The sequence below is a fragment of the Suricata suricatta genome, chromosome 6, assembly GCF_006229205.1.
Source record: "Suricata suricatta isolate VVHF042 chromosome 6, meerkat_22Aug2017_6uvM2_HiC, whole genome shotgun sequence".
Classification (NCBI taxonomy): domain Eukaryota; kingdom Metazoa; phylum Chordata; class Mammalia; order Carnivora; family Herpestidae; genus Suricata; species Suricata suricatta.
The window spans coordinates 115056662-115200840 of NC_043705.1; the positions used below are offsets into that span (position 1 = coordinate 115056662).

A 144179-nucleotide genomic window follows, 5' to 3' on the forward strand; every position below is an offset into this window, starting at 1 on the left:
CCCAGGCCCAGGCCTGCTCTCGGTTCAGGCCCGGGGGCATGCGGGGCTCCGGATGGGCCCACCGGCAAAACAGTCCTTCCAGCGCGGGCAGATGGGGGTCCATGGCTTCAGGTCCAGAGCAGGTGGAGACGCACAGCCAGTCTAGGAGAAGCAGCATTCTGCGCTGGGTGGGCCCTTTTATAGCGCTCTGTAGGTACGGGACTTCAGAAAGGATGGCCTGGATCCTTGGGGCGGATCCTCATTAGCCTTGCAAATTGCCTCACAGCCTGATAGGGTTAAGGAGAAAATAGCATCATTCCAGGAGGCACTATGGAAACTCCAAAGTGTGATGATTGAATCAGACAGAGAACAGTTGGGAGGGCAGGGGAGGTGAGGAGAAGCGCCCAGTTATTGAGAGCTCCCTTGGATATAGAAAGACTCAACATGTTTCAGAGAAGCCTAGACAAATTGCACTTTCTCTATCCAGTTCTCTTCCCAGATCACAGAAGCCCTGTCTGGTAGTGGAGATGAGACTGGTGAGGTTGGATCGTCGCAGATCACAAAGCTCGTTCATGCTGGCGCTGGACTGAGAACCTATCTACTAAGCATGAGTATCTGGTAAGGGAATGAGTAAAGGAGTAATTACGTCGGGTAGGAGAAAGGAGAGTCTCAGGCCTACTTAGAATTGTAATGTTTCTCTTTCTTTCTACACTTAATTAACTGAATGAAAGGAACATTAAAAAGTGCTATGATTTTCATACGTTGTAGGCAGATGGGTTGCCTTAAGGTCACATATTCAAGAGTGTTTTTGCTGAACCTTATGGTTTGTAATGCAGTTATGCGCATCCTTAGTTATTTCCCCAATTTGCTTTCCCTTCTCCCACTGCAATACTATTTTACTTTAAATGTGTATTTTTCTGTTGACCAGTCTTGTAATAAGTGAGTTATTTTGTGTGTGTGCTTTTATTTTCAATTAATGTAGGAACTATTAGATTGCATGTTTTTTAATTATTTTGCATGCATTTGCAAATTTCTAAGATGTTTACATGGACATTTGATCTGTTGCTTCTGATGAGTCTCTGCCAGTCTTATCTGCTGTCCCCAGTGGATGGATCCTCAGGTTGCCACTTCGTCACTATCACCACATAGGACAGTCCCTTAAGGACCTATCAGGGAATTTCTCCAGGCTATGAACCTTGAGCAGAATTGTGCGAGGGAAAATGTATAAACCCAATTTTACTAAGTTCTGCCAGATTGTTTCTTAGCATAAATGCAGCACTTCCCTTCCAGCAGTGCATGAGGATCACTGGCTGCATACTTTCCCCACAAGCCCTTGGGCAGCCCCAGCTGCCCACCAGGATGGTGTTGGTTCTGAAGAGACTCGAGGTGGGCGTGACCACCTGACTCAGTGTGTCTTGCTTCCTGACAGAGTCTCTCTTGGTGTGTCAGTCTGCAGTGTACACTTGAGAGCTATTCTCTGCTGTTCAGTTAAAATGTGCATTCACTTTCCCGTCGGATTTGAAGTTATTCTTTATCTGCTAAAATCTTTTATGCTTAAACTATTGTTTCTGTTGCAAAAAAGAAAAAAAGAAAAATAGAAAAAACAGAAAAAGAAACAACAGTGATCTTACATTCAACTTTATACTTTTTTTTTAGCTTACTACAATCTATTTTCTTTTTAACAACCTTGATAGAATGAATGTAGTTTTTCCTCATAAAATATTTAAGTATTTAAAATATTTTTTCCATTTCAGGATATTTTCAAGAGTTTGTTTTGGTTTTTTGTATTTGTTTTTCAGATTTTACTTTCAAATAATCTCTACACCCAACATGGGGCTTAACCTCACAACCACGAGATCAAGAGTGGCATGTTCTGACTGAGCCAGCCAGGTGCCTCCAGGCAACAATGTTAGTTTGCATTGCACATGATTTTTAGATGAGACACGGGTAAATAAAAAGAAATTTCCCTCATTATCACATTTTGAAACTTTACAGTTTTCCTTCTTATAAGCCCTTCCATCAAGAATCAAGGAAGTTATTTAAAGACATTTTGATTCTTTCTGCATATGTTAATTTCATTAACACAGGGATCTTGGAGCAGAAGCCAGGAGGCCTGCTTTCCAGAACCTACTTTGATCTTGGTAGGGTCGCTGTTGATCTAGATCATACATTGGAGCCTGACTCTATGGCTGGAGGGCAGAGACAGCAGAGAAACTGAAGATGTAGGAACTATTCCTTATCCAAGAAGAAATATATCCCATTTTACCAGATTCCCAGATTCCTGACTCATTGCATATCCACTCCCAGACCTGTCCAGATTTTAAGGCTGGCTTTGAGTGAGGCTGAAATTAGCACTCCTTTGCCACTGGCCTCATTGAACACTTTTTACCCGCCCTCCCAGGACCAAAAGGAGAGGAACACTCTTAAGTTCCCAGCACTATTGGTGTCAAGGATAGCTCTGGATCAGAGCTTTGTCCCCTACCCTTTGCCCTTCTGCAGCTTAATACCTTTATTCCAAGTACTAAAGGGAGAGAATAGGTACTTCCTCCCAGGTGTGTCCTCCCTCTCCTCTTTTCCTTCTTTTCTTTTAATTCTATCTACTATTGATAACAAAACATTTGCAAAGGCCTATAAAAACAACATTCATTGTATTACTAATGAGTACATGAAGAGACTTTTACAAGTGAAACATCTCTCTAAAGAGGATAAACAAATACAAGTTCCTAGGCTAACTCCTCAGTTTTCCTAAGACCATATGGTCATGGCTCGGGGGCTTAAAAGTAGCAAAGTAGCCTGTATCTTGGGAGCATCATTCTAGAAGTCCCCACTGTCATATGTCAGTCTCCAGGGGTGCTTCCAGAACTGTATGGGTCTGGCCCAGAGAGGCTGCCATGGTAGGTACCTGTCCCAGTGTTCTGAGGCACCCTGCTCTCCTGGGGCTGACTTTGACTCCTTCTGGCTCATGGGTGATGGTTCCTAGGCAGAGATGTCTAAGTCTGGTTCCAAAGTATTCTGGGCTCTAAACAAGCGTTGGTGTTGAGTGCAAGCCCAGCTCAGGAGTGCGCACAGACTGGCAAGTCCCCAGTTGGAATGTAGACTGTCCCACCATGTCTCCCCCAGCTTAGGGTAGAAAGGGAGTGGCCATGGCCCCAAATTTGTTGAGCTCAGAGACAAAGGTATCTGGGGTTCTAGTGCCACCTCTGCAGAATCCCAGGCTTGCTTCACACAGGGGCAAAGAAGCTGGTCCATGACTTCAGCCTCTAGATCTGGAGAAATGGACTGTCTGCACTGAGAGAGGAGGCGAAAGATGGAGCCCAGGGTGGGGATTTATACTGTTTCGTTTGTTGTGCGGTCCAGAATGACAGTGCAGGCTGGTGACATTACTTTTTGAGACAAATTGCTTTAGAAGGCGGAGTCTGCTGATGTTAAGTCAAAAAGTATAAATGTATTGATTACAATTTTATAAAGTTGAACTGGTCTCAGTGATTAATTGGATTAAGGTTAAAAACAAGAAAGACCACAAATGGGGTTACTGATTACGAAAAATCAGATACATTCTTGTGTCCCTTATATACTTGATGTCTGATGTTCTCATCACCTGAAACCAAAGCACAGGCTATGCTAGAGCCCAGATGAAAACCTGGGTCTCCAGAGAGAAGATTTCTGTAGAGGGCGTGGTATGGAGAGGAGGTGGGGACCAAAGTAACTGATCAATTCTCTGGTCTTGACTTGGACTCTCAATTTCCTGTTTTGGTCCTCTTTTGCAACTCCCAAATGGTAAGAACTGAAACAAGAGAGAAAAAGGAGCTTTAGATATCAAAAGGTTGAATATTTTGGGTTCCAGATCTTGTTTCAACCTTTACTAAGTGTATGTAATTTTTATTTAAACTCTCTAAGCCACGGTTGTTTTTTTAATCTGTGAAGGAAGGACAAAAATTACTAATTTCAAAAAGGAGCTTTGAGGATCTAATAAAATAATATAGATAAGGTGACAGTTCCTGATACAGAATATCATTAATAACCTTTGTAAAGGTATAATTATTATTATTTGATCAATGCTAGTATGGTAGAAGTCCTTGGTTTTATTATGGTTCTTTATCCCCATGAAGAACAAATGGAAACACAGCTTTTAAGAAACGTCTCTAATGTAAGTAGGTTTTTGCATTCTTGTATTGGATCCATGGTAAAATCATAGCGAGTATACCTATCCGCTCTTCAGCATTTTGCACGACCAAAATTTTCCTCTTCAGGGTCATCAACATTGCATAATAGTTCAGTTCACAGGCGTTGTGAAAGAAGCCACATATGCAAAGGCAGTGAAGGCCCATTTCTCCTCTCCTGCTTGAAGCAGGTGCAGGATTCTGCAGCCCCAGAACTTAAGCCTGAAAGGGACCAGACCGCTGTCTAATTTGCCCCCCTGAGGAACGGCTCTCTGAAAAGCACTGGGCAGGCAGGAACCCCAGGCAGCCTCCCTGCGAGCTGCTTGGCCCCATGAATCAAGACACTGACAAGGTCTGGACATAAGAGTGTGTGAGACCTCTGCCAGGCCACTGGGGGCCTAAGTTACGGTCCTGGGTCCGAAAGCCCAAAACAGCGCTAGAAGTTGGTCCACCTTGGCCAGCCAGCAGGAGAAGCGTCAGAGGAAGGTCGGGCCCTGCAGGGGGGTTGGGGTGCTTTCCAGAGCGATTCCGGGCAGCCTGCTAGAGCCACCGCTACCTCCCACACCCATCCACCCATCGATCTTTCTCATCCACCCTTACCCCCACCCCTACACCGCAGCCTGCGCCCGCCTGAGCCCTGCTGCAGCCATCTCCGCTTCTCCCCCACCCCCACCCCTACACCGCAGCCTGCACCCGCAGAGCCCTGCCGCAGCCCTCTCCGCTTCTCCCCCACCTCCACCCCTACACCGCAGCCTGCGCCCACCCGAGCCCTGCTACAGCCATCTCTGCTTCCCCCACCTCCACCCCTACACCGCAGTCTGCGCCCCCAGAGCCCTGCCGCGCCCTCTCCGCTTCCCCCCCGCTTTCGTCGGGTGGGGAAGGTGGGCGCCCGGTGGCCCCAGGCCGTGAGCCTGGATGCACAGCGTTCCGAGGGCCTCAGGGCCGGGGCCATTTCCTTACCATGCTCTTTGTTTTCTGCACATTTAAAGTCTTCCGAATTAAACCACCCGCTTTTGGTCAATAAAAACGTACCAAGATTTGTTCTTACGGGTTTTAGAGATTGTGAAGGAATGTTTCAAAGTAACAGTCAAGTCACTAATTTATTCATTCAGAAGTGAAACAGGAGAGCAAAAACCTCCCTTAACAGGTAAATGCTAGTCTTTTCGTGCATCCGCCTTTTGTCTTCCAGGTTAAGCACCTGAGACGTTTTTGAAAGCGTTAACTGGTGTTTCAAATCCAAGTTTGTTTAAAATAAGACTAGTGGCCCAAGGGCACAGCATTAGTAGTTAATGAGAAGAAACAAAAGACATTCACATTAAAAAACAGCCTGCAGCTACAAGGCATTAAAGAAACCGTTTAAACCGAACGCCAGAAGGGGGAGCACGGAGAGTGCATCCCTACGTGTTGAACACCCCCACACGTACTGCTGTGAAGTGGTGGATGTGTTAACTACCTGACTGCGTATTCACGTCGCAATGTGTACAGTGTATACATCTTTTAAAAATTAAAGAAAAAAACGGGGGGAGCACGGAAGCTTGAACCAGAGAGAGAAGCTTCTACCAGATGAGAGACGCAAGTTGCCACTCGGTTCTCTTCACTCTTAACACCCAGTACTTTCCAGAAGCACAATTAATTGCATGGGTTATCTCAAATGCACCCACGGCCACGTCAGAATAACAATTCTAACTCCAATAATAGGGTTACAAAAATCATCAAAATTTGGGGGCACTTAAAAAAAGTCTAGGATCTGTCCTACTAGAAGGACATGGTAAATTGCTGTCTTTTAAAGTCACTTGAAACCGTTCCTCCTGGAGTGGTTATGACGCAAACTTGTTACACACTTAGGACCTTTGTTTTTCATTTTGGTTTCAATTTTTAAGAATTATTTAACATAATTATAAAACAGTTTTTTAAAATATTAAAACTTTTCCCAAAGCAAATCTACGAATTACATTTAGAGGTGTTTGGCTTCCGTGCAAGTGTCTTCTACTCTGTTCTTCTATAGTCATATGTACGGAGAGAGAGGAGAGACTGACTATATTCTCAGCTCCTTGCTGGTTTTCACTCCCGAGGTTTCCAGCACCAGCTTCTCCCTCAGCTACGATGCTTCCCCATCTTTCAGGATTCTATAAGGCAGTTCTCACTACTCTGTCTTCTTGTTGGTGAAAGACATAATTTATGATGGAAAATTGAGATTTCCCCCCCACCTCCAACATCCCACCTGTCTTACTGATTTAGAATGAGAAAATTAGAGGGATAAAGGCAGAGGGAAGAACACGAGGAACGGGATTCCCATTCAAGAATGAAGGAACTTAATTTTGATTAATAATTAAAAGCATTCAGATAAATGGATTCCACTTTTCTCATTTCCTATCATTTGGTATGAAAAGATAAAGACCCTCGTGATCTCTCATTGCTTATTATTGTTTTGAGGTGAAAAGATGTTTTAGAAAACAGGGAAAATATTTAAAATTTAAAAATATTTATTTACTTTTGGGGGGGCAGGGAGAAGCAGAGAGAGAGAGGGAGAGGGAGACACAGAACATGAAGCAGGCTCCAGCCTCTGAGTTGTCAGCACAGAGCCTGATGCGGGGCTTGAACTCACAAAGTGTGAGATCAAGACCTGAGCCAAAGTCGGACACTTAATTGACTGAGCCACTTAGGCTCTGCTTGGAAAACATGGCTAGGGTGGAAGGTAGTGACAGTTATTCATAAAGTGTATTTATCATTAATCACTCTACAGATCATTGAACATAACATGTCTTTACTGAGATTTAAAAATAGTTCCCACTGCTTAAAAAAACTCCCTATTTTCCAACATCATTAAAACCTGAGAGTGCATTCAGACTGTAGTCTGCCTGCTGTTTCTGTCCTATTGTCCTGAAGATGAGTGTTTCTGACTGATTCCAGCAGAAATCATGCAGAGCTTTGCTTATACTTAGATATTATTCACCTCCCTGTGCCCAATGGCCACTCAAAACACATTTTCATACCTCCCCTGGCAAAGACCTTTCCTTCTCTCCTTTGCACTGGCAAATCATGCCACTGTAACCCCCACAGGAAGGTTCGATTGGAAATTGTAAAGCAGAAGAGGCTTTCCCCCCTCCCCTTCCCATCCTTACCTCCCAGTGGGGCCAGTGTAAGCTAGGATTTGTAGTCTAACTTGCTACTCAACATGTGGTTAGCACACAGTGTGGGCTCACCTGTGAGCTTGGTAGAAATGCGGTATCCCAGGGGCGATTGGGTGGCTCAGTTGGTTAAGCGTCCGACTTCGGCTCAGGTCATGATCTCACAGTCCGTGGGTTGGAGTCCCGTGTCAAGCTCTGTGCTGACAGCTCAGAGCCTGGAGCTTGCTTCAGATTCTGTGTCTCCCTCTCTCTCTGCCTCTCTCCTGCTCATGCTCTGTCTCTCTCTCTCAAAATAAAATAAAGACATAAAAAAAATTAAAGAAAGAAAGGAAAGAAAGAAAAAGAAAGAAAGACAGACAGACAGACAGACAGAAAGAAAGAAAGAAAGAAAGAAAGAAAAAGAAAGAAAAGAAAGAAAGAAATGCGGTATCCCAGGCTCCACCCCAGACCTACTAAATCTGAATCTCATCAGCGGCAGGTGATCTGTGTTCCTATTAAAGATGAGAAACACTCTGCAGGATTGGGGTCTGGGAGTTGGGGACCCAGCTCCTTGTAAAAGGCATGGGGGACACAGAGGCCCCGATGCGGTCGTCCTAAGATCCCTGGTCGCAGGCTTTGGAACACAGAGGGCACTCTAGCTGCTCAGCGCGAGCTGCGGTTCCCAGGAGACTCCCACTGCCCTCCCGCGGCTGCCCACCAGACTGTGACTTCGAGCTAGGTGAAGCCAGCCACTTCCGGTGACCTTCAGGAGGTAGCCTCCGGGCAAGCGTGGCCTGGTGTGAGGACAGTTACCTTTTTGTTGTTAGAAATTTTTGTGGGACTGCTAGTCCATGATATTTTACACACAAATTAAAATTGTTCGATTCTGGTCGGACAGATTGAACTAGAGGTTGAATCCAGAGGCACATGGCAATATCCTTACCAGTGGATAAAAATTTTTTAAAGTATGAATGAATATTGAATTTTCATCAGTGATTTTTCTGTATCTGTTGAGATGATCGTAAGATTTTTTTCTTTTGTCCTTTTAGTGCATGGAGTTGTATTCATCAATTTATCCCTTAGATACACCCAATTTGGTTCATATGTATATATATTTTCTGGTTTCAATTTCCTAAAAGAAAGGGAAGCTGAAGAGACTCCATAAAAATATGCTTTTTGCTCCTTTTCTTCCTTCTTTCTTGCTAAGACTGGCACCCCCACTTACACATGCCATTTTCAGAAAACATTTTTTATTTTGTATTATTTTTTTATTTCAGAGAGAGAGAGAGTGAGAGGGGCATAGAGAGAGACAGAAAGAGAGAGTTTGTGGGGAAGGACTGGAGAGAGAGGGGGATGTAGGATCTGAAGCCAGCTCTGTGCTGATAGCAGTGGGCCTGATGTGGGGCTTGAACTCATGAACCATGAAATCATGACCTGAGCTAAAGTCAGATGCTCAACCTACTGAGCTACCCAGGCGCCCCAGAGGGAGAATCTTAAGCAGGCTCCATGCTCAGTGTGGAGCCCTGACTTGGGGCTCGATCTCACAATCCTGGGATCATGACCTGAGCTGAAATCAAGAATCACTCAGCCGACTGAGCCACCCAAGCACTCCACACATGTCTTATAGTACAAATAGTGTATGTCCACCTTGTAAGGGACAGGGAGTTAATGATTTCTCCAGAGTCTTCCAGCACAATAGATTACAACTAAGGAAGGGCCGGATGGAGCCATCACGTGCATATTCCAGACCCACATCCTCTAGACGTCTCAACGCCAAGAAATAAGTGATTTACGGAGGACACTCGGACCCTTGTCCTTGTTCTAACATCCAGTCCCTTGATGCCTGAGAGGACATGTCCACCAGACCACAATCTCCTATAACAACCCCAGACCCCAAAGAAGAGACTGTCTCTCCTTTCCTTTGAGTCTCCAGACCCTCTGTCTATACCGGAACTCTCTCTAGACTTTCAGCAAACTCTGCTATCACCTCCTTCCGGCTTGCATTTGATTTCTATCCTGCACAAAGCCAAGGGCCCTCTTGGCTAGTTCTGTGGGACCCCTTTGAGTCCTCAGACCCAGTCAGCCTATATCACTAATATTTTGTTTAGAATATTTGCATTACTGCTCATAAGTGAGATTGGCCAATAGTTTTCTTTTTTCACAATATTGTTTTCAGGTTTTGTATCAAGGTTATGATGGTGTCACAAAACAAGTTGGGAAATGTTTCCTTTCTCCACTCTCTGGAAGTTTGTGCAGGTGTAGAGTTATTTGTCCCTTTAAAAATCTGACTTTCCCAGAGGGAGAATGTTGAAGGCAATCACTCCTAGTAAACAACAAGATTTGGTTGGACCACAGCCCTCAGATTTTGCAAATATCAACCACAAATATCAACATGACTAAATCTGTAAAGTGAAGAAATATCAAGAACCATGGTCTTGTAATATAATTTGACCTAAATAGAATCATTGCACAGCAAATTCAAATTATTTTTTTCAGTGAACGCCCATTTTTTTCTATCAACAAAAATGGGTCACAATAGAATTTTACTGACATAAAGAAACAAACCCAAATCTATCATAAAACTTTGAAACTATTGAACTTAAAAATTTTATACAAGTTAAATATTTACTGTTTTCCTGAATAGCATGGCTTTAAAAAAATCATAACCATATTAAAAAGTAATGATTTTTAAAATTGAGCCCCATAAACCTTTCCCCACTCATCTTCACTTTTTAAAAATATTATTTATTTATTTTGCAGACACAGAGAGACACTGTGAGCAGGGGAGGGGCAGAGAGAGAGGGAGACACAGAATCTGAAGCAGGCTCCAGCTAGCTGTCAGCACAGAGCCCAGGGTGGGGCTTGAACCCACGAACTGTGAAATCATGACCTGGGCTGAAGCTGGATGCCCACCCAACTGAACCACTCAGGTGCCCCTCATCTTCACTTTTTCTTAGGTGCCAAATATTTTCATCATATTCTTTTTTTTTTAAGTTTGTTTGTTTTGAGAAAGAGACCATGTGAGTGGGGGAAGGGGCAGAGAGAGGGAGATAGAATCCCAAGTGCTGACAGTGCGGAGCCCAAAGAGGGGCTTGAACTCATGAAACTGTGAGATCATGACCTGAGCCAAAACCAAGAGACAGATGCTTAACTGACTAAGCCACCTATAGGCCCCAAATATTTTTATCTTCTATGTGTGCCAGGATATGAAAACATGGAGAAATGTTGAGATTATAGCACAACTTAGTTACAAACTATATTTATATTACATATTTTCCAAAACCGGTCATGTATATGTAACTTATCTGACTTAAGGAAGCAAATATTTGATGGTTTAAAGACCTCATCCATTTTCAGTTTTGTGAAAAATGGAATCTTTGCAAGGATGAATGCATGCTTGCAATACAATAATGCTTTCTGTGTTAACTGCACTGAGTGCAAACTACAAGGTCCCTTTAGACTGTAGAAGCATTTAAAAAGTACTGAAGTTAGTAAGTTTAAGAGACTTTACGTTTGGCCAGAAGTCCCAGTTAACATTTAGCTCTCCTCTCATACCTCTTGTGGCTGCAGGTGCTGAGATATTCAGCCCAACAAGAACAGTTGAAACAATCACCACAAATTTGAAACATTTCCCCCTGAGCTCAGATCAATTCAGACGGAACATGTAAGTCCTAACTGGGCCATGGTTTCATCAGAACATCTCCTCCCTCTTTCCCATTCCTCTTCCTTGGTCCCATATTTACCCTCTCTAGTATAGCTGCTGTCTACCCTTTGCCAGATGACCCTTTTCTCAATATAGTTTCTTCTCATCAAACAAAGAATAGTCAATATTTAGTCAGTAACATAACCGAGTGTTAATAGGCTGAATTTCAAGTGGAAGTTCCCAACATAGCACAGATATTTGTTCACAGCTCGAAGTCCCCCCAGGGATGGGGTTAGGAGGCCTCCCAAGAATGGGCTCAGCCAGGGCTCTGAGCCTTACAAACACTAAGGCTAAAGGTCTGGAGGTCTCTGCTTCATGTCTTCTGAGACTGCAAGTGGAAGAGACCAGAATGCACAGTTACTCTAGTGAGTCAGTCAAAGAAAGGTGGTGCTCTCTCTCAAATTAAAAAAATAAAAGAGATCCCTAAGTGATTTGTATGCCCATTAAGTTTGATAAACATGGTGCAAAAGGAAAATGGACTAGGGGTAAATAAGAACTAGCTAGGTACGGGGGTGGGCATGCTTCAGCCTCAAGCTTAGTCTGCTTTCCCTTTTTCTTTTTTAAAAAATTTTTATGTTTTTTAATTTATTTTTGAGAGACAGAGAGAGACAACATGAACAGGGGAGGGTCAGAGAGAGAGAGAGGGAGGTATAGAATCTGAAGCAGGCTCCAGGTTCTGAGCCAGCTGTCAGTGCAGAGCCCAACGTGGGGCTCAAACCCACGAACCGTAAGATCATGACCTGAGCCGAAGCGGGACGCTCAATCAACTGAGCCACTCAGGTGCCCCGTGCCTTCCTTTTTTCATGAATGATGGACCCATTTTAGCTCCTCCATCATTTTCTCTCTTATTGCTCCTCTTCTGTGTTCTTTGAGCCATTTGCTGTCACTTTGCTCTGTCTACAGCCATCCTTTCTGATCCCCAGGCTTTGCCCTGCTCTTGAATTCAGGTGAGTGATACATCAGCCCTGGATATGCTCCGTCCTTTGATGCCCACATCTGCCCAGGCTGTGTCATCGGCGCTACAGCATTCTGTGCATGAGTCTCGCTGACCCATTCCCAGGCCAGAACTGTGCCACCATTCATCTGTCATCCTCAGCCTCCACTCAGTGGCATGACTGGCCTGTCGTTCCCATTTCTCTGTGTCCACCATCTGCTGTCGATTGCTCAAGTTTCTGCTGTCTATTGCTCAAGTTTCTAATTGCTGCCATTTCGTGGGGTCTCAACTGCCTTCTCTGATTCCCTCTGTTTTCTGAATTCTTGGGTTTAAGAAACGTCTTTTAGTATTTCACTTCAGTACACCATCTTAAATATGAGCCACTACAGAAGATGTCATGAGCATTCAGCATGCTCTTTCTGATGTTCAAATCAACTTTCTGGGGTTCTGGTGTTTCTTGTCTGGCCCTCAATCTAGACTAAGAGTATAAGGAGGATGGGAACCAGGTCTCATTCATTCATGTTTTGTGTGCCCAGCATTCCTCTTGGTGCCTAGCACAAAGCAGATGCTCAGTGTCTGTGAATTAGACTGGGTTTAATGGACGGAACTACTCCATTAAACACAGAACAAAGGCATGATCGTCTATATGCTAGATGGAGGAAGACTGTATTTGTTTCCACCAGTGTTTCTGAAAACAGAGGCTCAAGAATTGACTGTGGGCATAAGAAGTATAAAGAGATTTCATTGTGTATATGATTTAAAGATTCAAAATTATCCTCTCACAACAAGAAAAACCTAAAACACTGTCACAGTTCCTTTCTGGGTATTCTTCATTAATGGCTAGTTGTTACCTTAAAGAATAACAATGGAAGCAATAGACATTGACGGGGCACTTCCTTTGTACTCAGCACTCTGAAAAGCACTACCTGTTGTACCATTATTAACTCTGAGGCAGGTACTCTTAACTGGCTTCACTTTGCAGGTGAAAAACCTAAGGTTTTAGAGGCAATACCGACACAAAATTACTAAATGTTGAGGCCCATATTTGTACCCAGAGAGTCTGAATCTCAGAGCCAATGATCTTATACTTTATTTGGTCATTTGCATATAAACATATCTGTGTTCTTAGATTGGAAGGTTTAAAAGTAGAAAATGAAAATAGGGAGATGTACCTCAGTCTCAGAGGGATTAGTGTTTTTCCCACCAGCCTCTCTCTTTCCTCTCCCCGTTGCTCCCTGCCACCTTTCCTGCATTAGGCTCCTTGGAGATCTGAGTCACACTCTTGCCCCAGCACTAACTAGCACTGTAAACTGAACCTCGTCCATAAAACCAGACAAGTCTTACCTGGAAGAGATGTCATAAGCAGGAGACACCATGAACGTTCTAGAGCAGACTTTCCATGATGGTTGGAGACTATACCAGCCCCCACAGGACCTTTCTTTACTAGGCCCTCTACTGAAGTTTGTCCAACTCTGCTTCTCCTCCAACCCATATGGCAATCAACTCAACTTGAAAAATACCATCCAGATGGTCCCAGTTACCTGCTCAATTCTATCAGTTCTGACATTTTGAATCAATGTCACCAAAGATTAAAGCCACTCTTAATTAATTAGTTAATGTCACTCACCATTCTGCCCTTTATTGATTTCTGACACCCTTAGAGATGTGGAACAAACTTCACCTTATTCCTCAGTCCAGAAGCGCTGCTTCTTTAGGTCTGGAGACTGACCCTATGGCAAACCTCCATGTTTCCTGTGGAAAATGGGCTTGGAATTCTGCAGTGGAGGAGACAGTGCGTCAGGTATCATTAGCCTGGTTCTAGGAAGGTTTTGGGCTGTAGGTGCTACCTTACTACCCCAAGTTGGGTGATCCCTTTCAGCAAAGCCCAAATGGTCCTTGGATTTGCTTGGGAACTTTTTGTGTTCTGTCATCCTAGAACTTCTAAGGATGTGAATGTTTGCTCAAAGAAAGCTGTGAACCCTGCCCAGAGTGTCCTGAGCCCCTGCCTGCAGCTTCCACCCCATGGATCCAGCGGTGGGGGTAGAGGGGGTGGGGAGAGGCTTGACCTCCAGAGAAGATATGAATCCCAGGGCAATCAGAACAACTGAACCTTGGGAAGCTCCCAGGAGGCTGAGACCCACCCCTGGGGGGACAAACCTGCAGTCTTCCCCATAGGGTCCTCCCTGGGGCAACCACTAGAAGGAGATAAGCCTGCAAGGCAAGTGTTACTGGCCAAAGTGCTCCAGTCCAGATGCCAGCAGTTCATTCGGGTTGTGCAAGGCCTGCTGCTTTCCAGGGGAGAAAGAAAGTGAGGAAAGAGGGAGACTCTAAGCAAAATGATGGGATGTTATTGTGGTGCCCTGGCCTTTACTGAGAACTGGGGAGCAGGTGAGTCAGCAGAGTGGTGACCTGGCTCAGGATTTGCAAGGTGAAACCAGGCCTTGGATGGTTTGCCGAAGAAAGAAAGGAGAGGTAGCTTATTTGCCTGGTTCCCCAATGTCTCCATTTTTCGTTGGTTCAATTTTATCCTTAGGGAGCTGACTGTTTTGCACTATGGATAGTTTCATCCTGGCTTCCGGGCTTTACAGCATGTTAGATCCTATATCTGGTGGGCCAGTATTTCACCGAAGACCGAAAGTGTCATGGCAAGGAAGTAGGAGAAAAATGGGGTAGTTGAGGGTATCTAAGATGATGTATAAGTTCGTGTCTTAAAACTTTATTTCTTTTCCCACTTAGATCCACTCATACCTTCCCAATATAGCAGCTCTGAAACCACAGTATAGGGCTTCCCTTTTCTTCTTTGGGAACAAAAATATCCTCACTCTTTGTCTGTGAGGAGTTCAGGTCCAACCAGCTATAAATTTTTCTTCAAGGCAGGTAAAAATGATCTCCTCGAAGAGGAAGGCAAGAGTAAAAACACATTCTCTGCTTCGCAGCTGCTCCCAAGGCATCAAACAACTCCCCAGTTCTGCCACCAGGTGGAGCCATTGACCCTCTTATTTATTTCTTTTAAGAAGGCAGCCTATTCGTCAAATTTTCATTTTGTGATGTCTTCCTTAAGTCAATGGGGGCCACTGAAATATTTTAAGCAGAAAATGGCATGCTCAAAATTAAATTAAAAAATACGGTGGAATTTCTGTGGAGGATGGCTTGAAGGAGGCCATGACAGAAATAAGGAAAATTGTTAGGAATTTGTTGAAATAGTCTGGATGATAGGTTACTGCAGATTTGGATTTGGGCCATAATAGTGGGAACTGAGAACAGGCCAGAGAAGTATATAGCACATAAAATAGTTAGGCCTTAGTGATAAACTGACATAACTTGATATAACTAGATTCATAAGTACCATTTTAATATTTGTTTTCTATTTGGCCCATAAATTTAGTTCCATTTCTCCTTCTTTTTTTTTATATTTTGGAGTATTCCAAATATTTTTATCCTTCCAATGTTTTCTTCTATTGACTTATTGGTTATACATTATTTTACTACTCTTTTAGTGATTATACAAGGGCTAAAAATATTCAAAGAAGACTTATTTAATCTAATAGATACTATTGATTTTATGGATTTCCTTTTTTTGTTGTTGTTAATATCAATATCTGGATAGTCTGTTGGTTTAGTTCTATTTTTTTCCCACTTACTTATGGATTTACCTCATTACGTATCATTTTGCTGTATGGCAAAATCATGAAAAAGAGAGTTGGAGCCTCCCTGTGATGGGATCCTCCACCAGAGAGGGCTCCCTCTCTGCTCCTTAGGCGGGTAGAATGATGGCTTAACAGGATTTGAGGAAAGATTAGGCTGGGCTCATGTCTTTGCTGCACTTTTGCAGAAAGTCCTTTTCATTGAGGGCCATGCTAATCTCCAACTTCCCCTAAAAGCCTGGGGGAGGTGCACCCTTTTTCTTCAGAAGTTCTCAGCCCAGCTCTAGAGCCTCCTGCTCTGTGCAGCTCCTGCCAGGTATCTGGAGGGAGAGAGTGGCCATGGGCTTGACACAGGCCTTCTCTGCTCACGGGTTGTGTTTCCTGGAAGGGATAAAACACTCTGCCTTCTAGGAGCTTTCTGGATAGTTCCTCAGCCTCTCACACAGCCTCAGAACTTAGCAAATGTCACCTAGGGAGAAAAGGCTATGTATTTGAGGCACATCAAGTTTTCCATTTGCCATGTGAGTACTTCTATTCTCTGGCAGAATTGGCCTGTGCCATGGTTGAGACTGTTGTTTCCATTCAGAATTGACAAATCCCCTGTGGGGTGTGTGTGTGTGTGTGTGTGTGTGTGTGTGTGTGTGTGTGTGTGTTGAGGGGCGGTGGCTGACACTGTCAGCAAATCTCAGAACAGTTCTGTTTTCCCTGGAATGTCAGCTCATCTACTTTGATTTGACAGATCTCCAAGTCCCTTTTCCTGTGTGCCCTTGTTACCGAGCTATTCTGACACTGGTCTCCTGACTGCTTCTTCCACTTCCTGTTTTTCTCTGAAAAGCATGTGTGAAAACTTGGCTTTTGGCCACCATTCAGAGACTGGTTAAAGCACATTTCACAATTCCCCAAGTGGAATTTTAGTAAAAGGGTAACATTTTTGAAAGTCAGAGGGGGAGGGCAGTCCTGACTTGTGGCCTGGGAGTTTATTTCTCTCTGGGACCTACCTTCTGAATCCCTACATGCAGTTGCCTGCACTAATATTTGTTGAGCACATACCAGGTGCCAGGTCCAGTTCTAGGTGTTCGGGATGTAGAATTTAACAATTCAAATCTCCTTGCCTGTATGGAGCTTATATTCTGGCAGAGGAGAAAGAATAAACAAATGTATGAATCTTATAATGTCAGGATAAGGAAGAAGGAATATAAAAATATATGAGTTGGATGGAAAGGAAGAAGAAAAAGGGGGGTGATTTAAGATAGAGGAGTCAGGAAAGAAGGTGGCATTTGAGCAGAGACTGAACTATGGGAGACTATGAATCCTGTGATATCTAGGGAGAAGAATATTCTAGAGAAACAGGACAACCAACACAAGAGTGAGTCTAGCCCATCCTAGGAAAAGCAAGCAGGTCATTTTGGACAAACTGTAGGGGAAAAGGCAAAGAGTAAAAGTAGGGGTGTCTGGGTGGTTCAGTCAGTTGAGCGTCTGACTCTTGATTTCAGGTCAGATGATGATCTCATGGTTCATGGGATTAAGTCCCACATTAGGCTCTGTGCTGAGCATGGAGCCTCCTTGGGGTTCTCTCTCTCTCTCTCTCTCTCTCTCTCTCTCTCTCTCTCTGCCCCTCCTCTGTTCATGTGTTCTCTCTCTCAAAATAAATAAATAAACATTAAAAAAGGAGTAAAAGGAGATAAAGCTGGAGAAATAAACAAGATCCACATAGGTGATCTTCTAGGACATGGTGAGGAATTTGAATTTATTTGAAGTGTCATGAGAAGCCATTGAAGCAGGAATGAGACAAGATCTAACTTACGCTTTAGAAAGATTATTTTTATTTTTTTTCTTTTCAAATATTTATATAAATTCCAGGTAGTTAACACAAAGTGCAATATTGGTTTCAGAAGTAGAATCTAGTGATTCATCACTTACATGTAACACCCAGTGCTCATCATGACAAATGCCCTCCCTAAAACCCATCTAGCCCATCCCCTACCCATGTACCCCCAGCAACCCTCAGTTTTATCTTTATCTTTACTATACTTAATTTTTAATTTTTTAGTGTTTTATTATTTATTTTAGAGAGAAAGAAAGAGTGTGAGCAGGAGAGAGGGAGACACAGATCCGAAGCAGGCTCCAGACTCTGAGCTGTCAGCATAGAGCCAAATGTGAGGCTCAAGCTCACAGACCATGAGATTGTGACCCGAGCTGAAGTCAGATGCTTAACTGACTGAGCCACCCAGGCTCCCTTGTTCTTTATCTTTAAAAATTGAGAGAGCATTCATTCTATCTGAAGATTTGACCAGTGAGGAGTGAAAAAAGAGCCAGGGAATATAGGTAAAGGAGTATTGCCATAATGTAGGCAGACAAGGATGGTTTCTTCAGTCTAGATGGTAGCAGTGGAAGTGGTAAAATGCCGTGAATTTGAAATTAATTTTGAAGGTAGAATGAACAGAAATTTCTGATGAATTAAATGTGAGGTATGAAGAAAAGAGTAAAAGAAAAGTGTCCTATATTTTGATTCTGAACAACTGGGTGAATATTTGGGCCATTTATTGAAATGAGGAAGGTTGGAGGGAGGACTAGGGTGAGCATTTCACTAAGAACAGACAGCTGGAGACATGAGGTGGGAGTTCAGGGGACAGATTGGGGTAACGATGTGGGCTTGAGATTCCTCAGTATCTAGATGTCTGGAAAGCTCTGGTTCTGAGTGAGACCGTCTACGGGGAAGAAAGTGGATAGGTAAGACGGTTGAAGACTGAGCCCCAAGGTGTTGGGAGAGGGAGAGGTATCTGAACAAGATCAAGTCCAGAGGAATGGTAGGAGTGACTGCTCAGTCATTGTGTGTTGAAACCACAATCAGTAAGAAAGTGGAGGTCTAAGTACAGACAACTCTACTGAGAAGTTTTCTATAAAGGGAAGCTGAGAAATGCAGCAGTGGTTGGAGAGAGATGAGGGGCTTAAGAAGTGATCTTTGCCACTTACGAGGAGAGATATTGCAACATGGTTCCGTTTTCAGAGCTCGGGTTTAAGAGCAAAGGTACAGACAGGGCTTGTTGGACAGAGCTTGCTCCCTGTTCCTGGCAGGGACACAAAGAGCAGATTTTGCCTGAGAACTTAGATTGACCAGAAGGGATGGAGCGTATTGGCCAAGGCAACGTAAAAAATGCCACTGGGCGTAGTGAGCTGAGCAGACCTCCATTTTGTCCTGAAGTTTCATGGTGACCTTTTTTTTTTTTAAAGTTTATTTATTTATTTTTAGTAATCTCTACATTTAATATGGAGCTTGAAGGCATGACCTCGAGATTGAATCACATGCTCCTCCAACTGAACCAGCCAGGGTACCCCTGGCAGTGGACTTCTAATTGGGTGGCCCAATCCTGTAGCCTTCAGCAGTCCCATATGTCTTATCCCCCGGTTATTGGTGACATTGGGTCTAAGCGGCTGATATGTGGTTTTGAGGTCTATGGACCAAGATAGGCAGTGGGGCTGTGTGCTGGGTGGGTGCGAAGACAAAGGGCACATCCATGTGCCTCTTTCTCAAGAGGAGATAACAGGGGATAACAGATAACTGGTACTATTCTCTCCAACTCTTTACCTTCTCTTACACTTCTTTTTGAAGAAGATGGAGAAGCAGCCCTTTGTCCCCAAGTCACACAAGAAAAGTAAAGTAAAATGGACTGACCTCATTTGAGGGTATAAGAATCCCGTTAGAGAGTATGATGAAAGCAGCTGATGAGAGTAGAATATACCAGTTATCTTATGTTGTTGTGGAAATTGCACTAAACTCAAATCGCTGTGTGACCTTGATGGAGTGTTATCTTTGGGCCCAAGTTTCTTCACCTACAAAATGAAAATTTAGGTAGGACAAGACAATGTCTAAAGTCCCATCTGCTGAACAGTTTCTAGCTCTATGATGGATACATTTTGAAGTTGTGGTGTGAATAGAGCCAGGGTTCTCAACCTTGGCTGCACATTAGAATCATCCAGAGGAGCTTTGAAAGTTCCTGAGGCCAAGATGCAGACATCGTGTCCTTTGTTCATAAAGCCAGTCACCTGACTGCAATGTGCAGGAGCTGAGGCTGAGCGGCAGGGCTTGGGAGCCTGGCTATGCCCAGCGTGTGTAATGAGCCCAGAGAGGCGTCCCTTCGCTGCTAATTAGACACAAAGACCTACTGAATTAGAATTTGCATTGTTAAAAAATTTATTGTCAAGTTAGCTAACATACAATGTAGTTTTGCCTTCAGGAGTAGATTCCTGTGATTCAGCACTTACATACAACACCCAGTGCTCATCCCAAGTGCCCTCCTCAATGCCCATCACCCATTTTCTCCACACCCCCCACTCCATTAACCCTCAGTTTGTTCTCTGTATTTAAGAGTCTCTTATGGTTTGCTTCCCTCTCTGTTTATATCTTATTTTTTCTCCCTTTCCCCTTCTCAAGAAGTTAAGTTTCTCAAGAAGGTGAATCAAGGTGATTCACCTGTGGCAGAAAGCTGGGGAGGCTGTTTTAGAGCTTTACTGACATCTGCTGGAGACAGTGAATTTTGAGTTCCCTAAAATGAGTTTTAAAAATCTAATTGCAATACCAAGTGTCACTGTAGTTAGTCACATTTGTGAAGGACTAGCTTCTTTAATCCTGAGAACAATGTCTAAAAGATGACTGTGCACTTCCTAACAGTAAATAGTGAATACAAGAAATATGCTAAACGTACTCCCTTTACTAGAAAGGAAAAAATGAAAATTGCTGGTGAAAGCACCTGGCTTCTGTAAATATATGCCAAGATTAGCTTTTTGCAAGCAGATTTTCTTCAGTTTAATTTCTGGTATTAAAAAAGGCACCAGAATTAGAGATAATCTAAGTGTTTTCCAAAAGGGGAATGGTTAAATAATTACTACATCCACTCAATGGATTTTCAGGCAGATACAGTGAGGTTTTGGAACCATGAAAAAAGGCAGTAAAAAAAAAAAAAAAGCTAGATATACATTTGTACACAATGTGATGACAACTATGCAACAAATAAACAATAAAAAACAAGCCTTGGGGTACCTGACTGGCTCATCGGAAGAGCATGTGACTCCTGATCTTGGGATTGTAAGTTCAAGCCCCACGTTGGGTGTAGAGATGACTTAAAAATAAAATCTTTAAACCTCCCCCACAAAATGCAAAAAACCAAGCCTAAAACTATGAGAGGAGAGAAGATTGGAAAGATTTGCATCTAAGTGTTAATAATGGTTGTCCAAAAGTAGTAGACACCTTTCTATTATTTTCAAAACTTTTCTAAAATAACCGTGTTTTTATAATTTAATCAATCCATCCAAACAACTCAGAATTTGTGTTAAAAAAAAAAACCCTCCTGTCTTCATGAACTGTCCACAGCAAACTTACTAAAACATTTTAATCTCCTGCCACTATCCTCAAGTTTCACAGAAATCTGATAGAGGGAAACACAATCCCACAGCATGATGGCCACCTGATTAGGTTTACAGCTTGTTTATGTGACTCCAGGAGACTGTGTCACACTGTGCATTCTCTAAAGATCAAATGCCACTTTGGTGCTTCATAGCAATGGGTACCTTGTGGTGTGTGATTCTCTCTGAGGTGGGCTCGGTAGTTACTGCTCACCTGCATGGGCATAGTTGCTGTTGAGGAAATAGAATTAAAAACAGAATCTCCCAAGCTAGTGAAGGGGTTGGAGACAGCAGCTCTAGCCCCCATGTGCCACTTTGGCATGTGGATCATTTTGAGCTGAAGGTAATCGAGACCCTGTGGGCTCAAGAGAAATTTTTGCCCCTCCCTTAACTACACAGAAGAATCTAAATTGGGGATGTTTCCCAGAATAAGAGTTATTAGCAGAGACAACTCTTATCTGAGTCACCCACCTGGATGACAGGACAAACGTCTAATTCCCAAACATCTGCTTTCCTTAGGGTTCCATGAGTGTGTTCCTTTCCTCTGGAGTCTCAGACCCCACACCTCTCTCCTTAGTCCAAGATGACATATAGACCTCATTCTCCTGTCTTTGGAGTTTTCGTGCCATTGTGGATTCCTTGAACAAATGCTATTAAATTTCATCTTTTCCTGTTGCTCTGCCTCATGTCTATTTGATTCTTAGTCCAGCTCGAAGAACCTTTGAGGGGACAGGAATTCTTGCTCCCTGACACTACTAACCTCTCCCCAAAAACAGAAGAGAAAGAGAACAAGTTTATTTTTGAATAAACATTAAACCAGTGAGCATCATGAGCAACCCACTGAGAGATAACAAAGAAAGGAAACCTCCCCTTTCATACAGTCCAGCGATACAGCCCATCACATACACGTAGCATAGTTAATAATTGTCCTCAAGTAAGAGGATTTAGCTCCATTTGTCATCATACACAGTCTATCCTAAATTTTCCTGCTAATTGGGATAACCATTTGCATTAGCTCAGTTGCTATATCCAAAGGAGAAACAAATGTCTGTCTTCACAATAGGAGTTTTACAATTTAAAGTAAGTCACAGACACTGAAGTTGTGCTCCCACTTTCCCAGAAACTGTGGCATTTCATTTCAAAGAGATAGCTCATTTCCCAGGTCCCAGAGAAAGACGTTCCTGGGTCCTAAAGCCGACCGAAGGAGCGGGATCCAGCCTAGGCTTGACTTGGAATTCCCTGAGGGAATTCGCTCCTTTTGATTCATGGAATTAGTGTGGCCTTGAGCGTTGGCTCTAGATATAGGGGAGGCAGATTGTAGGATTTCTGGTTCCTCCCTTAGTGCTGGAGCCTGAGAGGAGACACATGCACATTTCAGAGGGGCTGTGGAAGTTGGTCGCCAGCTGCTTGGACGGACTCCATTAAAACCAAGTAGACGCAGGTGGTTTCTGGTATAATCCATACCTTAACATGGCTTTAGGAGTTAATGGCCTTCTCAGTTGAAGAGGCCTCACCCCAATCCAGAAACACCCATTGCTGCTGCAGTGGAGACCATCAAAGGCCTCAGGGTTGATGTTGAGAGGCTCTCTCCCTCTGGTTATATCCCTGAGCCCAGTTCTCCATTATTTCCCATTTGGATAACCAGAAGCTGTTGATTTCTTATTCACTCCGGCCCCAGCTGGATCCCCCCTTCACTAAAGTTGTACTAATTCAGTCTGTGATAATGCAAACTCATTTGGCTCCTACTGTGCATGCATGCTTGCCCGAGGCAATCCAAAATATTCCCAGGAATTTTAGGATTCTTAGGTGCTCTTAGGCTGAGCAGCATTCTGACACAGAGCTGTTCCTGCTCGGACATTGTACCCTGTTTCTCTTACCAGGCTTCTGTTTGGTTCCTGAATCTAAGCCCCTATCTCATACCAGGTCAGCATCTTGCCCAGCCAAGCCCCTCTGCCTGAATGATGACATTTATGATCTACCCAGGATGCTGGTTGCTCTAAAAACTTAAGCTCCCACTTGATAGTTCCTTGCTTGCCCTTGAACCACCATGCAGACCTTGGGCTTCTTTCCCTGGTGCTGCAGAACTCCAATGCTCCTCTCAGGTACTCTGCAGAAGGCCTTTTCCCAGCCATCTTCTCCTCCTAGAGTCTTAAGGAGGACACAGCCAGGCATGAGGCTTGTGTCCCCACTAAGTGTCTTGATGCCTTCTGGACACTACACCCCTGGATTGGATCTGTCGTCCAACCTCTAGGCACTGAGCATCTGCTTCGCCCTGAAGAGCTGCTCTAGCCTGTCAGGAATTCGCTTCTCCTTGGCCGCCCTATGTCTTTTCCATTCCACTGCCCCTTCTATCCCTTCCCAATGTGGACACTGACTGAACCAGGCAATAGGAATACAGGATATGGTTAAAGGCTAATGGTCTCTTTCAAGAAGAAATGTAACCCTGAAACCCTCGATACAACTTGGATAATATCTTCCTTTAGAATCAATATGATAACTATCGTTCTAAGTTACTAATGATCCATATTAAGAAATGTACTCATTACCCACATAATACCCATTCATTATAAAATTAAAAATTCTGCATAGAGGCAAAGAAATAGTCACTTCTGAACTACTCAGCTAGGCTCAGCAATTTCCAGTGCTTTTGTTCATCATCACTCTATGGAGATATTGTTAAGAATATATATTTTGGTCTCTAATCCAGAACTATTGAGTCAAAGTTTCCAAGTATAAGGCCTGAGAACCTGTGTTTTGAAAAATTTCTGCTGTTGAAGTTTCACTAATCTGAAAGTAAAAATCTAGATAGAATCACTGTTAATATTTAGTAGAGTCTACCATGTTTTCTGATGGCAGATAATTTTATTGATTTTTATAAAAATTTGGGATGATATTGTGTATTACTCATGACAGAACCCAAACCCTAATTACCTTAAGCAAAAAGAGTTTATTGACTCATAACTGAGAAATCCAAGGTTGGCTCTGACTTTAAGAATACTCAGTCCAGGGGCACATGGGTGGCTTGGTTAGTTCAGTGGCTCAGGTCATGATTTTATGGTTTGTGAGTCTGAGCCCTGCATTGGGCCCACTGCTGTCAGCCTGTCCAGTGCAGAGCCTGCTCTGAATCCTCTGTCCCCTCTCTCTGCCCCTCCCCTGCTCGTGCTCCTCCCTCTCCCACCCAAAAAGGATACTAAGTCCAGAGTGTCTGACACCTTTACTACCTTTAACGTTATTTGGAAGTTAAGGCCCTTCTCTCCTTTGACAACTCTGGGAAGAAAAGTTCCAGGAATTGTCCTCACGAGTCTCTTTCATGTTGTGCTAAGGGACGTAGATTTGATCAGATTCACTTCTTTGACCTGTATGGGTTGGGTCAGTACCACTTAAAACACACTTCCTCTATGAAAAGGGGAAGTTCTATTCACAGGAGGAGGGCAAGGACATTTGCTGACCAGACAAAGACAACAGATTCACAACAAATTGCACAGATGGATCCACTTCCCATTATTTTCACTAAATATTGTCTGCTCTTCACATTTCATGGCATTAAGTATTCTTTGAAAATCTGATCTTTTATTGCTGCACAATGTTCTCCTTTATGTGGACACTGGATTAGTTATCTATTGCTGCATTATAAATTATTTCAAAATTTAGCAGTTTAAAACAAAAAACTTCTTGTCTCACATAATTACTGAGTGTCAGTAGTCTCAGAGTGCTTAGCTGGGTAGTTCTGGCCTAGGGTCTGCGTGAGGTTGCATTCTAGCTGTCCCCAGGAGCCAGTCCTTGAGGACTTGACAGGCTGGAGGATCTTCTTCCGAGCTCACTCACGTGGCTGTTGGCTTGAGGCTTTGATTTCTCATCATGTGGGCTTCTCCACAGGGCTGCTGATGACATGGCTTCCTTCAAGTGAGAGATCCATGAGAGAAGGTGGGGGAGGTATAGGCAGGGAGAAAAGAAGGCTGCAAGTTTTTATTTTATTTAATTAATTAATTAATTTATTTTATTTTATTTTTGAGAGACAGCACAAGCAGGGGAGGGTCAGAGAGAGAGGGAGACACAGAATCCGATATAGGCTCCCGGCTCTGAGCTAGCTGTCAGCACAGAGCCCGATGCAGGGCTCGAACCCACGAACCATGAGATCATGACCTGAGCTGAAGCCAGACGCTTAATTGACTGAGCCATCCAGGCGCGCCAGCAAGTTTTTATTTTATACTGTAATCTTGGAAAAGAAATATCATCACTTTTGCTTTATTCTGTTGCAATGGGGAGGGGCTACACAAAGGTGTGAATACCAGAAGGCAGACATCATTGGGGGCCATCTTGGAGGCTGCCAACTACAGACACTATTTCTTTCTTGTCAGATAATTAGGTTGTTTTCAGTTTGTCAAGAGCTTAAAGCATCTAGTATAGCAGGCATTATGTTTAAAATTGGGAAAAATATATCATTTAAAAAAAAGAATTAAGAGCAGGGGAACCTGGGTGGCTCAGTCAGTTAAGCATTTGGCTCTTGGTTTTGGCTTGGGTTGAGGTCTCACGGTTGGTGAGGTTGAACCCTGCATTGGGCTCCTTGCTGATAGTGCAGAGCCTGCTTGGGATTCTCTCTCTTCTTCTCTCTCTGACTCTCCTCCTACTCAAAATAAATAAATAAACTTTTTAAAAAATTAAAAAAAATAAATAAAAGAATTAAGAGCAATTGTTGAGAACTCTGATGATCAACACCAACAAAATTTTATCTTGGTCAAAAGAGAAGATTCTCTATTGATCCAAAGAGAACTTGTAACTGTCTTGAGCTTACATAGTGCAAATGACAGGTATGGAAGTGGCTCACTCTGTGGGAAAGCCTCTGGGCCACCGTCACATCCTCTGAGCCCACCTCTGATTTCGAGGGCAGTTGCTGTGGATAGGAGTGACTCACATTTGACTCTTGCCTTGTGTCTTTCCACATTCTGCCCCAGGCCTTCTCCTTGGCCTTGGGAGCTTGTCTAGCTCCTGCTAAGGGCAGTTCAGAAGTGTTAAAGAGTTAAAGCCCTTGGGACAACCCTTGGGAACTGGCATCATACTTCCATCTTTCAGGAGAACCACTGAGGAGAAAATTCTGCAACCCACTCAGAAGTCCCAGCAGAACTGAGCATTAATTGTCTTTGGTGGGGACCTTAATATCACACCCATATGTAAACTCTTCCACCTTTCCTATCTCTCCGAGCTTGCTTGCTCCTGCTTCCTGGGATAACTTCTCCAATAAACTCCTTGCACAATAAACCCAGTGCTTACCTCTGGGTCTGATTTCAAGAGAATACTAAATAAGTCAGCATGGTTTTATAATTAAATAGAAATCAACCTGTTGAATTAAACTGTGAAGTCCCAGAAAAGACCAAGGTTTCTTCGCTTTTTTATGAAATACCACAGGCCGTGGTATATGTACCCTGCCTTTTGTGCTTTTCGGTTAAAGAAATATCATTTCCTTATTTCCTTTACTAAACATACTACAACAAGCTACATTATTAGATGCTAATAGAAAACACTGCTGGGGTGCCTGGGTGGCTCTATGGTTAAGTGCCCTACTCTTGATTTTTGCTCAGGGCATGATAGTACAGTTTGTGAGATCAAGCCTGCTTGGGATTCTGTGTCTCCTTCTCTGCCCCTCCCCACTTGTCCCCCCTTCCTCTCTCTCTCAATAAATAAATAACGTAAATAAAACCCCACACTGCTTCCCAGATAGTTTTCAAAGCTATGTATTTCAAATGATCACAGTAGTTTCTCCTCCAGAGAAAAGAGAGTAATTAAGATCCACAATATGTGGCATCTTCTGTCCTGGGAAATCAAGGTTTCTAGCTCCTTTGGCAGGTCAAGGCCATTAAGGAGTGGGATGTTTCCATTAAAGCAGGAAGGACTTAACTCCAAGTGCACCATCATTGTCCCAGATGTGGAACACACCAAAGCTACTATTCAGGACAATTTCCAACTTCATGATGCGTCAATCCTAATAAACAAAGTATGAAAGAGTCCAAAGTCCTGTGCGTTGGCATATACCAACCCCCATGACTTTATGCAGAAACCATTGGTAGAGACATGGCTTCAAATCAGACCTAAATTACCATGGGTTAATGGGAGGAGGAGAAGAAAGTCATCTCAGAGCTCTATCAATGCCCTTTATCCTTTCTGTACATATTTTTACAAGTTATGGGCATGTTTTACTTTATGCAATAGAAATCTATATGAAAAAGTTCTGAGCAAATTGTATCACTGTTAAAAATCATTATACTTATCTCTAAACTCATCAAGTTTATATATGCCAAGTATACAGCTTTTTGTATGTAAATTAAAAAAAAAATAAAGTCACTGTAGGGGCACCTGGGGCGTGGCTCAGTCGGTTAAGCATCTGACTTCAACTCAGGTCAGGATCTCACTGTGAGTTTGAGCCTCGAGTAGGGCTCTGTGCTGACAGCTCGGAACCTGGAGCCTGCTACGGATTCTGTGTCTCCCCCTCTCTGCCCCTCCCCTGATCATGCCCTGTCTCTCTCTGTCTCAAAAATAAACATTAAAAAAATTTAAAAATCACTATAAAAATGGAAGAGGAAGATGTTTATTTACGACTGAGGAGATGGGATAGTTTAGATTTAGATTTTATTCTCATTAAAATTTTCAACATTCAAAAAGGACGCTGGCCAGGCTTTTGGTCCAGCTGTCTGTTGAAACATTTGTGTCAGAACTTAACTGAAAACATAATGCCCAAAGGACTTGGCAGAACTATATCTATAAACTTGCTGTGATTCAATATATATATTAAAAAGTTAAGATGAAATGTGTAAGAAAACTCCAGTATTTAAACCCTGTGAATATTTTAGTGAAGTAACCATAAAAAGCCAGTTTAATTTATGTTTGGGTTTTTCACATATTAGATTTTCTGCTGAATCACCATTTATCTGTAATAATCACTAAAATGAATTGACATAATTTTAGCTAAAAAAAAAATGAACCCCCAAAAACACCAAACAAAAAAAACTTGAGAGTCTAGTATTTGTACCACTAGGGTAGGCAAATGAAGACAGAGTTTTTTTGAAATGCAATTTTGTAGAGTCCTCATGAACAATTTTTTATATTTTCAATTATAAATATAAATTTATAGGGGTAATCCAATCTCTGGATTTGGCATATTTTCCCTTGCAATAATACAATTAACTTGAACGTATAGGACCCTTGTACCACCACATGGACTAAAAAATTCAAAGCGACATAATTGGAATACCAAGAATGACATGTTTGTATAAGCATAGTAAAATTCATATAAGCTATAATCATTTTAGCTTAGCTTATAGTCTAAATATTTATATATATTTTATTGAGGTATAGTTGACATTGAAATACAATCTTAAAGAAACTTCTCAGACCTCATTACTACTTTCAAAGAACATTGGGTTTGTGAAGTCCCCAAATTAAGAGTCCCTGGTTTAGGTCATTCTATTTCTTGGAAGTCTGTCTGGGTCACCTGGTAATCTAGAATTATCTCACTTCTAATGCCTGACTATCTGGTAACCTAAAGATCATAAAACTGTGTCAGAGAGAGCACCTTGACCAGTGGGAGATGAGTTCATAGCCAACTCCACCCTGGAGGTTACTCTTTTTATTTTAAATTTGTTTTATTAAAAATATTTTTTTAACATTTATTTATTGTTGAGAGACAGAGAGAGAGAGAGCATGAGCAGGGGAGGAGCAGAGAGGGGGAGACAGAGAATCCAAAGCAGACTTCAGGCTCTGAGCTGTCAGCACAGAGGCCTACACAGGGCTCAAACTCACAAGCTGAGATCATGACCTGAGCCAAAGTCAGATGCTTAACTGACTAAGCCACACAGGTGCCCGGAAGGTTACTCTTTTACCAGTAGATTCTGCAGGGAAAATGTTTAATTAATATTTCTAGGTCAAAGTCCTCATTTGTGAGGTCAGAGCTTTTCTGTGGTCTTACTACCCTGTGCTGGAGAGAGACAAGTGAGTGTGTGTATGTGTGTGGTATGTGTGTGTGGTTGGGGGGTGTGTATGTATGGTGTGTGCGTGTGTATGTGTGTGATGTATGTATTATGTGGTATGTGTGTGTGCATGTGGTTGGTTTGTGTGTGTATGTGTGTGGTTGGGGTGTGTGTATGTGTGGTATGTGTGTCCATGTGTGTGGTGTGTATATATGTGTGTATGTGTGGTGTGTATGTGTGTGTGTGTGTGGTTGGGGTGTCCTTGTCAGTGTCTTTTTCTCTACACACACACACACACACACACACACACACACACACACACACACTTTGTGCTGAGGAGCAGGAAAATGGACCCAAGCACCCAGTTCATTGTGCTTTTCCATGTTTGGCATCTACTGACTCCAGATGTGGGTTATCTTAGAGAAGAGCAAAATATCAGGTCAAATATTCTGTAATTATTCTCTTTTCTTTCCTAGTGGTCTTTTATTTCTCATTGAAAGGGCTAAACACCGAATTCACAATTTTATAGTGAAACCATGTTCTTTTTTTCTAGATCTAACACTCCAATTTTTAAGTAGTAGGCTTTGGTCCTTAAAATTTATGAACTTTTCCCCCTTTCCGGTCCTCCCTTTAGAAAAAAATCCAAAAGAAAGCTCGTTTTTGCTTTTTGAGTAGTACAGTTATGATGAGAATCATTCAGAAACCGTGTTTGACTCTGTCTGGGTCAGCAGAGCAGCCTGGAAGTCTGCCATCGAGCCCGTCAGTGGGGCCGACAACATTTGTTTCAGCAGCTCTTGATCTGTTTTGTGAACTCTCTGATTGTTGACAAAGGGTCAGTTGCTATAATCAGATACGGAATACTTTTTCAGGATTAATTTTCTTCCTCTTCTCATTTTTTTTAGAGTTTGCAGTCATTGCATGAGGAGGATTAGCCCTGCCTTCTCTGAGCAAGGATGCTGCTTCCCAAGGGTGCTGCTCCCATCCCAAGGACAGTTCTGTGGCGCTGTGCCTGCCGCTTTCTGTGCTCCTTCTGCTCATCCTGAGTCCCTAGTTAAGAGAGAACTTGATAAAATAGCCAAGAGGGATGTGAAGGTCTGAGCTCTCTGGTCTCCTCTGGCCTTTGAGCTGTCTCCCCATGTGCTCTTGAGTTTAGGAGGCCTCAGAGAGAATTACCAAAGATGGAAAGCTAACCAGCCTTCGCCTTCTCTCAGAAAGGTCCTCTTTCCCAAGATCCCTGGACGTTCAAGCTTTTTCTCCAGCAATCTGAAGTGCAAAGACTGAGCACAGCTTAATTAATGATGACAGCAAGCAGTACTGAGTACCTATGGTGTTGGGGGGCATCCACTAGCTGTGTTATATGCTATCTCATTTCATCCTCAACATAATCTATGCAGACTGCTACTTTAATTTAGGGGTGATGAGGTCATTTACACACTCCCCTGGTAGAACTTTTTGCTAAAGCCCATGTCCCAGGCCTACAGACTGCACTCTGTATGTCCAACTCAAAGCTACAGTGTTTGAAGGTCTGTTAACGTCCCAGGCATTTTAATGGCAGCCTTAGATAAGTCCTCTAAGTCAATTTATTCCTCACTATCCTATTAGTCAGCTAGAATTACACCATTGGCTCATGAGGAAATTGTAGCTCAGAGAGTTTGAGTTGCTTAGTTACCTAGCTAGTAAAAGAGAAACTATTCAAACACAGTTTTCCTGATTGAAAGAAAAACATCGCCTTTCCAAGGCTATTATTTATGACTTTGCTTTCTTAACTGAAAATTAATGCATAAATTCAGATCAGATTCCATGTGCAATGGGGCCCTCTCATAGAATATTTGAAGTTATGATTGTCCTAAATGAACGGGGAGACAAGTTGACTAAACCGTATTTCACAGCCACTTTTTGTCCATTCTCCTATATGCCCCAAACTGGTAGATATCAACTAGCTTTTAGGAAGGATGCAGCATGATGAAATAAGTCATTCTGATCAGGCTGATGTGTTTGTTGTGTTGTGTTTTGTTTTCTTCTGTGATGTGAGCAGTGGATGGCCTCAAATTATGGAGTGCTTTGAGGATTTTCCTATTTTCCCATCACTGATTTTATGTGAAATTTTAACATGTGGTTGCTAACTTGACAAGAACTCTTTCTTTTCTGTTCTTCTCTCTTCTTGAACAATGTACAAAGAGCCCAAGTTTCCTATTGGCCTCACCCAGTAGATTCAAAGCCTGCCTTTGTCTGTACTCTAGACAATGCAGCACTATGTGATTGCTTGTCAATTTCTTTTTTTCCCTTTAATAATCAACTTTGTAAAGGAAGGTAATTAACCCCAAAAGGAACCTCTGGTTGCTCAGTTTCTTCCTGGGATGGTTTTCTGATTCCTCTGAAATCACATACTGGGTGGGCATGCATGTGCCCCACGGGTGAGGTGAGTACTGGGTGAAAAGAAAAGAAGGAGAGTCCATGAGCTCCCCAGGGGGATAAGGAGGTGACAAATCCAGGGTATCAAGACCTCCCTACTCTCCTTCAGTTATATTCTGGATTATACATGAGTCAGGTGGCCCGAGGCCTGAGGGGTCTTAAAAGTGATGGCGCCATGGTCTGCTCACCCAAGATTTCTTTCCCTGGACTGGCTCTTGTCAATCAGACTCAACCTGTGCCCATCCATTTCCTGTTTTCAGCTTGGCCCTGGGCTCTGCTTCCTCTTTTATCTCTGTGTCCCAAGGAAGAGGAAGCACAGGAAGAGGAAAGTGACTCCCCAGAGGAAACAGAAGCTGTGCTGAGTCCAGAGGCTTAAGTGATTGGCTTACTGGAGCAGAGAGTAGACATCCTGAGGGTAGATTCTGGATCTTAAGTGTTTGGAAATCTGGGGACAGAGGAAAGGGCACCAGAGAAAAAAGAAAATCCATCAGACCAATAGGCTCTGGTAAAAGAGCCTGGTAGCATTATGATTAGGGGACCTGTGTCCCAACTCAGTGAAACGAGTGAAGAGGGTGACATTTCTTCCCACACACTGGTCCATGAGGGTACCATGAGAGGTTTTTACTAAACTTTTACAACAAATTACTAGATTTGTTGATCTTCCAGTTCACAAAATACTCAAATATTCTAAGTTGTTTTTGCTGTTTATTCATTTCTGGACACCTTTCACATGCATAGGGAGAAAGGGTATGAACACATCATAGGCCCCCAACCCCAGCAACCCTCAGTTCTCTTTATTTAAGAGTCTCTTGTGGTTTGCCTCCTTCTCTATTTTTATCTTATTTTACCTTCCCTTTCCATATGGTCATCTGTTTTGTTTCTTAAATTCCACATATGAATGAAATCATATGAAATCTGTCTTTCTATTCTATGACTGACTTATTTCACTTCGCATAGTACCCTCCAGTTTCATCACATTATTGCAAATGGCAAGACTTCATTATTTTTCATTGCTGACTAGTCTGTAGTCTGCTTAGTCCATTCATCAGTTGATGGACATTTGTGCTCTTTCCATAATTTGGCTGTTGTTGATAGTGCTGCTATAAACATTGGGGTGCATGTGCCCCTTAAATCAGCATTTTTGTATCCTTTGGATAAATTCTTAGTAGTGCAATTGCTGGGTTGTAGAGTAATTCCACTTTTAATATTTTGAGGAATCTCTGTACTGTTGTCCAGAGCGGCTGCACCACTTTGCATTCCCACCAACAGTACAAGGGGTTTCTCTTTCTCCTCATCTCTGCCAACATGTTGTTTCCTGAGTTGTTAATTTCAGCCATTCTGACAGGTGTGAGGAGGTATCTCATTGTGGTTTTGATTTGTATTTCCCTAATGATGAGTGGTGTTGAGCATCATTTCATGTTTGTTGGCCATTTGTATGTCTTCTTTGGAAAAGTGTCTATTCATGTCTTCTACTCATTTCTTAACTGGATTATTTGTTTTTTGGGTGTTGAGTTTGATAAGTTTTTTATAGGTTTTGGATACTAACCCTTTATCTGATATGTCATTTGCAAATATCTCCTCCCATTCTGTCAGTTGCCTTTCAGTTTTGTTGATTGTTTCCTTCACTATGCAGAAGCTTTTTACCTTGATGAGTTCCCAAAAGTTCATTTTTGCTTTTATTTCCCTTTGGGCAAGTTACTTAGCTTCCTGGCTCCCTCATTTGTAAAATGGAAATAATAAAAGTCCTTAAACATCCTAAGGATTCCTTGAATAATCCACTGACAGCACTTAGAACTGTGTCTAGCAATAGTAGGTTTTTGAAAAGCAGATAACTCCTAACTGCTCCTCCTGCTGATAACTCTTTGGATTTTCCCAATGCCTCTGATCACCAACTTAGGCCTGAAGGAGGCCATGGTACCAGCAGCTAACTGGGAAGTGGAGAAAGAGAATTTGTCAACAGAATCCTCTTCTTTTTGGAAATTCCTGAAGATGGTGGGGTCAGTGGCAACAGTTGATTATGAGACCACCCAATAAGCATTGAGGATCTAATGATAAGGGACCTGTGATTCAATGTGTGCTGTTGACTGCGCTGCACAGGCATGGTTCTTAGGCCTGCAGATCTGCAGTGGGTGATATGTAAGAAGCAAATCTTTCATCCAGAAGCAGAGAGGAGCAGTGTACATAATGAATGAGAGTAAAAGGTGTGGGAATGCTAAGAGGTTACGGCTAGCATCAAAAAAAATCTTAAAAAAAAAAAAATCTTGACTTGCAGAGAAAACTCACACTGGCTTGTCCTGAGGCAGTAGAAGTGACTTTACTTCCTCCAGTAGGATTGAGCACTTGAGTAGAGTAAAATTGGTAAAAGTTAGAAGGACTTGGTAGGGAGAGTTTTGAGATGTGAAGGATTAAGACCAGAGATGAGTCAGAGAAATCATTGTTATCATTTTTACTATTAATAACCAATATTTACTAAACCTCTAGACAACTTTTATCTCATAAGCAATATATCCCTGGATTTTGAAACCAGACTGTTTACATAGAATAAACTTAGTTGTATAGTGTTCTTACTGTAATTATTCAGATTACAGCAAAAGTTTTTATTTCTAAGTGACCAATTGAGTGGATACCCATGATGCATCTGTCTGCATGGAAGAGAAACATGTAGGAGAGATATGGCAAAGATGACAGTGTGACTTCTTTGTCCTGCAACACGAAATTCACTTTTAGCCCCTAAGACAGAACAGTGTCTTCACCAAACTGTATACATTCAATTCCTGAGCACTAAAGGAAACCACATTTCTCAGTGTTTTGGGTTCATATGATTAATTATGGCCAACAGAATATTAGCATAAGTGACATAAGCCAATAATTTTCCAGATCTTCTACTCTCTCCTCGTACTTTTTAGGAAGTAGAGCCATGGTTGGAAAGGAGCCTGTATCCGCAAGACAAAGCTTAGAGGAAATCCACCTGGTAAAGCCACCTAACCAGCCTCAGTGTGCAAAGTGGACTGTAAACAAACAGTTGTATTAAGCCACTGAAGTTTTAGGGTTGTTTGCTGTGGAAGTTAGTAGCATGAATAACCCTGACTAGGACCGCCTAAGACAGCAAAAGTGACCAATGTTGAAATCTTATTACTAAAATAGTCATGGCATTTCACAACAATAATAATTTATTTTGTCTTAAGATTTTCCTGTTAAAGTACAAATATAGAAGTATAATATATCATGTGATCAAAAGGCATGATGGCACCTGCAGAAGTCAGAGACATATGGAAACGCATAATTCATTCATTTGCTCAGCATTGAACAAGTGCTTGGCAATGGGCTTGATTCTAAAGGGACCGGCACTGGTTCTGGTTAGTGGTTTGTGAAGGGCTTGTCTACTAGAGTGGAGATAGTATTTATTTATTTATTTATTTATTTATTGTTATTTTACATATTTAACAACCCAATATCGGGCTCAAACTAATGACCCTGAGGAGCATCTGGGTGGATCAGTTACATGTCCAACTTTGGTTCAAATGATAATCTCACCATCCATGAGGTCAAGCCACAGGTAGGACTCTCCCGCTGACAGCTCAGAGCCTGGATCCTGCTTCTGATTCTGTGTCTTCCTCTCCTTCTGCCCTGCCCTCACTCACACTTAGGCTCTCTTTCTCTCTGTCTCACTCAAAAATAAACATTAAAAAAAAAAAAAGAACAACTCATGACCCTGAGATCTAGAGTTGGATGCTCTGCTGACTGAGCCAGCTGTGTGTGCCCAGGATGGAGATTTTTTAGGTCTACATAAGAAGCTTCCACATTCTGGTATGCCTCCTCTCTTGTTTTTATTCCTCAGTCACACCAAGGAAGGTCAAGGAAAGAGTGCCAAAATGATGAGCATCTTGACTCACCCTTTGCTGTATAAGTGGAGACAACTCCTGGGTTGAGAGACACTGGGCTGAGCATGGGAAGAATAGGGAATCATTATGCACCTGAGAAGGGTGGGTAGGGTGGACTATTTATTCACTTATGGTAAGGTAGGAACCTGGAGGACTTACAGGGAGCTTGGGTTTCCTTGAAATAGGGACCTGTTAGAAGGTCTTGATGTCTAACAATGTTCACTGTATTCAAACAAATAAACAAACAAACAAACAAAAGTAGTGTATTATCTCCCACCTATAGATAAATGTCTTTTGGAATTCTTTCAACTCTCTCAGTATGATGGAGACTCTGAATAGTGGGGTAAATGGCTGAAGTAAAATTTTAAAATTTTATGTAAGCAAATTTCATATTTATAGAAAGTTAGAAGATCACCTTGGTAGAGACATTTGTTTCACTTTTGTGAATGAGATCACTTGAGTGGCCTCCTCATAACTGTCAAAGATGAGAGTAGAAAATCCTGATGCCCTAAAAAAGGGATCTGAACATTTGTATTTGACGAAGAAAGCCCCTTCCTTGGCTGGAACTTGCAGAGTTCTGGAGAAGGAGAGACCAAATGCATAAAGAGATCAGGACTTCCTACAAGAAAGGGACAGTATTGTGGCTCTTGGGTGGCTCGGTTGGTTAAGTGTCCGATGCCTGATTTCGGCTGAGTTCACGATCTCGTGTACTTATACCTGAGAAAACACTCCTATGCTGTTTAAGCACATGTGACATTTATTATGAAATAATGAAGTTCCCCAAGATGGTCTTTCAATTTCCCTAAACCTAGCAGGCTCTTTGTTCCTGACCATCTACGCCAATCTGAGGAGGATGCAAACTGGGTCCAGTTGCTGATATTACTGAAGAGTGAACTTTAAAAAGTCTTGTAAGAAAAGTAGTACATGTATAGATATTATCCAATGGTGTACAAATAAAAGTACATCATTTTCAGTTGCCACAACTGGAATAGAGATATTTCTGGCAACTTGCAGGTAGATGCCAGGAATGCTTCCAAGCATGTGACAATGCACAGGACAGTCCCTCACATCAGAGAATGATCTGTCACAAAATGTCACTAACATACAGAGAGTTTAACATACAGAGATGTTCTAACAGTGGGGCACATGGTTCAAGCCTAACTTAAAAATCACAATCCCACCTCTTTGCAAGACGTCCAGATTCAGGGTTAACACATGACTATTAATGATCAACTAATCTGAAGAAGATATTTTCAGAGAGTTTCTGGGAAAAGAAGCTTCCACACTCTTTTTTAAAAAGATTATTTATTTATTTTGAGAGAGGGTGTGTATGCAGGGGAAGGGTAGAGATAGAGGGAGAGATAGGATCCGAAGCAGGCTCCACCTTGTTAACACAGAACCTGACATGGGGCTACATCTCACCAATCATGAAATCCTGAGCTGAGCTGAAATCAAGAGTCAGGGGCTTAACAGACTGAGCCACATAGGCAGGTGCCTTGACACTTGCTTGAGAAAGATTTTGAAATTGACTTTTGATGGTTCACTTTCCAGTCAAGATGGAGAAGCAGTCACAGTTTTTACCCTCTGTTGAAAATTACTAAAAACAGGAAAAAATATACATGAAACAATGGTTTTAAGACATTGGACATCAGATTGTGCAGGACAGTCACTCCTGAGGAAGGAGAAAAGCTGAAATAAACAGAGTATCAGTGAGCTATGAAACGACTCCAAGCAAACTAATCCTATGTGCTACTGGATTAGATGGGGGAAGGGAATTTAAAAAAAAGAAATAAGAACTTAAATTTTTCCAAATAGGATTTTAAAAAGCCCCAGAAACTCAACATCCAAGACTCTCAATTAACTGTAATCATAAGAAAAAAGGAGAAGGGAGAGAACATACTTTTATAGTGAAAGAAATTTACATCAGTGGTGGCAATCTACAAATTGTTTTTCCTTACAAGAGGTCCCTGTGATATCTTGTAGAGCCTGTGTAAATAAATTACTTTTCTCCTCTAACTCAGCAGTGCAATGGGAATAGTTTGGTTTCTGTTTTAGCAGGACCCAAACCTAGCTTGGATATGTGAGTAAGTCTCTTTGTCCTGCTAGTGTATTTTCTTTCTTGGTCACATGTTCAGGCCAGACCACTCTTGACATTGTTGACAAGCTGGAAGAGGATGTGCCCAGCATATTGGCAAAGATGGTGAGCAGCTCATCTGTGATTGTCCTGATTAGCTGGGCTCAGCTCCAGCCATAATTTATCTTTACAACCAACATAAAGCACGACTGTGATCATGCAGACATGCTGTGTATCAGTTTATAACAATTGCCCAATTAGACCATGAACATGATAAATTTAGAGACTTGGAAAGGACTTTGAAAGGCTAAGATTACTCTTCCAGGAGGAGTGATAATCACACAGTAGGGCATGGAGGTGACTGTGACCTGGTGGGACAGGCTGACTATGACTCTTGCTCCAACTCTGACTCTTGCTTGAAGTTCAGATGTCTTCACTTACAGAAACAGAAAGGAAAATGTCTTCTACTTCTGCTTCTGCAGGCAATGAGATCCCATCTAGGCAAAACTGCATTCTGCTAGCTTAGCTTCCTTATTTGGTGAAGGGTCAGTGATTGTGGAATATGTGAACAAGCAAACCTGTCAATTAAAAATCACCAGAAGCCTACTCTTAAAAAAATTAAGTGTAATTAAAAAAATTTTAAATGTGGAAAATAATAGACTCATATCTATTGAATTAACAAATATTAACATTTTGTCGTATTTCCTTTAGATTCTTTTTTTCTATAGAACTTAATCACACCTACAATTAGTCACATCCATTTCTACATCCATCCTAAAACCACAATTTTGAAGTTCTGTTGTTTTGAAATTAGAGACTGTAATTTATTTCTACAGTGGTTATTTTTTACCTTAACAAAGTCCTCTACAGAGTCAGAAGTTATTAGAGCTATGCTTCTTCTTAACAAAACTTTAGACTTTAGAACAAATGACTGCAGAACTCTTTAATCTCAAGCACCTTCCCACCTTCCATTTTTTGTTGAACATTTTAATTTTATTTCCTTTAAATCCCCCTATTCAGCCATCATTATCATTGTTATTTCAAAGAGCCAAAGAGTATTAACCTTAGTACGTACCCAATTCTTTGATCCCTCCTCTTCTTGGTTCCTTTCCAGTTCCTAAAGTACCTCCTTCAGGGGTTCCTTGAAAATGTATGCCACTCATTGAATATGGCATACACACTCAGACTTTCCTTTTTTGATTTTCTTTCTCCTCTTATATGATAATTTGGCTGACATGTTTCTTAGGCACTCTCTCTTATTTTGTGGTCCTAATTTTATTTCTATTGAGAAGTCTCCTTTAGTCTAATTGCTATGTTGTAAGTAATCTGTCTTTTTGTTCTGATTACTGTTAGGACCAATCTAATTATGAATGGTATTCTGCAGTTTTACTCAGATGAGTCTAGGTGTGGATTCAGTTTTACCTGTTTAATTTGGTACTCATTGTGATTCTTCACTCTGGAAATGTAAGTCTTTCATTAATTCTGGAAAATTCTCACTGAATATTGTATCTTCCCCAGGTATTCCATTCCTTCCTTTGTAGTTTATAGGCCTTGTTTGAACTCCTCTGTCTTTGTAGTTAACTTTGTATACTACATGGAATATGGATTCTATCCAATATAAAATTATATCAATTATATCAATTCCTACCCCAACACCTTCAGAGGTTTCAATACATGCCTCTCTTCTCCTTCCTTTACCTCAGTTTACATAGGTATTTGGATGCAGGTTTTGGTATAAAACTTAGGTTCACATTTGTGTTCTATCCCTAACAGATGTTATTTAACAATTTCTAAACCTCAGTTTTAGACTTGAACAGAGGGTGCTAAATGGAAATAAAGAGTATATACTTCTTAAGGTTGTTGCCAGGATAAAATAACATGAATAACACTTAGGCTGCTGTCTGGCATAGTGAGCATTTAATAAAATGGAAAATTAAAATCATCCTCCTCCTGTCATCTGCTCAAGGCAAATTCCTGCCCCTGTGTTGAGTTCCATCTGTGCAATGTGCAGTATTCTCTTTTTCTCTTGTATTTTCAATTTCTTTGACTTCACTAGACCCTACCTCCCAGGATATACAAATATATTTGGATTTCTTTTCTTTCAAAATAAAAAGTTCTGTCTCTCTTATCTCGAGATCTTCTTCCAGCCACTGCCTTTGTATTTTATATTTCTTTCTCAGTCCAACTTTTCATTTTAAAAAGGGTTTCTACTATATTCTGCAAATTATGGCTCTTAAATCACTTTTCAACCAATTCTTCAAATCGTTTTTCACAAATTCAGCTGTGGGCTGTAAAATTCCCTGTTAAAAAATCTTAACTGTTGCACATGGTTAACTAGTTTAATTATTATGATGGATAAAAAGAAATGTTTTGAGCTCTTACTCTATACTAGGCATTGGGCTAAGTTCTTTGTTACCATTGTTAGTCTCTGGGGGAGCTGGAACAATGGGCCAAGGTCCTTTGAAACCAATGAGCTGGAGTCAGTAGAGTAAGCCAACTATGATGTCTACTCTAGTTTTAGAATTTTAGTTACATCATCCAATAGTTTTTGGTGTTTAAGCCCATCAGGTTTCTGATATGTGTAGTATATAGTGTCCTATAGTTGATCAGGGCTACAATGCCTCAAGTCTCTTAAAGGTGGGGTCTCTCATTGGTTGGTTTTTAATCTGTAGTTCCTAGCACAACAACAGGAACACAGGAAGTAGTTGAGTCTGTCTTGAGTGAAAGAAGAAATGTTTTTAATATTTTACTGTTTCTATTCATTTCTGCTTATTATACCTTCTGTCAAGTATTCCATTCATTTGAACATTGAACTCGATGATTTATTTATTTTTATTTATTTTTTGAATGTTTATTTATTTTTGAGAGAGAGACAGAGTGGGAGCAGGGGAGGGGCAGAGAGAGAGGGAGACACAGAATCTGAAGCAGGCTCCAGGCTCTGAGGTATCAACACAGAGACTGGTCAGAGACCAGCTGACACTGGGCTTGAACTCACAAACCACGAGATCATGACCTGAGCCAAAGTCAAATGCTTAAACGACTGAGCCACCCAGATGCCCCTGAATCCAATGATTCTTAATTATGCAGAGAGTTGGTGGAGCCACTGTGAGGTGTACTGAAGGAAATATGTTATAATCCACCTGTGTGTCAGGAGGGCAAAAATGTTTAGAGCCCCTGAAAATTAGATTTTCTTATTTAAATACCTCATGAACACACATTTTGTTGCTTCCAATAAATTTAAGAAGTTAGCAGGAATTCTTTCTTCCTCTGGGAGATGTTAGATTCAGAGAACATAAAAACTAGAAGGGATCTAGTATTATCTGGTCAATTTTTATATTTCGCTGATGAGAAAACAGGCTTTGAGAGTTTAAACAATGTGCCCATGTTTGGACCCTTTTCAATGGCTAGCAAAGTGTTAGGTACATAGAAATGTGCTCAATAAACACTCATTATATGCATGAAAGACTAGAAATAACTTTCAGATGGACACCAAAGCTGGCTTGCCTTTCTACTATGCCTCAGGAGCTCTATTCTAACAACTTCCAAACAGAAATGTCTAGTCAGAAAATATGAATTGGGATTTTCCCTATATCTACTGATTTCTCTGATTCTTGAGTTCTTGTGACATTGTAAGATTTACTGCATGATCTACATGTTTATTATCTTAAATATCTTTCTGCACATTACTGATGCTTTTCTGCACTTAAAATGTTCGGAGTATTCTAGTTTGTATTGCTTTGCCTCCTCCACCACACTCAATCTCGGAACAGTGCTTAGACTTTCATAATGATTAACTAAGTTTTTCATCACTAATCACTGATAGATGAACTGTAGCCTAACTTCTGAGTAAAATTGTTATGCAGGTAACATTTACCTTCTCTGAGTTGAATATTGTCACTTGACATAGTCTTAAAAATAAATGAGTGAGTAAAGGTTAAATTCTCTTTCAAGTATAACTTTAGCAAACAGCACATTGTGCTGCCTTGTTTTTAGAGACTCAAAAATACAAAATTTGAGGGTAACTTCCTGTTCTTTAGGAACATGTGATCTTAGTCTGCAAACATCAGTGCATTCAAGAACTATGTCTTATTGACTTATTACACAATGACAAATCCACAGCCTTGTGAATGTTAATATTTTCTGGAAGGACAACAGACTTTGGAAAGATAAGAGGTGCAGAAATAGTCAGAAGTTACCCACATCTTGGAGCCTAAATGCTATTATTGCACAGGAAAAGACGAAGATGAAGAGCCTAGAGTGGCAGTAAATTAAATCTCCATTGAGTCAGGAGGTTAGAGTACTAGTTTCTTCTCTGGTTCAAGCCAGCTGTTAGATTTTGGATAAGTCTATAAATCTTGCTGGGTGCTACAGCTTCTCATCTTTAAAACCAGAGGATTAAATTTCAAGTGATTTGTAATGTCTCTTCCAAGTCTAAGATTCTACCATTTGTTTGAATCGGTAACCACTATGATAGGAAGAATATATAATGGTGACAGAAAGTGTTAGCACTGGGAAGATGGGCTGCAGGATGGAGAGGAATAAACCAGTGGTCTTGGGATAGAGGAAAGACTTAATCTTTCACCTAAAAACCTGAATTTCACAGCATCTGAACGGAATATTTATGTGTTTATTTCCCTGTTTAAAAATATTTTGAGAGGTGCTGATTGGCTTAGTTGGTAGAATGTGTGACTCTTGATCTGGGCATCATGAGTTTGATCCCCACCTTGGGCACAGAGCTTCCTTAAAAGAAAAAGAGTTTTGGAGCACCTGGGAGTCTCAGTCTATAGAGGATCTGACTTCAGCTCAGTTCACGATCTTTCAGTTTGTGAGTTTGAGCCCCACATCAGGTTTGCTGCTGTCAACCTGTCAGTGTAAAACCCACTTCAGATCCTCTGTTCACCTCTCTCTGCCCTTCTCCCACTTGCACTCTCCCAAAAATAAATATAAAGAAAATGATTTTGAAGTCCATAGATATGCCCAGCTAAACATTAAGTAAGTAAAACCAAGATATAAGTAGACATAGAAGTTCATAGAAACTAGGAACTCTTCTACAGTTCTTAATCAGTTGTTCTGATTCTGGGACGATGAAGACCAAGTCTTCATGGTCTCTATGACCAAAACTTCTAAATAATTTCTGCAAAGGTATCATCCAGTTCAGCCAAAAGTCCATCTGACGTGGAAGGCAGCATGTTTCCAAGAATGACAGCTGTGGCCTTTTGAAGCCTACACTGGGTGATAAGCTCACAGGCCTTTCCTCTCGCCCTGCCCTTTTTTTGAGGTTGGTTAGTGGTGGTTGCTCTTTCTCTGCCTATGTCTGAGATAGTCCTGGGTCAGCATCATGTGATGAGTGAGCTTTTAGCTCTTTTAGTTAAAAGATATTAAGACTTACCCCCACACTGAGTGATCCCAGTTTATAGGGAGGATGAGCCACGAGTAGAAAGGATAAACTTATAAAGTGACTCTAAGGGATACAGAAAATCTATAAAAAATCAGGAGAGCCTGGCATGATAGTTTCAGGGAGAAAAGAGGAACAGCATTTGAGAAGCAGAACAACAAACAGAGCTTGAATAGCTAAGTTATCTTGTTGAACCCTCAGCACTGGACTTTCTTCTCTTCACCAGAGCATCACCATCGATGTGACTCAACCATGCCCTTATCTTTATTTCTCTTTGTACCTGGTCATTTCTCCCTCAGAATCAATAGTCTGAGGCTATTCTTGTTTCCCAAGTCCTATTCCATAGTCAGAATTTATCAGTCTAGCTAATAAATAAACAGTCACCTCTGTTTTGAGCCGTGTGCAGAGAGAAGTTAACACAGCAGGCTGGAGACTGCTATGTCTAGAAGGACAATTTACAAGGTTGGCCCTAGGCTGGTGTCTGGGTGTTTCCACCATTCTCATAACTGATAAGAATGGTTCACTGTGCCTAGACTGCTTGCATAAACAATATGATTTATGCTGAATACATTCTTTCCTTCTGGGAGTCTGGAATTTGGAAAATGATAAGCAGAATGCAGATGTGACCAGCCCCCAAGAATAATGTTGAATGCTAAATCTCTAAAGAGCTTTTCTGGGCAGGAAACACCATACACATGTTACTGCATTTTTCATTGCTTGAGAAAGTAGCATGCTCCTTCTCACAGAAGGAGAGAGCATAGGAAGCCTGTGCATGGATTTCTCTAGATTCTGCCTGTCTTTCCCCATTATAATCTGATGGGGTATCTTTACTCTGTCATTGTAATAAATCTTAGCCATGGCTATGTGCTGGATGCCATGAGTTATTCTAGAAAATCTCTAAATATAGGAAAAGTCATCCATCAAAGGGTCATCCCTCAGATGACCTAGGCCAACTTAGGTATTGGCTGTCTTTGGGCCAACTGTTCAACATGGGTCCAATCAATCACATACAGGGGAGAAAGTGTGAGATTGCCTGGCCACTTCAGCTGGTGGAATGGTCTAGCACAGTGGTTTTCAGTGCAGGCTGAAAAACCGAATCTTCTATGGTGGCTTTAAAAATTAGACCCCATCCAAGATTAATTAGAATCTTGGAATTAGAATCTGTGGGAGTGGGGCTTAGATAGTGAATGTTTTTAAAGTTCTCCAGTGATTCTGATGTGTAGCCAGAATTGGGACGGATGACCTGGAGCACAAGATCTATGTGGCAGATTCCTTCAGAAGGAGACCATAGTCTTGGGAGGCATTGTGGTCCATTTGGCCAGGGAAAAGTCCATTTTTCATGTGAAGAAAGGAACTCCTATCTTCAGGCATCCTGAAAAAAATGAGTAAGATTGCTTAGTTGTGCTTGTGAGGAATACTCTGGGAATTATGTGATTTTGGGGGTTCTACTGGGGCCATCTTCATAGCATAAAGTTCACGTTGACAACTTTCTGTGCTTCTAAATGGTGGTAGAAAAACAAGCAGGAAAAAATGCATTAAAATGTATGTAACAGTAACTGCAATATTTTGCCATTGACCCGTGTTTTTGAACATTATTCCACAAAATGTCTCTTATGAAATAAAGTCACCTCTATTTCTGAGGGTTGTTATTCAAAGATCCATGTTAAATTGTTTATCCTCAGAGAGATTCTTTCTTTGTCTTTATTTTTTAAATTTTTAATTTTTTAAATTGTTTATTTTGAGAGAGAGAGAGAGAGAGAGAGAGAGAGAGAGAGAAGGCATAAGCAGGGGAGGAGCATATGGAGAGGGAGAGAGATAATCCCAAAGCCTGACACGGGGCTCCATCCCACAAATTTTGAGATCATGACCTGGGCCAAAATCAAGAGTGGGATGCTTAACTGACTGAATCACACAGGCACCCCCTTTCTTTGTGTTGAAAAAAGTTGATTGGCAGAAAATCCCAATTGGGCCAGCCTGTGGTATCATGGTGATCCTTCTTTTTCAGTGCAGGGTGGCACAGCAGTTGACTTTTGGGTATGGGAGTGAGGGTGGGGGTTCCTGGGTCGGGCTTTCTGTTGCTGACCTCTTCATGCCTCCGGTTCCAAAGCTGGCTGGCAGCTGCTGCATGAGGAAGCTCCCAGCTGCAAGACGCTGCCTTCCCTGGGCACATCTCCCATGATGCAGTGTCCTGTTCGCAGTGGATGCCTGGCAAATATTTGTTGAGTTGACCGGCTGTACTGGAGTTACTGGAAGACAAGAACTGTCGCTGACAGGTGAGCGCTCACAGCCCTCCATGTCTTGTGCTTTCTAAAGAGCTCAGCTTCGCTCTATAAAGTGCCACTTGTTTTCTCTATGGAAGCCACTGTGGTCGGCACGTCCTTGAGAGAGATCCTGAAGCCCCTGTGGAATGTGGCCTTTTCCCGTGTCGGGTAGTTGTAACAGACCTCGAGTACCAATCTCGCCACTCCATCGCCCTGTAGAGCTTAGACTGGTCAGTTCACAGTTGGAGGTAAACAGGACTTAACTTCCAGCGTCACCTTAGGAATCAATGTCTTTCTTATTCACACATGCCACACGTTCTCGCAAGCTGTTCCCCTGCCCCCATCGAAACCTGCTTTCAGAAAGAACTTGAAACTCATTTATCCTAAGAACCTGAGGTCTAAATGCTCTCATGAACTTTTGCATTTGAGGAAAGCTCAGTGAACAGAACGTCAGGTGAAGGAGGCTGCTTTTCAGTGGCAGTGCCGGATACCTGCACCGACGGGGTAACTTCCTGGCACCCTGGGCACCCCAGCTGGAGTCTCCTCCTACAGGCCTGCTCCGTCCTGTGGCAGCCTGGATCTGCCAGACATGCGGGCTTGGGGCATAGCTGCCCCTTAGAACCACGGCTGAAAGCACCAGAAGAGCAAACGTCCATTCAGCCACGGCCATTTTGTGGTCTCTAAAGCATTTCACTTCATGATTCCATTTTGTTTCCTTTTCCACGAGTTAACCGAGGCATCTGGCAGCTACAGTGCAGGGTCAGCAGGAACCGCTCTGTTTACTCTTTGCCGTCTGACGAGGTCTCAAATTTGAACGAGTTCTCGACCCCAACTGTGCTTTTGGGAGTTTCCCAAACACAAGGAGCTTGCTAAAAGACCGAGAGTCGCAGAACAGAATACAATTCTATACCAAGAGGACTAAAGAAAGGCTGTTCAAATGAAAACAGCACAAGACCAGAAAAACACATCCTTATGTATGGGGCATTTATATACCCAGAAATGAAACTTAATAAATAGTAACAAAACTATACCAAACAGAAAAGCTAGATTGCAAAAATAGTGTGTACCGAATAACCCCATTTTGGTAAAATGCAGGCTTTTCTGTGAAAAGACACAGAATATTTAGTGTTTGCTTACTATGTACCAGGTGCTTGGGTGCTTTATCTACAGTACTTTATTAGTATATAGTTGACAAAAGCTCAGGGAGGCCATTCTTGTTATCCCCATTTTACAGATGGGCTCATAGAGGTTCTGACTTGGTCAAGGTTGGCTAAAGTCACATTGATAATATGTGGGCAAGTCCATGATCCATTAGAATTCTGTCAACCATCATTGCATATCTCTGCTGAGACAAACCATCATTGCTTCATCATAATATAAGTTGGTAAAGGATAAAGAATGATTTTTATTTTCTTCATTTTGCATATGTATATTTTCTAACTTCTCATATGTTTATTGTCTAATTTTTCTCTAATTTCTCTATTTTCTAATATTCTCTAATCTCTAATTTCTCTCAAGACAGCTCCTGTTAACAGAAAGTTACTCCTTAAGTAAGGAACTTCTACCCCCACAATCCAACAGGCTTCCCCCACTATCCAAGAGTTGACCATTTCTGTAAAGACTCCCATAGCCAAAAGGACATAAAGTGAATTTATATGGAAATATTTTCAAGCATTCCCAGACCCAAAAATAACCTCCTCTAGATTTTTCTAATACCTTAGAACACATCTTACTAAAAGGTCATAAAATAAATTAAGATAAAGCACAGAGGCTCACAAACCTAGTCAAAACGTAATGCTGAGGGGCTGAGTGTGGTTCCCAGGGGAGGCATCGGGCCATTCTCATCGCTCCTGGTGCGTTGACTCTATAAGGCTTCCTGCAAAACCAATTCTGTATGCTATTGTCACTTTTTGCCTTTTTTCCTGAAAGCAAAAATCCTCTGTGGATTTCTTTTGGTTAGTGGAAATAGGTGCTCATGTAAATCTTTTTTGTACAAGTGAAGAGGTGTAAGGCAAACATTTGAAAAGCAAGGTATACCTGCACCAGAGAGTTTATAGATGAGTAAAAATATATTTACTATGAAAGAATGATTTTTAAAGTTTTAACTAAATTCTCTTCATTCTGTTTGTGAAGAGATGAAGACTTCAGTGTTAGTTTGCCAGGGCTTCCATAACAAAGACCACAGGCTGGGTGGGCAACCCTGCTGATACCTTGATCATGGACTTTCAGTTTCCAGAATCGTGGGAAAATAGAGTCCTATTGTTTAAGCAACCTAAATCCCTGATTTTAGTGGGGGAGACAGATAATAAGCAAGTATAGAAATAAATAAGCACCCAGAAAATACATTTATGGAATAAAATATGCATTAAAATAAGATGAGGTGATAGAGTAAGCTGAAGTCTGAATTATAGTGCAGGGTAGGGGGTAAGAGCAGGGACTTAGGGACTTTGGAGCTACCTCTCTCATTTACTAGCTTGTGACCTTTGGCACATTATTGTGGTAAAAAGGATCTCATAATAAAATTTACCATCTTAACCATTTTTAATTTATTTTTTTAATGTTTACTTTTTGAGAGTGTGAGTAGGGGGGGGCAGAGAGAGAGGAGGGTTCAGAGGATCTGAAACAGGCTTTTGCTGATAGCAGCAAACCCAGTGCAAGACTCAAAGTCACAAACTGTGAGGTCATGACCTGAGTCAAAGTCTGATGTTCAACCAACTGAGCCATCCAAGTGCCCCTCATCTTAACCATTTTTAAGTGTACAGTTCAGTAGTGTTAAGTATATAGACATTGTTGTGATCTTCAAGACATTTTTGCAGTTTGCTGGATGGGAAGATTGCCTGGACCCAAGGAAGACGGACCTCTCCAAAGTACAGGGAGAACCTGGTCTGAGGCAAGTCTACCTGATCGCTTAGACTGAGGGAGGTCAGCGCCTCCACTCCTGGGGACCCTGCTCTTAGAGCTCATGAGACAATTATTCTGGTGGTACCCTGGTGAAGTCAAAGATGCTGGACATACCCCTGTGATCTTCAACATGTGGCGAAGTGTGGCTGCTTGATTGATACTCAATTGGTTTGTAAAGAAGCAAAGGAAAGAGAGAAGGAAGGAAAGAAGGAAAGAGGGAAGGAGGGAAGAAGGAATACAGTCAGTATTGTTGCTGAACAACTCCTACTATCTTATGTAAGACCCAGCCTTCATGATGTCACCATTGGACTAAATGATATTTCTTGTGTAACTACAAAACAAACAATGTGCATTCTCTAAGGGCTGAGGAATGCCAGACAAACTGACTGCAAGTCTGCTTCCTTGAGCTTTCTTCAGGAAAAAAGAAAAAGAAAAAGAAAGAAATTGTTTTTCATCCCTATAGGACTTTAGCTGCCTGGCATGAATTTCTTACTCATATTTTCCAGAAAACCTTGCTCTTGGACTAAGATCAAGGAAATGCTAGGCTTTACTCAGAGCAAATGCAAGTAAGATTTTGAGTGAAGCCTTCAGCTCTGAGGAATGCTCTGTTTACATTCATCCAAATACACTCTTACCTGGCCCCAGGCCTGGGGGCTGGGGCTGGGCACTGCCGGTGGGAACCCAGTAAGATGGGGGCCACTAAAAATCTGCCAGAAAACCAGTCATGAGCCTACCTCCCTCCTGGCTGTTTTTCCAACTTACAGGTTCCTTACCTGAAACCTCCTTTCTCAACACAAAACACAGAACATTCTGGAGATTCTTGATTCTACCTTATCAGTCACATCAGTACTTTTTGTGGTGACTCTAAATTGTGTTACTGGAGGGGAGAACATTGACTCCCTTTTCTCAGGACGACAAACTACATATAAAACATATTTGTGGTCACCAAGATGGCAAGGCAGGAGTTCTGGGTCTCACTTGAAAGCTAGGAGGGTAGATAGGAGTCTAACAACACCCTTAGGCCCTTAGACTCTTTAAATTGAGGGCCCTTGGGTGGCTCAGTTGCTCAAGCGTCTGACTCTTGATTTCAGCTCAGGTCATGATCTCAGTGTTCATGTGATGGGCTCTGCGCTGACAGTATGGAGCCTGCTTGGGATTCTCTCTCTCCCTCTCTCTCTGCCCCTCTCCAACTCACTCTTGCTCTCTCAAAATAAATAAATAAAATTATTTTAATAAAAAAAAGCCCCAACTCTTTAAATTGAATTTGGTCCTTCCTCCAGCCCTGAACTATTCTAGCCAGGTGTATAATCGTCCCTTTGAGCTCCTTTTTGAGCCCCTGGGAACCTGTAAGAAGTGGGCTTATGGTTGAAAAGACAGAGTTGGGCTTTTGGAGAAGGCTTTCCAGACTATCTAGGCTCCACCTGCCGCTCTTGCTGCCTTCCACCCCATTCCTCACTGTGCACTAAAGTGATATTTGAGAATCCAAATCTGATGTGTGGCTCACAGGCTCCCACAAGGTCTACATGGTCTGGCCCCTGTGCATGGCTCCTTTTTCATTGCTCACCCTCTGCTCCAGCAACACAGGCTTTATTCAGTTCCTTCCGTCTGCCATGCTTCCTCTCACTGTAGGTCTTTGCTCATGTTCTGCTCTTTTCCTCCAACTTCATCTGATTAACTCCTCCATCTCATGTGGGCTGCTGCTCAATTTGCTATCTCATCAGGGAAGTGTTCACCAACTCTGTGAACCAGCTGCTTTCTCTGTTTTCTACTCTTTGCTACTTAGCACTTGCTGATATTTGTTCTACCGTTAGACTATTGCGCTGCAAGAGTAGGGCTGGGTACTCTGCATTTTCTTTTTTGCTTTCTAATGTATATCCGGTGCTTACAGCAATATCAGTATCTAGATACTCAATACATATTTGTTGAATTAAAGAAAAAAAACACATCTTAGGAACAGTGACCAGGACAACAAACACCACATCATCCCTTCTTGGGATAGCTTGAGATTTTTACCATATTTAAAAAAAATTTATACTACTTTTAAATAATAGGATATAATTCTGACACCCAATTCCAAATTGCGTGTCTTTTCCCCACACCACCAAGTGATTCCTAGAGATCAGGCGGGTGTCCTACAATTTAATTCAATTCTGCTGCTATCTACATGAAGGTGGCATCAGGTCCCACAGCTTAAAGGCTCGGTCCCTCATGACACCCACTTCCCTCCCAGTCAGGTGCCAATCACAAGTCCAGTTTGTCATCTATGTGTCTCACCCACCAGCTGTAGGTCAGAGGTTCTAATGACTCCCTTCTTGGGTTTGATTGATTGACCAGAATGGCTCACAGAACTCAGAAGCATTTTATTACCAGATTACCAGTTTATGATGACAGGATATAACTTGGAAACAGCCAGATAGAAGAGATGCATAGGGCAAAATATGGGGAAGCAGGCACAATTGCCACCCTCAGGGCCATGCAGGCCATCCTAACAAGTGCAGGAGAGGACAGGGTACAAAGAGTCCACTGGACAGTGGCTTTCTGTCCCAGTCCTAGGTGGGTCCCTTCCTGAGGTGAGGGAAGCTTTTTAGAATACTGTATCACTTGACAAGTAAGAAACTATGTAGACATAGTTATTGTTACTGTTAAAATCTACCTTGAATTAGTAGCCTTTCAAAACTGCCATTTATAGAGTATTGGCACTATAGTAGCCAAAAGCTAAAGAAAAAGAAAGGTTATTACCTAGGTAATTTCATAAAAACCTCTCAGCTGTACAATTCAGCAAGAGAATTCCTTAGCTTTAAAGAATCTGGCCATAACATATGACCCCAAAATGTGAGGAAACAACTTTTCCAATGCTTCAGCAGTTCTAAAGTTCCTGAACAAACAACTGAGTATTCACTGAGCAGCACCTGTATATGTAGAACTGGGCTAAGCACCGCGGGCAGAGCTTGGTGCATCAGATGTGCCCCCTGCGACATATTGTCTGCCTGCAGAACTAGGAAATACAAGTTTAACAACCACAATACTAAAATTACAGCAGTAGAAGAGACCTAAGGCTCAGTGAGTGGTGCAAAAGGTAAGCTTGAGAGTCCTTTGAGGAGGGAGGTCTGACCGCAGGCTGCTGGGCTTTGGAGCCCCTGGGACTTAAGCTGGGGTTTGAGGTAGCAAAATCACTTTGTGAGCACTTACTAAGGCTGGCATTGCGCTAGGTGCATACATGCATTTCCTGACTCAGTCCTCACAGCAACTGTACAAGGCTCTTAGGTAACAGAATCCCAACGACAGCAGCATGATGAAGTGGAGGCTTATTTGTCCTCACATAAGAAGGAGGCCAAGAGCGGGCTGGCTGGGGCTGAGACAGGTGCTTGAGAAAACCTCAAGGCTCCAGCTTCTTCTTAGCTTCCTGCTCGACCGGCTTGGGTGTGGTTTTTATCCCCGGGATATAAAGTGGCTGATCCACTTCAGGCATTACATTGGCATCCTGGCAGAAAGATAAAGAAAACCATAAGTGCTGGGGCACATGTGTGGCTCAGTCGATTGAGCATCTGACTCTGTCTCAAGTCATGGTCTCACAGTTCTTGAGTTCAAGCTCCATGTCAGGCATTGTGCTGAGAGAGCTTAGAATTTTCTCTCTCTCTCTCTCTCTCTGCCCCTTCCCTGCTCGCTCTCTCTCTCTGTCTCTCTCTCTCTCTCTCTATTTCTCTCACTCTCAAAAATAAATAAACATAAAAAATAAGAAAGCCACAAGTATAATAATGGAAAGGAAAACTTCCCTAGGGCTCCCCAGCAGATCAGACTTCCTCCCCATCCCATTGGTTAGACTGTGTCATAGAGACATCCCAGCTGCAGAAGGGAGGCTGAAGAAGGGAGGCTTTTTGGTTTCTATTATTTAGTCTGAGTACAGAGCTGCTTAGAAACTTCAGAGCTGTGAAGAAAACCAAAACGGGCATCACAATCCCAGACTTTAGCCTCTACTACAAAGCTGTCATCATCAAGACAGTATGGTATTGGTACAAAAACAGACACATAGGCCAATGAGTTAGAATAGAGAGCCCAGAACTGGAGCCACAAGTGTATGGCCAATTAATCTTTGACAAAGCAGGAAAGAGTATCTGATGGAAAAAAGACTGCCTCTTTCACAGGTGGTGTTGGGAGAACTGGACAGCAACATGCAGAAGAATGAAACTAGACCACTTTCTTACACCATACACAAAAATAAACTCAAAATAGATGAAGGACCTGAATGTGAAGCAGGAAACCATCAAAACCCTAGAGGAGAAAGCAGGAAACAGCCTCCTTGACCTCAATCGCAGCAATTTCTTCCTCAACACATCCCCAAAAGCAAGGGAATCAAGAGTAAAAATGAACTATTGGACCTTATCAGGATAAAAAGCTTCTGCACTGCAGAAGAAGCAATCAAGAAACTAATAGGCAACCTACAGAATGGGAAAAGATAGTTGCACATGACATATCAGATAAAGGGCTGGTATCTAAAATCTACAAGGAACTCACCAAATTTTACACCCAAAAAATAAGTAATCCAGTGAAGAAATGGGCAGAAGACATGAATAGACACTTCTCCAAAGAGGACATCCAGATGGCGAACAGACACTTGAAATGATGCTCAGCGTCACTCATCATCAGGGAAATACAAATCAGAACTACACTGAGATTCCATCTCATGCTGGTCAGAGTGGCTAAAATGAACAAATCAAGAGACTATAGATGCTGGCAAGGATGTGGAGAAACAGGCACCTTCTTACACTGTTGGTGGGAATGTAAACTGGTGCAGCTGCTCTGGAAAAGTGTGGAGATTCCTCAAAAAATTATCAATAGAACTCCCCTAGGACCCAGCAGTAGCATTGCTAGGGATTTACCCAAGGGATACAGAAATGCTGCTGCATAGGGGCACATGTACCCCAATGTTCATAGCAGCACTTTCAGCAATAGCCAATTCATGGAATGATCCTAAATGTCCGTCAACTAATGAATGGATCAAGAAGATGTGGTTTATATATGCAATGGAATACTTCATGGCAATGAGAAAGAATGAAATCTGGCCATTCATAACAACGTGGATGGACCTCAAGGGTGTCATGCTAAGTGAAATAAGTCAGGCAGAGAAGGACAGATACCATATGTTGTCATTCATAGGTCTAACAGGAGAAACTTAACAGAGGACCATGGGGAGAGGAAGGGGGGAAAAAGAGTTAGGGAGAGGGAGGAAGGCAAATCATGAGAGACTCTTGAATACTGAAAACAAACTGAGGGCTGAAGGGGGAGGGGGAAAGGGGAAGAGGGATGACGGTCATGGAGGAGGGCACTTGTGGGGAAGAGCACTGGGTGTTATATGGAAACCAACTTGACAATAAACTATAAAAAATAATTTTTTTTTATTAATCTGAAAACGAAAGACACTTCAGAGCTGTGTACAGAGGAGAAGGGAAGGAATGGGTGTCAGATGGGCCATTAGCAGGGTCTCTGCAGAGTACTGCTCCTCTCCTTTTACACATGAGAAAACTTAAGCATTAAGAGTTAAGTAACTTGCCCGGGGTCATATGGTTAATAAGTAGAAAGCTGGACACAAACAGAAGCAATCTGATTCCAGAGCCTGAACTTTTAACCCCGTGCTAGGGTCTGAACTGGAGAGCGGAGGAAAAGGTGCTCTGGGGCTGGGGGTGGGGGTGGTGTTGACAAAGGTGCAGAGGAGGGGTACCATGTGTGAGCGAGGCCCTCAGGCTGGAACAGGAGAGCTCCCTCAAGGCGTGTGGCAGGTAGGGTGGAAAGAGTGGTTTGGGCTCATTCCATCTGCTTGGTTAAGTCTTCAAGGTCGTGAGAATTGTCAGTCTGGAGATTGAAATAATGATCAAATAAGTAGGCAAGTGCTGGCAAGAAGTGCAAACCTTGTTTAGAAGGGCAAAAGCCAAGTCAGCAAACATGACCAAGGGGCAGTTTATCAAGAGATGCCAGATGTGAGCAGAGCTAGAACTCACAGTTCATGGCAAACCCAACACTGAAGCTGGGGGGCTCTGACACGGCAGCAGAGGCAAGGTCCAGGTCTGTTCTGGAGAACAGATGGTTCCCAAAGTCTCAACGATATGAGCTGGAGGCCAGGGTCTGGGTCTGATGGTTTGGGGTCAAAGAGAAGAAGAACTGGACCCCTGGAACAGGACATGCCTACGGTCTGATTGGTTTTATAGCAATATTTGTACATTCCTGCCTCTCTGGGACATCACTTTCAGCTCCACAAACACTTAACTTTCAGTAGGATGTGATGACTCCATACTCATAACACTGAGGAAACAGAGAGAGATGTTTTCCCTTGGAACTTACTGCTTTCAAATATTAGCTTTACCTTAATTATCTCCCAGGGAAACTGGAGTGAGGACCCAAAGAAAAAGGTAGAGTTCAAAAGGAGGGAGGTCTCTCTGTAAAAGGACCAACTGTATCAGGTTTAGCGCATATGCCTTTCTGAGGATGAAGCTTGTCTCATGAGACTCCAGCGTCATGTCAGGAGACATTATTTGTAACATGGGAGACTCAGCAAGCCCACACATGACATCCCAGAGTGAGGGTTTCCACACTGGCAGTGTTCAAACAGAGCCTCAGAGAGAGGTTTCAGAACTGTTTCCCGCACAGGGTTTGAGGAGTTCGAGGTTACGCCTCTTATAATTGTATAGCGTGCTCATTGGAAATCATCTGGGTTTTGGCTCCAAGTAGTTAATCTGAGAGCATGCTGTTCTGTGTTGGCTGCCAGTCAAACAGTAAGAGAGGTTTTGCAGAACCTTCTTCCTCCTCCCATATGTTTATTCTTTCTTCAGTTGAAAAAGCCTAGCAGTTAAGGTAGTTTGGGAATTAGTTATGATGACATTTCTCTAGCAGTCGAGAGAATGGAATTCAACTTAGGTGTCATGCGTTTATTTAAACATACCAAACCTCAGCACACATGTGCCTAGCCTTAAATAAAACCAAACACATACAAATGATATTTGAGCTATGTGGGGTGTGGGGGCACTAAACCCCCATGTAGTCGAAAGTCTAGGGTTTTACTTACTTATTTTTATTTTTATTAAAAATTTTTTTCCTGTTTTTTATTTATCTTTGAGAGACAGAGACAGCACGAGCAAGGGAGGGTCAGAGAGAGAAGGAAACACAGAATCTGAAACAGGTTCCAGGCTCTGAGCTAGCTGTCAGCACAGAGCCTGACTCGGGGCTTGAACCCACGAACCATGAGATCGTGACCTGAGCCAAAGCTGGACGCTTAACCAACTGAGCCATCCAGGTGACCCTATTTATTTATTTTTATTTTTTAATGTTTAATTTATTTTTGAGACAGAGAAAGACAGAGCACGAGAGGGAGAGGGGCAGAGAGACAGGGAGACAGAGAATCTGAGGCAGGCTCCAGGCTCTGAGCAATCAGCACAGAGCCCGATGCAGGGCTTGAACCCATGAACGTGAGATCATGACTTGAGCTGAAGTCAGAGGCTTAACTGACTGAGCCACCCAGGTGAACCCCTTTGCCCCCGTGTAATTGAAAACCCACGTATAACTTTTGATTCCCCTCAAAAACGTAACTACTCATAGACTACTGTTGACCAGAAGCCTTCTCGGTAACATAGTTGATTGGCACATATTTTGTATGTCATATGTATTATATATTGTATTCCTACAATAAAGTAAGCTAGAGAAAATAAAATGTTTTTGGGATTGTAAGGAAGAGAAAAGGCATTTACAGTACTGTACTGTGTTTATCAAAAATATCTGCAAATAAGTGGACCCATGAAATCCAAACCTATGTTGTTCAAGGGTCGACTGGACACACACACACACACACACACACACACACACGTTATTTACATGCACACATACATTTACAACGAGAAGTAAATTCATGTTTATTTCAGCAGTTGAACTCTTGAATTCTTGAATTGCTGAATTTGATTTCAGCTTCTCTACTTTCTAGATTCAAATCTGGTGGAAGCTACTTAGCATCTCGTTGCTTCAGTTTTCTCATCTATAAAGCAAGAGTAGCAGGCTAGTGTGAGGATTAAATGAGCTGTGACCTATAAATGACTTAGGATCATGACTGGCACATAAAAATGATAACCATTATTGTGAACATTTTAGGGAAAAAAACAGAGCAAAGAAGAACTAAAAATTACCCTTATACTGAGGAAAACCACTGTTCATTCTGAGCATAGCTTCCCAGTCTTTTTCACGTGAATGTCTTCTGTTTACTCTCATTCTGGTCTCTGAACTTCTTGTAAAAGTTAGATTTTTTTTCTTCTTGTAAAGGTTAGAAGGTATACATTAATGGTTAGATAATCCTGCACAAATATGCATTCAGGATTAAGCTATGCACCAAAAGGTCAAAACTTTCTTAAATAGTTATTATGGAGACATTTTTGGAAAAGAACAAATATTTTGCCATTTTCCCATTAATTTTCTAATCAGGGAAAGTATATATTCTGCTATTGGTTGCTTTGTTTGAATATTTATATTTTTTAGTTACATAGCCACAGAATATCTTAAGACTGAAATGGATGTCTATTTACACAACCTGTTTCAAAAGGGAAATTGAGTATATCACTCACTCTAAATTGTAAATTACTGATAAATTGCCCATAGTGTTTCTAATAGGGAGGAGGTCCCTTTATCCATGTGATCTGCTTGTGACCTCCTCCTCTTCCTTCCCAGTGTAGAGAAGTCATTTTATTTAACATGGGTCTCTGCTCACTTATTTATTGGTTAAGCATCTGACTTTGGCTCAGGTCATGATCTCATGGCTCATGAGTTCAAGCCCCGTGTCAGGGTCCGTGCTGACAGCTGGGAGCCTGGAGCCTGCTTCAGATTCTGTGTCTCCCTTCCTCACTCATTCTCTGTCTGTCTCGCAAAAATAAACATTACAAAAATAAAAAAAAAAATACTATTATACAAGTTAGAAAACTGAAACAGAGTGTGTGATAAAGTTCCGGTTTCCTGGGAGAACAGCGGGGTGGTGTATCTTCTTATTTATTTCCTGCTCTCCAGAAGAAGCATTATCTACCCAACTTTTCCCCTTCTTTCAAGAGGATTCCTGCAGGCTCAGGGACCATGTGTCTCATTGGTGAACAACACCACCCAGTAAGTACATGATGAATAACGTGTGGTGATGACACTGTGACTGGGTATGTTCTCTACAGCTCTAAGCTCCAAGTTTCACTATCAGACCACCCTGGCCTCATTTCCTTCAGCCTGTGACCTTGTTGCACACTGAGTTACTGAATGAACAGTAGTCTTCTCTCTCAACTAACCATTTGCTTTGTCCCAGCGCTTTCTGGAGTCAAAGATAATTCTCCTGGGAGGACTTAAGGTACAGAGGAAGTATTTTTGTGCCTCTCAAACTAAACCGTATAGATGATTATCTACCTGCCTAAAAAGAAAGCTGCTTCCACGAGCTGCTGTTTTCTTTATTTCTTCTTAGAAGGACCATTTTAATGACTGCTTGCACAAACTATTGAAAGAGTTAATAATAAGGCAATGAATGAGGAGAACACAGAGCTAAATTTGAGGGCTGGCTTTACATATTTTATTGCTAAGATGTTCCCATGCTACCAGCATTACACTGAAACTGTGTTGTAGCAAACCTCATTTGTAAAAGTCCAAGAAAAACTGGGGTGTCATACTTCTGTTTGGTATTTTAAGGGCTTAAGAATACTAAAATCCCTTCTGCATCAAGGCCTATACTGTTAATAAGCCAGAATTTAAAAGATACACATACATAAGTTGATGCATAAAACAGTAAAGAAAAGCACAAAGTGAAAGCATAATTTCTTTACTATACAAATAATGTTTGTAATACATTTTAAAAGGTGAACCAATTAATGGCAAAATGGTCAGCTACCATGAACTGGCATTTCACAGAAGAGGACCTACAAATGGTTCATACTAAGGGCTGAACTGTGTTCTCCCAAATTCATCTGTTGGAATCGCCACTCCTAGTACCTCAGAATGTGACTATATTTGGGAATAGGGCCTTTAAAGAAGTAGTTAAGGTAAAATGATGTCATTCAGGTGCACCCTAATTCATCATGGCTGGTGTCCTCTCAAAAAGAGATTATGAGTAGATACACATACAGGAAGACTGGTTGAGGGCGGAGAGAGAAGAGTCATAGAAACCAAGGAGGGAGGCTTCCAAATGAAGTCAGCTCTGCTGATGCCCTGATCTTGGACTTCTGGTTTCCCAGAACTGCAAGGAAATCAATTTCTGTTGCTAGAGCCACCCAAGGTTTAGGTTACAGCAGTTCTAGCAAATGTTACCCAATGTACCCAAAGTTACCCAACGGAATTTTGTTACAGCAGCCCTAGCAACCTAACAGTCAGTAAACTTACAAATGATGAAAAAAGCTCAGATTACAGAACAATTTGATGATGGAAACAAGTACTACCATGTGGTTTTACGTGGGAGTATAATTTGAAACACTTTGAGGTGCAATAACTGCATGTATGTTTGATCTGACAAACAGTTCTCAGATCTGTAAACTGGGGAGCTGGAAGAAAAGCTCCCTTCAAAGCAGATCTCAGCTTCCTATGAACCTCAGAGGATCTAATCAAAGCTGCTGTTCCCATGCCTTCCTCTGATTATTGTTCTCACTTATCTTGTTTACTTTGAAAACATCTTGCTTTTTCCTAGGCATGTCTTCCACACTCAGTGGCTTGTCTTTCAACATGGTTGTTCAAACAATATTAGGTTTGAAACAATGTGTAGGGGTAAGTCTAAAGCACCTTCAAGTACATGCAAGGGAAAGGAAGAATCATACAGGTCAATAGGTGCTATTTCCTAAGAAATTGGGAAGGTCTTCACTTCCCTTTGCATGTAAAACACCCACCTACCAGTCAAGCTAAGGGGGTTAATACTCTACATAGGCTCTTCATGTAGCAATAACACTCTCTCACTTTCTCATATTTTGAGACATTAGTATTTTACAAATGCTAATGGATCAATGCTGTGTTATCACCTGTTGTAGCTAATAAACTCATTTACAGAGTCACAGCTCTTCTCTCTTTTAAGTATATATTGGACTCAGATTCATAGGGTCCTATTCACCATGGAAATTACCTACTACGTATAAAAGGGTGAGCATGCTTATTAAAACTTGGACCTAAATAAATGCATAAACATTCTGGGGACAAATAATAAAGATGGGGAAGAATGAGATAGTATGTGGAGAGATTATTAGGATAAAGTTGAACTTGATAGAAAGTAGTCTATGAATTTAATGTTCGATTGTGTGTTTAGTGGCTGGAGCAAATGGTCAGGAGATTTTAATCATTCACACAAATTGTAACGAAAAAACTTTCTAGACAGTGCTCTGCCCAGATCTGCTGGGTGCTCTGAAGTAGAGGGTAAAATAAAAAGGGCCTTTGAACTTGCTTGAAGTATACTAACCTAGCATGCTGGCCCTAGCTGTAGGCTGGGTTATAATGCTCCTTTTTTCATTTCCAAGTTTCCAACAGAACCTTGTGCATCCAGTCATTAGGACATTGTCACACTTTACAGTTTTTTGGGCTTTTTTTCCGCCCCTGCTTCCTTGTATGTCTACCCTATTAGATTTTGAGATTCCTGAATACAAGGGAACTTAGCATTGTAAGGGAACTTAGCATTGTGCCTAGCGAAAGCACCTAATAGATGTTTGCTTGATTGCATTTAATTTCATGTAATTTGATGTAACATCAAATAAAGGTTTGTTTGAAAATTCTGTTTTCTTTTTCTTTTTAAAGTTTATTTATCTATTTTGAGAGAGAGTTTGAGAGAGAATCCCAAGCAGTCTCTGAACCGTCAGTGTGGAGCCCACATGGGGCTTGATGAGCTCACAGCCTGAGTTGATACCAAGAGTTGGACACTTAACTGACTGAGCCATCCATGCGCCTCCAAAGTTCCGGTCTCTTAACGATGCTGCCTGGTCTCAGTTTTAAGGATGGATTGATTCCCTTCAAACATTCCCCCCCCCCCCCGCCCCCCGGCCCAGAAGTCTTCTCCCTTTGCCATCTGCCATCTGGGCTTTTAGACACACACTGACCTGGACTCATACGATCCTGGGTACTTTGCCTTGTAGCTGGAGGCACAGCTGCAGGGCGTCCTTTGGGGTAGGAGGCGGCTGCTAAGCCATTTGTAAAGGAGGGAGGGGATGGTAAAATTTCCTGCTGCAGAGAGACCCAAGATGACTATTCAAATAATCTGTCAAGGAAATGAGGTATACGGGGGACTATCTGCTTTACACAAAGATTTGTGACAAAATTCTTTCAAAAAGTGAGCCTGTATATTTGCATTTTTATTTCCTGGAGAGAAACTAAGCATTTCTCAAAGGGATCTGGGACCCAAAATAGTACTACTGCTTAGTTTGAGTAAACAGAATTTGGCTTTCAAAATCCAGCTTCTAATTTGATAACTTTCTTTGTGAAAAGGCTGATGTCTGAGCCTCTTTGTATTTAGCCCCATGTGGGACAATAGTACCCAGTACACGACAATCAATAGGGGTTTGTTTGGGAAAAATACATTAATAGTATAGGCAAAGCTTCCTTGAAAACCATCACAATCCAGGGATGACATCCTGTGACATTGCTCCTGACCTTAAACCCCATGGTGTGCTTACGTTTAGCAGTTACTGGAAAGAGTTTACCCGTTTCTGAAAGAGTATGAACTTTCCATTTAATTTGTGAGAAATTTGAAATTTCTACACCCTTTTCCATGTTCAGCTTCCACCACTAAAAATTTTTATTTGTATGGTGTATACATTTGTAAATATTTCCCCTTCAATTGTTAAATACTTCTGTGGGCTACATAGGTCTTCCAGAGAGTACGACGTCTGTGATAATAAACTGAGGCTTGGTTTCCCTCGGCTAGGAGGCTTGGTTTGCTTGTTCCTTTCCTTAAATGAAAAAGAAGAGAGCAGAGGTCCTGTGAGACCCCTCCCAGATCCAAGTTTTAAAAACAGTAACATAATCCAAGCGGGTCTGTAACTGCAGGAGACTGGAAAGATTTGAAACAGCAGGTGAGTTTTCTAACAAAGCTCACACAGTCTGGGTTAGGCTGACCTAGCCACAACAGAGCTGAAGGAAAAAAACAGTAGTTTTTTTTTTTTTTTTTTAAGCAGCAGCTTCACTTGCTGGCTCAGCAAATGTTTTTCCCTATTATAGTTTGAAAAAGGAACAGGACTTGGAGGCCCTTTTCCCTTAGTCTTTCCTCCCGCCCCCGACTGTACCATTAAATCCTAGATACTGGGGTGACTAAAAAGGATAGGGAATAAATCAGTAATCGCCAAAAACTCCCCCCCCCCCCATTTTATGCGTGACAGCACTTGCTGCTTTCTTTAAGTTGATTATAAAATCAGTTCAGGGGTTTGCTCCGCTTGCAAGGTCACAGCCAGAGCAGGCAGTGAACTTTGGACTACAGCTGCGGAGAGAGGTAAACAACAGGACTATAAATATCAGGGCTTCTGGCTGGGGAGCTGCCGAGCTGAGTAAAGAGAAAGGAAACAGGCTGATCCGACAGGGTCGTGTAAGTAGGAACTTTGTGTTCTCCAGTATTTCTTTTAGAGTTTGGTAAATAATTTGATTTTGAGTCCGATAAAATGTTTCTGTTCTTAGAATAGATTTTTTAAAAAGACAGATGGGTAAAGAAGATAAAAATGATACAAAAGAAAGAACAAAAGAGTCTGGACTTGGGTGTGGTGGGTGAAGGTCTGTGGTGGGCGCATCCGAAGTCCTTTGCTGATTTCTGCCCCGTTCTGTCCCCGGAGGATGGACGCGGGAGCAGTGGAGGCTGGAGAAATCCAACAGTTACTCTGCAAAGAGATGCTATAGAGGCAATATTGACATGTCTCTCACTGCAATGCAGAGTGAGAACTCTGCTCCTGGGTTTGAAGACCAGGGTCTGAAATACAGCCATTCTACAGTGCTGTAGAAATGTCCAGTGAGACTCTGAGCAGTTTCAGAAAACAAAACAAAAAAATCCCGGTGGCAGGGAGAGCAGGTTTGGTCCACTGGGCAGAAGTAGTTGCCCTTAAGAGATCAAACCCATGTCCAATCAGGTGGCCTGTGATTAATGCAAAGTTTCAAGGTTTCCAAGGTGAGTGGGTACTTTTAGGTGAATGAGGAAGGACCCTCAGATGCCAGTTTGAAGTTCAGAGAAAAAGTTTCTGCATATTCTGCCTTTTAAGGGGGGGAGTTTTAAACACACGTAAGTCTGTATTTGGCCAGAAATCTATCTGTGATCGAAAAGTGATGAGATTAGTAAAATTTACAAATAATTTCAACAGCTTCTACTAAATCCTATGTAGTTATTTATAGATAGCTATAACTATAATCAAATGTTTATTATGCAAAAAATGATCTTAAGAAGAAGACAGAGTTGAACAGCCAGTGATTATAACAGAAGAGGAAAATTTGTGTGAACTCTGTAATCCACTATCCTCTGCCAATGACTTTATGTCTCTTTTCTTCAAAAAACTAAATGAAAAAGGGAAAAAGCCTTTTCATTTATTTAGCCACTAGAAAGGATATGCTATATGGCGAAGTGAGGAAACCAAGTGCTGAATTTATGCTGAAGTTTCTATAGTTACTGAAATTCTATCCTAAAAACTAGGGGGAATCTCTCCATTCTAGTAAGAAACAACACAGCTTGAATGATTTTGAGGTTCCCCTTGCCATCCGAGGGCATAAACAAACAGAACCCTGGCTACTAGTTATTAAAGGTGATCTATCTAATAGCTAAGAGGTCGTGTTTTGGATTTAGCAGAACTGGATTGAATCTAGTTTCTTTTATGACTTACTATCTGTGTGGACTTGGGCAAGATGCCTAAACTCTCTTGGCCATGTTTCCTCAGCTGCAAAAGGGGGCTAATGGTCACATAGTTGGAAGGATGAACTGATATGATAAAAGTAACTGCTTAGCACCACCTGCATGCAGTTCTGTAAATGCTCAATGATCAGTAGCCATAATAAGGATAATTGGGTCACCAATATAAATACTATCTTAAAGAAACTCCCTAGATTTAGTCGATATATTCTCTTTTTTACATATTAGAATTTTTTAAAATATTAGAATAGTTGGGATGGCCTTAATCATTTGATTTATCTGTCTCCACGTTAGGCTCTTGGATTTTGTGGTGTTAAATGATATGAAAGATAATCAGGTTTTTAAAAATTCTATCTGTATTTATCAGTGCATCAGAGCCCAAATCAATAGGATTCTAACCTTTCTACTTCCGTCTTAATTCTGGGCTCACTCTAACTTATCATTAGCTGCCTACCTTCCCACCCCCCACCCCACCTCAACGTACTTTTACTTTCTTATCCCAGATTAGTGCCTGAAAATGTGCCAAATTCCTAGTTTTAGAATGTTGCCCTGATCTCTCTCCACAGATTTTTATATCAGAATAAGCCTGTACCTGGATTTTTATTTTTCTGCTCATCTCTACTGAATATGTTACTTATTTTCACTACCTGTCTGCAGTTCACCTGTTTTATGTGTACCTCTCTGCTGAGAGTTAGCCCCAGTTTGGGGAATATTTCTACTCAGGTATTCAACTTTTCTACTCAGATGGACATCTTTTTACCCAAGAACGTGCTATCTATCACGGGAACCTCTTGAAAGTAATGGTAGCCAAAAATAGACTGAGTGTAAATTGCAGTGGCTCATACATGGCTGAGGGGGCAGTGATCTGTGACATTTCTCCTTGGTCAGGTTTTTTCCTTTGGTTCATCTCTATTTCGGATGTGGTAGTAACATTTTGGCAGGCAGTTTTATACCTGAAAAGATTCACATCCTTTAATATTCACATCAGCTAGACTTTAAAGAATAAGAGGAACGAACGGGAGCCAGACCCAAGAGACTTCTAAATACAGAAGGCTTGAACATGAAGAGCTAAGGGCTCCATACGGGCCGCCTTCATGTTGGTAAGCTGTCCTTACAGCCTCTTCTTTCTTCCTGGATTCTCTTTCCATGCTGGCTCTTGTCATTTCTGTGCAGAATCCTCTACTTACCCTTTCCTTTCTTAGATTGGTAGAGGATGGAAAGCAGCAGTCAGAATTTGGTTCATTTTATTAAATAAAAACAAAATCACATTTGCCAAATATTATTGGGTTATAGAGGACACAGTCTCAAAATTTTTCTAGGGGTGCCTGGGTGGCTCAGTTGGTTGAGCATCCGGCTTTGGCTCGGGTCATGATCTCACGGTTTGTGAGTTTGAGCCCTGCGTGGGGCTCTGTGCTGATAGCTCAGAGCCTGGAGCCTGCTTTGGATTCTGTGTCTCTTCTCTCTCTGACCCTCCCCTACTCACTCTGTCTCTCTCCTTCTCTCAAAAATAAATGAAAAACATTAAAAAAAATGTTCTAAATGTATCTTCTCCTAGAGAAATACTGGGCTGCTAGTTTAGGCAAATTTCCATAGGAGGCCTACCAAAGTATCTTGTCAGGTCAGATAGTTATGAGGTGCTTTGACAACTCCTTTGCCTCTGGCTGACTTTTTATTCTTTCTGGGAAGATTTGGTGCAGGAAGGCCCAACATAATGAGTCCAGCACTACTGGGATAGAATCTATGGGCTAGATGGGGCACTTGGGTGGCTCAGTTGGTTAAGAGACCAAGTTTGACTCAGGTCATGATCTCATGGTTCATGGGTTCAAGCCCCACATCAGGCTCTGTAATGATAGCTCAGAGCCTGGAGCTTGTTTCAGATTCTGTGTCTTCCTCTCTCTCTGACCCTCCCTGCTCACTCTCTGTCTCAAAAATAAACTTCAAAAAAATTAACAAAAGAAGAATCCCTAGGCTAGATACTGATAGAAAGGGGGATCGTACTGACCGTATTTATAGAAATTCCTGGTTATGACTGTGAAGTCACCTGTGGAGATGACAGCCGGGCTTCCTCTTTTACAGGACCGCCCCAGCGATGTGGAGAAGCCTGGGGCTTGCCCTGGCTCTCTGTCTTCTCCCCTGGGGAAGAACAGAGAGCCAGGGACAAAACTCCTTTTGTAAGCAGCCTCCGCCCTGGAGCATAAGGGATCAAAATCCAATGCTAAACTCAAATGGTTCAGTGACCGTGGTTGCTCTTCTTCAAGCCAGCTGATACCTGTGCATCCTCCAGGCATCCAGGTGAGCTGGTCTTTCGGTGGTCTCGGATTTCTCAAGGGGAAAGCTATTAAATACACACATACATAGATAAAATAAAATAGAAATGGAAAAGATGTATTTATTAAATCACATGTTTAGAAAAACTATACATGCTTGCATAAAACACGTTAAAAGAAAATATACTAGGCGGATATACACTGAAATATTTATAGTGGTTTTCTTGGGATCACAGAAAAATTTTCTTCATTTTGTGGACCTATACTTTATAATGTCCTACTAAATATGTATTGTGTAATGAAAATGTTCTAAAATGTAATCTTGCAAATGGGTTAGTTATTTTAATATAGGAAGCAAATATAAAAGGTTTGCCAGAGTAGGATGAACACTAGACTTCCGACCAAATGTCTTGGGTCATTTAACAAATATATATGTGTATGTATATGTAAATTGTATGTATAACGTATACATATTAGTTGGCTTCTTTGATAAGTATTTGCGGGGTAAAATTCTCTAACTGTAAAATGGATTAAAAAATATACACTTTATAGGGTTAGTTTAAGGACTAAATGAAGTATTGTTTGCGTAAACAGTATGTTAGACCTTTCCTTCCTTAAGCGAGTCACCGAGAGTGAAACCCACGGATAAAAATGGAGATGGTGAATGGGTTTTATTTTAGTTCGGCTGAACAGCCCCTCCCGAGTGTTGGCAAGTCCTCAGGAGAGAGTGCCACCGAGCAGGAGCTCAGAGTTTCTAAGGGGCTTTGGCAAGACAAAATAAGTCGTCATTTAGTTAAGCAATCATAGTTTACAGCATTCTATAGTGGTCAATCATATTTTGACACACAAACGTAAGATTTGGCAGAGACCTATCAATTTTAGAGTTCTTTGTCTCAGGAGAGATTTGAGGTGACCAATCATAGGTCTGAAGGGGAGGCGAATCAGGTGCACCGAAGCGAGAACTTGGCGTTAAAGGGAGGGATCTTGCAACAGTATCTTGGAAAACGAGTTAACCTTTAAGTTATAATTTATGGGTTACATGTTGGGACTTCCAGAGCTCAATTTCTCAACCCTTAATTGTTCAAGCAGCAAAGGGTTGGAGAGTGAAACAATGGTTGGTATTTTTCTATTAGGGCCAGCTTGACCCGAGGAGGATCTTACAAATAAGGTTGCATAAGGTTTTAACTGAGCACAAGTGCTCAATAAATAATTGAAAAAATGTGTTTTAGTTTTTTGCAATATAAAGAAGGGATATGAGTAAGTAAAAAATAGCAAGAGAGTTTCATGTAAGAAAAAAGTGAGGAGAGAGAAGTCACTAATAAATCCAATGAAATTTTTCTTTTTTTTGGTATTTTCCTCAAATATTTCAGGTTGGAAGACCTGCGAGTAAAACTGGAGCAACAAGGATATTTGAATGTCTCTTATGTTGTTGTTAATCATCAAGGACTCTCTTCTCGATTAAAATATACGCATCTTAAAAATAAAGTTTCAGAACATATTCCTGTTTATCAACAAGATGAAAACCAAACAGATGTCTGGACTCTCTTAAATGGGAACAAAGATGACTTCTTAATATATGACAGGTGTGTACACACTCACTCACACACACACAGACACACACACACACACACACACACACACATACACACTCTACATTAAAAGATGCTTGCTTTGTATTTAATAGTGATTTAAAATAAGACACCTTCTTTTGTTTTATTACCCATTACTCAAAATGAGCTATTAAAGTGTTTGGTTTTAATGTTTTATTTCAAAAACGGACCTTTTTTGTGCAAAATAATTCACCATTTTAGAGAGAAATACAGAAAATTGACTATACTCCCCCCTCCATAAATTAGTATTCTGACTGAATAAAAAGATCAATTTGTGTATCAAGTACAATTCTAACCTGAGAATTTTGCAGATGAATAATTACACTTAGCAGAGCGCTTATCTTTAATCTGATTAATAATTTAGAGGTTACACACCTGAATTTCTGAACAATAGAGTGTTAATCGTTTAGATTTAATCTGGAATCTGCTTTGATTCCATGAATGAATAAAACATTTGTATTTTAAGGGAACCTCCATGCTCACATTATTTGATATTACTAACATTCTTAGTTGGTGCTGTTTTCTTTTGACTCTTCAGAAAAGGTGAGGCATAGTATGGTTAGACCTAAGCCCTACTTCATCTAACTCTAAATATTTTTAGTATTACATATTCTTTTAGGACTTTGAACTTCTAATTTATACAGGTGCAAAGTGTAGCTTTAAAATTTTTTTTAAATGTTTTAAAATTTATTTTTGAGAGACAGAGAGAGACAGCACAAGCAAGGGAGGGTCAGAGAGAAGGGAGACACAGAATCCAAAGACAGGCTCCAGGCTCTGAGCTGTCAGCACAGAGCCTAACTCGGGGCTTGAACCCACGAACTGTGAGATCATGACCTGAGCTGAAGCCGGATGCTTAACCGACTGAGCCGCCCAGGCACCCCCAAAGTGTAGCTTTTTGGTAGTCACATAGTATTATGTATTCTGGGTAAAATGTGGGAAAGAAGGACATTTCAACTCCACTATTTCTGAGAACGCTGAGTATTATAATTCCATTCTTTCATTATGCTGAAATTTTTGTTGCATCAGATATGTTTTTAAATGAATGGGTTATTGGCCAAGACTTGAGGATCTTTTTCGTTATGCTGTAATTGTTTGTTGTATGGAATTTATGCTGTCATAGCAGCTATGAAAACCTCGTGTGACTTGTGCAGCTTAATTTATGGTTAGGTAGTGGTTTGTGCATTCGTGGAATTTATATCTATTACCAAATTATATTTGACCAAGTCAAAATGACTTGACTCTGTAGTTTGATATTATTTATAGCGGCATAGCTGGGAGATTTCAAAATACTGGTATGAGACTCATGTAATCTTGATGGTATGCGGTGCCACAGTGCTCACTCGAGAATCCATTCAAGGAAGTTGATTGGAGGGTAAATGGGTCTTACTTATAAAACCATTAAGCCCACAGCACCTATCCCAAACTGCTTGAGTATGATCATGATACAGAAAATATTGTAATGATATTGTGTTGCCTTTTTTTTTTAGATGTGGCCGTCTCGTATACCATCTTGGTTTGCCTTACTCCTTCCTAACTTTCCCATATGTAGAAGAAGCCATTAAGATCGCTTACTGTGAAGACAAATGTGGAAACTGCTCTCTCATGGTATTTTCTTTTTCTCAATTATTTCTACTGGGAAAAAAAAGAAAGTCTTTTAAGAGCTATTTAAATAAGTTAGTATTTCATGACCAATTAGCTAAGCAATGTTTCTGTTAGTATACTAAAAATAAACAACAACAGTAATTTTATAATTACTTTCTATTATGTAACATATTCCAAAAGATATTTTTTTCAAGATCCATATCGCTGCTTTTATCTAGAAGGAGTTTAGAAAACAAAAGCAAACAGAGATGGCATATACCATCAGATACCACCAAATGATGTTGGGTGTGTTCAAAGTGACCAAAGAATTCAGCCAACATAGAATATTATTGCAGTACCCTGAATGCGTTCACCCAAGAGCACAGTGACAGCAACGCTTCTTCATGGTATTACATGAAATGGAATCGAGGCCCAGATAGTTACTCACTTTATCAAAAATGTAAGACTGTCAGCTTTTCTCACACTGTCAGCTTACCATGAAGCCCTTACACTGTCTGTCCATTCTGCAGTCAGAATCACTGCATTATAGTAGCCAAGTTACTGAAACAGCCCAAGTGTCCACTGATAGGTGAATGGATAAAGATGTGGTTTATATACAATGGAGCGTTACTCAGCCTTAAAAATGAATGAAATCTTGCCATTTGCCAACAATGTGGTTAGAGCTAAAGGGTATTATGCTAAGTGAAATAAGTCAGAGAAAGACAAATACCCTATGATTTCACACAGATGTGAAATTTAAGAAAAAAATAAATAAACTCAAAGAGAGGCAAACCTAAAAACAGATTCTTAATTATAGACAACAAACTGAGGGTTGGGGTAGGGGAGACAGGCAGGGGGAGTAGGCTAACTAGGCGATGGGGATTAAGAAGGGCACTTGTGATGAGCACCAGGTGATGTGTGGAAGTGTTGAATCACTATATTGTACACCTGAAACTAATATTACACTGTATGTTAACTAAAGGGAATTTGAATAAAAGCCTAAAAAATAGCATGAAATTCTCAAAACTAATTCAGAAATTTCCAAAAAATGTACCACTTAATAGCGTATGCAAAAATCCAGTGGAATTTTTAACCTTTCGAGACACTTAGAAAATCAAGAGACCACCAAGACTCACAAAGTTTAATTTATAAACCACTTTAGGTAAAGGTTTCATATGCAACTGCTATGTCTGTAAGCTTGGAGCTTATATTTGTAGGCACACCAAACAATAAAGACTTGCAGCCAGTTAACTAGATTGCTGTAGAATGGGGCCGTATGCCCAGCGGAAGATGGGCAGGTATTTGCTACTTGCGGCTGCACGCTCAACAGCAGGGACACAGTAACAAGTCGGGTCAAGTTCAGAACGTTTCCTGACATAAGCGGTGGCAAGAAAAACTACTGATTTTCAGCAGAGTTTATTGGCATTTGTGAATTATCAGAAATTAGTTTGCTTCAGACTAGAACATTAAATATGAATATGATATTAGATTGACACCGGCGTGAGAGTTTCCATGTAGTTCGGTTGCTTTCAGGATTTGATATTTGACTTTACTGCAGTTGATGTAAGTTTTTTTAACCAGTTTATTTAGTTTTGCTTCTGCAGATGGAAATATAGTGGTTTGGCTTTCTTTTTAAGCCTTATGTACCTCTTCAATTCTTCTTCAGGGTTCTTAAAAATTTAGGAAATACTCTTGATACAAAAAGGAAAATTTGAATTCTGCTGTTGATTTAACCAGTATAGGAGCTTAGAACTGCTGAATTTTAATTGTGTTATGCTCTGTTTTATCTATTTGCAAGACATTAATGTTAATTTCTTTGGAAGATGCTTGAGGATTCTTTGATTAAATGCAAACTTTGCATGAGAAGAACTTTATAATTAGGTATGATTGGAACCAAATTGTAATAAAAAGTCTGGGTGTTGAAACTGACATCAAATTTTTATTGCATTAACATGATGCTAGAAAAACAAAGCTAGTTCAATCCTAATTAACTACTTTGAATTTTATATATGTTAGCTCTACAAATCTTTTTTTGTGCACTGCTCCGAAATCTATTAATTTGTTGAAAAATGATTTATAAATTTGTTCTAGACACTGGAAAATGAAGACTTCTGTAAAACTGTATCTTCAGCTACAACTAAGGCTCCGCAGCCACATCACCACCACCACCACCACCACCATCATAATCGTGAGCATGGGCATCAGCACCATGGGAACGGTGAGCTTCCAGAGAACCAGCAACCAGAAGCACCACATGCTACTGAGCAGCTCCCTTCCCAAGTCCCTCATCACCAGCACAAGCACGTGGACCACCAAAGACACGGCCATCCAGAGGACTGAGATAGGCCAGCAGGAGGTGAAAGTTTACAACTTCCTGTCCCACAAAAGCTCTGACGAAAGGGATGCATAAATCAGTTACACTGCCAAATGCCGAAAGATTCAGAGTTAACTCCTAGCAGCTGATGCTGACACTGACGGCATCTGATATTTGAACAAACAGGGTCTGCAATCACCTGACAATGTAGAGAAAACCTCCCCTCTTTATGTAGCTGACAGGGACTCTGGGCAGAGGAGAACGTCTTTGAATCTTGACAGTGACGTTTGCCTCCACCCGCCTGACGCGCAAGTCAGCAGCTCAAGCCCACGGAGGCCAGCACCATTTGAAGCTGAAAAAATACAGCCCAAATGTGAAAATGACCTTCATACTAAATATTCTAAATAGGATTATACTCCCCAACTCAGTCTAGACAATTTCATTTCCAGAACTTTTATATGCTACCTAATTAACAGTGATCTAAAAATAAGAATTGGATTTGTACAAAACATGGAGAAATCTATTATATTGGCTTCCAAATTTTAAAATTTAAGTCAAACAAATTTTGACCCAAACCAAATTCTTATTATTTTATTAAAAAGGTGATTGCAGCACTTGGTTAATATGTTTTTCTTTTTCTTTTTCCAGCATTCTACTTGCATTAATGAGAACAGAGGCATAAACTATGACCTAGGGGTTTCTGTTGGATAGTTAGCAATTTAGAATGGAGAAAGAACAACAAAGACATGTTTTCCATTTTTTCTTTACTTATTTCTCAAAAAAACCTTTTTCTTTTTAACCTTACATTTTTAACTGATTAAACTTTATAAAGAACAGTGAATTTTGTCTTTTTAGGTTCCAGAAATACTGACACGTGAATACTTTGCTGTAACTACATTTTAAATATCCATTTATACTTTGTATGTTTAAGAGTCATATCTTGATTTTTACTATCACATATGAATGAAACCCTCATGTCTTATTTTCTTTATCTAGCATTATTACATCACATTCTTTAAAATTTGAGATAGTCTGTCTTGAAAGATATAATGGAGAAGGTAAAAGAAGGTGGTCTGGCTCTTGATTGCTTAGAAAGTATTTCCATAGTCAATGATGGTTCAGTAGGTAAACTACGTCCTATAAACCTGAACTTCTTTATGGTTAATACTCTTAAGCAAGAATGTAGTACACAGTTGGCAAATGTGGATTTGTTTAAATAAATTCAATTTAAAATGGTTAAAGTGATCTTTTTTCATTGTTGTTATTTAGGTAGCATGTTCTATTGAAAACGGAAGTGGGGTTTTCAACTGCTTTTAAAGAGACTAAGTAGCAACTAATGAATTTACTGTCATACTCAAAACCGTCTACGTTTAGGGCATGAACCTTTGTCAAGAGGTTTAAGTTGAGAATCTTGGCCAACAGAGAGACGATGCTCTAAATCGTGAATGGTGCAACGAAGAGCTGCAATCTCCTTGTTTTTTTCTTCTTGAAGGTGTTGAAGCTTCTAAATAAAGCAGCAAAAAATTTGTTACTGCAATTCAGAAATAGTAAAATTAAATACAAGAAACTATAACAAAAACTACATTTCTGGTTTAAGTAGATTAAAAAAGACAGCTTGTTTTGAAAGGTTTATAGTTTTATTTTTATGAGGCTTATGGGGTACAACTGAAATAAGGATACTACAACATGTATTAGCACCATTTTTTTTTAGTTTATTCCCTTTTCGCTATATAGCTTGAAGTTATAAACCATAAAGTAGGAGTTGAACAAAAAGAAATCTATTACCTAAGTGCCTAAATTACTTTAGAATAATAGGTCAGCCTTAGTTCAGAATAGATTATGGAATTCCTTAGATGACCAAAGACTCAGAGGACTTCTCTAATGTTTTAATTTACTGCTGAGCTTTACTATTTAAAAACATTTTTTGATGTTTTATTTATTTTTGAGAGAGAGAGAGAGAGACAGAGTGAGATTGAGTGGGGGAGGGGCAGAGAGAGAGGGAGACACAGAATCTGAAGCAGCTCCAGGCTCTGAGCTGTTAGCACAGAGCCCTACGTGGGGCTCAAATTTGTGAACCATGGGCTCACGACCTGAGCTGAAGTTGGACATTTAACTGACTGAGCCACCCAGGCACCCCTAAGATTTACCATCTTAAATCGAAAGGGACTTTTAAATACTATTCAAAACCTAATTCTCTTTTTGACTGTGTGATATATTTTAAGAAAAACTGTTAAATATATTGTTAGCAAATACAAACACACTAAGAACATTTATTTTCTTACACAATGGCTATGGAAGAAAATGTCACATACCCTTCTGTAGATACTCTGTGGCAAAGCAGTAGAATCTGGATAGGATTTTGATTTAGTTTGAACTCTTGCTAGTTTGGCATCAAACTGAATCAAGTTTAAAAAGAAGGTTATTGAGAAGATTCTAGTTAAACAACTAGAAACAAGCGGTTCTATAAATATAAGTATAATCCATTATGTCTTTTAACATTAATTTCTAATTTAAGTATATTCTCTGTACAGCACAAGATAAAGAAATCTTTCTTTAAGAAACCATTTTTAAGAAAGAACAAAAAACCACCCGGACAAGATTAACCTTGCTGTATGTTAAAATTTCCTGGTAAGCTTTTTAAAAGTGCCAAATATCTGTGCACTACCTTAGAGATTCTGGGATGGAGTCAGCATTGTCTTTCTAAGACATTAGATGATTCTATCATGCAAGGCAAAGAATCTAGATAACTAAGGTTGAGAATCTAGTTAAGGACAGATAAAAATATTTTCGTGTTACTGTGAGTGTCCTGTTGTAAAGAAAATGCAGTATAGTCAACAGTCATGGGTTATATCACATACCCTTCTGTAAAAACTTTGAGACTGAGTAGTAGAATTTGGATATAATATTGTTGCTTCAGTTTGAACTCACTATTTTGACATTAAAGTGAATCAGGTTTAAAAAATTCTCATAAGTCATTCTTATAGGTCATATATATATGCATACATATATATGTATATATATCTTTATATACATATATGTGTATCTATACATATTTACAAAGTCTTCCATTATAATTCTCTTCAGGTTGAGTTCAGTGTAACCTCTCTGTGGTCTAAAAACAAAATCCTCACAAATTCTCACAACACAGATTGTCTTCTGGTTTGAGGAGGGAAACAGCTACAATGAAGATGAAGAACAAAAAGAGTTGTGTTTGTGAGTGTAAACCACAGACTTGGGCTCAACCAGTGACAGGGCACAGATGGCAAACAAAATGCACTTTTCAGTCAGTGGATTAGCTGTTGATGGTAGAGACTGAAACATAGCTTACTGTATCTCAGTTGGCTATTAAGCCCTCTCTGTGGGTTGTGGGCACACTTGACCAGGGACAGTAGCAGCAGCAAAATGTCTCTCAAGTCAACCTCGGTCCCCTTTTGCTCAAAGATTATACAGATTTCAACACTGAACGTCACCAAACACGCCAGGAATACCAAACTTTCCTGAACGTGAACAATAAGTTATCTTTAATTAAACTGGTGAATTCTGACAATATAAGGTAAGGTGGGAGTCAGGCTGGGGAAAAGCAGGGGAAGAATGATGGAACTAGAGATGGGTAGAAGTTAGAAAAAGAATGGTAAAGAACAAATATATTGTCAAAACATAACTGTCCCTGAGATTCTGACATCTGGTTAAACAACCTACTGAAAAGGTTTTAGAGCCTAGAACTAGAACTGCAGCCTCTGAGATGCCTTATATAAAGTCACCTTAACATTTTTTTAAATCTCTGCTTTGTCTTCCCCTCTGATACGTATCCACACATTTATTAGGGAGCAACCTGTCTCTTTTTAATAAGAGCTGAAGGAATTTCTAGTTGGTTTACCAGGGTTCCACAATTTCTGCTGAGGAGAGAAAAATGTTAGTGATTAGATACCCTCTCCCCACTGCTGGGATGGTAGTCCCATGAGGCTTGCATAGACGCAGCTACCACGTGTGGGTGATCCTTGAATTACCGATCTCCAGTCTCAGAGGAAGCAGTTCACTTTGTGGAAGCCAGGACCTTCCGAGCCACTGAAGACTCCCACCTTCCCACCAAATGCTGCAAGGCAGTGTAGCTAGCATGGTCTGGTGTTTGAGAAGCACAGTGATAGAGAATGAGTGTGTCAGCACTGTTTCTAATCCTGAAGTTTACCTCACTGTGATGAAAAATAACCAAAAATCAATCTAGATTAAGGGATGCATCTTCAAATTTAGCAGACCCTTGAACTCTTACCTCTAGCTGTAATTTGATCATTTCACTTTGTTTTTCCTTTTCTTGAGTTCTTAACTTTGCATTTAACTCTGAAATTTCCACCTCTTTCTTCTCTATCAGTTCTTTATGCTTTTCTTCATTTGACTCAACTGAAGAAAACAATAATAAATAATCAATTAATTCATCTAAACATTTCAAAAATTTTATAAGTTTGTATTTCATTAGCATTTAGCAGTCCATAAGAAAGTACATTTTATTAACAAATACATATATTTTAGAAACTGTTTGCATGCAGGGTAGCTTTTGTATATTTTGAATAAGCCCCTACAAAATGCTTGAGACCCAAAGATCACCCATTAACTTCTTTTGAACAAATAAACTGATTTATATCATTAAGCATGAATTATATATTTTATGAGAGAGAATAAATAGGATACTGAGTGGTTAAACAGGGACACAAAGCCTGGGTTCCTAGGTACAGGGGGCTCCAAGTTACTCGATGATTCTAGAGCTACATCAAATCCCTGCTATACTCTATTCCACATGATTGGGCCTCTGTCCCGTTCACACCACATTTCTATGCTTCATCAAATTTCCTCGGCTCTCATCTTTCCTATTTCTACTAATGACACCATGTTATCCAGGATGGGAGTCTCAAAAACATATCTGACTTTAGGGAGAAAAGAAAGAGTCAATTCATCCACAACTCTACAAATAAGTGGTCTCCATTCATGATTAATCCACTACTTCTTTAATTTAAAGCCTCATTTTTTTCCTCAGTTGGACTCTATGTCCAGGCTCTCAATCACTGGTGTCTACGCCCTGCCCTATACACTGTTGCCGGGTTAGTTTTCCTAAACCATACTTCTAAGTATGGCCATCACGTTCTCAAAAGCCTTTAATCACTTGCCATTTTTTTAATCACTTCCCATTTTTTAATCCTACAATTCAAGGGTCAAAGAATCCATCCCTAGCCATGGCTTTTGGCTTTTCTCTTGCTAACCTTTTTGGTTATGGTGTAAAGAAAAGGTAGGAAATGGACTATTATTCCCTAGAATGTCCTATGTCTTCCCCTCTCTCCATCGTGGCTTCTATTGTCTCTCTACCGAGAGACTCTTCTCCATCCTATGCAATGAACTTTAGCCATATTCAGTCTTCAGGATTGGGGCCTCATACTTAATAGTGCTGAAGGACAGAAGTTGGTAACTTTGACAAAGCTCAACTTGGAATTTTTTCCTTGCTTGTGCTTTTTAATTCTTTCCAAGAAGTTGTGGCTAACTCAAGTTCACAAAGATTATCTTCTATATTTTCTTCTTTTTTTTTTAAATGTTCATTTATTTATTTTTGAGAGAGAGAGAGAGAGAGAGAGAGAGAGAGAGCGAGCGAGAGAGCAGGGGAGGGGCAGAGAGAAAGGGAGATAAAGAATTTGAGGCAGGCTCCAGGTTCCGAGCCATTAGCCCAGAGCTCTATGTGGGGCTCAAACTCACAAACTATGAGATCATGACTTGAGCTGAAGTCAGATGCTCAACCGACTGAGCCACCCAAGCACCTCTATACTTTCTTCTAGGAGTTTTGTAGAGGTAGGTTTATATTTTGACATCCATTTCCAGCAAATGTTTATATACATTATACATAAGTATGGGTTTATTAAGAACAGTTTTTATTTTTATGAAACCATATAACTCTCAAAATAAGTTCATGAGATATACTTTAGTAAAGAAAGAAGTTTCATTGCTGAAATTATATTCTATATGCCAAGTATATAAATATTAAAGCTATTATACATTTCACATTAATTTTATAAAAACCTTAACTGCCTCATATTAAGTAATGTTAAGTCAAAAACCATAAATCCAGCTTAGAAATGTAATTTATATCACATAAATATATAGAAAGGTACAAAACCTAAATTAAAATGCATCAAGGCAATGTTCATTCAAGAATACTGGCAATTACTGAAAAAAGTTTATATATGCATTTAAATTATTTTATGATGTCTCAGAATTTAGTAAGTTAAAAATAAAAAACTTACTTTTTTCCTGCATATCCTGATAAAGTTTCCTTATTTCTATTTTATGTCCCTCCTCTTTGATTTTCATTTCACTCATAAGTTTGGTAATATTATTCTGATATTCCTAAGGATTAAAATATTTATTCATGCCTCAATTTAAATATGTGTATACAATGTTCCATTAACTAGAAAGATGAAATTCTCATGCTTTATATTAATTGTTAACATGTAATCATATCTAGAGGGGATGGATATTGTTTCTTGCTTGAATAATCAGCTTTGAAAAGGATCAATTTATGGTCCAAGTAGATAGAGCTCATCTGAAGACAATGTCTTTTTATCTGTTTCCTGAATACTCACCACCAGTATTTAACATATCAGAGATGCTCAAAGGATACGTGACACTTTGCATGATAATATTGAAATATGTCCATTAAAGCCAAAGCTATACTTTAGAGCCAATAGTATGCTCTGTTCAACAGCCAGCAAGCTTAACCTAATGTATGATGAATCCTTTGAATGTGGCCTAAAGTTCTGTTTCTGAAAATTATATAAACATCCCAAATTCCCAGAAGGAATTTAAGCACTACCCATGGCAAAGGTTAGTTTTATGAGGAGAAGGCTAGAGAAGGATGAATTTGGGGGTTGAAAAGTGCTCGACAGGTGCCTGAGATTAGTTTCTTAGGTTGCTGCAGCATAGAAATGGTTATTGTGCTAATGTAGACAGGGGCATTCAGGGAGGTGTTAGAAGCGAAAGCCCTCAAAGATAAAATTTACAGTTTTTCCAGAGGGATGTTCCTACATAAACCACTTACAGACCTAAGATGTTGGTAGAAAAAATGGAAAGCAGCAAGGATAAAAGTAAAATAGGATACTAAGAAAGGCACATTATGAAAGCTAGAGGTTGAAGAAAAGCTTCTAAACATTATAAAAGCAAGACTTTTGTTTTTACTCACCATTGTGTCCTCAATTCCTATTAGTATCTTGGGCTAAGCAATATTCTATGGCTTGAGATTTTAGAAGAGAAAGAAGGTAAAAACTTCTCCCCCTTTTCTCTGCCCCAATTATAATCTAACTGTACCATCTATTGTTGAGCTTTACAGGAAAGGTATGGCAAGAATGAGAAGGAAGAAAGGAGAGGGATAAGGAAAGGAAAAATGAAGGGCGGGATATATTCCAGACATAGTTAAATTATCTCAAGTGAGGAACCAGACTGACTGTGGAAATGGTCCTTCAAGTTGAAGTTCTAAGCTTGATTGATACAGATCCAATTTAAGTTTTGGAATTCTCAGGTCTGCCAATGTTTGACATACTGGCTCTTGGGAGAGGAGAAAAAAATTATCATAACAAGTCTCCCAAAGGGTGATGGGAACTGACATTTACTGAGCACTTTTTATGTTCTAGGCACAGTGTTATTTGTTCTATAATTGCTGCCATATGCTGTTCCTATAGGAGAAAAGAAAAAGTAGCAGAGGGTATGGTAGCCCTCGAGAGAGAAATAATTGGTTATCCACATAAAATCTCCCTTTCATTTGGATGATGCAATAAAATTGCAATAGATTACTCAAATCAGAAAGATTAAAGACTTATTTATTTTATAGTAAAAAGTTTAAAAGTGCTAATAAATAGAATATGCTCTAAATATTTTTTAACATAATTTAAAAATAGGTAGCAAAATAGTTGTATCTCTTTTTGGTGGGAAGAAAAAGTAAAGTAAGTGATATATTAGTGCTTTATAGTCTGCAAAGAGACTAGAGTCCTTAAAACTATTATTTCTTTAAAAATTTTTATTCATTAAAAATTCTGGCACACAAATACACATATATAGATTTCCTCTCCAAATTTTGACTGTCCTTATTAATGAGAACCCCTTTCTTTTTTTTTTCCAATTTGAGAAGACAAATGGTCTACAGGAATTTGATTGAATGTAAAAATAATAAACTTGCCTGTTCATGAGACTTTAGCTTTTCTTTCATAAGATCAGCATTTCTTTTTAGTTGTTCATTTTCACCTGTGTAGAAATAATCAGAGGGCATCCTAATACATGAAAAATTTAATTAATATGGGAATACATTTAACATTTCAAGTTTCCATTCATATACACATTTAACACATATATACAGCATCTACTACCCACAAGGCTGCGTGTGTGGCACTGGAAATGCTGAAACAAACAAACAAAATTATTGCTCTTCAAGGAACTTACAGCCAAACGGTAAAACAGATGTATAAGTAGTTATGATATGCTACAGTAATTGCTCTATAATGGCAGTGTGTCTAGAATGCATGGGGACTTGTGGAAGAAAAGCCTAAATCAGACTGGAGTCAGGAAAGGATTTACAGAAGAGGAACCATTTGTGCGAATTAAGCTAAATGATAAGGCTTAATTAAGTATAAATGCATTTGCAGGAACACATTTCACATACAGAAAACTACACAGAAGACTTTGGGCTTGAGCGACTATAGTATGTTTGGGAAAGTTACAATTCACGTACAGTATTGCTGGAATGTAAACTGTGAGGAGGATGTGCTAAATAGGGTGAAATCATATCCTAATAGGAGGTGGACATATTGTATATGAATGACTTTAAATTTTATCTTATAGGTTACAGTCAAAGAATTTTGAACAGTGAAATGAAATGATTCATTACATGTTAAAATAATGATCTGGCAGTGTAGATGACAAATGAGTGGGTTTTGACCCACATGAATGGGTATTGTAAAAATAGATCAAGAAAGAAGTAACAGAAGCCTAAATTAGGTCAGTGGCAGGAGGATATAAAAGGAAAATGAAGACAATTATTTAAATGGTAAGATTAACAGGAGACTTATGATTGACTGGACAACAGAGGCAAAAAAGAAAGGGAAACTTTTGTTTTCTAAAGGCCTTTGGTTTGGGTAATTGAAAAATGTTTGGGCGCCTGGGTGGGCTCAGTTGTTAAGCATTTGACTTTGGCTCTGATCATGATCTCAAGGTTCATGAGTTTGAGACCCACATCAGGTGAGCTCAAGCTCTGGTAAAACATGAGCCCTGCTTCAGGGGAGTGAGCCCTGCTCTTTTCTCTCTCTCTCTCTCCCTCTCCCTCTCCCTCTCTCTTTCCACACCCCCTGGGATTCTCTCTCTCCCCCTCTCTGCCCCACACTGACTTGTTCCCTGCCCCTCTCTCTCAAAAAACAAAACAATACATAACAAAAAACCCAAAACAAAACAAAAAGGAATAGAAAAATGTTCATCAGTTTGAGAAAGATTAGAAGAGGAAGACTTTTAGGAGTGAAATGAAGACTGCAGATTTTTACCATGCTAAATTTGATTGCCTGAGATACCCAGAGAACATTTCTGGTAGGCTGAGAAACATTTAGAGGTGGCCAAAAGAGAGTAGTCTGTAAAGGAGACTGAGAAGTGTCCAGAGATGTGGGAGAGAGAGGTACTAAGAAAAGAGAGGTTAAAGGGATTATAATAAGTGGCAATAAATGCAGTAAGAAAATCACGTGAAAGAACTTTAATTCTGAGAACTTTGGGAAATGCCCAATTGTTGAAAGTTGAAGACTAGGTGAAGGTGAGGAAATGGATAGAGTAAGTACAACAGACCATTCATCTGAGGTTTGATTACAAAAGGAAAGAGTAAGGGCATTTGCAGGGAATCAACCTAAAGTCAAGGAAACTCTATTTTTCTTGTCTTATTACATTAACTAAAACTTCTAGGTACAATGTAAAAGGAGTGGTGAGAGAGGATATCCTTGTCTTATTCCTGATCTTAGTGGGAAGTCTCTAATTTCTCACCATGAAATGTGGTGTTAGTTGTAGGCTTTTATAGATCTTTTAAAAATCAGGTTGAGTACATTCCCTCTATTCCTAGTTTACTGAGATGTTTTACTTTCACTCATGAATGGGTGTTGGATTTTGTCAAATACTTTTTCTACATCTACTAATATGATCATCTTTTCAATCTGTTGGTGTTCTGGATTAAATTAATGGGGTTTTGAATGCTGAACCAATTTTGTATACTTGAGATAAATTCTACTTTGTTGTAGTATATAGGCTTCCCAAAGCATTCTTCATTTCTGTTACGGTGTTTTTGATCTCTAGCATTCCTTTTTGCTTCTTTAATAGGATTTCCATCTCTCTGCTTACATTGCAAATCTATTCTTACATGCTGTCTACTAGATCCTTTATAGTCCTTAACATATTAACCACAGTAGTTTTGAAATTCCCAGTCTGATAATTTCAACATCTCTTCCATGTTTGATTTTGCTCTGTCTCTTCAAATGTTTTTTTGTTTTGTGTTTTTGCCTTTAAGTTGGGCTAATATAATAGAGAGTCTGGGTTCACCCTAACTTTTAGTAACGTGTTAGCAGCTCTCTTTAGAATGTGGAAATATTTAGCTTAAATTTTTAAAAAAATCTTCTGCCCTTGTTAGTAATTTCAGGTTAATAGTATAAGTCCCACTCAACATCCTATTACACTTTCCTCCTACAATCTTAACAGCAATAATTAATCATTAAAATTTTTAAAAAATGTTTATTTATTTTTTGAGAGAGAGAGAAAGAGAGAGCAAGCACGGGAGGGGCAGAGAGAGAGGGGGACAGAGGATCCAAAGCAGGCTCCATACTGACAGCAGTGAGTCTGATGTGGAGCTCCAACTCACAAACTGTGAAATGATGACCTAAGCTGAAGTCAGATGCTTAACTGACTGAACCACCCAGGAACCCCTAAAGATTCTGGATATTATCTGAACAATGCTTTAGGAAGCCTTATCTTGCAGTTTAGTAATGTTGAGAGGAACTTTGGAAATGGGGTCTACATATGAAACTGTTGCAGAAGAATGGGTAAGAGGTTATGAATATGTAAAACTGATATTGTTGGATAGGAAGAGTAAACAGTGACTACAAAGTTTTGGAGTCCTGGTTATTAGGAAAATAGAAGTATTTGGAAAAGAAGGAGAAAATCCAGAACTACGTTTAGAGGGAAGATGATGAGTAACATAAGTATCCATTAAATCACAGCATTACAGTGAAAGTAGAAATCTAAATCAATTTGCTTTCAAAGGCTGTGATCAGAGAGATAAGAAAGTGTTATATTTCAAAGGGTCACATTTTAAAATGAAGAAATTAATCTGAATGGTGGCTTTAGTTTTATAAAAATTCTGCTGGAAAATTGATATTTCCTTGAATGGAAAGCACCAATAATTTGAAAATACTTACCTATAAAAAATATACTATTGCCTTTAGAACAAATGACTTCAGACATGTTTCTCCCACCCATCCCCATTTTAATGGGATTTTAAAACCATAGGGACACAATCCATTAATAACCATGTAACCTGAAAGTTTTCAAGATGAATTGCATCTTATTAGTAGAATGTATGTATTCTAGAATTAGGAAACTGGAGATTTTAGAGGATTTTGATCTTTATAATAATAAAGGAGCTGTACTTTCCGGTATCATTCAATTTTGTATGATTTTCAAGTTTAATGTTTTTGTTATTATTTTGTTTTATTTTGTTTTTGTCACAATAATTAAGGGATGGGAACTGTCTAAAAAACATTGTGCTAACTAGGCAACTAGTACTTCTTGTTATCTATTGGGAATGCTGAAGCATCCATCACGGAAAGATGAAAGAAAGAAAAGGTATTTGATATTTCCTTTTTTCAAAAAATTTTTAATGTTTATTTTGAGAAAGAGAGCATGAGTAGGGAGGGGCAGAGACACACACACACAGAATTCAAAGCAGGCCTCAGGCTCTGAGCTGTCAGCATAGAACCTGATGCTGGGCTTGAACCCATGAACGTGAGATCATGACCTGAGCCGAAGTCGGAGGCTTAACCAACTGAGCCACCCAGGTGCCCCGGAAGGTGGCAATTTTTTAAATAATGAAGATTCTAAAGTATATGCCTCATTGCAGATGATTTCTCCATATAGAATATGCTTATATAAATGTAGCATTTTCCCAAAGATATACTAGAACATGTCAAATTACTGTATATTGGAAGAACTATTTCCACATTTTCCAAACTACTTTTAATTTGAGCAATACTTTTTTTGTTTAGGAGTAAAGGTCATTGATTAGTTTACTTTCTCAGATAATTATTTTACAAAATAGCACTCAACTATGTGCTACTGTCCTTTCTAAAACATTCTAAGCAGTGATCAAATTTGATTAAAATCACTCTGCTTACTATGATTTTGTTTAGTAAAGTTGTACTATACATAACAATGTCTTCCTGGAAACCTATCCTGATAGAGTATAAGGGCCTAAATAAATTCAAGTTATTCAAGTTCATTCAGTTCAGACAGGAAAAAAAAAGCAATACTAAATTGCAAGAAATAATTTAGAGATAATTGGAAAAAATGAATTTAAGTTCTACTGATTTTGGAGGTGCTCTGTGTTTGCAGCTGATTTCATGTGTCTCTCTCTTTTCTTCAATATGACGCCCTGCCCATGTGTTTGAATTCCTAAATTAAATTCCTTAATTCTCCTCTAATGACGAAAGTCTCTGAATCTTGTTTTCTTTGCCCTGGTAGTAACTAACCATAAGCTAGGTGGCATAATGTCACTATCTTTCATACAATAAATTATAGGGGTTCTCCTCAACCAGTATATAATATAGGAAAAATCGCTGTCATTTGACATATTGTGATGAATTACTCTATTAAGAACCCATGTCTATACTCTAAACTCCAAAACACATTATTTAAAAGAGAATATTATATCTATGGAAAGACTGTATTTTTGACCATTGGTCAATACTTGATATCTTTTGTACAAATAATAATTATAATTCAGTAATGAACATATTAAATATTAACTTTATGAGACTTCAAAATAACTTTAATTTCTGGCAGATGTTTTATTTGAACAAAATCCTAGGAAGAGTTAAATTAGAATACCACTTGCATCCTAGAAACAGAGGCATGTAAGGATTATGAACATACACGATTTTTTAAATGCACCTGGGGTGCTGTATGTAGTCACAGAGAAGGGAAAAGTTGTTCTGACCACTGAGCACTGAGATGGGAAAACGAAAGCCCAGACCAGGTGTGGGATGGGGATCAAACCCTGAAAAAAGTGAGTAGACTGCTAGAGCCAAGAAAAATGAAAATCTGTGGGGCACAGGGAATCAGAAGTCTGCAGGACTAAGTGAAAAGAAAAGGTATTGGAGGGGCACTTGGGTGGCTCCTGCTGTTAGGTGCTCTTGATTCTGGCTCAGGTCATGATCTCATCATTCATGGGATCAAGCCCTGTGTTGGAGCATGCTTGGGATTCTCTTTCTGTCCCTATCCTGCCTGCACTCTCTTTCTCAAAATAAATAAACATTAAAAACAAAGAAAAGGAAAGGATTGGAGATAGAGTGGTTCCCTATTTATTACCCTTTTGCTCTGCAGAATAGCTGAATCCTTTCTGTACTGCAGATTCTGTTTGACAATGTAAGTGTGGTCTTTTAATACAATTTTTATATTTGTTTCATCAACACTTGAGGAGATATTTTAAGGTAAAACAATGGGAAAGTAAGGCTAGTAATTCTTAAAGATAAATCTCAGAACATTATAAAGACCATAAGGAATAACATGCCAAAGCAAATAAATGGTGTGTAAGATCATTATTATACTTTATCTATATATAAAAAGTACTCTCTGATAAAAATAGAAGACTATGATAACAAATTCTTGTTTGATGGGAGTTTTATGTTGGAAGGGACTTTAAGGCAATTTCATCTAGTCTCCTATATAGTAGAGGAAAATCCCATTGGCACTGCAATGTAGCTAACTCAGAGCAGGACAAGCACTTGGTTGCTTCATCTGTTTTGTCAATGAATAGGCCTATTGGGTTAGCATGACTAGCAAAAATAAGATAAGCTGAATGTGCTGGCTTCATTTACACAAACATAGCCTCAGTCTCTGATATTAAACTAAGCAGTGAACTATCACTGTCGAATACCTACCTTTCAAAACTGAACACAGGACCATTAAAAACCAAGAGTACTTCTGAGAATAAATATATTTCTGAACTTTTGAAAATAACAAAGGGAATTATTATAACTGACCCTAAAACATCCTCTAATGTTCCTGTCAGAATACTACTGAATTATCCTGTTCAGCATGATATTTCTTATTTCATAATAATTTAGGAACATATTATCTGGCAGTGAGAAGTCTTGGCATTATCTGATGAGTTTAACGAGATCAGATTAAAAGAAACTTATAGTCAACGATGTAAAATTCTATTTTTAAAGGTACTCAAATATATCATATTTTCAAAGATTTCTTTCTAACTTACCCTTCAAATTATGTTGACATTCAATGGTCTGTTGTAGCCCTTTTACCATATTATGAAGAGTAGAACATTCTAAAATATGAAAGACACATTTATTTGAAAATTATTCACTTTCATTTTGGAACTATTCTCTCAAAGTTGAAAGACTTAAAATAATTGACAATTATGATATTTTAAAAAATATTTATTTTTGAAAGAGAGAGACAGAGAGACAGAGATGGAACACAAGCAGGGAAGAGGTAGAGAGAGAGGGATGGAGAAACAGAATCTGAAGCAGGCTCCAGGCTGTGAGCTGTCAGCAGAGAGCCCAATGCTGGGCTCAAACTCACTAACAGTGAGATCATGACCTGAGTGGAAGTCAGAGTCCCAACCAAATGAGCCACCCAGGTGCCCTGATAATTATGAGATCTTCATGAAGCAACCAGGTATCTCAAAGTAAATAATATAGTAAGTAGTTTTTAATTACCCTTTAAACCAAATGCATTCTGGGATTTAGGGATGAGTTTTTCTACAGCACAATAAATTAAGTATAATAGGGATCCCCAACCCTATGTGCTTTAGCAATATCTGCCCTAAAGGTAAGGCACACTTGGACATGCCTGCAGAACTATGTGTGGTGTATCCACGTGATTTTTCCATGAAAGAACATCTCAAGGAGAGTCAAGTACACTAAATTTTGTTAAGATCAAGAGCCAGAGCTGGTGAGGTGTCATTTGGGAGAAGACAATGTTTTTCTTGCTCCCTGTCCTCCAACCTGTCCTCTTAGTACTCATGCCTAAGTCCCAGGGCAAAGGAATAAAATCTCAATGTGCTGAGTTATAAGGAATTAGCAACTTTGGTGCTAATGACTTTTGCCACAATGGAAAATGGAGCCTTCATTGCAAGTATTCATGCCTTGATATGTGAATATAAACTGGTTATAACTAGCAAAAGCAAATCCTTTGATGGGTGGCAGCAGAGATGGACACTTCAGTAATTTCAAGCAGTCCACTTGGCTGTAAGCTCCAGGAGATCAGGGACTATTTTGTTTTATTCACCATTTCTCCCTAGTGTTTAGAGCAGTTGTGGTCCATAGCAGTTACTCCATAAATATTTGCTGAGTGCCTGATTGATAGACAAGCAATATAATATTAAGCTGAAGCAAGAAAGGTGTAAGTGGAAAAATATAATATAATATATATTATATTGCTATTATTATAATATATATTATATTGCTATTCTAACTGCCTTGCAAATATTGAATAATTTAGCCCTCTTAACCCTCTGAGGTAGGTCCTAGTATTTTACATATGAGGAAGCTGACACCTAGAAGTTTAGTAAATAGCCCAAGGTCACACTTCTAATTAGTAAGTGGTAGGGCTACAACTAGAACCCCAGCAGTCCAACAACAAGTTTGTGATTTAACTACTTTACTACCACAAAGACTGGCTCAGGAGCACTCCTTTAGAGTAATATGAGTAGGCTGGACACCTTGGAAAGAGGACAAGAATAGAATCGGAGACTCTTTCTGATTGCTGTTGCTACCACATTTTTACAATGAGGTTAGGGAGAACAGATGGCACTAGTTTAAGTTTACAATCACACTAGCTAAATATATAATGATGCAACTTCATAAAAGAATAACAGTATTTTTAAAATATTAAAATGTATAAAAGTTTAGGGAAAAGTTCACCTTTTTTTGAAAAATAGGACAATTTCACCTTTATGCACTTGGCTTAACAACTAATAAACATTGAGCCTTATTCTCTTTCATTCAGTTTTAGAGACCCATGAGCAATATTCAGCTAGTATTCACTAGTATGACCTACTGACTAACTTCCATTCTAGCTGGGCATCTGTTTTGATGGTTAAATATTAAATACCATATTTGTATCTAACAAAAAGTTATCTATGTATAATACCATTTATTGATTGTTTACTCTGCCAAGTATTACACTAAGTGCATTATAAACATTAACCAATTAATCTTCAAAATGATACTGAGAAGTTAGTATTATTATCCTGACTTTACAAAGGGAGACGGTCATCCATAGAGGTTTGGTTACTTGCCCAGGATTCCAGAGTTAATAAGCGGAAGGTATGGACTTGAGCATATGTTTTTCTCATTTTAAATCCTGCTCTTAATCTGCTATTCAATACTTCCTGGGGAATTATAAGATATACTGATGAAACCATGGAGTCCAAGGACTTAGAATACAGTTTCCTCTTCTTCACCCTCTAGCTACAACACCCTGGACAAACTACTTAACCTCTTTGAGCTTGATATTCTCCATCTGCAAAATAAAAGTATGGGTGATACCTATCCTCCTTCACGTATAAGACTACTCTGACAACCCAATGAGAAAACAGTACTCTCTAAATTTACGCACAAATATTCGACATTGTCATTGTTATTTCTCTCTTCTCTCAACAACTTGTATGTATCTCTTTTCTCCTTTTATCACATTTCATTTTAGTTATTTGTGGTTCCTCCCACTAGATGGTGAACTCTTTCAGGTAAAGATCATATCTTATGAATTTTGATATTTCTTGCTTCTAATATGGTGACTATTTCATAGGTATTCAATACTATTTTTATTTATTGACTAAAGGAAAGAACCCATATTGTGAAGGGAAAATGCAAAATTTTGCCTTTCAGTTAGAGGTCCTACACAGTCTTCACATACTTTCTTCAACCATGCTAATGGAAATGAAAATATTTTGCTGAAGTTAAAAGCTTTATGCAGATACAAGGTTCTTCTACTGTGGTTTTTCACTTGCCCTTGTATACCTTCTACCATTCTCACCACTCACTCAAAATTTCCTACCATCCTCCATTCTTTTTCTCTTTTACTATTTCCTAATAATAGTTTGATAGTTAAATCACGCTTGACATTGCCTACTTCATATATGGTACTGTGTTGGCTGCTACAATTAAACAATTAAAGGGGTACCCAGCTGGCTCAGTCAGTGCAGTGTGTGACTCTTGATCTCATGGATGTGAATTTGAGCCCCACATTGGGTATAGAGATTACTTAAAAATAAAATCTTTAAAAAAATCAAGGAGGCATAGACTCTGCCATCACTTCTCTTTGTGCCTTTTAGAGGAATAAATAGATAGCAGAAGTTATTTTAGTACAGTTGACTCTTGAACAACATGGGGGTTTAGAGGTGCTGACTCCTGTGCAGTTGAAAATCTGAGTGTGGGGGCACCTGGGTGGCTCAGTCGGTTAAGCATCCAACTTCGGTTCAGGTCATGATCTCACAGTCTGTGGGTTCGAGCCCTGCGTTGGGCTCTGTGCTGACAGCTAGGAGCCTGGAGTCTGCTTCAGATTCTGTGTCTTCCTCCCTCCCTTTCCCTCCCCAGCTCACACTCTGTCTCTGTCTCTCAAAAATGAATAAATGTTAAAAAAATTAAAAAAAATTTCTGAGTGTGCCCTTTGACTTCAAAAATGAACTACTGGGATGCCTGGCTGACTCAGTTGGTAGAGCATGTGACTCTTAATCTCGGGATTGTGAGTTCAAGCCCCACATTGAATGTAGAGTTTACTTAAAAAAAATTCGAAAACTTAACTACTAATGGCCTACTATTGGCCAGAACCTTAGTGATAACATAAAGTCATCAACACATATTTTGTGTTATATGTATTATAGCCTATATTCCTATAATAAAGTAAGCTAGAGAAAAGAAAATGTTATTAGGGAAATCACAAGGAAGAGCAAATACATTTATAGTATTGTACTGTTTTCATCAAGAAACATGCACATATGAGTGAATTCATGCACTTCAAACCTGAGTTTTTCAAGGGTCAACTGTAATCAGCAAATTGAAATCAGAGTCCTGAAACTGAAAGTACACTGAATTTTTTTAAAAACATGTATTTTCAAAAGATGAACACAAGGTGGCTCTCTCAACACTTTTCCCCCCAAAGGAAAATGGCTCAATAAAAAATTGTTCATAAGGTAGAATACTATTCCTTATTTTAAAATAATGGCTTTTAATTCTCTTTGCAAACCTTTATCTGCATTACCATTTCTGTTGGATTTTAGAATACTATCCTATCCAATGCTTTTTATAAAGCTAGAGCTCAGAATATTAAGCTACTTCTTAAAAAATTTTTTTAAAACATGTATTTACTTTTGAGAGAGAATGACAGACAGACAGGGCACGAGCAAGGGAGAGGCAGAGAGAGAGGGAGACACAGAATCTGAAGCAGGCTCCAGGTTCTGAGCTAGCTGTCAGCACAGAGCCTAGCGCGGGGCTTGAACCCACAAACAGCAAGATCATAGCCTGAGCCAAAGTCAGACACTTAACTGACTAAACCACCCAGGCACCCCAGTTTCAGCCTCTAAACGAACTAGTTTCCCTTTCCCCAAAGCAAGCTCTGTTACCAGGATACTGATGCTGTTTATCTTTCCAGAGATATACAAATGTATAAGAAAGAGGGTGTTCTGTGTGTACAAGATATTTGTATAAAAATGATAGAAGATGGTTGTAAACATTGTTTTCATTTATGGTACCTTGGAGATTATTCTATATCATATAAAACTACTTTTTCTTTTATCAGTGCCATAATCTAACCAGAATCCTACTGATGATGTCACACTCGGAAAGGCTTCTGTACTAAGAAACAACACACAAAATCCCCCACAAAAACTCAGGTTCTAGTCTATTTTTCCTGTGGTTTCATTTTTTTCACCTTTAATTAACCTTATTTTTTGTATAGTTTTAGATATACAGAAAAAATCGAGAAGGTATTAGTTGCCAAATATCCTACACCCAGTTTCCCGTTATTAATATCTAACATTAGTACGAGATGTTTGTTACAATTAATGAACCAATGTTGAAACATTATTATTAACTAAAATCTATACTTTATTCAGATAGTCTTAGTTTTTACCTTATGTTCATTTTCTGTTCTAGGATCCCATCTACAATACCATATTACATTTACTTGTCATGTCTTATTATGGTCCTCTTGGCTGTGAAAGTTTCTCAGAGTTTTCTTGTGTTTGATGACCTTGACAGTTTTGCAGAGTGCTGGTCAGGTATTTTGTAGAAAAGCCCTTTATGGGGATTTGGCTGATGTTTATCTCATGGTTAGATTGGGTTATGGGTCTTTGGGAGGAAGGTCGGACAGGTGAAGTGCCGTTTTCATCACACCATCTCAAGGGTACATACATATGGCTTTTTCTTTTTTCCTTCCTGATACAGGGCACTTTATTAGTGAGGAGTATTGGTCTGGAGAAAGGGTTTTGGGATGAACAGGATCAGCGCCCATTCTGGGGAGCATTCCTAAATGTCAGGCATTCCTCCATGCAAATTTAGAGAAAAATCCATCATGGATGTAACCTTCCCAGAGGACAGTACTGTGACGCCCTCCCCCTCAACAGCAGGGGTACAAGGGGCACACCTATGGCACAGCTGGGCTCCAGTACAGCGAGGCTTCAATGTCAGGCACAGACTGTTGGGGCATACCAGGAGCTTCTCAGAGTTCCATGTGAACGTGAGGGAATTCAGGCTCTCTTGGGTTCTCCAGATACGCTGAACTGGCTGCACAGTGAAGCCAAGCACTACTGGGCCTGCGGGCTGCAGGAGCAGCTGAAGCTGGTGATCTGGGTCTAATCCCAGACCACTGTGCCTCAAAGCGAGTTGGCATTCTCAAAGAGCCTGGATTTTCAGGCTCCCTGACGGCTAGTAGGTGTGCAAAGGATGGACCACGACAGGGACACAGCTGGGAGGATAGTTCGTTGCTGGGAGCTGAGAGACACACATGGCCTGGTTGTCCCAGAAGTAAGGGGACAGCTTTGGACTAGAACAGCCCATTTTTGGCACTAAAATTTTTAACCCATCTGAAATTTCTTTTGGTGACAGGAATTCAACTGTTATTTTTTCCCATGGTTTTGAAGGCTTGGATTGAGCCTTGGATTTGCCATTTATTAGTTTACTGGTCTCCAACAAATTATTTAACTTCTTTCATCCTATGTTTCTTCATTACTGAGGTGGCTTAGTAATACCAATCCTATCTATCAGGGCTATAAAGGATAACATGAAATGGTAGCTCAGAAAGTTCCACGTGAATTTAAAATGTTTTACAAATGTGTGGTATAATATTAACCGCTGTGGTATCAAAAAACACTTTCATGAGATTTAGTATTTCTTCAGGCAGCAAATAACTAACCTTTTTTCATTGAGACCTCCTTTGTTTGCATTACTTTTAACAAAGAGTTAGTTTTTTCCAATTGTATATCCAGTATATTATTCTTTCCACTGGTTTCTATCATTTTCTGTAGAAGAAATAATATATATTATTACCAAAGCAATGTTGCTATTTTGGTTTTTATTTATTTTTTATCAAATGATATGATGACTAATGAGAATACAAACCACTTAATACCTAAAAGCTAATAATTAAGTCTGGCGTATGTTTCATGTAAGCCAACTTCCTCATTTATTTGATTTAAAAAGTAACATGGCAAAATATTAAAACAGACTAACAGTTATAAAAAGTTATGAAAAGTGAGAATATGACCTAACTCGAATCCCCTTCTTTCTAACTATTCAACCCTCAGTCCTATGGTTAACAATTCCTTATACAGATTTCCAAAATATTTTAGGATTGACTCTACAACTATAGGAAAGGATCATTTTATACTCTGTTCTTCACCTCGAATATACCACTTGGAAATGTAATCTTGGAGATGATGTCCATATAAGCACATTTATGTCTACTTTATTCTTTTTAAGACCTGCATTGAGTTTCATTCATGAATAAGCTGTAATTTATTTAACTAGTCCCCCTATTGAGGAGAATTTGTGTTGATTCCACTTTTTTTTGCTATTACAAATAATGAATAAAGCCTTCTTCAACATATCTTTTTGGCATCTTTGTGCATAGTGTAATATCTGCCAACAGCCTTCAGACAGCTTCAAAAATCAATTCATTGTATCATCTATATCTCTACCCACTTCCCTATTTTCTCTGCTTCTGAATTTATCTTAAAAGCAACTTCTTGACATTATAGTATTTCATCCATAAATATTATCATCTATATGTATCTCTAAGAGATAAGATTCTTAAAAATATAACCACAATACTTCATCACATCAAAAAATGAATATTTCTGATTTAAAATATTTAAGGATAAGACAGATATTTCTAAATAATCTCTAAAAATTTTGCACCAGTTCCTCTCCCACAAACAGTGCTTCTTATTTCCTTTTCTATTCTCTCTTAAGAACCACTTGGTTAAGAAAACTCAAGTTCATTGTTTTAAGAAGTTCATAATGTGGGGTGCCTTGGTGGCTCAGTCAGTTAAATGTCTGACTCTTGATCCCAGCTCAGGTCTTGATCTCAGGATCTTGAGTTCAAACCCTGCACAGGGTTCTGCACTGGGTGTGAGGCCTACTTTTTAAAAACAGTTCATAATATTATCTCAAAATACCCATTGCTATGAAAATCCTTTTATTATGGGCATACTGCACTGTGCAGAGGAAAAGAAATAGAGAAGAATGATAAAGAGAGAAACTAGAGGTAGGTATTATTCCCCTTCTCACCCTTGCTTCAAAAACCCACTCCTCAAATCTTTCATTTATCCACCTACATCTTCTCAACAACTATTCCTATTCCTCTCCAAGGCAGACAAGGGGCAAAAAATCTAATATATATTTGTGGGTTTGGTCTACCATGTAATTTGTCCAGAGTTGGGAAGAGGAACTTCAAATAGGTCTGTTTTTAGGCAAAAGAGAATGAAAAAGGAACAGTATAGGAAAGAGTAAAAAATTATTAGAGTCACTCATAATGGCAAGAGACTGAGGATTGAGTTTATTTCAATTTTTACTAAACCATTCCTGAGTTTATGGATATTTTGAATATTTAAATATATATTTTCCTTTTAACTTTAGCTAAAGTATATCAACCGTTTCCTTGTCCCAGAAACATTTTGATGTATTAGTACAAATTATCGAAAGTGAAATATATTTGAAATATGGATTTTAAAAATGAGAAAGGACTTAGCAAAAATATATTTCCATTGCATTTACTTTGCTTATTTTTTGGTACATTTTTCTTTCTACCCAACACTTTCCACTAGTAAAATCTGTTTCACTTTTATACTATATACTTCTATACTGTAACTTTTATACTATATATTATATAGTTTTTATACTATAACTTTTATATCTTTACATACCTTTTCTATCTGTGAGAAATCATTTATAAGCTTGTCAAGATTCACATTGCTAATCTTTTTCACACATCCTTCGCTGCTTTGACTCATGTCTAGTTAACAAAGAGATGAAGAAATAAACAAAAGCTATACAATAGTCATAATAAGTCAAATACTAACGTTTCTGTACTCCACGCATAGAGCACCTATTTGAGCTCCATTGCATGTGGAAAATTTCTGCTATACACATTACTAACATAGTCAACTGCATTAACACTTCTCTAGTCTTCTGCAAGTTTTCTCCAAACAAATCTAAAATTAGTGCAGTTACATGCATATGTAGAAATTATTTGTCCCTTTTACACAAAAAACCATTCCACTGTTCAATTCATCTTCTTGCCATCAGTACGAGAGGACTCAAAATCTGGTGTTACTGCTAAGTCTGATGTGACTTTTAAATAAAGGTATTCTCAATTTACGATGTTTAAAATATTTAACTATCATGCCACAAATATTTTTTGCTGTATTTCCTGGTAGTGTGCTTACTGCCATGGACCGAATTGTGTCCCCCTCCCCCCAAATTCCTTTGGGCATAGCCAGCTAACTGCTAAAGAACAAGTTTTAGTTTTAGTCCTATGGTACCAATCAGAAGAAATTCTACATTATTCCAGAAGTAAACTCATTCAGTCAGGATGAAGAAATTGAGTTTCACAAAACTGCTCGCATTTACACTTAGGGGTGGGAGAGTGTTTCAAAGAATTAGGATTAATACAATCTAAAAGTATGAGACACTTGTCTTTAGACGTTTCACAAGCAAACTGCAAGGAGAAAATACAAATTTGAAATGTAGGCATTCTGGATAGAGGCAAGAGCATATGCTAATACCTGGTGTGTGTGAGTGGTTGTGGCAGGGAGTCCAAAGTAAAAAGTAAGTAAAATTCCTAGAGTAATTACCTAAAGAAATTTTAGGAGTCATATTATTTGCTTCAAATGAAGTACAACACAACAGACATTGCTTTGACAATTTGTTACTTCACAAATCTCCTTTCTTCCTCTTTTTGACTGGACATTAAATCAAATGTATGACATATGACAACTATTAGTGGTTTTTAAATGAAAGAATTTTAGCTGTATATTTTCAGTTTATCGAATTCTTATTCAAGTAAAAATATCAAAAAATCCCTTAAAAATGACAACTTCATCATTAAGGCAGGAAAATAATTGTAATAGCATCCCATGATAAATACATCAAAATTCTTTTGGGGGGTTAAACTTAACAGTCATCAGCATTTGATAACTGTTACTCTTTAACAGAACTATAGATAATCTGAGGTAGTTAACGCAAAACTTTCCCTCCCAACTTTTCTCTTTTTAGTTTCTAACATTTTAAATTAAAAGGATTTTACTACAGTTCTCAGATCCCAGCTCTTGAATTAAATTCATTTTAATTTCAGCTTGATTTTGTCCCAACTCCTCTGCTCTAATGAGCCTCTGGGAGTGTTTTTCTTTATAAAACCATCGCTAATACTCCTCTGGCTGTTATTGCAGCCCCCGCGGTGTACGAGTTGGTCATACAGGCTGATAAAGCCATCGGATCCATGTCTAGGTGCCTTCACAGTACTCCCCAATTTCCTCCATCAACATCTCTTCAGTGGATATGGCCTTCTTGCCCGTGAAACTAGGAAACAAGCTGGGGATTCAGTGCTTGTCAAATTCTTTGGTGAGAGCAGAGACTGACTTGTGACCTTCCGGCCCAAGAGCACCCCCTTAGGTGGGTGACGGCGCCATTTGCTTCCTGGCTCTTCGGCCTACCGGCACCTGGGCCTCATTCCTTCTCCCCCTCCACCCGGCCAGGAGGGGCCAGTGCTCGGCCAGAAGGCAGACTGGGGGAGGGGGTGGGGCTCCTCGTCTCCCCTCCCTGCGGCCCTCGGTGAAGGCACGCTCAGCCCGAGGCCCGGGGCTCCCGCTCCCTCGACCCGCGTGCCAGGGACCAGAGGAACCCAACTCTACTGCAGGCCTCGCACCACGGCGGCTGACGGGAGAGGAGGGCTTAGGAGACGTCTGGCGGTATGAAGAAAATTTCCAGGCCAAAGTGGGAATTTCGAAACCGCCGACAAAAGTCTGGAGCGTACCTGCCGCCGCTCACAGGTCGCCACAGCCTCCCACGTGACCACATCCGGGTGCTGATCCGTCCCTCACTGCTGTGCCCTCCCCGGAAGCAAGTTCCCCCAACAATAGGCCCGCCCTTCTCCGGGCCCCACCTGGGCTGCTTGTTTTCCACCTCCGGTGGTCCCTGCCTTCTTGGCCCTTGCTCTCCTAGGCATCTGGTGCTTCTTAGATATTTGTTCTGGTTTCTGGAACATGACTCAACACCCAGTGCCTGCCAGATTCATAATTATTTCCCCAACCAGAGAATAAATCACACTGGTTTTAAGTTTGGAGCAGTGAGTCAGCACCGTTGAATAAATAATAATCCATATTTATTTGAGTAACTTATGAAATAGGCTTATAACGTACAGAGACTGTGCTAAATGGTGGAGATGAAGGCATGAATATAGTCAGGCTGTGCGGTCCAGGGCCAGCTGATAGATATCATGTTTTATATATACAGCTTTCTTGGTAACTTAATGGTTAAAGGCTTAGGCTCCGGGTGGATTAAAGCCCCCAACTCTTTTATATACCAACTGGGTGATCCTGGGCAAGTTTTTAAGTATATCTGCCTCGGCTTCTTTATCTGTAAAACTGACATTATAATGATGCCTACTTCATAGGCCTGTTGTGATGATTATAGGATTAAAATTTTGGTCAATAACAGTTTGAAACTGTTTCCACTGTCAACTTTGCTGTATCTACTTTTATTTTTTGAGTGGGAGAAGAGAGAGATTTTTATGAATTTTGTTTTCTATGAAATCCAAAATTTGGCAAGCAGATACACAGACTGTAATAGGATAATTCATACCTGCTTATTGGAAAGGCAGTATAGCATGGTGGCAAGACAATTTGGTCAAAGTGGGAAATGTGGGGTGGAGGCCTCTCTCTGCAGTTAATCATCTGGGAAGGTTGATTCATCTTCCCAGGACTTTTTTTCCTCCCTAATTTTAAAATAAGAGAAGTGGACTACATAAAAAAGCTAAAATTCTAGAATTTTAAACTGGTCTTATGATAAACATTACTCATCAAATGTTTTAAAAAATATTTCTGGGGCGCCTGGGTGGCTCAGTTGGTTAAGCCTCCGACTTCGGCTCAGGTCAGATCTCACGTTCGTGGGTTCGAGCCCCGCGTCAGGCCAGCTCAGAGCCTGGAGCCTGCATCCAGTTCTGTGTCTCCTCCTTTCTCTGCCCCTCCCCCTCTCATGCTCTATCTCTCTCTGTATAAAAAATAAATTTAAAAAAATTTAAAAAATATTTCTTTTCATGTTCTTTAGTTCATTAATTTCACAAAATTTGTATATTATTTATATTTATATTTTATGCACATACATGCATATATGTTTAATTTTTACTTATTTATTTATTAGAGTTTATTTGTTTTTTGAAAGTGAGAGAGAGAGCACATGAGCTGGCGAGGGACAGAGAGAGGGGATACAGAGGATCTGAAGCAGGCTCCATGCTGACAGCAGAGAGCACAATGTGGGGTTCGAGTCTACAAATCCCCCAGATCATGACCTGAGCCAAAGTTGGATACTTAACTTACTGAGCCACCTGGGCACCCCTTATGTTTAAATTTTAAACTTCTGGCTATACAAAAAGCTTTCCTTGATGTAACAACACATAGGGCTGTTAAAAATGGCCTTTTGAATTGCTGGTTCTATTCAATTGGCACATAGAAAATGTTCCATGTAACTCATACCATAATGGTTATTGAAATAAGCCCATTTTAAGACCCACCTAAAATGCTACCTTCTCCATAAGGCATTCACTGATCAAATCAATCAGCTGTGATGTACCTTTCCTTACACTGTGCTTCTACTATACTTCGGACCATGCTGGCCTTGCGGTGGGCTCTGTTAGAGCTGTTTGAATTCTTTTCTGCTGCTTAATCAGCTCCTTGGGGGAAGAATCTCTTTTATATATGTATGTATGTATATATATATACACATATTTCTCCATAGTGCCTAGCTAGTCAGAATAAATAGAAATGAACCAACATACCAGAAATAAATGAGAAAAAATTTAGATTTTTCTGGTTTGAAATGAGTCATAAGCTTCTCTTCCAGTTTATAGATACTAGTGTTTTTTCCAGAGTCTAGTGCGTTCAAAATATCTCTGTCAGTGAGAAACTATATAAGCTTCCCATGATTTCATTTTTAAAAAGGGAATGTCTTTCACAGTTGTATTCACAGTTTTATTCATCAAGTATCATCTAATTGAGAAACAGAAAGGATTCATTGAGTATTTGCTCAGAAACTGCCTGAAAAACCTAAGAGGAATAAATTACATTATTGTGCCATACTAGCAAAGGGAATATAAAGAAAATAATGTTAAAATTCATTAAGAAATACCATGATATGGAAAATAAACATACGAGCCTGCCCAATTGTAAAAAAAAAAAAAGCAGAGGCTATTGACTTATTCATATAAGGATCTTAAGATGAGTGATATGTTAATTTTTTGGGGGTTACAAGCTTCATTTATTAATTCATTCAAAAATATTCAAGGTACCGGCTACTGAGCATCTAGGTACCATGGAGAGAAAGACAAGTCAGGTGCTTGTCTTAATTTGATCTTACATCTCAGAGGATTGCCTTTTTAAGACCATGAGCAATTACCCATCTGTTTAGTCAAGAAATACTTGCTGGGCACCAAACCTGTTCTGGGATCTATAAGAATAAGAATCAACAAATCAGACATGGTCCTGGACCCCAGAAGGCTTACAGTTTTGAGAGAGAAATAAATAATAAAAAAGTAAATAACTGATAAATAAAAAAACGTAATAAGAGCAAAGAAAGAAACACAAATCCAAGACAGTGACTTAAAAAGTGAAGGGGAACAGCTTTAGATATAGGGGTCAAGGAAAGTCTGAGGAGATGACATAAAAGGAAGACCTGTAGGGTACCTCAAAAAGTTAGCTGTGGGCAACAGGTAAATGCCAGGGTTCCCTTTTTTACCTCCTGTTTGCTCTCTTGACACACTTCTCCCTGCTCTTACTTCTTTATCTGATTCCCATGTTTTAATATCTACTTCTGAACTATACTGGCCTGGCTTCAAGTACAACTTCACGTCCCAGTAGTGTGGCCTCCCAGCTGTCAGCACTGCTTGCAGTAATTAGGTAAAAGCCATCCTATGCACCACTTCTATGATCCTATGGAACTATGTTGCTTGGACTCACCCCCATTCTTCTCTATATGGAGAGAGGAATTTGGACATGATTCCAGAATAAAGCTATACCATCTTGAGTTTTTTTCTCACTAGACATACTCTGCCCTTGATAGAAGAAAGTCATTCTTTCTAATTCTTTCTCCAGGTCTTCAGCCATCTCCTTGTAGGAGTTGTGCTTCTGGTTTATGGAACCGATGTTTTCATACAGTTTGGGAAGGAATTTTTCCCCCCTTTTTTTTCTTTGTAAGTGGTGAATTCCCTCCGCCACTAATTTTCTCCACAATTTTATTACATGTTCTGGATGCAGTTCAGGCAGTATTTGAAGTTTTAGCTGGGGTTTTTGAATTTCACTTTCAAACTGAGAAAGTGAAAAGCCATTTCTTGGCTTTTAAGTTCTCTGCCCCACCTCCATGTCCTGAGCCCTCCAGGGCTGGCCTCAAATTTTCAGCCACTCTCTTAATCTGATTCCCCTCTCCTTAGGGGCCTTGTTTTAGGAGCTCTTAGTTTCCAGCCCAAGTGAATTATTAAAAGACTCCCTCTAGTCCCACATAGTTGTCTGAAAGAGGAGTTCTGGGTTGTTTTTTTCATCTTGTTACATTTTCTGAAAGTTACATTTTCTGAAAGATTGGCACTCAAACACTGCTCCAGATGGCTTCCTCTTAACTTGGCCCTGCTGCCACCACCTTTAGCAATGTGCCTTGAAAATTTCATTCCCTTTGTCCCTCCTCTGCTGAGTTCCTGCTGCTGTTGCTGCTGCTGCTGCTTCTTCTTTCTTTCTTTCTTTCTTTCTTTCTTTCTTTCTTTCTTTCTTTCTTTCTTTCTCTCTCTCTCTCTCTCTCTTTCTTTCTCTCTCTTTCTTTCTTTCTTTCTCTTTCTTTCTTTCTTTCTCTTTTTCTTTCTTTCTCTCTTTCTTTCTTTCTTTTGCTTTCTCTAAAGCAGTGTTGGGGGAGGGGCAGAGAGAGAGGGAGAGAGAATCAAGGAGGCACTGTCAACACAGAGCCTGAGGCAGGGATCAAACTCACGAACCGTGAGATCATGCCCCGAGCCTAAGTCTGATGCTTAAGCAGGTACCCCTCAGTTTCTTCTTAATGCTCACCTTCCCTGATCCATTTTCTTATTCATACTTTTCACCAATCTCTTAGTGGCCTCTAGACTTCCCATGGGAATTCTTCATGGCACTACTTACAAGGGAATTGGTTCTTGTCCTCCTGAATTTTAGGGCACTGTTGATTTGTAACCTTCCAGGAAGCTTCCCCTGTCTAATCTGAAACCAGAACCCGCTACTGTGAGTGCAGGAAAAGACCAAAGAAAGAGACTTGCCACTCCAGGTAGGTAGTGGCAGTTTTAATAAACAAAGGGAACTTACAAGGTTTGTCTTGGGAGGCAGCAAGGTGAATGGATCCCCGAACCCACCTGTCAAACCTTAAGTTTACATAGAGACTGTAATGAGGTTCAGTTATGTATACTATGCAGGTGGTTCTCAACACCACATCACAGCTCAAGGCTGTGTTCTCAAGGCTATGCAGCCTCTCAGAGTGGGAAAGGCAAGTGGAATGCACGTTTCAAGGACAGCAGAAGCGATGAAGAGCCTCTGAGTACCCAGGTCCAGTTCACGGGTCAACTGACAGTCACATCTTTTTGATGACCTTACTCAACAGGTACTTTTCACTCTGAGTCTCATGACCAGGTAAGAGAGAGGCTTTCACCTTGATGGAGAGTGAAGGGAGGCAATTTCTAGTAATATCCACTATACAGTCAAATATAAATCTCCTATTCCACCTTAAATTCATTCATTAATCTATCTTGCCTATGACTTATAGTTGAAGACTGAGAATTGAATTTAACCACCTTCCTATATCTTGAATGTAGGAACAACTTTGATAAAGCTGTTTGTAGCCTTTGTTGAAAAATGGGCTTAGCAGCGATCTCTCCTCTGAGATTGTGTTCAATCATCATTAATGGAATTTATCTTTTAATAAGAGCTTATTCTACTCCATGGGAGAATATCTTCAGGTCATAGATTGCTTCTTAGGCTGCTCATGGAGGCCTAGAGCCTGTGTTCCAGCAGAGACTCAGCCCAAGTTTTTCCCTCCGTCCATCTCACATGGGAGCTTTTTCCACTTCTCCATTCTACCCTTCCTCATCACAAGGAAGTATTTGTTTAGTCTACTTCTTTCCATAGTTAGGAGGTATAGCGGAAGTCCCAGGGCTTTTCTGACTCAACGGTAATGTTTGTAAGGAGAGAGAGTGTGTTGTTCTCTTGGCTGTCATCTTTTTCTTTAATGTATATTCATTTATTTTGAGAGAGAGAGTGAGCAGGGGAGGGGCAGAGAGGGAGGGAGGGAGAGAGTCCCAAGTGGGCTCTGTGCTGTGAGAGCACAGCCCAACATAAGACTTGATCTCACCTTGAGGTTCAATCTCACTGGAAGATCACCACCTGAGCTGTGATCAAGTCAGTTGCTTAACTGAGCCACAGGCACCTAAGGCTGTCAAATTTGTGATATGGAGTTATTGCTTTTCTCTTGTCTGGTTCTTGTTGTTGAACTTTTTTATGGATTCATCTATTTTTTGTTTATCTTGTTAGGTCATAAGGTGATGGGATTCTGTGATTTGTTTATTATCTCCCATCTTTACCAAGACACATCAATAACAATTTAATTGTATACCAATTGTGTATATAGTTTGAAGAGATTTAAGGAGATAAGTAGGACTCGAAATATCATTTACAACTCCTACAAAACAATTTATCCACGAGCTTCATATGCATCGCATGATTCTCAAATTGCTTAGTGTCACGGTCTCCTCAGTTACGGGCACACATTATGAAGACTTCATGTCCGTTTCTTAATTTATGTTGATGCTAAAAGGCAATTTTCAGTTCCATTTAAGTTGATCTAGTAATTCCTGAAGAGTGTATGTTAGGATTTTAAAGAAGAATCTGGGGGCAGCTGGATGGCTCAATAGGTTAAGTGTCTGACTTCAGCTCAGGTCATGATCTCTCGGTCTGTGAGTTTGAGCCCCACGTCAGGCTCAGTGCTGACAGCTCAGAGACTGGAACCTGCTTCAGATTCTGTGTCTCGCTCTTTTTCTGCTCCTCCCCCCCCTCACATTCTGTCTGCCAAAAAATGAATAAATGTTAAAAAAACAATAAAAAAAACTAAAGAGAGAATCTGGGCAATAACCTGTCCCTTCAAGTTTGTCAGCTACTCTGGAGCCCCCTGGGTGATTTCCCCTTGCAATCGGATCTCCACCAGGAGCTGTGTTGTTTATTTGCCAAAGTACTTTGAACCCTCTCAAAGCCTTGTACTGGGACAAAACAGACAACAATGGGAAATAAAATACTGCTGAGAACCAACAAGACTAATTTTGGCTCCAGGAACCTGAATTACAACAGAAACCTAAGTTATAGTGGTCTCACAGACTCAGCTGAAGAATTAGGCACCTCTAAGCTGTTGGGCCGAAAGCACCAACCTCTCCCCTGAATCTTTAGGCCAACTCCCAACAATGAAGCTGATTCCATCACAGCTGTTGTAAATATTGGAAAATAATATTGCCAAAAACAGGAAGAAGAATGTGAAATTAGGCACACAGGGAACAAATGGAGATAATTAGATTCCACCTGGATCCTCTTGCTTACTGAAGGATTCAGAGAAAATCAGCTGCCCAGGCTTAGCAAGTGGTAAAATGAAACGAACGCTGGCAGAATATCTTCTAACCAATTTTAAATTGAAAGATTTTTATGGCAGGATCGGGATTAAAAAAGTAAAAAAAAAAAAAATGAAGAAAATCCAATGTCAAATATTTCCTTAGGAAAGGCCAAATGTGGCTGAAAGTGCCAGGCTTCAAATCTTTTGACCAGAACTGGCTACAGAATTTGTGGGGCCTTGTGCGAAATCAAAGTGTGGGGCTCTTATTAGAATACTATTAAGAATTTTAGGACAGAATAGCAGAGCTTTAAACCAGGAATCGGCCCTTCTATCCGTGGGGCTCAGCCCTGTGCTACCACACAGGTCACATATCCGTGCAGCCGGCTCTGCTTTTGACGCCTGCACTCTCATCCCACAGCTAAAAAGCTCCCCTGTTATTTATTTGTTCTGCTTAGATGTTTAGGACTTGTTTGTGCCCGATGGGCAGGGTATGCTTGAGATGCCGAAGGGGATATAGCTCCCCCTGTTGGCTGCCTCAAAGCATTGCATAATCTCCCCCTCTCACCCCCTCCCATGCAGGCACCGCCCCAGGTTCCCCCTTGGGCTTTATCGCTAACAGTCACTGTTTTATAGCTATGAACTAGTGCAAAGAATTCTTTAAAGTGAGCTCAGAAACTATTGTGTCAGTGAGCTATTCAAAAGGTTACAAGTGTATTTGTTGATTCCCAGTTTCTTTGTTATGACCAGGGGAGGTCATTGCTCTTTCGGTTGGTCAGATTTGGTGGAGTCAGGGAGATATAGGACACAAGACAAAGTTAAGGTCACCGAGTCATTTCATTAAAAATAGAATCCACACAGGCCATTAACATCCTCAGGCCAAAGTTAAAGCTCAGAGTTTTGATTAAGGATTGGCTCTAGGTTGAGATACAGGAGGCTGGTGCCGCCAGCCAAGTTTTTGATGAGCTTAAAGGTGAGGCTCAGGAACATAAACTTAACCTTGATGGTAGTGGTGTTGCAGGACATTTTTAACGTCAATACCCGGGATTCATGGTCTCGCCATTTCGAAGAATGAAGAGGTAGACACAAAATGAGCAGCAGGGAAAATGCCTAATAGAGTATAAGGAAGTAAGAGTAGTGTGAAAGCTCTCTTTACAGAGAGTGGGCATTCGAAGGTGAATACCCGTGACTGTAAGAGAAGGTCCTTATTTTATAAGATTCTGGTCACCCCCCTTTCCCTTCCTCTACGTTCCTTCTGAGGTCCTGCCCTGACTGGCTGGATAACTCTAGGTGCTGGGTTGTCCATTTCTGATGTCTCGACTCCATTGTGTGAGGATTCAGGCTGGTCATACTACTGTCCCTCCCTTGTATAACATAGGTTTGATGGTTTAGTTTTTGTAGTTAGGTATTTTGGTTGTCAAATTTCTGAGGGGAATCTGAGGGGGAGTAGGTGGTGTCTGTTACATTCTTAAGAGGGAGCTTAAACACAAGAGGTTTTGCTGTGGTCAGAGGCTCCCAGCATTGTTCCAAAATACGTGTTTTTCCCAACAGAGGGACCTCAGGCCCTCACCTTTTCTTCTCTGCCCATTTTATCCTAGCTTTCCCTATCATAGTGGGAGCTCATCAAAGTGTTTTAACCAAAGGATTGGTGTGATGCCATCTATATTTTAGAAAGACAATTCTGGTGAGACCAGAGCTTATTATGGAAGAGAGATTTGGGATACCCGACAATAAAAGTCTGAACTTTTAAAAGAGAAAATTCAAGAGATCTGTAGAGGTTAAATCTTGGTGATAGAATGGGTGTTTAGAGGACAGGGAGTAGATAGTTAAGGCTTAGATATTTTGTAACTTTGATCATCACAAATACTGATGCCATTATTTGATATGGGAAGTGCCAGAGGAAGAACAAGGAAGTAAAATTCCTGGCTGGAGGAGAGTGTATGGGGACCTCCATTCTACAGAGTGAGATAATAAACCAGGAGATTTGTCTTTTGACTTCCACCATTTGCAGCCTCATCTTTAGAGATTTAATGCATTATAATTTTTGAAATTGTCAAGTAAAAGTAAACAGATATTGTCCAATAAACTCCTTTTAAATAAGGCCAAGTAATTAGAATATAGCTGAGATGGAGGTTTACCGAACAGTTCTGATACAAGTTTTAATAAAGTAGGGCTTATGCTATGCACAGTACTTTTCGGCACAAGGATCATATTACTTTGGGAAACTGCAGACACAGGAGAAGCTCTAAAAACAGAGTAGAAGTTTCCCTTTTCTAAGGTTAATTTTACATTAGGATGGGAACCTGTACCAGAAAGAGAGCTATTACCAGAGATAATTTCACCTGAGAGACGTATCTACCCAGTACAGCGACCCTTGTTTAACAAACATTTTCCTCTGGTCACCTTCCCATAAATTGCCTTCCCACCACTTTGAAGCCCCAGACCCCAGACCTTTCTTTAGCTCCAGAAGGTATATAAGCCTCAATTGTCTGGCTGTCCTTTGCAGGGCTCCTGTATGTTTGAACATAATTTAAATAATTTTTCCTATCTCGTTAATCTGTCTCATGTCAGTTTAACTCTTAGAGCAGACCACATACCCTTGAAGAGTAGAAGGGACAATTTTTCTTCCTCGACAATATTAACCGACCAAAAATGGATTTTCTGGCTCTAGCTAAGTTACCTTACTTATTATGTAAAATGAGATTTCAAAACGGAGCAAGCAAGCCTCGCCAAAAGAGTCTCTTTTAAAATGAGGTCGGGTCGGAAGCTGTAAGGTTGGGGGGAATTTATGCATGTTCCCATTGGAGGAACCTGGAACTTTTTGCCACTTGCAAATCTTCAGCCTGGGTTTAATTCTCTTCACCATGACACCTGTACATTTATTTGCATTCTTCGGTTTGAAAGGAGTCAAAGTGGTTGATGAGTTTCAATCCCTCATCTGCATATTAACTCAACCAATCCTGGCTCACTTACTTTCCATCCCTGTTTTGTGTAAGGGACCTGATTAAGAACCACACTTGTAACCTTTTGCCTTTATAATCCTGCCCTCTTGTCTAACGTGGATACTGATTCAGGTTTCTACCTGCATCTGTGTCTCCTTAGTTGCCCAAATAAATGCCTGTTTGCTTAATTTTTTTTAGCTAATTCTTGTTCAACAATTAAAACAGAAATTCATTGTAATAGTTGTCTACAAATCAATGAATTATTTCTGAAACCGATCTAAAAGGAAATAGCCCATTATTTTAGGCTCAGTAGAAATGCTAGTCATAGAATGGTAGAGAAATAGAAGACTATTAAATGTCATCTTTCAGTTGAGCCCATTTGAGAAACACTCAGAAATATATCTCATTGGGATATTTCTTTGCCCTGTGTGTGTGACCTTAGGCAATCAATGAACACGAGGTTACTTTGGTGGTGTTAAAAAAAATAAGCTGAGACGTATTAAAAATTTTAAGAGTTTATTTGAGCAAAAATTGATTCCACTGGGCAACACCAAACCAGAAGTGGTCAGGAGGGCTCTAACAACAGGAGCTGGGGAGATATTTTTTTCATAGAGAAAAGGTGGAAGCAAAGCGAAGAAACTATTGATGGAATATAGCTGAAAGCCTTATTGGCTGTTTGTAATTGGTTGTCCTTAGGTTTTTGATTTCATAACCTTGAAGCATTTACAGGCTTAGATTTTGGTTTGCTGATATAAACCTTATGGCATTGGATCCTCCTCTGTCCAGTGGCCTGTTTCGTTAATTTAACAGTAACAGGACTTGTCTTGTCAGTATTATGAAAACTATGAGGCTGAGTCAATACTATACTTCTAGGCCTTTAGAGGCAACTCCCCAAGAGGTAACCTTCCAGGGAATTTCAATCTGGGTCCATTTTACCTACCAGAAATGTTTCTATAACCGTGCCCACCCTTCCCAGTGCTCTGTCCACTATATTACTATAACATGTAACTAGTCCAGAAATTGAGGTAACCCAAAGACTACAGTGGTGGAAGACACTGCTTTTGCCTATGGATACTGGGAAGCTTTTACAGTGAAGACAATTCTTGTAAGTTTTAGCCTATTGAAGAAGGATGGGTGAGAATTGTTCTGGATGAATAAGGAAAAGTGTAGTATCAACAGGTGATTCTGGCTTGCTCTCTTTGCAAGGAGTTCTTCCCTGACTCTCCTCTCCCCTTTGAAAATCAGAAATCTGTAGGAAGACCAGTGCTCTCTGGAGTTGATCTAGTATAATATGCCTAATAGATATGCTCTATATAGATTGAGACTACCCAGCAAAATTAGAATTTCTTTCTTAGACTGTCAGGAAGTAAAAAGGGGGATATATAAAAAGAGCATCAGAGCTACAGGAATAGGGTGGGATGATTAGAGAAGAGAAATCTCCAGATGAATGCCTCTGAGGAAATGTAAGAGTTAATAAGAGTTATCTCTGGGTCACTGTTGGAGTCTGACTGTGTAGCTAAGAATGTGACTTTCTTAATTTAATTTCTTAAGTTAATTTGTGTATTGAGACCCACAAAATGGAGACTGCTCTAGTGGCCCAGCCCATGTCACCAATGTAAACCTAAGTCAGCCTGCTCCTACAAGAGACATCTGTCGAGGAAATGTGATGTACACCAACCACTGTCCTCCAACTCAGCTTCAGCTAGCTTACCTTACTTTAGAAAATGGGACCTGCTGGTCTTATAAAGGAAATCCCTGACCTAGTCAATCTTGCTTTGCTTCCATGTTGCTTTCTCTAAGGCTCTATAAAACTTGAATTTGCCCAAAATCCCTTGGGAAGAGTGCTTCACTGCTTGGGAGGCACTGTATGTCCCCTATCCATGGCTTGTTTTTCTTTGAATAAAGGACATCAAGCTCATTACTAAGTTTCTTTTGTTTTGTCATTTGACACTTCCTTACTTTTTACTATATGTATTAAGGCTCATCACATAGCATGATAGATTAAAGATGGCCAAAGATTCACTATCGCTTCTGCCCTCAAGAGGTGGTTCTGTTTCTTCACTTCTTTTAATTTAAATTGACCTTGTGACATTCCTGAAGAAGGGATGGTGTGAGATTTTGAGCATAGTCCTCAGTTGCACCCGAACAACCCTGTTTTAGAGGTCATATGGAAGAGCCTCTCTAGCATATAGTGCTCCAAATACCTGACAGGTGTGTCCATCTGAGGCCATCCAGCCACAGCCAAGCCATCGGGCAGCAACTGATGAGTGAATGAGCTTGGCTGAGATTGGCAGAAAAACTGCCCAGCTGGGACCGGCCCCAATGGCCAACACACCAACTTGCAAGCTAATAAATTATTGTTGATTTAAGCCACTAAATTTTGGAGTGGTACTTAAGGCAGCAAAGGCTGAGTATATTGCTCTTATTTGAAACGTGAGAGAGGGTAACATATCTACCATGGAAAGAAATCTGGTGATTGTTTTTCATTTATTGTCATTTCCCAGAAATGATCCTATTCAAATTAGATGAAAGGTAGCTTTCCTAATCTGATGCGATCTGGGGGACAGTTTAGGAGATTAAGGCATGAAATAATCAGAGCCTGAACTAATGTAGTGGAAGTAAGGATACTAATAAGAGGATACATTAATGAGTATTTCAGAGACTTTCAAGTCACATTCCTGAGCAGGGCTGTGGATGACATTTTCATTTTTGAAAATATTCCCTCTATCATGAATAATTATAGATTTGTGTGCCAATGATTGCCCTGAGCAATCCCAATAATTGAAATTGCTGGAAAAATCCTAAATTCTGCAATAATTTGGGGTTTCCCCTTCAAAGCATTGGTCATATGAGTGAAGACAATATTTCAAATAAGTCTGCATACAAAATTTCAAAGAAAGTTAAAATAATAGGAACAACAAAATATGAAAAGCTCACTTGAGAAAAAAACCACAAACTAGAACTCTTGAGTTCATTTCTCTGCATTTTGACTTTTGAGAGAAAGAGGTATATGGTAGGAATTTCAATAGAAAATTTAAAACATGTTATACATTATTTTATGGCCCCAAAATAATGAATCTTAATTATAGACAATGCAAGAAATTATGTTGAAGTAAAAATAAGAAAATTGAAACACCCATTTTTCTACTTGCCAGAGATAACCATTATTAACATTTCAAAGTTTATACCATAAATCTTCCATATAACATATACATACACTCAAGTATTTGTGTGAGGTATATGTGCATATTATATCAAAGTTAGACCATACTGACCACATTGCTATATATCCTCCATTTTTCTCATATTATGAACACTTCTTATCCCTTGAGAATATGAATTTTAATAGTTGGGTCTATTAAAATATATCTAACTAATGGGTCATATTCTAACTTTTACAAAATACATGTGATAGATTTTGAGGCACATCATTCTTTGTATATTTTTCTGAATCGTCTTATAATTAAATTTGTAAATGTGCAAATACTGGGTAAACTTTATGAATGTTGTCAAGGTTCAAGATACATATTACCAAATATCTATCTAGAAAAATTGCACCAATTTTGGACTTGCACCATTAGCCACTAAGTATTGTCATAAATGACAATAATTTATAAAACTTCTGGGATATACATAATCAGTAGATCACTTACATCTGTATACATAGGGCAGCATAATTTGAGTTGAAATCCAGGGTAATGACCTTGATACTTTATGAGACATTAGAGAAGTGGACTCAAGATACTTAGTAACATTTGACAGAAAGTATAATCAAGCATTCTTCAACTTGGACATTCTAGTTAACCAAGGGTTTACTCTTCTGCCATCTCTTATTTTTACAGTAAAACTAAAATCATCTAGAGATTTGTGTTCTGGTAACTATAAGCATCTTTAACCACTCTGAATATAGGCAGAAAGAAGACAAGGAAAATAACGTCTTTAATGGCGAAAAAGAAACTTAAAGCAGATATCAGTCATGAAAAACCCAAAAGCCAGAGGTAGCTTTCTTGACAATTACACATCATACTCTGAACGGTTATTTCCTGAACAGAAGGAACCCTACTGGTCTGTCTCTGTCTCTAAAGTTCAGATTTTCTGAATGAGATCCAAGGCTGCTGTAGAATAGTAGAAGAGAGAAAAGATAAGGGATAGATGTAAAGTAGAAGAAAGAAAAGTTTAAAACTGCTTGACTTCAAGGATATAGAGGAGAAAAGATGTAGGAATATGAATAACACATCAACGGTGTGGTAGCAGACAGATCACAGAGGGGGAAGGAGGGAAGAGAGATCATGTTAATAGGCTTGTTCTTTTACAGAGAGAGAGAAAGAAAAGTGAAAGGGATGGGGCGGGGGGCTCAAAAAGATCCTGGACAGAAGTTTAGATTGAATAAAGGGATAGGAATTATTTGTAATTTTGAAGTCAGAATCCCATTTTCAGCACTTTCAGTTTTTATTGATTCATTTCTATCCTTTCTGAAAAATAGTTGATAATGCATTCCTGGGGAACATATTATCTGATCAGGATTCCTGGAAATAACTGATTTTTTAAATAATTTTATTGAAATATAATTGACATGTAAAATTGTATATATTTAAGACATACAATGTGATATTTTGATATAGTATGCCTTGTGGAATGACCACCACAATCAAGCTAATTAACATATCTATTATCTTTGCATAGTTACCATTTTGTATGTGGGGAACAAGAGGGTCAAGATTTAATTCAGGATATATCCTCTTAGCCAATGACAGGTACACAATACATACATTAACTATCATCACTATGTGATACATCAGACCTCCAGAAATTATTCCTCTTACAGAGCTGAACCTTTGTACCCTTTGACCTATATTACCCTGTTTCTCCTCCCTAACCTCTTAGCCTCTGTGTTTTAGTGAGTTTGACTCTTTTAGATTGCATATGTGAGATCATGTAGTATTTCTCTTTCTGTGTCTTATTTTGCTTAGTGTAATTTCTTCTAGATCTATCCATGTTGATACAAATGGCAGATTTTCATTGCTTTTAAGGCTGAACAATATTCTTCTCTCTCTCTCTCTTTCTGTGTCTAGGTCCTGGAAATTTCCCCTGGCAATTCTATTTTAAATATTTTGAGGACCCCCATATTGTTTTCTATAGTGGCTGCATCAGTTTTCATTCCCACCAAAAAGAAAAAGGTTTCTTTTCTCCACAACACTTGTTGTCCTTTGTCTTTTGAATAACCGCCATCCTAGCAGGTGTGAGGTGGTATCTCACTGTGGTTTTGATTTGCATTTCCCTGGTGGTGAAAGATGATAAGGATTTTTGTAAATACCTGTTAGCAATTTGAATTTCTTCTTTTGAGAAGTATCTATTCAGGATTTTTGCTCATGTTTTCCCCCGCCAAATTTAATAAGTGTCAATATGGGGAATTCACATAGAAATGAAATTCCCCCTTTGCCAATGTTTTGATTGGGTTATTAGCATTTTTGTTATTGAGTTGTATGAGTTCCTTATATATTTAGAGTATTAACTCCTTATTGGCTATATGGTTTGCAAATATCTATTCCCATTCTACAGGTTGCCCTTTCATTTTGTTGATCTTTTTCTTGACTGTGCAAAAGCTTTTAATTTTGATACAACCCCATTTGTCTAATTTTGCTTTTGTTGCATGTCCTATTAAAAACTTATTGCCAGGGTGCCTGGGTGGCTCAGTCGGTTAAGAGTCTGGCTTTGGCTCAGGTCATGATCTTGCAGTTCATGGGTGCAAGCCTTGCGTCGGGCCCTGTGCTGACAGCTCAGAGCCTGGAGCCTGTTTCAGATTCTGTGTCTCCCTCTCTCTCTGTCCCTCCACTGTTCACGCTGTCTCTCTCTGTCTCTCAAAGATAAATAAAAAACATAAAAAAAATTATTGCCAAGACCAATGTCAGGAAGGTTTTCCTTATGTTTTCTTCTAGAAGTCTTAACAATTAGAGTTTAACAATGAAAATTGTTAATAAAACTTAGAATGAACATTTGAAATGGGCAGTAAAATAAATAAACAACTGATGAGTTCAATGATGAAAAAGGAGAATGAAAACACAATATCAATCAAATAAATAAGAAAGTATATATAACTGCAGCTAAATAAATTTGATAAAATTCATGACCAATTTTGAGATTTAGATAAAGTGCTGGAAAAGCATAGACAATAGATATTGACTAAGAGTTCAACAAGGTACAAGAAATTGAAAAAAAATTGTTAGCAATCTTTTTCCATAAGTGCAATAGGTCAAGATCAATAAAAAATTTAAAGAAGTCCTTTGTTATTTAAATTACTCCAGAGAATAAAATCAAATTTCCCAATTTATTTTATCTATTAGCATTATTTTAGTAACAGCATTACTAAGATATGGAATATTCTGCTTAGAAAAAAAATGAACGAAGACCTATAAATTTTATTCCTCCAGTTGAAACCAGAATGGAGATAAAATATTCCATATAATGTTATCATGTTTAGACTGATGCTTTTTAATATACATAACTGTAATTCAATTAATAGAGGTTCGTATCTCTCTTTGAAATTAATAATTAATTTAGAAATTACATATCTTTTTATATACATTCACATTTGATTATTGTTATTAATAAGATGGTTTTAATTTTCCAGTCTCAGTCTGAACAAATCCATATAGTTTATTTTTATTTATTTTTTTATTAAAAATTTTAAAGTGTTTGTTTTTGAGAGAGAGGCAAAGCATGAGTCGGGGAGGGGCAGAGAGAGGAGACCCAGAATTCAAAGCAAGCTCCAGGCTCTGAGCTGTTAGCACAGAGCCTGACAGGGGGCTCGAACCCATGAACTGTGAGATCAGGACCTGAGCTGAAGTCAGATACTCAACTGACCAAGCCACCCAGGTGCCCCTATTTTCTTTTTAATTTTTAAAGTTTTATTTATTTATTCTGAGAGAGAGGGAGAGAGAGAGAGAGAGAGAGAGAGAGAGAGAGAGAGGATCCCAAATCCCAAGCAGGCTCCTTGCTATCAGTATGGAGGCTGATGTGGGGCTTGAACTCACAAACCATGAGATCATGGCCTAAAATGAAATCAAGAATCAGAGGCTTAACCGACTGAGCCACCCAGGTGTCCCAAATCCATACAGTTTAAATGAGGAAAGAACACAGAACTTTTAGTGTGAAGATGTGAAGGCAGTACCAGATATTCTAACTGGCTGTGTGGCTCTAGGCAAAGTTCATTATGTTCTCTGTCTCAACTCTGATAGGAATGTAATTCCTCTTTTATCTACCTCAGAAGACAGTAGAGAATTAACTTTATGTGAAAACACTTGGCTAAAGTTGGTAAACAAATGCAATTAATGTCCAGGTATAAGATGTTCTCAGCTTTGCCTTAATATTTGGTGGTTGTTTTAAAATTTTAAACTTTTAGGGGCATCTGGGTGGCTCAGTAGATTAAGCATCCAGACTCTGGCTCAGGTCATGATCTCATGGTTTGTGAGTTCGAGACTCATGTCAGGCTCTGTGCTTATAGCTCAGAGCCTGGAGCATGCTTAGGATTCTGTGTCTCCCTCTCTCTCTGCCCTTCCCCTGCTTGTGCTTTGTCTCTCTCTCTCTCTTTTTCTCAAAAATAAATAAACATAAAAAAATAATTTAAAAAATTTAAACTTTTAGACTATAAAACCCTGCATACTTTTAGGACTACAAAATTTAGTCATCTTGAAATCACTTGAAGTCTTCAAGCTAGTAATTAAAAGACATGTATTGATCTATGCTGTCATTTAATTTTGATAAGAATTTGCAGTTATAAAAATACAGGCAAAATATCATAAAAACATTCTCATTTACTGTAGTTCAGGGGCTCTTGCCCATAGCACTGAATTAGCTGGCATCAGTCACTGCTTTGGGTACTCACAGACACAGACTCTCTAGATTTAGCAGTGCGTCCAAGACATGTTGGTCATTCCATGGGCTGGATTAAGCTTCTTCATCCTCCTCATCTGTGATTACATCTTACCTCTCACATAGATGTTCTTCAAAGATGAGATGATAGCTAGAACACTCCAAATTCCCTCAGATAGAGCCAGTATCAAAATATTTATTTTCTTCACACCATTTAGCGGGTCACCAAATTTTGGTTTTATTTGTTGCATGCTGATTTTGTAAAAGTTATGATTCCTTCTGAAGCTCTTGCCACAGTAAGTAGTGATGTGGGACACTGGTAGGTGAAGAATTTACTGTGGTGAATTCAACCACATAAATTAAGATTATTCTTAAGTGAAGAATTTAACTTCTGGAAAGTTAATCAGAAAAAAACATTTTATCATATGCTTCAGTCAACTGAATTTGAACAGATGTAAACAACAAAAATATGCTTTGATCAATGCCCTTTGGCTGCACCACCAGAGAAAACTGGCTGGATTCTGTCTTCTTCTAGACTGGTGGTCCGGGATCAGTCACCCAAAGTTGGCAAAGGGCTAATTCCTCATTCCATATGTTGACCCTAGTAATTATCTGCTCTTCCAAAAATGAATTCCTTCTGTAAATCTCAAAAGGTTAATTCAGAATGTAGTAAACTGAAGAGAAGTTGGGCATAGATGCTTGTTTAATACCAAAAAGCAATGAGGAAAATAAAGAAAAAACTGAAAATCTAGAATGAAAGATTCTCTTCTTCACTGAGGGAAAATAATTCTAGAAGATAGTTTTGTTTGATGTCAACCCAGCCTACTTTCTCTGAAAATGTCAGCATTCCTGATTATGGTCTGTGACCTTTTCCTCCTGAAAAACAAACAAACAAACAAACAAACAAGCAAACAAAAACCAATCAACCCTACTGCCCTACTGCCAAAGTCGAGCTCCAGCAAGTCCAGGGTTCCCTGAAGAATGGATGGTGTCAGTGAGAGAGGGATGAGACAGCCTCAAGTTTTTTTCTGATCACCAGGCAGGCATCTCTGCACTGACTGAGATTCAGCTTTATTTATGGTTAAGTGTATGGGGAACAGCACAGAAGTGGCATTTGCCTTACACAATGATTTCTGATGATAAATTTTTTTGATATGTAAAAATTTCCCAGAACATAGATTTGTAGAAGACTCATGCATAACATTTATCAATAGTGATTGATGTAGGTGATTTAGATGCTTATTATATGGAAGAAGGAAGGTATTTTTAGCATTCAAATACAAGGCAATGTTTTTAGCATAGCAAAGGCAAAAGTGAGTTCTTTGCGAGCAGGGGTCTATAGCCTGTTTGCTTAAGGGGAAGTATAAGAAAAACAGAATTCTCAGGAAATGCAATGTTTGCTCCCATAATCATAAAAGAGGTTCCTACAATAAGTTCCTTCACAAGGTGCAATTAGCATATTAGGGCCAGAGTAAGGGGACAAGTCACTCCCAAACATGAGTAGTTGGTGAAAAGATAACAGAAGAGGGACCCCCAAAAGACAGGGTCAGGACTGGAAGGACAGCTTCCCTCATTCCTTGCCCCCAACCTGGGCCTGGACCGAGAGGGGAAAGCAGATATGTTCCCCCCTACCCCACCCCACCCCACGATACCAATCAACAAGGTGCCTGGGGGGTTGGTGCTCAAGTGAAAACAATTGAGTGGGGGTAGATATCAGTCATGATCTGACAGCAGGAGGCCCTGAAAACCTGCCTTAACCTCACAAGGAGTGTTCTCAACTAGTGAGTTCAGAATGGCTCCCAACACCCTACACATGAACACAGGGGTGAGTATGGAAATCTAACCCAGACTGGGCAAAGTCCATTCTCCTCCTGATACTTAAAGTGGAAATTCAAACATCATCAGTCATTTTTTGAGTGGCTGGAAAGGAAGTGCTATAAACTGAGGAGCTGTGTGGAGGCTGCCTTCCTACTTCTAATTGCACTGGGGAACAGAAAATCAAGTTTTCAGGGGAGTGGGGACAGAAAGAGAAAGAGAGCGAGAGAGCAAGAGCTGAGACTGAAACCAAAAAATGAAGTGTCTTTCAGGATGTTGACACCTTTCCAACTTCTCATTCCACTTCATCATGAGGCTCTTCTTGCCTGTTCCTGGATTTTAGAAGACTCCGCTATGACTTCAGAGATAAATTTAGCCAGCCTTTGGTTTCTGTTACCTTTTTAAATTTAAGTTTATTCATTTGTTTTTGAGAGAGAGAGTGTGCACATGTTTGCATGCACAGGATGGGAGGCGGGGCAGAGAAAGAGGGAGAGATAGAGAGAAAAGCCCAGGCAAGCTCCATGCTGTCAGCCAAGAGCCCAAAGCCGGGCTCAGACACGTGAAATGTGAGATCATGACCTAAGCCAGAACCAAGAGTTGGAAGCTTAACCAACTGAGCCACCCTGGCACCCCTAACTTCTGTTACTTATAGACAAGAGTTTTAACTAAAACAAAGGGCCAATGAGGTAAGATAAGAGTGAAGGAAGTAAAAGTTCTATGAAGACATCAAATATTAATCCCTGGTGTCAAAAAGCTAAAGAACAGTCTCAGGACTAAAATGTGTGTTAGAAAAAGGCCCTTTGCGCCTTCCCTGCTCCACATCACTTTGTATTGTTCTTTAGCCTGGATGGTCTAAGAATATAGGAGATGGTTGATTTTGGGGGTTCAGTGGTCTGGGATAGGTCCAACTATTTCTTTAAAATTTTTAAATTAGTTATTGCACCTTGAACTGTGATCACTAAAAATACTTGATGGGATTCTTTGGATTTTGGAGACAACACACATTACATTTGAGTGTGGTGCTCTCAAACATTTATTTAGTAGCCCACAAGGCTGCTGGATTTCAGTGGACCCAGAGTAAGAAGAGGCACTTGAGCAATTCTAGGACATAGTACAAACAGCCTTCCCAGACAGCAAATTCAACACCACTCAAAGTTTCTGTGGCAAATGGAGATGCTGTATGGAGTTTCCGAATAGTGCCAATAGGAGGATCACAGTCCAGATCTCTAGGGTTAGGGGGCAAACCATGTCCTCTGTTGTCCTCTATTTTTCGAGAAATAGTTCCTGGTTTGATACTGGATCTTGGCAGAGTCTGAATCCTGACCACGGGACAACAAATGGCCGTGGACTACGCTGCCAGTTATGAATCAGGTGTTAACTCGCTCATTATGTTTTAAGGTTGGGCGGGGGGGGCGGGGCGCCTGGCTGGCTCAGTTTGTTAAACGTCCGACTCTTGATTTCAGTTCAGGTCATGATCGAACAGTGGTGAGATGGAGCCCTGAATCCAGCTCTGTGCTGAGTGTGGAGCCTGCTTAACAGAGTAACAGGTTTTCCCCTGTTTAACCCTGTGAAAACATGGGTTCACCTGCTCCATAAAATAAAATTTTCTTGGTAATGTTGTAATGCTCTCTAGTTGATCACGACTGTTGAAAAAATTTTAATACTATATTTTATTTACCCCAATATATCTAATATTACCATCTCAACATGTAATCAAAATACAAATTTATTAATGAAATATTTTATGTTCATCCATATGTTGCTGTTTGTACTAAATCTTAGAAATCCAGTGTGTATTTTATACTTACAAGACACATGTTGGGGCGCCAGGCTGGCTCAGTCAGTTAAGCATCTGACTTTGGCTCAGGTCACGATCTCACAGTTTGTGGGTTCAAGCCCCAGGTTGGGCTCTGTGCTGACAGCTCAGAGCTTGGAGCCTGTCTTTGGATTCTATGTCTCCCTCTCTCTCTGACCCTCCCCTGCTTATGCTGTCTCTCTCTCTCTCAAAAATAAGTAAAAACATTAAAAAAATAAAAAAAAATTTAAAGACACATGTGGCTACTACACTAAACAGCACACCTCTGGATTATCTTCTCAGAACACTCATGTAACAAAGAGGAAAAGCAAGGTCCAGAGAGGGACAAAGACTGGCTCCAGGGAATGCGGGTTGTCTTTATCCCACATGGCCCTTCCGTGTAAAGGGTCCCAGGTCCTGCACCACCTGCGGTGGCTCCCACAATGGCGCCAATCCCCGGCCTCCCAGGAGAGGCGTTGCCCACACATGGATCAGGCTCGAGGTGCACAGCCTCTTATTTTACCTACCAGTCCGTGATCATCTTCTGAGGGATTTTCAGCTGGAAGCACTGAGTTCACGGGCAGGGAGGGAAGGCTCGGGGTCCGCTTCTTCTCTCACTCTCCCACACTCAGTGACTGAAAGGGAAGCCTGAATCACACCATTCTGCACAGCCTAGTTTGGCGGTGCTTTGGTAAATAAAGGGAGCAGAGAGTTTCAAGAAATTTGACCTTCCCCAATTCATTGCATCACGAGTATAAGGAAGGTCTATGGGCGGTTCTGTTCAGTGGCCAGCAGCAAACTTGGAGCAAAGGGGAGAGGCACAAGATGAAATCACCATGGTCATAAGGAAGACTCAGAAGCAGCATTTGCCAATCTCTGTTTTTCCCAGGTATGAATCTACATGATTATCCCTGAGGGTCCTGGAGGTTGATGTTGGGTTATGTGAAGGTTAGCGATACTGAATGTGAACTATGCTTGGATTTGTAAGTGCTCGGTAGTTGGCTGGCTTTTGTTTCGTTATGTACATCCAACCTGGACACAATTATCATCCGGAAGTTGGTGAGCACTGAGTTTAGAGCATAGGCTCTGGAGCTAGAGCATATGTGTTTGCATCCTGGCTCTAATATTTCTTAATTTGGCGACTTTGGTCAAATTCATTAAACTATGCCTGCCTCAGTTTCTACATCAGTAAACTGGGAATAACAGAATTTACCTCATTGGATTGTTGTAAGGATTAAACTAAATTCATGCAGGTAAAGTGCTTAGTACAATGCCTGGCACATGATAAGTGCTTAATGAATGTTAGTTAGAAATGTGGTCTACTTATTATTAAAAACGTCATCCTTTAGATGGAATTAATTATTAGGTTGTGTAGACTCAGTGGCGTGCTGGAGCCAGTTCACACAGTCTCACCAGAGCCTGTTGTACCATCTCTTCCCAATTTTGTGATCAGTGATGAAGCTGATGGCTTAAAGCCAGCCACACTGGGAGTATTTACACAACGGAAATTGGCAAATGTTACACATCTGACCTCCCCTCTCATCCCCAGAGGGATTGTTAAACATTTATCAGCACACCACTGGTTATGGTTACCAGAGGAAGAACATTTTATCTTTAGCAGGTGGTTCTTTGGATGCGTGGAGATTATAAAACTATTTTCCATTTTCTCCAACTATGAGTAGCATCAGAAGCTCCTTCCTCCCTCATTAAGAAATGTTATCAGCTCCCCTGTTTTTAGAATGCTGGACTAGTCAGGGGTTCTGTGTTTTTGTCCTGGCTCTATCTCTTACTAGTTAGTTAACTCTGGGAAAATCTCTTGGGTTTTCTGAGCCTTGGTCTTCTCTCCTGTAAAATGTTAAAAGTAAAACAACATATATTTGTTATGTTTAAATGAAATAATATATATGAAAGTGTTTTATGAAATCAAAATCCTATGCAAATCATTCTTATCATTTGGTACCATTTAAAAAAAAGCTAACAATACAAATCTTTCTACTTCGGCTTTCCCAATGGTACTATAATAAAAAATCCAAAGTGCATGAGACTTCCTGCAAATTATTTCATGTTTATAGAAAATATTGGTAAAATCTCTTAATGGCCACAGAACAATCATGTACAGATTCTTTTAAAAAAATCAATAGAAAATTGCTTTTCTATATGTTCTACAAAGACTGTTTCCTGGGCCTACTGTGCAGAAGTTTATTATGTTTGAAGTTCCGTCTGGGTGTGTTTGTATTTATTTATTTATTTATTTATTTATTTATTTTTGAGATGACTTTGGTGCAAAAAGGTGATTTTACTGAAGCACGGGGACAGGACCAGAGCTGCCTGGATCTTTTTTTTTTTTTTTACAGCAGTAAGGAATGAATTTTTTTTTTCAGGTAATAACAGATACATATTGTTTTGGAGCTTTACAGGCACAAAATATGCTCCTTTTCATGAAGAGTGATATAAGCATTTCTATTGTAAACCTTAGTTTAGAGAAAACGAGGTGCACTGAGTAAGACTGAGAATTTTGTTGATCTTGGTAAGTGTCATGTATTAATCATGCCCCTCCAGTCTTCCAGCGGAAGACAAGGGAAATTCAATGTCTGTTTCAGCAAGGAGATAGAAAGTCTTTGTCACAGAGAGGACAACAAACGCTCTAAGATCTCCAAGCTCTTAGAAAATACCATCACATACATGAAAACAAGTAACGTATCTGAACTGTGAAAAATCTGTGGTGATTTTAGAGATGTAGCTGCTTTGCCTTTTATATAAGATTACTGGGAAAGCAAGTTTAATGGCATCTGAAATTTATTATAAGTTCATTTTGTGTTAGGCCTGTGAATTCTCAGAGCAGCTCTTCCCAAGTGTTAATAGATTTAATAATGGGCATTCTTTCACCATTTATTTTTTGCTGTTAAATAAAGTAGGAAATGATGTGTTAAATTTAAACAGGTGTGTGCATGCGTGCATGCATGTGTGCATGTGTGTGCATGCATGCATGCGTTTTATAGACGTTTTAAAATGTCAGTAGCACACTGGCTCTCCCAGAGGGAAGTGTAGTATAAAGTGTTTTCCAAACTTATGTGACCACAGGATTACTCATTTAAGAACATTTTAGAGAAGAGTTATGCCCCAGAATACATGTTGGTAAACCACCCATCTGACATGGTTGGTAGGTGAGCTAACAACCAGAGTGTCATAAACACTGTTAAAAATGGTTTCCAGAGGGGAATGATCAGTTAATGGGATGGGGCCTGGGGACTGCAAGCAGGAGGCATTTGAGGTGAGCTGTGAAGGATGAGGGACATGCCACCCGGCAGCTTTAGTAATTGGGAGATTTTCATGTGTAGGAAGAGGAATAGGCAAAGACAGAGATGCTAATTGCCTAAGTTAGTATAGTTGGCATAATACACTTCTTAGGTTTCCAGAAGAACAGAGCTTGAATGTTAACTGAAGGTCAAATTCTTAATCAGGAGCCTGTGCTCTTTATGCACAGCCTTTACATATTAAGCTAGCAAAGGAGACTGGGCAAATTATGTAGATCTTGGATTCCAAACTAAAGCATTTGGATTTAAGTAATGTGCAATTCCCCGCCACCCCCATTTCTTACCCTAAGCAGAGAACACAAACATTTAGTATTTTGGTGTAAAGCTCTGTAAATATGTAATAGGAACAGACTTCAGTGTTGGTATGTCTGAGTAGAACCAATGAGAAGATTAAATACAGAAAAAACACACGTGTGGCCATCTTTAACAGGACATTAGTGTTCTGTCATAGAAAGGGTTGTGCTCTTTCAACCCAAGGAAGTAAACCAACAGGCCTTCTTCCCCCTTCACTCCTGATACCTTGAAGCACCCTATGAGATTAGTAAGCCTATGATACCGCAGGGCTGAGTTTCCTATAGCATATGTAAGAAATAAGTATTTCATGCTTAAAGTGGTGAGGTTTTATTTCTTCTCTAATGTTAAAGCAGCGTATGTTCCAATATCTTAGTGACAGATGAGACATAATTTTCTAAGCCATATTTGCAAAGGAAGGAGTAGGAAACCTTCACCCATAGTTCTTTCAGGTAATAACTGTTCAAGGGCAGAGGCACCAAATAGAGAATTTTTATTTCTGTATTGAATGCAAACCCTCTGGTGGAAGGTAAAGTTGTGGCAGTTTGCACTCAACCTGCTGCAGCAATAAATCACTGTTCAGTGGGCTGCTCCATGCCCATCTCACTCCATTCTCACTTCTCAGGACTCCGCGCCTGCACCAGACTGTGATTTATTAGTTACCCCACCTGGAGCCTGTCTCCTGAGGAGGAATTTGCACTTCATGGATTTACTGTTCCCTCAGGTTCCAATACAACCTACCTACCCGGCTTCCCCACGCAGGCCTGACTCACGTCCTTCCCATGATGACAAGTAGTTAGTGTGACAGACTGACTTGTACCAGGGAGTGCATGCACCAGACGAGCTGCCTTCCCTCCTCCCAGCAACTTGCTCCAGCTAGAAATGTAGCTTCAAGACAATGCTCTCGAGTATGAAAGGGAAAAGATAGGACAAAACAGGCAGACAGGGAGAGGTTGAGACCTGAGGTCCCTGAGTGGGGAAAAGCACATATTTTGGAACAATGCTGAGAGCGTCTGACCACAGCAGAGCTCCTTGGGCTTAAACAGACACTACCTACTCCCCCGTGGGTTCCCCTTAGGAATTTGACAAAAGACTTGACTAAAAATAAGTAGACCATAAAACGCATGACCCACAAGCAATGGTACGGCCATAGACCACCCCTCATACAATGATGCAGCCAATCAGGAATGGACAACCCAGCACCTAGAATTATCCAGTCAGTAAAGGTGGGACCTGAGAAGGAACGAGGGGGAAGGGGAGGGGGTGCTGACCAGAACCTCATAAAACAAAGACCCTGCCTGTAGTCTGCAGACATTCAATTTTGAAGGTCCCCTCTCTGTAGAGAGAGCTTTCCTACTATTTTTACTTTCTGATCTTATACACTAATACACTTTTGCCTGCTGCTCATTTTATTTTGTGTCATTCTTCAAATGTTAATAGATTCATTAATTGAAGATGTAAGACAACGAACCCCGAACCCCAGGTATTGAGGTAAAATAACAAATCCTGCAACACAAGCACCACTTTCTCCTCACTCTCCAGACTCCTCATGTCCTATACGCTAAGTTGCATCCAAAACATGGCTCTAAGAGCCTCCGCCCATGAGGTGTTACAGCCAAGGAGAAGGCACAGTCCAGGCAAGCCAGAATAATAATTTTGAGCTGGGCTCCTTCTTCCTCAAAAAAGAGAGAGAGAGAGAGAGGGAGGGAGGGAGGGAGCTGCCAGCACAGAACAAAAATCTCCACATCCATTGCCAATGTGTTTAAACTAATTGTGCTAAGCTCCCCTTCCAGTGAGAAGAACTGAAGAGCATGTGGTCTGGGGTACGGTGCCTTTCATGTGGGTGTTTGACAACAGAAGCATGCCACTACGGATCCAAGAAAATAAATTTATTAAACTTTGAAGGAAAAAAATCCACAGACATGAGGAAAGTTAAATATAAACTGCAGGACACAACTAGTCATACTAGTGAATAATGGCTTGTGTGGCCAGCAAAGTACCAGAATGACATTCTGAGACCGATTGAGGTATTTAGCTATTTTTGGCTATAGAAATTGTTGTCAGCCTATTGTGAAATGGTAAGATAGTTTTCCCAAGCACACAGTTTTAAGTTGAATTAGGTTCTACATTGATGAAATTGTATATGAAACTAAATTATGTAGCTCTTAGAGAAAACCATAGCAGCAAGGTAGCAGAAAAGATCTATTAAACACCTATTACAAAGTAACATGTTGAACTTGGAACACCCAGTTCTAGCTTTTCACTGTCCTTCCTGCAAGAAAGAGGGAATTTAAAATTACCAACCATTAAGCCTGTGTCCTAAAAAGGTCTGAGCTAAATGGCAAATACTATTTAAGTTAAAGCTAACTTTAAAGTTTCATTAAATGTAAAAAAAAAAAAATACTTAAAGTGAGAAGCATTTTTCAGTGAGATGAGATTCTCATTTTCTGACAAACCTTTTGGGGAACAATTCCAAGGTTCCTAAGAATGATGTTGAGCAATAACTTCAACATTACTTCAGGGCCCTTCTTTCTCTTCTGACTATCCGCCTGGACGCCAATCCACTCAGGGGAAATAAAAAAAATGAGGAAACTTCTTTGTTTGCTCCTTTAAATAAACCCTAGAAAGGGTGTGGTGAGGAAGAAAGTTTCCTCAGTTGGTTTAAGAACCTTTTGACTTATCTGAAAATCTTGTTTCTTCTTTTCTTGTTACAATGAATAGTGGGTATATTTCTCGATCTTTTTATTCCATTATCTGGTTAACTTCATTTTCAATTTGCTTCAACTTACAAATGCTTCTTCACTTTATTCCCTTCTTAGGTAACTATGTAATAGAATCACATTGTATTAGAAGAGATACTACTGCCAACATTCCGAGGCCATCTCTCACCATCTGCCTGCCTCCACGCTCACTCCGGGGGCAAGAAAAACCCCTAAGCAGCCTGTCAGTACAGACCATACTGACTATGGACTATACACTCTCTTTCTCTTAGTGAGGGAGCTCTCTGACCTGAACCAAAATTTAGGTAAGAGTTTTTTGTTGGATTGGTTTGGTTCACATTAAGTACACCTGTGCATACATCTTAAAGTTTTCTCAATTAATAAATACATCTTTAAAAATTTAAATAAGACGAGCATGTTCCAATAATGCAGGTAACAATCATTTCAGAATTGCTTCAGGAGTTGTGGGAGGTACAAAAAAGGGTCTAGTAAAAAACTAACTCGCTTATTTGTTTTACTTTAGGTGTACCAACCAAAGCATTAAACCAGCTTTAGAGTGCAGTTGCTACATTCTCCAGATGGGTCTGCATGAACTACAGTACACAGTGTGTAGTGTGATATAAAATAGCCATGCTTGTAGTGTAAATTCCTAAAAATATCTTTATAAATTTTATTTCAAAATAAACGTTTTACATATTCAAACTATTTTTTGCCTTCTTACCTATAATTTTAATTCCCAATTATCTAAAAAAAAATTAGCCTGTGCTCTGATTTGCATTCGATTTTCCTGAACTGCAAAAGCCACCTGATTTTTCGCTTTTTCAAAAAGCATGATTTACTATACATTAGAAACAGCCATTCAATGCTTAGTATCACAAAATTAACACCCACATTAACAAGACAATCACTGCCACTAAACAGTCTTTGAGACAATTCTTTAAAATATTTACAATTCACAATAGGAATATTGATCTGATTAGGCATTCTTGTTTCTTTTTTTAATATTAGGTTTCAACATTTCAGAAAAAACGCATTTAGAATCCGCTCCCCCGTCCCCCCCAGAAGGTTTAAACGTGGTTTTGGTTTAAGCACTCATGCCCTAGCCCGCTCTTCCGCATTCAGTATGTAGCTTGTGGGAAATCAAAGAAAGGCTACGGCATGATTTTGTTCAGTTGGTCTGTGCTCACGTAGCCACACGATGAGAGAAACTCTTTGTCAGGCAAGGGCAAGGCCGTCGCATTGAGCACGAGGCCCTGCGGAGACTGTACTATGTGAATGGAGGTGTAGTCTGGGACTGGCATCTCAGAACTCGGAGCCTGCTCTGCTGTCCCAGACTGGCCGGCGGTAGTGGTAAGGCTTTCTGTGGTGATATAAATGTCTTCCTGGTTAAAGCTTGGCTCTCCACGTGATTCAGCCTCCACGTGAGGGGCCACAGCAATGCACTTTTTGGCATCTGCCTCGCAGAAGTAGGCGTTGTCCGTGATGAAGTTGGCTTGGCAGAGTGAGACCACTTCTGGAGGCATGTCACACGGGGAGATCCCTGCCTTATTCTTTTGGCCTGGGGAAAGGACCACACTCCCTGCAGGAGTGATGTCGCTTACCTGGGCATAAAAGTCGATGTTTGCCAGTGAACTCGGATTGCTTAGCTGAGGGTGGGCAGCTTGATGAGTTGACTCAGTTCCACTGATAAGAAGCGGTCTTGGTTTGTTTTCCTTTGCTAGGATGCCACTGGGCTGCTGAATGGTAGGGGGAGCATCAGTAGAAGGTGAGTTATTTTGATTCTTCTGGTCAAGGCACAAGAGATCTACTTCCCCTTTTAACCTCTGTGGCTGGGCAACCTCTGAAGTACCATCACACAGGTCACTGGCATTGAAGTCAGTCTCCAGAATGTCAGGTTCATAACAGCTGGTACGTCCAGAGTCATCATCCTTTGCCCCAAGGATGTTAAGTGATTTCTCATGGTCATTACTTAGAAGTCTGTCTGTGTCTGAGCCTTCAGTCTTTTCATCAGGGTCATCAATATCCAGCTCGATGAATTCAACCCAAGAGTCGTCGTTGTAGAATTCAGGTTTATAGTTGTCATGAATGGCTAAGATTGTATTCACCTCTTCTAACTTTCCTTCCTAGGAAACAGAAAGAAAATGAAACCTATGAAAAGGAACTCATAATGATTCAAGGTTTTCACAAATAACAGAGACCAAAATGCTGTCACAATAAAAGCAATAGCAACAAAGTCATATTATAAACACATTAGTGTATAACTTTTAAATACATGACATTCTGATAATTGTAAGAGATAAATTATTTTGAAACATTTTCCTCCAGAAGGGTTAAAAAAAACCAGGAATGTGAGGGGTGCCTGGGTGGCTTAGTCGGTTGAGCGTCCAGCTTCGGCTCAGGTCATGATCTCACGGTTTGTGGGTTTGAGCCCCGTGTCAGGCTTTGTGCTGACAGTTAGCTCAGAGCCTGGAGCCTGTTTCCGGATTCTGTGTCTCCCTCTCTCTCTGACCCTCCCCTGTTCACGCTCTCTCTTTCTCTCTCAAAAATAAATAAAAAACATAAAAAAAAAAAAAAGGAATGTGATACACATAGCTTGCAAATGCTCTCAACATAGGACAATATACTTCAGGCAGCACTTAATTAATGTTATCTAGGCCTCAGATAATTTATTGAGTACCTTGAGGAGATCTGGATCAATTCCTTTAATCTTTGGAACAGGAACTGGGGGAAGAATCAGCATCTTAATCCTTGAAAACAAATAAAATTTTGGTTTCACATATCTGCAAAGTGATACACTCTTGTATTTCAAAACATAGGAATAAGGTAATGGTAGAACTATTACTTATTCCAGATATTCTGGTATTCCATATAAGTGGAACATGAGAAAGAAAATAGTAAGCTTTAGTAAATGATGAGGAAAAACTATAGAAGAAAAAAAAAGAAAAATCAACAAAAAGCCCTCATGTGAAGTCAACTTAAATAAAAAAATCTTTTTTTTCCTTCTGTCCTTACTGACAGCCAGCAGCAGTACTTGCGAATGAGAAATCTGACTCTATCTGAAGCCAATTTCCAGTTCATCTATAAAGATGGTACTTTAAATGTACATTTCATCAGTAATTTGCAGAGAAGAGGAAGGGAGAAAGAAAAAAAAGAAAAGATGAAGGGCTGATTCACATGAAGCCAAAATTATTTGCACCTTCAAAAACGGGGTGGATTGAGATAAGTTTGTACCACACAGCTCATATTAATCATAAAATTATCTAAGATGATCTCATAAACAAAAGTGTCATTGTAGGCTTCATTTTAGTTGGGAAAGACTAAATTTGAACTATCTCTAACTGATCGATATGGATTTATGTACCCAATTCTATGATGTGCTTCAATTTTCTGCTCCCAATATTTAAATTATTTCTTGATCATAATTCATTTCAATGTCATTCTGCCTGTCTTCCACTTTATTGTACCCCTAGCATTTAGAAGGTACTCAATAAACTCTTCTTAAGTAAACTTGAATACCTCATTTATCTATTTTGTTAATAGTGTAACTAGAATTTGTGTCTTAAAATTAACATTGTAGCTCTGGAATAAAGCTCAGAGATGAGCTATTCCAGTCAGTTCATTTATTGTTTTAAAAATCCCTAAGAGTCAGAGGCATCATAGTTAGGCAGGGATAATAAACTGCTTTTCGGATATTAGCTGATATTCCACTTAATGTGAATGGGTAATGTAGTCTATTCAATAGGGAACCCATTCTCTGAATATTTCCATTTGCCTTTTTACCAAACCAAGAAATAAGCCAAATTTCATTTTTCAAATTGCTGTAAGTAGCCTCCACTAGATTTACATAGTGGAGCAAGTTTTAAGACAGATTTTTACTGATGAATAGAAGATATAGAAAAAATACAAAATATTAATAATAACTGCTACCATTTTTTTGAATGCCTCTGATAAAACAGACATCATAAGATGCATTTTGCATTAACTTATGGGCTGGTAAATAATGGCCTGGGGGCCAAATCTGGTCTGCTCTCTGCTTTTATAAATAAAGTTTTATTGAAACACAGTCATGTTCATTAGTTTACACATTGTTATGACTGTTTTCATGCCATGGGGGCAGAGTTGAGTAGTTGTGACAGAGAGTGCATGGCTCCAGAAGCCTAAAAATTTTCTCTCTGGCCTTTTAGAAAACAAGTTTGTCAACCACACACTACACATTTTATTTGCTTCTTATAACTACCAGTGAGGCAGACAATATTATCTGTGGAAAGATTCAGAGATTTAAGGAAGGTATTCAAATCATACACTAATACTTGGTACAGATGGGGCTCAAATCCAAAGTTCCGAACCCCAAAACCCAGGCCCTTTGCCGTCTGTCACGCTGCTGTGTTATTTAGTCCTGCATCTCTAAATGAATGTTTCAAATGTCAAAAACATAGAAAAATTTAACACAATTGTAATTGCAGGAAACAAAGATTCCTAAATGTCTAATGCTTGACTTTGTTATGTGTGCCTCTTGATTTGCAGAGTATAACGCATTTAGGCACATGTTAGCTTTAAGGGGGTTGTGGCTGACTTCCGGCCAGCGTGACAGACCCTGCAGCATATAGGGCTTAAGCAGGTCATGCAAATGCATGAAGCAGGCCTGTTGCAATGTCACAGGGAGGGATGGGAATGGTCACAGAGAACACATATCCTTCCCAAATGGAACAGCTGGTTCTCCGCGTCAGCGCATGTTGCCATGTGCGAATATCAACTGAATGTCACTAGATCTTTCAGATTTTAAACATAATCTGGAAATCTGGATTTTTATGTGGTAGTTTCCTAGCTTGTAAACATTTTGTAGCAAAATTTTTACTCCAAAATAAATGTAATACAAAATAACAAAACATGAAGATCTGCAGGCTGAACTTTGGCTTTCAGATTGCCAGTTTGCTACTTCTGTCTGATGTGATTCAGTTCTTTCCTTCCTGGCTGGTAATAGCTCAAAGGCTGGATGAGTCGTATGGGGAGAATGACCGAATAGGGAGAGTGCAGATAATCTGGCCTGAAGCTATGTTTGTGGCTTTGCCATCATTTTATTCAAATCCAAATTACATTATAAATCCAGATAATTCTCAATTACCTGGAAAGGGAAAAGTGGCACAGACTCAAAATTTCATTCAAAATGTAGACATTGAGCCGCTTAGAGCCCTAATGTTCTGGGGAAAGCTGACATAAGAACTCATTCTTTGCAGGATTATTTTAATTATTAGAACCTCATGTTCTTTCCACACCTGCTACATCTGTTTTCTCCTATTTCCTACTTTCATTGGAACATGGAAATTTAGACCATGACAAGGGTTTTTATGGGCAAATAAAAGAAGAAAACTAATTCTTTTCCATAAAGAACTTATTTAGTACAGGAAATTTGAGAGTACAATAAAGATTTCAGAACAATTTTTATAATTTTGTAATTCTGACTAAGCACCAAAATTAAGAGCTTCATTATTCAAAGAAAGCTCTTTTATACAAAGGTTAATGTATTTTCTTTAGCATCCTATTTGTTGAGTGAATTATTCTTTTCTTTGAAGTACTGGTAGCTAATTAACTAACATAACAAATTTACACAGCCTTCACAAAGACTCAAAATTGACAGCTTATGTTAAGAGTGAATTACTTTATATACATAATGGGTGTATCTACTGCACTTACATATAAATTAGCCAATCAACCACATAGATCAATGAATTCAAATTAATCAACAGAATAATTTGATTCCTCTGTTGTTGGTATATAAATTGCTTAAAATTCTATAAATTTACTTACTTATTTACTACTTTCCCCCCAACAACTGAAAACTGTATTGTCCTGCTTTATAACACTTGTGCTTGTAAAAGAAATGCTGTTAAAAAGTTAAATGCAAAATGAAATTCTGCAAAATGAATTCTGCTTTTGCATTGGTTTATATTATAAAACTGCAGATGCCACTCTAATTAAAAAGCTTTTGCAATGTGTTCACATAGACCCTATTTTGATTTGTAGATGCCTCTTGGCTTCAGCTGGAGAGCATGTCTTCAGTTCTCGGCAATATGACCAACCATTTTGATTGGTCTGGAATTGACGGGTTTTCCAGGACACAGGACTTTCAGTGCTCAAACTAGGAAAGTTCCAGGCAAACTGGGAGTGTTAGTCACTCTAGTTCTAGGAGAAGGGGCAGGATTGACCCAGAGGACTTAAAAAAATACTCTAAAAGTAAGAAACTTTGCAATTGGTACCAATAACTTTTCCTATATTTTGTATTAAAATTTCCTGTAGTCTGTATGGAATTTCTTTCAGGGAGAAAAATAGAGTGTTAGCTCATACAGCTCAAGAGAAACTTAAGGTTCATGTAATCCAACATCCTCATATTATCGATGAGAACATGCAGTCTGGAGAGATTATGGGGCTAATCAAATAGCAGCAGCAGAATAATAACTGGAACCTGTCTTCGACACCAAGGGAATACAGAATAGAATCTCCTCAAACTTAGAAAGAATGGTAGCTGTATTTACAAATTCAGGGCTTTTGTAACAATTTAAATAAAATTTAATAATTTAAAGAAAACCCAGATTTACTTGAAATCGCCATCATAGGGAGTCTAAAATGGCTATATTAGATTGAATTATCTAGGTGGCTTTCTTTCACCTCTTAAATTTGCTTCTATATTAGGACTGTGTCAAACTCAGCCAAAGGTTCAGTGCCACCCTGTCATCCTAGAGTGGATGAGCCAGCTCATTCAAGGCTCTGAAGAGGTCAAGGGGCAGCTCAAAGGTTTGCAAAGGAGGTTTGGTCACTAGCCTCAGCCTCTTCGTGACCTATGCAACTTCCCAGACAGAACAGACACCTGTGAATTCTCTATGTTGAACACAACGACATGGTAAATGTATAACTAGACATAATATTTTCCTGCATTAATTAAATTTTTCACTTGTGATTTGCAAAAGAAAATATCAAGTAACAAATGGAAACATATGGAAAGCTAAACAGTAAAAAAAACATCTAAATATTAGGCTATTTCACACCTACCTTTGCTGTTTAGAAAATATGAATAAAAATAATATCATCGTTAGCCCAAATATTCCAAAGATAATAATTAAGAACCATGGAAACTGGAACTCTGAAACACACAAGAATAAAATCTCACTCATAGAGTTAGGAATAGTTGAAGTTTACATTTCACTTTCTTTTTTCATGTAAAGATATTTCTTAACTTATATTTATCTAGTAAAGTCACAGGTTTCTTCTGCTTATCACTTAAACAGAATGCAATGATGTAGGAGTATTTTCTGTTCCAAGAACATCTCTGTCCACTGCTTCAAATCCTTTCACATATGAAAAACAAATCAAAATGAAGAAACAGTGAACAATTTAAGTACAATCCATGTTTGTATTAAAAAAAAAAAAACAACCCTGCAGCAACCACTTTGATTGCAAGCACTTTATGTGTTCAGGGTATGTCATTAGTGGCTTCAGCTCTAGAAAAAAGTGCTGTTTGTTAACATACTACTTAACGTAAGTAATGTCCACTTGGTTCTTTCTTTTTTTTAAGTGTGGTAATTTTTTTTTTATCCTCCAGACTGAGGATATATCAAAAGGATGGAGGCAGAGTTTTGATTTTTGAATTCTGACGGAAACTTCTTAGACATGCAAAGCATATATATTTTACAGCTTGAAAAAAATATCCTGTGATATGGGGTGCCCGGGTGGCTCAGTTAGTTGGTTGGCCGACTTCAGCTCAGGTCATGATCTCACAGTTTGTGAGAGAGCCCCGTGTTAGGCTCTGTGCTGACAGCTTGGAGCCTGGAGCCTGCTTTGGCTTCTGTGTCTCCCTCTCTCTCTGACCCTCTGCAGTCACTTTCTCTCTCTCAAAAATAAATTAACATTAAAAAAATCTTTAAAAAATCCTGTGATCGAGGATCACTACTGGGGCTCCCATTTTCAGATTTTAGTATACTTGTTAGCAGACTTGAGGGTATCTGTCTGTAAAACTTCTATTTCATTTCTTTTTTAAAATTTAAAAATTTTTATTTTTTAAATCTTTTTTTCTCCAGAGTGTATTTATTTTGAGAAAGAGAGTGAACACAAGGGCATGCCAGTGGTGGAGGGGCAGAGGGAGGGAGAGAGAATCTCCAGCAGGCTTCACGCTGTCAATTCAGAGCCCAAAGCAGCACTTGAACTCATGAACAATGAGATTGTGACCTGAGTTGGGATCAAAAGTTGGATACTAAACTACTGAGCCACCCAGGCGCCCCACTTCTATTTCATTTCTTAAGACCAAGTGCTGACCAGTTGCTTCTAGTAGGTTCCTGGTGTTTTTACTACTTACCAAGAGGTTACCCACTTTTTTATTGAGATATAGCTGACATACAATCTTATATTACTTTCAAGTGTACAGCATAGTGATTCAACAGTTCCATACATTACTCAGTTCTCACCAATGATAACTGTTGTTCCCACCTGTCACCATACAACGCTATTACAATATTATTCCCTATGCTGTGCTTTTCATCCCTGTGACTTATTTATTTTATGACTACAAGTCTGTACCCCTTAATCCCCTTTACCTATTTCAGCCATCCTCCATGTGCCCTCCCATCTAGCAACCACCAGTTTGTTTTCCGTATTTATGAGTTTGTTTCCATTTTGCTTTGTTATTGTTCATTTGTGTTCTTTTTAGATTACACATGTAAGTGAAATCATAGGGTATTTGTCTTCTGTCGGACTTATTTCACATAGCATAATTCCCTTTAGCTTCATCTATGTTATGAATAGCAAGAGTCCATTCCTGTTATGGCCAAATAATATTCCAGTGTGTGTGTGTGTGTGTGTGTGTGTGTGTGTGTGTGTGTGTGTGTCTAAATCACATCTTTTTTATCCATTCACCTATTGATAGACATTTAGGTTATAAATGGGGTATATGTATATATTCAAATTAGTATTTTTATTTTTGTTGTATAAATACCCAATAGTAGAGTTACTAGATTGTATGGTATTTCTATTTTTAATACTCCATACTTTACTATCCTATTTTTTTAAAAATATTATCATTTATTAACTCTGTAATCATTTATTAATTCTATTTATGTTTTTTTAAATTTATTTTTGAGAGACAGAGAGACAGTTTGAGCAGGGGAGGGTCAGAGAGAGAGGGAGAACCAGAATCCAAAGCAGGCTCCAGGCTCTGAGCTAGCTGTCAGCACAGAGCCCGACGTGGGGCTTGAACCCATGAACAGTGAGATCATGACCTGAGCTGAAGCCGGAAGCCGGACGCTTAACCAACTGAGCCACCCAGGCGCCCCTTTACTATCCTATTTTTAATATTCCATACTGTTTTCCATACTGGCTGCTCCAATTTACTTTCTCACCAAATTTCAGGAAGTTTCCTTCTTCTCCACATCCTCATCAAGGTTATCCTCTTTACACGAAAAAGACAGATGGAATTTAGCTTAATGTTGCTTTATTGAAAGTAAGGTTTTATGCTGTAATGTTCCTTTCTTATTTTTATTTTCTTATTCAGTTATTAAAATTTCAAAAGGAGATATTACGTATATTATAAAGAATGAACGGAGGAGAGAATACGATTTTATATCTTGTGGTCTCTGTAACTTGGTATCAATGCCAGAATATCAATGACAGTTCCGGTATGTATTCAGGCACATAACAAAGCTAGAAGTTCATTTGTTTTTTTTAAAGGAAAACAGTTTTGGAAGAAAAACCAGTTTAAAAATCTCTGCTAATTGAATTAAATGGCATCACAATAAGCTTAAAGGGTGTGTGGCAAATTTATTTTCTAAACCAAAATTTCATTATATCAAATATTATATAAAATAATACACCTGTTAACTAGAACTTAGAAAAAAATAGGGCTACAGTCATTTTTACTTAAGTGCTATTTAGTATCATGAATTTTACTTGTACCATTAAGGCAGAAATATACATTTAATTTCTATATTTTTTGTGATTGTGTCATTAACAAACTTCATCTTCTCACACATAGCCCTGTAAACCTTCTGTGTTTAACTGTAGATGCACTAGAGCTCATTCCCTCGTGGGAGTAATAACGTTGTATACTTAGTGTTCATTGTTAAGCAGACTTCTTTATTTCTGTATCAAAAGGTTTAATTCTTTTATTTTGAATTCATAGATCTCATTTCTTTGAACTTGCATTATCTTTGTTTTTCTCTTATATAGGATCTCATGTTCCTCTTGCACATAACTAGCATGCTACTTGTTAAGCCTTTCTCTAGGTGAAAGCCACGGAGACAACATGGTTTCTACAACCACTGAGCATTGATGACCTGTGCTGACACAATATGGTTTCCTTCTAGATCCCACATATCCATCCATCCATATAGAACCAGAATTTCTTCATTATATATTTGAAAAACATTTCTTATGATTATAAATTCAAGATAAACTCATTATAGAAAATTTTAGAAATATATAAATATATAAAGAAAAGAATCATGTGAAATTCTGATATCCAGAGACATCCCCGTTTAATATCTTGGTACATCTTCCCCTCTCTAACTTACACCTATCCCAGGACATTTGATTTAAATAATTCAAAAAATAAGTTCTCCTTTCCCTTCTGTAATGAATAATATCTGTTATAGACCGTGAACTTGAGGTCTCTCACCCTGACATTTGAAGCTAATGGATCGTGATCTGAACAACATTACGACATTGACAAGAGCCATGTTGGCTGCCATTTAAAATCTTTTACCTTCTTCACATGCAAATGAACTCATTTGAGGAAGTGTTACATAGAGCACCTCACTGAACTCGCCATATTTTTCAGAGTTTCGTTGTCTGGATCTCACACGCACTTCATATTCTTTATCCAGTCTCAATGAGTAAACTGGGACGGATGTTGACAATACAGGGTCCATCTTTCAAGACAAAATATAAAACTTATTGGTTAGTGAGACAACAGCTCAAAGCAATAAACTCTATAAAGTGTTTCTGCATTTGTACTCAAAAATAAATTTCTGTAAAGTAGCCCTGGGGGAGTTTGCTACTTAAAGGAAGATCAAAGCAAATACCTTTGTAAAGAGACATCTTGTTACATGGATCACAGTTCTCAAAGCTATTTAGGTATAAACCCAAAGATATAATAGGCTTGTTTATAGAAATGCAGCTCCATCTTTGTACTAGGCTGTCAGATATTCTATACAATCACAGCTTGATAGAATTATTATGGAGAATGGTGGAACCATAAAGAAAACTACAGATATGTTGTCTACCCTTTGGGATATTACAGTTTTGCATGAAGACATAAGAACAGAAAAAAATTATTTCTACACCAAAACAAATTATAATCAAATACACACACACACACACACACACACACACACACACACACTCACAGAGTCTGTTCTTTGGAAATTCTGGGTAGTCACTCATAAGCTAACAGAATTGGAAATGGTCCTAGAAAAATCACAGTAGTCTCAATTATTCTATTAGAAGCAACTACATACCGATTCTGCTTATTCTTGAAGGCTTAAAAGTACCTCAAATGGTTTGTTATTCAAAATTTGCAAAGACATGCCTCTAGAGCCCTTGGTAATAAAAATCAAGGTCCCACAATCCTTCTTTTACCTTCCTGGGAAAGGGTAGTAAGGCTCTTAGACTTTTAAGACATAAGGCTATTAAAGAAATAGACCCAACTAATGAAGGCGTTTTCCTTCAAGTTAAATACTCAAAGCAGGTATTTAATATATGCTTTTCATGTGTTTTCAGATAGGATACCTTGTTACCATTTATAGAAAATTAGGAACACTTACATTATCAACAGTATGGATTTTTCACACTAAAAACCTTCTCATAATTTGTCTTATTAAGTCAGAGCCTGGGCCTGTAGCTTCTACAATAAATTTCCTTTCACCTCAGCAAGTTTCTACTCACAAAGTCCCTATTTTTTTTCCCCATCTGTACATGGGACGGTTAGTTTGTATCTTTCTTGAAGCTTTTTAATATGTGATATATTTGCATGCCTAAAGTGCATTTTGAAAGGCAAGTTTATGAATTTTAAACTTACCTAATTGGTTTCCCTAAATATTTTTTAAAATGTGTGTGTCCAGTTTTGAAGCCCTAATTTCTCTGTTATCATAACCAATACTACTAGATGACAGATTTCACTAATAACAAAACTAAAAAGAGGCCCTCAGTGATTTGACCTATGGTCCTCTCCTTATCTTCTCTCAATTATCTAAAGAAGCCACACCCAACCGGATTTGGTCCCGGACCTGCACTGAACCCTGCCACCTGCCTTTGAGGGAAGGTCTATTCTCAGCCTATCCTCAGTGCAGATATTGCTGATATCCTAGGACGTCTTTCTTGGCACTTTTTCCTAGTCCATCCTGACAGATGATCAGTAATAAGAAGATATTACTTCTTATATTTCACTGCTCATATTTCTATATTACACTGCAAATTCCCAGGAGCAAACAATGCCTTCATTACCTTTGCATTTCCAAAGCCCAGCACAATACCAGGTACACAGCTGGTGCTCAAGAGATGGCCCATACAATTGTGGATAATTCTATGCCACCCGTAAGTCTTTAAAAAAAACCACAAATTCTTTTTTTTTCATTTTATTTATTTGAGAGAGGGAGAGTAAGCAGGGGAGAGAGGTAGAGGGAGAGACAGAAGAATTTTAAGCAGGCTCCATACTCAGTGTAGAGGCTCACACAGGGCTCCATCTCACCATACTAGGATCATGACCTGAGTGGAAACCAAGAGTCTGACGTTCAGCTGACTGTGCCATCCAGGCACCCCCTAAAAACCTTAAATTCTTAACTTGATTTAGCAGGTAAACAGTTGCAAGCAACTACATGGTTATGACAATTACTTTTATATTCAAAATGTATTTAGCTTAAAAAAAGGCAAAATTCAATATTGTCATTGGTAACCTGAATTTCTGATATAAGCAACAAACACTTTCCCCCCTCTACTTACAAACCTCACTTTTTTTAAATGTTTATTTTTGAGAGAGAGAGAGACAAAGCGCTAGCAGGGGAGGGGCAGAGAGAAAGGGAGGCACAGAATCTGAAGCAGGCTCTAGGCTCTCAGCTGTCAGCACAGAGCCTGATGTGGGACGTGAACCCACAGACCACAAGCCAGATCTGGCCCTTTAACCAACTGAGCCACCCAGGCGCCTCCAAGCCTCACTTGTTTTTATGGTTATGGCATTTGTGCTCATAACCAATTAGACTGTGAGTTTCTTTAGCAGAGGTCTATTCTTTCTTTTTTTAAATGTTTATTTATTTATCTTGAGACAGAGAGAAGGAGAGAGTGGGGGAGGGGCAGAGAGGCAGGGGGAGAGAGAATCCCAAGCAGGCTCCATGCTCTCAGTGCAGAGCCTGATGTGGAGCTCGATCCCATAAACTGTTATAAAAGATAAGTGAAGTAAAAGTTAACTGACCCCTTTGGACTATCTTATGAGACTGAGCAGAGATGCAATTAAAAGGGAAACCAAGCCAAAAAAAAAAAAAAAAAAAAGGGAAACCAAGCCAGTCTGGGATACAGCCCCAATGGTCACCTGACTGAGCCCTATGGCCCGTGCACCTGGCTCAGGGAGTGAGGTTCATATCTGTGCATCAGCTGATGGACAACTATATGCACTGGACTTTCAGGGTTGAAACTATGATTAGTAAGTCTAAGAATGCTAATGTTTGGATTCATATCTTTGCTTTTTCTACATTATCAAACATTTTGTTTCAGGACTCCTTATACTCTTAAAAATTACTGAGAATCCTAAAGGTTTTGGTTTCTTTGGGTTATGCTTATCACTATTGATCATATTAGAAATTGAAACAGAAATTTAAAAAATAATATTCAATTGATTTTTATAAAACTTATACTTGGCAAAACAACAGAATTATAGTGAGAAGAATGACTTTGTTTTACAGTTTTGCAAATCTCTTTAATGGATTCCTTGATATAAGATGGCGGTATTTTTACATCTAGTTATATATACTTTTTTCCAAACAAAAGGTCTCATATATTTATTACCAACCAATCTACTGGTGCAGAAGCATAGTAAGAGAGAAAAAACATTTCCCCGATAAAAAATGTCTATTGTTCAGGTAGTTGTGATGTTTACAGAGTAAGAGGATAGGAACACATGACCTTCATGCAGCATAAATATGTGTATCAGCTCATGTGTGATCCCTTATAGGCCAGCGTGGTTCTTCTCCACTGCTTCCTCTTGGAGTTGTACCTGATTTTATTACCAGTTTTCATCTAAATCCACTGGGGAATAAGATGATTCTGCTTTTGTTTCTTGGCCAGGAATCACTTGATCCTGAAAGTTTTGTGAGAAGACATGGCGAGGAACAGTCAACTGCACACACCATGATGCCAGAGAAAAGGAGCTGAAACTGCTTCTGTATTAAATTTGCATTAAATCTGATGCATTGCTTTGGTTGAAGTGCATGAATAAAGTCTGGTCTCACACAGACATATAGTGAGGAAAAGGAGGGCTACTTTAACAGCCTTTCAGATATTTGTGGATATTCTTTTTAAAATATTTTATTTTAAAGTAATCTGCATACCCAATGTGGGGCTTGAACTTAAAACCCTGATATCAAGAGTCACTGACTGAGCCAGCCAGTCCATATGGATTTTCTTCTTGAACACTAATACCAAAACTCAACAAGAGGTAGTTTTTTTTAAGTTTCTAAGAAATGTTAATTTTGAAAAAGTGCCCATTGGCAAATCTTACACTACAATATTAAATATGATTGCCTGCAGAAAAATTCAATGCTGGGGATAGTTCAGAGTAGTTGTGACCTTCTGTTGGATAAATAAAGTAGCAAAATATTCACTTATAGACATGTTTATAGACAGACATCTGAGAAATTTGCTATTTAATAAAGAAATCTATGGATTTTGCAAAGATCACTCTGCACCATGGAAGGTGGTTTAGTGTGCGGGAAAGAGTGGGCACACAGTGATCTCCAGGAGCCGATAATAACACCAGCTCATGACATAATTTGAGCACAAATCAATATGAATTGGTAATTATTCAGATATAAGGAATAAGAGTAAGATACAGATAGATGTCAGGATAATATTCTGGTTTAAATTTAATATGGACATGTTGTCATTTACTGAGAGGGGGAGACTGGGAAGGTAGGAGAAAGTTTGACATGTTTTTTTTGAAATGCCAATGAGGTGTCCCAGTGGATATGTCCAGGAGGCATTTGGATGTACACGTGTGGAACACAGGGATGAGGTCAGGGCAGAACCACTGTGCTAAGTGCCCTCATGTGTTGACATTAATCTAGTACTTTCTATTTTTCAACTAGCTTCCACCAAATGGATTTTTTTAAAATACTCACAACCATCATGTGAAATAAAGTGAGCAGTTTTACAGTACACTGAAATATTCTCAGCAATAAAAAGGAATGTTACACTCAGCAAAATGAATGAATCTCATATGTATTATGAGGAGTGAAATAAGCCATAATCAAAAGGTTACCTATTATATACAAATTCCATTTTTATGACTTCCTGGAAAAGGCAAAACTACAGAGATGAGCAGATCAGCAGTTGCCAAAGATTAGGGTTTTGGGAGGATTTGACTTCAAAGGGCCAGCATGAGGAAATTTTTTGAAGGTTATGATAAGTTGTTCTGTATCCTGATTGTGGTGGTAATGACAAAGCCCTATGGATTTTTCAAAATTCACAGAATCATATGAGTAAAAAGTGGATTTTAAGTGCATTTTTTGAGTGTCTATTAAAAGAATGTTAAGCGAGGGATAGTTTTAGAATGATCCCTCTGGCTCCAATGTGAAGAATGGATGAGACGCATCAAACATCAGAGCATAAGATCTGCTTGGATGTTGCATCAATCCAGTCAGAGAGGACTACAACTAGGATAGTAACATATGGTAGTCCCTTCAAGGTTGGTTGCAGTGTGGAATCTGAAACTGTATCAGTGAATCTTTCCTCCCTTGCTACCATGAAAATCTACCTTTCCATCTAGCACTTAAAATGGATCATCTCCCCATGCATGATTTTGGTTACATCATGTATTAGTCATTTGGAAAATGCTGGTTCATTAAGTTATGCAAATGTTCTAAATGCTCACACATTTTATTATATAGTATAAAAAATCACTTTTGCTAATATCACCATTGATGGCATGAGGAAAGTCTTCAAAGATTGGGAAAGCTATCAGGCTGACTGGTGCAGATGCAATTTTCCTGAAATTCTAATTTTCCTGAAATTCTAATTTTCCTTTGAAAGCTCAAATATCATTGGTAAAAATTACTGTCCACTGTTTTTCTTGAACTGATAAACACACTTCGTTCTTTTCCACGAAACGTTTGCCAAATACTTGCCAATGCCCCTGTGAAAAACCGTCTGTTGGTTTATCAGTTGTTCTTTCAGCAAAAATGGATTTCCATGCAAAAAGTAGCTGACTCGGCTAGCAACTTTGCTTTAGTAAGACAACCATGGGGAGCTCAGCGCACAGTGTGTTATGTGTACTTCAATGTGTCACACAGAATATTAAAAGCTATGTTATCAGGGGCGCCTGTATGGCTCGGTCAGTTGAGCTTCGACTTTGGAGTACAGAGTGCAGTGACTTGTGCAGCGTAGTTATTTCATTATCTGGCTGCGGAGTAAATGTTTGACCGAAACTTGGATTTAGAAAGTCTTATTTGACTCCGCATCCAATCGGCTTTTTTGCACCGAGTTAATGGAATGGATATTTAAATTAAAATGATTCTGAAAACTGTACCTCAAAGCCCAGTATTTAACTGTTCACAGCTGCTCCAAACTTAACTTTAATGACAAAATTGGCTTCTTTTTCAGCAGAACACGGAATGGACAAGGCCTGGTGTCTCAAAATTTTGGGAATGAATCTGTCAGGCCACTGGGCATGACCCGATGACGGGCGAGAAACCACTGGGCTTGGCCAGGGCTGTGGCTGTGGTTAGACTGATTTAGAATTAGTTATACTGGGAGCAGCAAGATAATCCTGCTTTTCTTCTTGTTGTGTGCCATGTGGAATTTATCTAAGTGCCCAGTTCCCATGGATTTGTCAAGGAGATAAGAAGGAGTTCAGAGGTCAACCACCACATGCTACTCGCCTAGTCTCAGCTTGTTTTCCCCTGAGGTATGTAGGGAAACATCCTTCTGAAATCTCTAGGGCACAAATTCCCTTCGTCTATTTCCCTCCTGGAGTAACTTAAGAACTAAATTAAAGGGAGAGGGGGCTTGTGAGAAGTAGCAACTAAAATCATGGGAGAATATGTAGCCAGAGCTCACTCTTGGGCTTGATCATAACTTTTCTCATGTTTAGCCACATCCACAAAGACAGCTTAAGAAGCTTGAGTATATGTTTTGTTCTAAAGTTAAACTGAACATTGAAGATGACTGGGAAAATAGTTTTCCTTTCTTTCCATAGGCTTCTGTATAAGCTCCATGTCAGTATCTGCTGTGGGACAGAATTCCAAGATGATATTTTATAGATGATATCTGTTTTCCTCAACTAAGAAAATACGGAGTATACAGCATGGGCATGTGATATTAAATCAAAAGGGAGTCCAATCATAAATGAAAGAGGTGTTGTTGGTATAAACAGAAGAGAAGCCAAAGTGTTTTTCAGTGTGATACATCATGATGTCTTACCATTTTCCACTGGGACTCATTTACTTCTTTGTATTGCAGTTCATACTCCAGGACTATCCATCCCTTCTGAACATCTGCATTGGGTGGTGGTTCCCATCTCACCTGGATATCTGCATGAATCCCTGTTAAGCTGATGTTCAGTAAAGTCCAGTTGAGGCCAATGGGTGGATCTGGTTGCACTGTGAGTGTCAACAGAGAGTTAGTGCACAGAGAAACACACACAGGTACAGCTTGCTATTAATGGAGTCCTTTCTTCTGATGAGACCCATTACTTTATGAATTTTTATTGTACCCACTCCTAATTCTTCCAATATTCTTATTATACTCATTGTATAAGGGGGTACCATTATTTTGACTTGAGTATTATCTATTTTTAATGTTGAAGAAAACCCCTATACAAAATTCCTTTTCAAGTCTAAAAGCTGATCTAAAACTTTTCTTGAGGATCAGTCCATGTCTTACATTTCTTTTAGCCCTGATAGGATTAATGCTTTGGGATTTTGGCAAAGGAATTTATTATAAAGCAAAACTGAAGGTACAGACTTAGAAAGACCTACAGCATTTAAATATGTAACTGTTTTGGAACTAGGGATCAAAAAATCTTTTTTATTCCAAATTGCTTATTACCTGCAGCAAGGCTACCTGAACAATCCTTCCAAACACTCAGCACATGCTCCTTAGTTTGTTGTCTTCCTGGCCACATGTCATGATTTTTTTCAGACATAGGAAGGAAGGCATTGCACTCTACTCTCAAATGGTGATGAGTCAGCGTTTTCCGTCTTTTACACAACTGCATGTGAACAATCTCAAATAGTGTTTTGCTTGGTTTCTACGGACATATTGTACATTCTCTGGTAAATCAGCTGTATTCTGCTTATTAGGACCGCAAAAAGTACAATTTCCCAAAGACTGATGAAGCGAAATATGGATTCCAAAGCTATGAACATATCTAAATATATCTACGAACATATCTAGATCATTTCCAATAAATTATTGCACTTCATGTCTCAGTAGTGAGGTTTTCAAAAATCACTTGCAGATACAGAGAAAAATTTACTTTCTTTTCTACTGTTTGTAGGAGGGTACCTGGAGTGTTGCAAAGTCTGGGTCCTGGGAGTTGACCACAGATAGGTCTACAAATATATGCTCTACTTATATGTAATACATGTAATAACTGGGTAGTAAAATCTGGTGGTCAAGAGGGGAAGCTCTTGGCACAATGCTATGAAACTCGAAATCAACCACAAGAAAAAATGTGGAAAGATAACAAACACTTGGAGATTAAAGACCATCCTACTCAAGAATGAATGGGCTAACCAAGAAATTAAGGAGGAAATTAAAAAGTGCATGGAAGCCAATGAAAATGATAACACCACAACCCAAAACTCCTGGGATGCAGCAAAGGCGGTCATAAGAAGGAAGTACACAGCAATCCAGGCCTTATAAAGAAGGAAGAAAAGTCTCAGATACACAACCTAACCTTATACCTCAAAGAGCTGGAAAAAGAACAGTAAATAAAACTCCAAACCAGCAGAAGACAGGAAATAATAAAGATTAGAGCAGAAATCAATGCTATTGAAACAAAAAACAAAAACAATCCCATCCCCACCCCGAGAACAGATCAATAAAACCAGAAGCTGGTTCTTTGAAAGAATTAACAAAATTGCTAAACCACTAGCCAGTTTGATCAAAAAGAAAAAGGAAAGGACCCAAATAAATAAAATCAAGGATGAAAGAGGAGAGATCACGACCAAAACAGCAGAATTAAGAGGGGAAGCTCTTGCATTCAACCAGAGTCAAAACAGACAAAACAAGGAGAATGATATTGGCCTCCCATAGAATGGACACAACTCTGAAAAATTAGGGAATCCAAATTTGACTAATAAGGACCACATTTTAGAAGTTAAATTGGAGAGATTTGCAACATAGCATGAGCAACATATGGCTACAGTAATGACAGTAATGCTTCTCTCTTCTGGATTTGTTGGGGACTGAGGAGTTCTGATAGCCAAAGCCTAACATTTTAAGAGACCAAAATATAAAAATATTTTTTATGGAAAAATTTCAACTTAATACTCATGTTTCATCTTTTCTACTTTAAATAGAAGATATGGAACATGGTCTTAATTTTTTTTAATGTTTATATTTTGAGAGAGAGAGAGAGAGAGAGAAAGCAGGAATAGGGGAGGCAGGGAGGGGCAGAAAGAGAAGCTAAAGCAGGCTCTAGGCTCTGAGCTGTCATCACAGAGCCTGTTGGCAGGGCTTGAACTCACAAATTGTGAGATCATGACCTGAGCCAAAGTCGGAGGCTTAACCAACTGAGTCACCCAGGCACCCGGAAACAGTCCTTTTTGAGCCATCTCATATCACTGTTATGAGCATAATAATAACCTCTCCCTTTCCTCCATACATGCTTCCAGGTGTGGTACTCAACCGGTCCTTCGAGATGTTGGAAAAGCACCTGAGGCCGAATGTATCCTTAGGCAGCCCTGATCCTCTCCCCAAAATGTGCTCTCCTGTCACTTTCTCTTTCTGTCAGTGGTGCCTCCATTCCTCCAGTCACTCAGGATGAAGTTAGTTGAGCTCTTCCTGGACTCATCCCTCTCTTACCAGCCCCACATTCTGTCAGCTGTACTTTCAAGACAGTCCTGGAGCCCGACCACTGCTCACCACTTGCATCTCTACAGCCCAGCCCTGCCATTACGGTTTTTTGCCCATGTTGCACATTAGCCTCCTAAATGGTCTCCTCCTGTTGTCATTGCCCTCATTTAAAAAATTATCTTACTTTTTGAGTGAGAAAAAGAGCGAGAGAGCAAGTGCAGGGGAGAGACAGAGAGAGAGAGGGAGAGAGAAAATCCCAAGCTAATAGCACAGAGCCTGATATGGAGCTTGATCTCACAAACGTGAGATCATGACCTGAGCTGAAATTAGGAGTCAGATACTTAACAGACTGAGCCACCCAGGCGCCCCGGTCCCCGGTCTTGGTCCTCCTTCAGTCTATTCTCAATACAGCCCTCAACACACTTGTCTCAGTATTTTCACATTTGAGTTAGAGTGTATCACTCATACACAACTCTCCAAAGCCTTCCTATCTCACTCCAAGGGAAAGCCAAAGTCATTCAAGGGCTTCAAGGGCACTGTAGCTTTGCCTCTCAGGCCCTCAGATGTGGCCTGCTGCATGCCCCTCCTGGCTCACCCTGTGGCAGCTCCCTCCCCACCACGCTGCTCCTCAAGTGAACAAAGGCAAGCTCCCACCGTAGGAGCTTTACCCTAGCTGTGCCCTCTTGTTGAAGTGTCCTTTACCTCAGATGGACACACTGTTCTCTCATTTTTTCTTTTTCTCTCTCTCTCTTTTTTAACATTTGTTTATTTTTGAGAGACAGAGAGACAGAGCATGAGCAGGGGAGGACAGAGAGAGAGGGAGACACAGAATCTGAAGCAGGCTTCAGGCTCAGAGCTGACAGCAGGGCTCAAACTCATGAACTGTGAGATCATGGCCTGAGCCGAAGTTGGCCGCTTAGCTGACCGAGCCACCCAGGAGCCCCCATGTTTTTTCTTTACCCAGCAAAGGCAGCTCTGATAAGTCTATTAAAATTGAAACTTCTCCTGCATTCCTCTTCTCCTTCCCTATGTTATTTTTCTTCTTAGCCTTGTCTCTTTCCACCCTCACTGGGATCAGATCCCACGAGGGCAGACGTTTTCTTCTCCTAGC

At 39.7% G+C, this 144179-nt stretch overlaps 3 protein-coding genes across 5 annotated transcripts in view; 1 reads left to right on the plus strand and 2 right to left on the minus strand.

Annotated features, from left to right (window-relative positions):
- The first annotated feature begins 61174 nt into the window (after positions 1–61174).
- On the plus strand, positions 61175–71658 carry SELENOP (selenoprotein P). Its single transcript, XM_029940939.1, has 5 exons — positions 61175–61346; positions 64722–64937; positions 66283–66495; positions 68010–68127; positions 70195–71658. The coding sequence occupies exons 2-5, from the start codon at positions 64735–64737 to the stop codon at positions 70810–70812; spliced, it is 1152 nt and encodes a 383-aa protein (XP_029796799.1). The 5' UTR covers positions 61175–61346; positions 64722–64734; the 3' UTR covers positions 70813–71658.
- Positions 71650–95289, minus strand: CCDC152 (coiled-coil domain containing 152). 2 transcript variants are annotated; one of them, XM_029940941.1, is made up of 9 exons: positions 95228–95289; positions 93120–93208; positions 91109–91214; positions 84951–85019; positions 78621–78685; positions 76696–76798; positions 74685–74812; positions 72730–72813; positions 71650–71921 (listed from the first exon to the last, which is right to left on the minus strand). In XM_029940941.1, exons 2-9 carry the CDS (start codon positions 93204–93206, stop codon positions 71772–71774), a joined length of 792 nt encoding a protein of 263 aa, XP_029796801.1. In that variant the 5' UTR covers positions 93207–93208; positions 95228–95289; the 3' UTR covers positions 71650–71771. The 2 variants fall into 2 exon arrangements, with proteins under 2 accessions (XP_029796801.1, XP_029796800.1); XM_029940940.1 differs by lacking the exon at positions 95228–95289 and adding an exon at positions 94050–94230.
- A 26668-nt stretch (positions 95290–121957) lies between these two features.
- Positions 121958–144179, minus strand: part of GHR (growth hormone receptor) — a 261841-nt gene continuing 239619 nt past the window's right edge. For both annotated transcript variants that reach the window (XM_029940943.1, XM_029940942.1), the window contains 5 exons: positions 140468–140646; positions 133548–133713; positions 129848–129938; positions 125481–125550; positions 121958–124926 (listed from right to left, as the gene is read on the minus strand). In XM_029940943.1, the coding sequence (XP_029796803.1) occupies positions 123955–124926; positions 125481–125550; positions 129848–129938; positions 133548–133713; positions 140468–140646 (1478 nt within the window). In that variant the 3' untranslated portion in view covers positions 121958–123954. The remainder of the gene's footprint in view (positions 124927–125480; positions 125551–129847; positions 129939–133547; positions 133714–140467; positions 140647–144179) is intronic.

Excerpts from the sequence above, each read along its gene's own strand:
- CCDC152 (XM_029940940.1), bottom strand. The coding sequence starts at position 94,071 with ATGACTCCTAAAATTTCTTTAG. Across the intron at positions 93,209-94,049 it reads GACTCCTAAAATTTCTTTAG|ACATGAGTCAAAGCAGCGAA; the intron begins GTAATTACTCTA and ends TTTGTTAACTAG. Across the intron at positions 78,686-84,950 it reads ATGTCAACATAATTTGAAGG|GTGAAAATGAACAACTAAAA; the intron begins GTAAGTTAGAAA and ends ATTTCTACACAG.